We start from the raw sequence: 144179 nt of genomic DNA, 5'->3' as shown, positions 1-144179 counted from the left end.
TGAATTGAATTGAATTACAGATTCAGTTTCACTACCTAATGTCCAAAGGGTTTATGTACATGGAAAGATTCTCTTTTCTAGAACTGAATCTTTTTTTTAAGATTTTATTTATTTGACACAGAGAGACACAGTGAGAGAGGAAACACAAGCAGGGGGTGTGGGAGAGGGAGAAACAAGCTTCCTGCAGAGCAGGGAGCTGGATATGGGGCTCGATCCCAGAGTCCTGGGATCATGACCTGAGCCGAAGGCAGACATTTAAAGACTGAGTCACCCAGGAGCCCCTAGAATTGAATCCTTGACTTACTTGCTTCTTACTGGGCCCTGGCAATCCATTATCAGCCGAGGCCACTGCCACTCACAAGTACATTTAGTGTTGTAACTGAAATGTACAATGAGGTGGTAGCAGGCTATACTCTGAGGCTGCCTCTGCCTATTCCAGGCCTGGTGGCTGGGGTTGACTTGCCAGATGTCTGGCTGGGAATACCTCCATGGCTTATGATACCACCAAGATCACCTTGTTGGTTTATAAAGGTTGTCTTTCCTAATTTCTGAGCAGTTAGAAACTTTCCAGTTTGTCTTTTGTGAAGACCAACATTTCCTGTTTGCTGTATAAACACTGTCACTAAAGAAGCAGCCCTTTTTTAATTGTTCGTTTGTTTATAGCTCCTGAAGAGGGGCAGAGAGAGAGGGAGAGAGAGAATCTTAAGCAGACCCCATGTCTAGCATGAGCCCAAAGTGGGGTTTGATTTCACACCCTGAGATCATGACCTGAGCCAAAATCAAAAGTCAGATGCTTAACTAACTAAGCAACGCAGGGGCCTCAAGAAGAAGCCTTTAAAGATTGCTGGGAAGGGACGCCTGAGTGGCTCAGTAGGTTAAGCCTCTGCCTTTGGTTCAGGTCATGATCTCAGGGTCCTGGGACTGAGCCCAGTATCAGGCTTTCTGCTCAGCAGGGAGCCTGCTCCCCGCCCCCTACCCCACTGCCGCTCTACGTACTGTGATCTCTCTCTCTGTCAAATACATAAATAAATAAATCTTAAAAAAAAAACTTCTGGGAAGATGGCAGAGTAGGAGGCTAGGCTTACCTCGTCTCAGTTCCACAGACACACCTTGTAACAACTACATCAGAAAATGATCTGAAGAGTGGCAGAACAAACTTTCCATAGTTAATCATAGAGAGGAGTCCATATCAAACAGGGTAGGAGGGGCAGAGACAGTTGGGAACCAAACTCCCAGGGAGACTAACTGCAAATGGGAGGGACATCACAAGCACAGAGAAAGAAGAGACCCCAATACCCCATACCAGGCAAAATAGGCACATGACATGAGAGACCTTCACTGAGACGACTAATCCCCACATTTGGTTTTGAAAACCAGTGGGGCTTAACTCCAGGTATTTTAAAAATCAGCAGGCTTGCCTCTGGGAGAGCCAAAAGGCAATAAGAAACAGTCCTCACCCTTAAGAGACTGCAAAACAAACACCGCCCCCTTCCCTGCCTACACACACAGCAAGATAAGAATAGAAGCACAGTTTGAAAAGCACCTGGAGTGTAGGTAGAAGTTTTTGTTTGTTGGTTGGTTAAGAGGATTTATATACTAATCTCAGAATGTGTGCTGGAGGGTCAGGGATCTTTGGGAGACTTCTCCATGCACAGAAGCGCTGGTGGATGCTATTTCCCTCCCCACTCCTCAGCCTAGAGAGTTGAATACGTGTGGGAAGCTGGCAAACACTACCTATCTTGGTAACACTGTGCACTCCTGTGTTCTCCAGTGGATCCACACCATCCAACCTGCCCTACTCATCAGGAGTCCCTCCAAAGTGGCTTGGGACATAATCTGGCAAGCAGCCCCAGCAGGGACCATCACCACTGCAAAGCGACTCCTGCCCTGGGGAGAGGTGATGATAACCACACACACCAGTTCAACTGCAGTCACAGCAGCTGAGCTTTATACCTAGCAGTGCAGAGAGTGCTCTGCCGATCTGCATGTCTGCAGCCCCAGTAGATGGTTAGGGGCAGACGTGTGGTCTGACTGCAGGCCTCACCCACCAATAAAAACATCTCAGGGAGCAGCACAGGGAGATGCTCTGCAGTTTGGGGTCGCTGCAGCCCAGGCAGATGGACTGGGGGCAGGCATATACCCTGGGGGCTGACACCACCTACCAACAAAGACTTCTCAGGGGACAGGCAGGAATAGCATCCTGCAGGGTGGTGCTACTGCAGCCCCAACAGATGGACTGGGGGCAGGCATCTGATTTGTCTGCTTGTCCTGCCCACCAATGAAAGCTGCTCCAGGAACAACACAGAGTGCCCTGCAGTTCATTATGACTACGGCCCCAGCAAATGGGCTGAAGGCAGTCCATCTGATTTGACTGCTGACACCATCCAACTATAAGTCCATGACAATCCCAAACTGGCCTCTTAACAGCATAGAAACTGAACCTTGCCCCCAACAGGCAAAGTGGGCCACTGCAACTGACTTGACTGAAGGCAAAGGTAGTTTAGACACAATTGTAGGGCACATACAGCCCACATAGGACACACCGTTGCAGCTCCTGGTTCTGGTGAACAGGGAACATTGTTATATATAGAATACCATGGGACATCTTCCTCCTAAGTCACTAGTTTCAAGATTAGAGGACATAACTGACATTACTAATACATAAAAACACAGGAAGTTAGACAAAATGAGATACAGGAATGAGTCCCAAATGGAAGAACAGAACAAAACCATAATAAAAGAGCTAAGTGAGGTGAGGATAATATGCCTCATAAAGGATTTAAAGCAATGGTCATAAATGTCCTGGAATTGAGAAAAGAGTGGAGGACCTCAGTAAGACCTTCAACAAAGAGAAAATATAAAAAAGAACCAGTCAGAGCTGAAGAACCTAGTGACTGAAATTAAAAATACACTGGAGGAAATCAATAGTTGTTTAGAGAAGGCAGAAGGATGGACCAGCTCGCTGGAAGACAGGATAGTGGAAGGCAACCAAGCTGAAGAGCAAAAAGAAAAAGAATAATTATAAAAAAGGAGAATAGGTTAAGGGAACTCAGCAACACAGTCAAGTGTAATAACATTCACAGTATAAGGATATCAGAAGAGAAAAGAGAGAATATGTGGTAGAAGATTTATTTAGAGAAACAACAGCTGACAGCTTCCTGAATCTGGGGAAGGAAACAGAAATCCAGATCCAGGAGGCAGAGAAAGCCCTCAGCAAAATCAACCCACGGAGGTCTACACCAAGACACATAGTAAAAGGGGAAAAAGTAGTAATAAAGAGAATTTTAAGAGCAGCAAGAGAAAATGTTTAAATACAGGGGAACCCCAAGAAGAATATCAGCTGATTTTCAGCAGAAACTTTGCATGACAGAAGAGAGTGCCATGATATATTCAAAGTGCTGAAAGAAAAAACCTCCAACCAAGAGCACTTCACCCAGTGAGTTGATCATTCAGAGTAGAAGAAGTGATAAAGAGTTTTCCAGATGGAAGTTAAAGGAGTTCATGACCAATACGTCAGTCTTACAAGAAATGTTAAAGGAAATTTTTTTGAAAAAAAGAAAGGGTTATAATCAGAAGCAAGCAATTATGAATGGAAAAAATTTTACAGATGAATACAAACATAATAAAACTAGATTAATCACTTATAAAACCAGTGTGGAGGTTAAAGCACAAAAATAGTAAAGTCAGTTATACACAAATCAGTCAAGGAGTTCACAAAAATAAAAGGTTATAAAAAATATATATAAAACATGGTGCTGGGGGGGGTAAAAATTTAGTGCTTTTAGTGGGTTGAAACTTAAACAACAATCAATACAGACTGCTATATGTATAAAGTGTTGTATATGACCCTAATGATAACCACAAATCAAAAACATGTAATAGATATACAAAAAATAAAAAGAATCCAAGCATATCACTAAAGCCTTCAAACCAGAAGGGAAGAGGAAAGAAGAAAGGACTACAAAACAACTGTAAAACAAGTAACAAAATGACAATAAGTATATACTTAGGAATAATTACTCTGAATGTAAGTTGACTAACTGCCCAAATCAAAAGACATAGGGTGGCTGCATGGATTAAAAAGCAAGACCCATCTGTATGATGACTCATTTCCGACCTAAAGACACATGCAGATTGAAAGTGCAGAGGAGGAAAAACATTTGCCATGTAAATGGAAGTGAAAAGAAAGATGGGCTAATAATACTTCTATCAGACAAAACAGACTTAAAAACAAAGCTTACATGTTGGGAAAACTGGACAGCAACATGCAAAAGAATGAAACTGGACCATTTTCTTACACTGTACACAAAAATAAATTCAAAATGGACTAAAAACCCAAAAGTGAGACAAGAAACCATCAAACTTTTATTTATTTATTTATTATATTTTATTTATTTATTTGACAGAGATCACAAGTTGGCAGAGAGGCAGGCGGGGCGGGGGGTGAGGAGCATTCTCTGCTGAGCAGAGAGTACAATGCAGGGCTTGATCCCAGGACCCTGAGATGAAGACCTGAGCCAAAGGCAGAGACTTAATCCACTAAGCCACCCAGGCATCCTAACTATCAAAATTTTAGAGTACACAGGTGATAAACTCTTTGACTTCAGTTGTAGCAACTTCTTAGGAGACATGCCACAAGGGGCAAGCGAAATGAAAGCAAAAATGAAGTTGTGACCTTATCAAGAAAAAAAGTTTCTGCACAGTGAAGGAAACAATCAACAAGACAAAAATGCAACCTATGGAAAGGGGGGGAGTATTTACAAAGACATATTGAAAAAGGGTTAGTATCCAAAACATATAAAGAACTTCGAAAACTTGGGGCACCTGGGTGGCTCAGTGGGTTGAAGCTTCTGCCTTTGGCTTGGGTCATGATCTCAGGGTACTGGGCTCGAGCCCCACATCAGGCTCTCTGCTCAGCGGGGAGCCTGCTTCCTCCTATCTCTCTGCCTGCCTCTCTGCCTACTTGTGATCTCTGTCTGTCAAATAAATAAATAAAATCTTTAAAAGAAAAAAAAAAGAACTTAGAAAACTCAACACCCAGAAAATGAATAATCCAATTAAAAAACGGGCAGAAGACATGAATAGACATTTTTCTAAAGAAGACATACAGACAGCCTACAAGACACATGAAAAGATGTTCGGGATGACTCATCATCAAAACTAAAATTAGATATTACCTCATACTTGTCAGAATGTCAGAAAATCAACAACACAAGAAACAATAGGTATTGGCAAGGATGTGGAGAAAGGGGTTCCTCTTACACTGTTGGTGGCAATGCAAACTGGTGCAGCCACTCTGCCAAACAGTATGTATGTGCCTCAAAAAGTTAAAAATAGAACTACCCTACAATTCAGCTATTGCACTACTAGGTACTTACCCAAAGAATACAAAAATACTAATTTGAAGAGATGCATGCACCCCAAAGTTTATAGCAGGATTATCAGCAATCATCAAATTATGGAAAGACCCCATGTGTCTACTGATTCATGAATTGATAAAGAAGAAGTAAATTACTCAGCCATAAAAATGAGTGACACCGTCTCATTTGGAACAACATGGATGGAGCTAATAAGACAGTCAGAGAAAGACAATACCATATGATTTCACTCATACGTGGATTTAAGAAACAAAACAAAGGATCATAGGGGAAGAAAAAGGGAGAGGCAAACCGAGACACAGACAACAGACTCTTGACTATAGAGAACAAACTGATGGTTACCAGAGGGGAGGTGGGTGAGAGTATGTGTTAAATGGATGATGGGGATTAAGGTGTGCACTTGTGATGATGGGCACTGGGTGTTGTAAGTGTTGAATCACTAAATTGTACACCCAAAACTAATGTTACACTGTATGTTAATTAACTGGAATTTAAATAAAAATAAAAAAAAAAACCAAACCCAAAGCCTGTAACAAGAGACAAAGAAGGATAATGATAAAGAGAACAATACAAGAAGAGGATATAACAATTATAAGTATTTATATACCTAATATGGGATTACTTAAATACATAAGGCCACTGTTAACAGACAAAAAGGAACAAATTGATGGTAAAACAATAACAGTAGGTGTCTTTAACACCTTACTTACATCAATGGACAATTCATCCAGACAAAAAGTCAACAAGGAAATACTGGCTTTGAATGACATATTGGGCCAAACGGACCTTATATATATATATCTCAAAACAGCAGAATACACATTTTTTTTGAATGCACTTGGAACATTCTCTAGAATAGATCACATATTAGACCACAAAACAAACCTCAACAAATTGAAAAATATTGAAATCGTGTTATGCATCTTTTCCAAACACAATGATATGAAACCAGAAATTGACCACAATAAAAAATGTGGAAAAAGGGGCACCTGGTCCTCCTAAAGGAGTAGAAAAGGAACAACATGCAAAGCCTAAAGCCAGTAGAGGGAAGAAAATAATAAGGGGGATTAGAGCAGAAATAATGACACACAGACTAAAGAAAACAATAGAAAAATCAATGAAATTAGGAGCTGGCTATACCAAAACCAGATAAAGACACTACAAAAAAAGAGAATTACAGGCCAATATCTCTGATGAACACAGATGCAAAAATTCTCAACAAAATATTGGCAAACTGGGGCACCTGGGTGGCTCAGTGGGTTAAGCCTCTGCCTTCGGCTCAGGTCACGATTTCAGGGTCCTGGGATCGAACCCCACATTGGGCTCTCTGCTCAGCAGGGAGCCTGCTTTCCCCCTCTCTCTGCCTTTCTCTCTGCCTGCTTGTGAGCTCTCTCTCTGTTAAATAAATAAATAAAATATTTTAAAAAATTGGCAAACCAAATCCAATAATACATAAAAAAAAAAAAAAAACCTATTCATTACAATCAAGTAAGATTTATTCCAGAGATGCAAGGGTGGTTCAATATTTGTGAATCAAGCAACGTGACACATCACATTCACAAGAGAAAGGATAAAAATGGTACCATTCCAGTATACACAGAAAAAGTGTTTGACAAAGTACAATATCCATTCATGATAAAAACTCTCAACAGAACAGGTTATGTTTATATACCTCAATGTAATAAATGTCATATATGAAAACCCAGAGCTAACATCATAATGGTGAAAAACTGAGAGCTTTTCCTCTAAGGAATAAGACAAGAACTTCCATTCTTACCACTTTTATTCAACACAGTACTGGAAGTCCTAGCCACAGCAATCAGATAAGAAAAGGAAATAAAAGATATCTAAATTGGTAAGGAAGAAGTAAAACTTTGACTATTTGCAGGTAACATGATATTATATATAAAAAACCCTAAAGACTCCACCAAAAAAGTATTAGAACTGATAAATGAATTCAGTGAAGTCACAGGATATAAAATTAATGATAGCAATCTGTTGCATTTGTATACACTAATAATGAATTAGCAGAAAGAAAAATTAAGAAAATAATCCCACTTACAATTGTACCACAAAATAATAAAATACCCAGGGATAAACTTAGCCAAGGAAGTGAAAGATCTGTACTATGTAAACTATTAAAGATTGCTGAAAGATATTTAAGAAATAACAAATGGATAGTTCTGTGCTCATGGATTGGAAGAAGAAATATTGTTAAAATGTCTATACTACCCAAACCAATCTACATATTTAACACAGTCCCTATCAAAATACCCACATTTATCACAAAGCTAGAACAAATATTTCTAAAATGCATATGAAACCACAAAAGACCCTGGATAGGCAAAGTAATCTGGGAAAAAAAAAAAATGGACAAAGCTGGAGGTATCACAATCCTAGATTTCAAGATATACTACCAAACTGTAGTAATCATAACAGTATGGTACTGGCAAAAAAACAGACACATAGATAATAGAACAGAATAAAGAGTCCAGAAATAAACCCATGCTTTCGTGGTTAATTAATCTATGACAAAGGAGGCAAGAATATACAGTGGAAGAAGACAAATGTTATTGAAAAAACTGGAAAGCTACATGGAAAAGAATGAAACTGGACACTTTCTTATGCCATACACAAAAACAAACTCAAAGTGGATCAGACCTAAATGCGAGACCTGAAGCCACAAAATTCCTAGAAGAAAGTATAGGCAGTAATTTCCTTGTCATCAGCTATAGTTACATTTTCTAGTTATGTCTCCTCTGGCAAGGGAAACAAAAGGAAAATTAAATTATTGGGACTACATCACAATGAAAGCTTTTCCATCAGTAAAATGGAAAAGGCAACCTACTGATTGAAAAAAGATATTTGCAAATGATATATCAGATAACGGGTTAACATCCAAAATAAATAAAGATTTTATACAATTTAACACCAAAAACATTAATAGTAAAATAAAATTTAAAATATAATAAAAAGTAGTCCAATTTAAAAAATGGGCAGACGATCTGAATAGACATTTTTCTAAAGAAGAAATTAGGGTGGTCCACAGACACATGAAAAAATGATCAACATCACCAATCATCAGGGAAATGCAAGGAAAACCACAATGAGATATCACTTCACACTTGTGAGAATGGCTAAAATAACACACACACACCAAACACACACAAGCATTGGTGAGGATGTGGAGAAAAAGGAACCTTTGGGTGCGCTGTTGGTGGGAATGCAAATTGGTGTAGTCACTGTAGAAAACAGTATGGAGGTTCCTCAAAAATTAAGAAAATAGAAAAAAATTAATAAAACAAAAAGAAGGAAAAGTAAAATAGGATAAAAACAAAGAGGGAGAAAAACCATAAGAGACTCAACTATAAGGAACAAACTGAGGGTTGCTGGAGGGAAGTGAGGGCTGGGGATGGGGTAATTAGGTGATGGGTATTAAGGAGGGCATTTTTTAAAAGTTTTTTTTTTCTTAAATTTCATTCATTCACGACATAAAGAGTGAAAGAGGGAACAGAGGCAGAGAGGAGCTGGAGAAGGAGAAGCAGGCTACCCCCACCCCCAGCAGGGAGCCTCATAGGGAGCTCCATCCCAGAACTCTGGGATCGTGACCAGGCACATGCTTAACGACTGAGCCACCCACGGGCCCCAAGGAGGGCATTTGATGTGATGAACTTGGTGTTAGATGCAACTGATGAATCACTAAATTCTACCCTGAAATTAATAATACTTTGTATGTTAACTAACTTGAATTTAAATAAAACAAAAAAAATTTAATTGACAAAAGCTGAAAAAATATTATCCTCAGGTAGGTTTCCTATCTGTTCCTATCTCCTTCCTTCCTTCCTTCCTTCCTTCCTTCCTTCCTTCCTTCCTTCCTTCCTTCCTTCCTTCCTTCCTTCCTTCCTTCCTTCCATCCTTCCTTCCTTCGTTCTCCCTTCCTTCCTTCTTCCTTCCACCCGCCATGCGACTAACCGTGCCTTGACTGAACTCTGGTTAATATCGTTTTCCGGAGAATCCTATTCTTTGAATGGAGCTGCAAAGAATTGTGCGTCCTCATTTGTAACGGTAGGGGGCACCCTAGCATTTCCAAACTTCAGAGCTTTAGCCCACAGTGCAGAAGGGCGGCAGAGGCTCAGTAATATTCTGAGTAAAAACAAGAATGTTAAACTGGAGAGAGAAGACTGTTTTCCACTGCACTTTCCAAAATCCAGGGTAATCCATGCAGCTTCTCCTTTTGTTATTTTGTGGCAGTAATTAGGTTGGAAAGGAACATTTTAAAATAGTAAGCTAGAGTGGAGACTCCTTTGGATTATAAAATGTCATCTCTTAGTGACACGAGTAAAACAATGTGAAATATTCAAGTGAGATAAAAATAAATATCCAAATATATCACCATGTTCTCACCTGAATCCATGTTTCTATAGTGTTCAGGATAGTCTTGTTATTGGTAAAATATATTAAACCCATAACAACTGTTATAAGCTCCCTAGCCCAGGTAAATAAACTTAATACATTCTCTTCACAACATAGCTGACAAATAGAGAAACTCGTTGGAAATATTATGTGGACCAATAAAAGGTAATTTTATTTTATGTAGTAAAAATATGAAAACTCACAGTGGCTTGATGTGAAGAGCTGGGCTATTTAGAGGTTAACACCCCAATCATAAAACAGCAATGAGGATAGACTTGAAGGGCATTTCTTCTATTATGAAACATTTATAATAAAAACCTTGTAAAAAATAATGGGATCTATTTAAAGCTCATTTATTTCCCAGCTAAGTGGCAATTTCCCATCACTCAAAATGCTAATACTTCCTCCTGAAACCCTAGGGATAATCCAATTCATGTGTGTTCGTTAAAAAAATCTGGTTAAAATAAGCAGGTGATTCTGTTTTAATAATATCTGTCCTGCCAGCAATAAGACAGTCTCAGGTGCAAATAAATATATCAACAAACAGATTTTCTTTAAAGCACACAGGGTCTCATATCATTTCCAAATTAGCCAATTAGCATGATGCTATTGGAAGAGCTAATTAAAAAGTGCATTTAGACTCAGAAATGTTTCCTGAGAGTAATCTGGAGCTTATAGTCCTTATTCCATGTGTAATTACTCTGCCTAATTTTCCACTCTGTAGATTGAGGTGAACACATCTTCACCTGGGTAGAGGAAAAAGCCTTCTCCTTTTTCTTTTGGAGTGAGCTCGTGTATATCAATACCTTGAACTGATCAATACACACTTTTTAAAAAGACATTCCCCATTCCAACTTCTAAGTTGTTAGAGGAATGGTTAGCTAGGACAGAACTCAAGATTCAGAATTTCTTTGTCTAAGGGTCTGCTTTTGGCTCACGTCCTGGGATCAAGTCCCACTGGGGGATGGGGTTCCCTGCTCAGCAGGGAGCCGAGCCTGCTTCTCCCTCTCCCTCTGCTGCTCCCCCTGCTTGTACTCTCTCTCTCTCTCTCAAATGAATAAATACAATCTGAAAAAAATTTTTCTTTGCTCAGAAATTCAGGCTAGAGTTTGTCCTGTTAGAAATATTTTTACAATTAGAGTCCTAGGCAAGTTCATCAACTTTTGTAAGCAAATATGTCTACCAGAAAAACTGAATTCTTGAGATTTTGCTAGGAGGAGGTGAGGATAGGCAATTTATATTTGATGGCCACTAAGATAGTGCCTTTTAAAGTTTAATATGCATATAAATCATCTGTAGCTCTTGTTAATATGCAGGTTCTTATTTGGTAGATCCCCTGGCTGCAGCCCGGGATTCTGCATTTCTAAAGTTTCCTCTGGAATGATAAAGCTTTAAGTCTTCTGTCAATTCTGTGACCGGGCAGATCAGCATTCAGTCATTCTCAGTTCTTCACCCTCCGGGTTTATAGGACCTTCCACTGTTTACATTCTTTCTATTCTCTGCTCCTATGTACTCATGCTCTCTTTTTTGGTGGCATTTACTTTAATATTAAAAATAAGCTTTTACCTTTTATAAATATTTTATATTTTATAAATATATTTTTAAAGATTTTATTTATTTATTTGAAATAGAGAGAGATCACAAGTAGGCAGAGAGGCAGGCAGAGAGAGAAGGGGAAGCAGGCTCCCCACTGAGCAAAGAGCCCGATGCGGGGCTCGATCCCAGGACCCTGAGATCATGACCTGAGCAGAAGGCAGAGGCTTAACCCACTGAGCCATCCAGGCACCCCATAATTTTATAATTTTATTTTTTTAAAGAGGTGTTCATCATTTTTTAAAAAAGACTATTTATCGGGGCACCTGGGTGGCTTTTTACTTTTTTCCCTCCTTTTCTGTACTGTACTTTGTGGAAGGAAGTTACTGTGCACAGCCCACACTTAAGAAGTGGGAAATTATATTCTATCTCTTTGAGAGCAAAGTATTTGTGTAAATTATTTTCAATATTTCTGTGTAGATTTGTCTTCCTCTCCCCATTTATGTTTATTTATATCATATATATTTATTATATATGTTGAGTTATAACTCAACATTGCTTTATTTTTTTAAAAAGATTCTATTTATTTATTTATTTGTCAGAAAGAGAGAGAGAGACGGCACGCACAAGCAGGCAGAGTGGCAGGTTGAGGCAGAGAGAGAAGCAGGCTCCCTGCTGAGCAAGGAGGCAGATGTGGGACTCAATTCCAGGACCTTGGGATCATGATCTGAGCGGAAGGCAGAGGCTTAACTGACTGAGCAACCCAGGTGTCCCAACATTGCTTTATTTTGTTGCTCAAAATTTTCCAGTGGTTTTGTTTATGTTTTAGTACCTTCTCACTTTCTAGCACCACAGACATGCACTGGGCTCTTTTTGCGTATTTTGTGTTCTAGTCATAGAATTAGCCATTTCTCCAGAGTCCTAACCAGCCCTATTAGTAGGGAATGGTATTGGGAACCAAGTTCTGAGCACTAGGTGTGCTGGTTGCTACTGGGCTGTCTTGTTTCCATTCCCTCTCAGCTAATAGAACAAGGAAATATACATGTGTATATTAGACTGTGTATATACAGATATTTCTTTTTTTTATACAGATATTTCTATGTGTAAACATTTGTGCCTACATTAAACTAAACTAAAAAATAAATTAAATTAAAAATGAGCTTATATTGATGTCCTTTCTTCCTCCCTTTCTCTCTCTCTCTTTCTTTTCTCTCCTGATATTCAAATTATGCCCATATTAGGCCTTTTGAATATAAAATTGTCCCACAGCTCTTGGATGTTTTGTTCTTTCCTCTTTGCCTTTTAGTTTGGGAAGTTTATATTGGCCTATCTTCAAGCTCACTGATTTTCCTCTCAGTCATGTCAAGTCCACTGATGAGTCCATCCAAGGCATTCTTCATTTCTGTTCCAGTGTTTTTGAGTTTTATCATTTCTTTTTCATTCTTTGAGTTTTCATCTCTCTGCCTAAATTATCCAGCTGTTCTTGCATGTTGTCTATCTTCATAGCCCTTGGCATATTAAATCATAGATATTTTATTTATTTTTAAAGATTTATTTATTTATTTGAGAGCGAGCGAGAGAGCGAGCAAATGGGAAAGGGAGAAAGAGAGACTCTCAAGCAGAGTCCCCACCGAGCATTGAGGTGGGGTGTGGCTCAGTCCCAAGATCCTGAGATCATGATCTGAGCCAAAATCAGGAGCTGAACACTTAACAAACTGAGCCATCAGGGTGCCCCTAAATCATGGATATTTTAAATTATCTGTTTGAGAATTCAGTGCAGGTAACTATTTTATGTGTTCAGTGTCATAATAGAGATGTCTAATGTACAGTTATAGGATCTCATGGTCATCTCTGCAAGCATTGGCACTTGTATGAACCACCACCTAATAGATCAGATAAATGTTGAAAGGGATGTTTCAGGAATGTGTCTGGGCCATTCTTCCTTTGAGTTTGTACCTTAATGACTTGAAAGAACTTCTGGATGAACTGATTTATGCTCCATATATTTACAGTTTCTATGATTATTGTTGCTTCTTACAACTCACTTCCTCCTCTGGATTTAATTTCCTTCTTTTCCTTTTCTGTATTTCTTCCTGCAAAGGCTTATGATTGTTAATTCAATCTGTCTGTTTCACTTTCATTTTCAATCATGTAATGTTTTAGCTCAGTATAGAATTTTAATTAATAATTATTGTTGGTCAACATGTTGGCAACATTCATTGTATTTCAGTTCACATTATTACTTTTGAAATAACTGATTTCTGACTATTTCTTTGTAGATATATATCTTTTCTTTTCTTGTTCTCAAGACTTTTTCATATTTTTTATGTTCTGTAGTTCACTGCCATATAGATATGACTCTTTTGATCAAGACTCATTGCAATTCTTACATTTGAGTTCACCTTTGGCAAGAGAACAAATGAGGTTCATGTGTTTTATTCTCTCAAGTTAAAACTTGGAATAAATTTAAATTTTTTAAAAATATTTTATTTATTTATTTGACAGAGAAAGATCACAAGTAGGCAGAGAGGCAGGCAGAGAGAGAGAGGGAAGCAGACTCCCTGCTGAGCAGAGAGCCTGATATGGGGCTCAATCCCAGGACCCTGAGATCATGATCTGAGCCGAAGGCAGAGGCTTTAACCCACTGAGCCACCCAGGCGCCCCGGAATAAATTTAATTTAAATTTAGTGGCAATCTGTCAAATGGGACTGAAGTTTCCAGACAAGGAACAGAGCTGAAATCCAGTTTTGGGCATATGGACCGGGCTAACACTGTTTCTCCTCCCACTACAAACACATGGGCCTGACGGACAAAATTTGAGAACAGAAACACAACTAAATTGTATCTCTAAAAAAAGATATGGAAATCCTTGGATGCTTGAAACAAATAGGTAATTTGAAATTGGAGAAACATGTTTGTAACATGACATCATGGTAACCTAAGCCTAATGTAAGTTGTACATTAGAACTGAGGCTCCGGCATCAAGCCAGAGCCCTTTAAGGGCTGCTGTGCCAGATTATATTCACCAAATCTGGCCAAAAGAGTATTCCTCAGTCCACGTGTTCTTATAGATACTTGCCCCACCATCAAAAGGTGGAGTTTGATTCCTCCTCTCTTGAATCTCTTCTGTCTCACTTATAACCAACAGAATGTAGATGTTGAATGACTTCTGGGTCTAGGTCACAAAAGATGATGTATTTTTCACTTTGTATGTTGGAGAACTCATGCTGGAGGCCTGCATTGCTATGGAAACTGCCTGACTGCCCTCAGGCCATCCAGCAATGAGGAGGCTCAAATGATCCCATGCGGAGAGACCACAAGGAGAAGTCCTGACGCTATACATAGGGAGAGATGCCTGGCCAGCTCCCATCTGCTCCTGCTGACCCCACATTCCTACCTCACTTCTAGCTCCAGTTACTGTATGCCTATAACCACTTGAGAGATCTTGAGCTAGAACTGTCCAACAGAACCAGTATCATATTTCTGACCCACAGAGACCTTGAGATAATAAAATGATTTTATGTTTATTTATATCATTTTAAGCCACTTAAGTTTTTTTTTTTTTTTAAAGATTTTATTTATTTGACAGAGAGAGATCACAAGTAGGCAGAGAGAGAGAGAGGAGGAAGCAGACTCCCTGCCGAGCAGAGAGCCCGAAGCGGGACTCAATCCCAAGACCCTGAGATCATGACCTGAGCCGAAGGCAGCGGCTTAACCCACTGAGCCACCCAGGCGCCCTAAGCCACTTAAGTTTTAAAACAGTTGTTATACAGCAATAACCACCATTCTTTCAGTAAAAAAATGGGCTAAAGGCATTCTTTCCACTGACTCATTGGAAATAGTTTCTTTGGAGAAATCAAAAGTCATGAGGTCTCTCTCCTGAGATTGTGAGCTATGAAGACTATTTAAAGATGGATTGTTGACTTTTTTTTTCATCACATGGCAACTGTCTTTCAGAAAATAAAGCTAACATGGACTTAAGTAGAGCCAAGACATAGAGAGAAAGGGTGTCCCAAACACAGTATTTGAGTGCCTAGATCCAACTATGCCTGAATTTATAATAATATGAGTCCATATATTTTGATTTTTGTTTTAGCTTGTCTGAGTTGAATTATTATTACTTCTAACTAATAGGATCCTGTCAATTATAACCCTGCTATTCTGGACCAGTTCATACCAAAGAGATAAGATGTGGAAACAAGCTGGCGTATGAAGTAGACATTTATACCAGTGGCTTAAATGACCCACACCCCCTGGATTCATGTTCTCTATTGTCCCTTCACACACTGAGTCTGATTCAACCATATGAGTACCTGGTAAGTATTTGCACTTTGGGGCTGGTCTTGGTGGAAGACTTTCTCCTAGAACCCAGCTGCTGCATGGAGGTCGAGGGTAGTCTGCTGCATGGAGAGGCCATGTGTAGAATTCTTAGAAGATGAGACAGATATCCTGTGTAGAAGAACATTGAGGTACCCCGCCCACTCCTCCTCCCTGAATGTAGCCACATCAGTGATATAGCCAATACCATGTAGAGCAGAAAAACTGCCCAGCTGAATACATCAGCCTGTAGAAACATGAAAAATAATAAATTGTTATTGTTTTAACCAACTAAGTTTTGGGGTAACTTGTTATGCAGCAGAAGGTAACTGAAATAGCCAAGGATCAGAACACCCAGTGAGTATGTCTTCAGCTATTGTCTATAATAGAGTGTCAGTGATATTCATTCATTCAATGCAGCATTTAACGAATGTCTACTATGTACTGATCAATAAAAAACATAAAGAGCCCATGAAGAAAATTACAAATGGCAAGAAAATGTACACAATCATTAGTAAATAAAGGATTTTACTTTAGAATTTGATGTTTATCTTTTTCAGAAGATTTAAAGTGGTTTTGGCCTGTGAGGGAAATAACTTCTGATTATTCAATACTGACAACCAAATTTTCCAGCAAAGAAATGGAGCTAGGGGCTATGTTTTAAGGCCACATCCTCCCAAGGTTTATTCTAGTTACCTATATTTAAGGACAGATTAATTATTTCAAGATTTAATGGAAACATACTTTCATTGAAGTGAGAAACTAGTCATTATTTTCTGCATTGAAATTTATTCTTTACTGCAGACATCTGACTACCTGGATTTCACTTTTAGTTCCATCACTTGGTAGGCTTATGACCTTGGGGGCAGTATTAACCATTCCAAGCTATGATTTCTCCATTTATTAAAAGGCATAATAGTATATACCTTATAGAGTAAGCCCTAAAAAAAAAAAATGACTTTTATACTCCTAGATGACTTCTGGATCACCAACACTGTCTTAGAAAATCCATTTTCGGGGCACGTGGGTGGCTCAGTGGATTAAGCCTCTGCCTTCGGCTTGGGTCATGATCTTGGGGTCCTGGGATCAAGCCCCACATCAGGATCTCTGCTCGGCAGGGAGCCTGCTCCCCATGCCTCCAGCCTGTCTCTTTGCCTACTTGTAATCTCTGTGTGTCAAATAAATAAATCTTAAAAAAAAAATCCATTTTCTTTTCTTTATTTGAAAGAAAATAGTGGTCATCTTTGCTTCCTAAGAGACAAAACCCAGTATTCCTTCTTAGTATTAACTAACTTTATCCTTTCTTTTCACTCCGTGCTTTGGGAAATTAAAGATTTTAGAAAAAAACTAACCTTGAGAAAATGTATTAATGTATTAAATGATTTTTATACCTATAAGCATTGCCTTATTAAAGGGTATCTGAAGGAGTTAGTGAAATATCTGAATATGCTCAGTTTTATGAGGGGATAGGGAAACTGAGAGAAAGAACTGGGGTCATCTTTTCCTTTTTGGAATAACACATAAAGGTGTAATTTGACAAAGGAGAGAGCTCTGTTTTCAAGGGATTTAGGTTTGAGGAATGAAGGGTAAATGCTAGCCAAGTTGGGAAAATTTGGGAAGTTCTAATCTGCAGAAAGTAGAAAGCCTCTATGTGCCAAGAACATGGAAATCCTGGCCCCTGTTTGGGTTTGGCTTTTGCCACGGCTCTGCTTGTCTTTAACCTCCTGATCTGGTCAATTCATATCCTCATGTTTGAGTACTTGGGGATACGGTATGTCCTGGGATACCTTGTGCATTTGAATTATACTCTTACTCTTTAGAATGGCAATGATAATTCTAATCACAGAACTGCTAAAAGTAGTTCAAAGTAGGTATAAGCTGGAAAAATGGCTGAGACACTCTTTAGCATCATATTCTTCCTCATCTGTTGAAATATTGAAAACTTGGCACAAGTCAGATATTTATGGGAGGTCTTAGGAACTTTGAGTTTGGGACCTCATGTCAAGTTTTCTGCAGGGCCTCTACCTGAAGATAGAGTTAACTGCTGAACACACACACACACATGCACATGCGCGCGCGCGCACACACACACACACACACACACACACATTATGGCTCTGATGACTTAATTCCTTCCTTACAACCCTTCAATTCTATTCATAGGCACACTGACAAATAGTTTATCTCTTAGAAGAACATAATGCTAGGGGGATTGACTGAGAGGGTTCTTCTGTGAACTATCCTAAAACATCCATGGATATACCTAAAGCAATCATGAAGCTTTTCCCTCAGGAGCATTTGTGGGCTTGTGGATAAGATTTGCTGATTCTGTGGACATGCCTCACCCACAGTGCCTTCTTCCTCACTTCCCTGGAGTGGTAACATCAAAGACAATGAGACATGGGCCGCTGCTAGTTGGCAAGTGGGTTGTGAGAAGAGGAGTGCTATAAATATCCTAACCTACCTGGGTAGATTGGATTTCAGAGTAAGATGTTCCTTCCATACCCCCTCCCTCCCTCCCTTGTTTATTTTCCACATATTTACTCAGTGCCTTCTCTGTTTCTGAAACTGTTGCTCGAGGCTTGGGGTATAAAGTAGTTCTCCTTATTAGGGGTTTGGCTTTCAGCAGTTTCGGTTCCCACCACTAACCTTGGTGGGAAAGTGAGTCAGCCTCCTTCTGATGTCACAGCGCCTGCAACATTCCCCTCATGTCATCTCATCATGTAGGCATTTTATCATCTCATGGCATCAGGTAACGGCAGTACAGTAAGATATTTTGACAGAGAGTGAGAGACCATATTCACATAACTTTTGTTATAGTATATTTTTGTAACTGCTCTGCCTTATTGTTAGTTTTTGGGGTTTATCTCTGACTGTGCCTCATTTATAAATTAAACTTCATCATAGGTATGTATGTAGGGAAAAAATATGTACAGAAAAAAAACCCAGTATATATAGGGTTCAGGTACTATTTAGTTTCAGGTATCCACTGAGGGTCTTTGAAGGTATACCTTGGTGGATCTAGAGCCTTGGTGGCTCTCGGTGGGGAAGGTGAATATTAAAACAAGTAATTCCAATAAAGTGGGATTATCATTATGATAAGGGAGAGAAAAGTATTTAGCCAGAACATTTGTGTTTTCCACTCTGATGACATTCTTTACACTGTGTCTGAAGCTTCAGTCTCCCTTCCTTGGTTGTGCTCTCCTAGAAGGTCTCATTTAACGTGGTATCCCCACACCCAGCTCAATGCCTGGCATTTGGAGACTAGTAAGATTTCTTTGAGTGGATAAACACTCTTTGAATATTGTTGAGCAAAGATTTTATTCAGCTTTTTATATCCATAGTCCCAAACATATGGTTGGCACATCGTAAAAATTACTCAATGAAATGATAGTCATCTCTTTCTTATAGAATGTGGATTTATTTATTTATTTATTTACTTACTTATTTATTTAGAAAGTAATCTCTATGCCCAATGTGGGGCTTGAACTCCTGACTCTGAGATCAAGAGTCACATGTTCTATTGACCCAGTCTGCCAAGCGCCCATTAGTCAATGAAATGAATGAATAGCCATGGTATGGTGAGCTGCTATTGTTGTGGAGAAAAAATGTAACCATCCCTCAGAACAACATACTGCTTGTTTTAACTCCTTCAGTAATTTGAAGGGAAATGGCTCATGTATGGCCTCATAGATGCCATTAGGGTTGTTAGAATCATGTCCTGGAACAATATGTTCTCTAATAGTGACCAGGAAATTAAAATGTAAGGCATCTAGGTCTCCTACTCGCTTTGCTTCAAGAAGGTCTTTTCGAATGGCTGATAACATAGATTTTTCATCCTTTTGACTAAATGGAGACTTCTTACAGGATGGCGGAGCTGATGGTGATGACGCAGCCACAATTGTTCTCCCTTTTCGTTTTGATATTGGAGGAGAGAGGGGAGGAGATTCCTCCTTTAGATATTCCTTTACAACTACTTTAGTAATTTCTTTTCCCTACGGAATAGCATATTCAGGTTCCTCTTCTTTAGTTTCTCCTGAACATTCATTATCACTATCAGAATCCGGGGTTTATAAAGGCTCCAAAACGGAGTGAATACGCGTCCAAGTAGGCCATACAGTAATTGGAATTAACATTCCCTTTAGCATGCAAGAGTTTTAACTCATGACCTACTCTTTCCCTATCTGTAAATCTGAAGTCCCTAATGTAGGGAACCAGGAACAATGTTCTTTAATTACTTTTAAAAGCTCCAAAAGTTGGCCCTCGTTGACTTTTCTCCTGCCACCTCTCGGAGCTGTCTCCATAAACATAGGTAAGGGCTATGTTTGTGCTTTCTAGATTACCCATACACTGCGATAAGTACCCACAACTCACCAGCGGGAAAAGGGAAGGGCCGTGCAAAACTCACCTTGGGGCTTCTTCTCCTGTTTCGTCTCTCATCTCTCGTGTCAGGTCCCAGTTCGGGGGCCACCTGCTCCCATTTTCTTGCAGGTGACTTATTTGTGCCTCATTCTTCTCAGGAGGCGGCAAAAAAATACTGACTTCCAGGATGGAAGGGGAGACAGCATCGGCCACATACTGAGCTGTAGTTACTGGAGCCCAAGACAACCTCTCTCTCGGGTTCTGATTCCTAATTCGAAAGGTGAATGTAACTGCCTGGCCTGCCTCTTTCGCAGATTACTCATCAACATCAAATGGCAAAATGTAGGTGAAGTGCTGTGAAGCACTGTACACATCTACCATTCAGCACCTGCTTGCTACAAGAAAGGGAGGGGCTTTCAGGACAAAGAAGAGACCAGCTTCATTTTTCTTTGAGAAACTTGAAAGGTAGAGTGCTTTCCATCTTATGTAACCATGCTCCTTGGTATGTTTTTTACTGTTTCAAATCCTTTCTTAACCTCCTTCTTCCCTAAATATCAAAAGAAATAACACCATTCTTTTATACCTTTTCCCTTGGCATTTTATATTGACAAATGTGAAGATTACAGAAAAGTTGAAAAAAAATGCTGTAGTGAACACTTTATACCTTTTATCTAGATCACTAGTTAGTCTTTTGCCACAATTTCTTACTCTCTCTTCTGTCTGTCTCTGTGTATATAAGTCTCTCTCTCTCTATATATATATATATGAGAGTTTCACACAGCAATACTCTTTACCTCTAAATATTTCAGCATAACATCCTTGTATAAACACTATACCATTATCAAACTCAAGAAAAGTAATTTAGATAAATTAATTCAATATCATTACATAATTTCTTTTTTTTTTTTATATTTTATTTATTTATTTGACAGAGAGAGATCACAAGTAGACAGAGAGGCAGGCAGAGAGAGAGAGAGGGAAGCAGGCTCCCTGCTGAGCAGAGAGCCCGATGCGGGCCTCGATCCCAGGACCCTGAGATCATGACCTGAGCCGAAGGCAGCAGCTTAACCCACTGAGCCACCCAGGCGCCCACATAATTTCTTTAATTACAAATTTCTTTAATTATCCCAATATGTACTTTATGGTTATTTTTTGTTTTTTAAACCAAGGATCATGGACTCATGAAGTGAATTTATTAATTTTGCTCCTTAATGATCCCCCCTTTTAAAAAAATTTTTCAGAGTCCTGGCTAATGTCCCCAAATTTAGATTCGTCTCTTTGTTTCCTTAGGATTATAACCATGTTAAATGTTTTTGGCAAGAGTAATTCATAAGCCATAATGAGTTCTTCTTGGTGCATGTCACCAAGAGGCATATGTCAGTTTGTCCCATTATTTATGATGTTAAACTTGATGAAAGCCCAAGTTTGGCTAGGTGTTGTCACTTCGATTTCTTCCTTGTAAAGATCACTCTTCTGCATTGTAATCAGTATGTGGTTTGTGGAGCGATACTTTGAGACTAAGATACCCTGTTTATCTTTAATCTTTTACCTGATAGCTTTATTCTTATAATTGATGATAATTGATAAATTATGCAGCCGTCAAACACATGATTATAATTATAAATTATATAATTTATATATTATATCATATATATGATATATATTATACATATATGTATCATGTATATATATATCATGTATATATGATATATGTACTATATATTTTAATTATAAAATTATAATTATAAAGTATAATATAATTGATAAATGAATACAACATTGACTTTATAAGTCTTCATGGTTGGTGTGTGAAGGGAAGTGAGTAGTGAGACTTTGGGGGTGAACATAGTGGTCCGCAGATGGAAGGAAATATCATGACAGCATGAGGACATATGTAGGATAAAGGCTGAACTGTTGTGGGGACAGTCTTTACTGGCTTTGGAAACTTGGTTGGAAGTCAGCTTTGGTAGAGACTATTTATTGCATTTTATTTATGACATTTAAATAAAAAGTGACTTTCCTGGTGATAGAACTTGAGTTCTGAAGGTTGTAGTATTGGCCAGACCATGTAGGATTGAATCCTGGAAAATAAATAGTAAAATAGGGAGAGGGTGAGGCTTATGGGTAGATTGCCTGTTAGCCAGGTAGGTAAGGATATCAGAGGAGAGGAGGCAGGCTTCAAGTGAGAACCGTGTTAGGGGTGAGGATTTCTTTTTTTTTCCTTTTCTTTCTTTTTTTAATTAACATATAACGAATTATTTATTTCAGGGGTACAGGTCTATAATTCATCAGTCTTACATAATTCACAGCACTCACCATAGCACATACCCTCCCCAATGTCCATCCCCCAGCCACCCCATTCCTCCCACCCCCCATCACTCCAGCAATCCTCACTTTGTTTCCTAAGAGTCTCTTATGGTTTGTCTCCCTCTCTGTTTTTGTCCCACTTCATTTTTAACTTTCTTCTCCATGATCATCTATCTTGTTTCTCAAATTCCACATATAAGTGAGGTCATATGATAATTGACTTCCTCTAATCAACTTATTTCGCTTAACATAATATCCTCTAGTTCCATACACATCATTGCAAATGGCAAGATTTCATTTTTTGATGGCTGCATAATATTCCATTGTGTATATATATATATATATATATCACCTCTTCTTTATCCATTCATTTGTTGATGGACATCTAGGCTTTTCCCATAGTTTGGCTATTGTGGACATTGCTGCTATAAACATTGGGGTGCATGTGTCCCTTCAGAACACTACCTTTGTATCTTTGGGGTAAATACCAGTAGTGCAATTGCTGGTCAGACGGTAGCCCTATTTTCAACTTTTTGAGGTTCCTCCATACTGTTTTCCAGAGTGGCTGCACCAGTTTGCATTCCCACCAACAGTATAGGAGGAGTCCCCTTTCTCTGCATCCTCATTAACATCTCTTCTTTCCTGACTTGTTAATTTTAGCCATTCTGACTGGTGTGAGATGGGACCTTACTGTGGTTTTGATTTGTATTTCCCTGATGCCGAGTGATGTGGAGCACTTTTCATGCGTCTGTTGGCTATTTGGATGTCTTATTTGCAGATATGTCTGTTCATGTCTTCTGCCCATTTCTTGATTGTATTATTTGTTTTTTGAGTGTTGAGTTTGATAAGTTCTTTATAGATTTTGGATACTAGCCCTTTATCTGATATATCATTTGCAAATATCTCCTCCCAATCTGTTGGTTGTCTTTTGATTTTGTTGACTGTTTCCTTTGCTGTGCAAAAGCTTTTTATCTTGATGAAGTTCCATTAGTTCATTTTTGCCCTTGGGTCCCTTGCGTTTGATGATGTTTCTAGGAAGAAGTTGCTGTGGCTGAGGTCAAAGAGGTTGCTGCCTGTGTTCTCCTCAAGGATTTTGATGGATTCCTTTCTCACACTGAGGTCTTTCATCCATTTTGAGTCTATTTTTGTGTGTGGTATAAGGGAATGGTCCCATCTCATTCTTCTGCATGTGGCTGTCCAATTTTCCCAATACCATTTGTTGAAGAGACTGTCTTTTTTCCATTGGACATTCTTTCCTGCTTTGTCAAAGATTAGTTGACTAGAGAGTTGAGGGTCCATTTCTGGCTCTCTATTCTGTTTCATTCATTTATGTTCTTATAATTGTATTTCTTTGGTGTTGGTTGTGATCTCTCCTCTTTTGTTCATGATTTTATTTATTTAGGTACTTTCTCTTTTCTTTTTGATAAGTCTGGCCAGGGGTTTATCAATCTTATTAATTCTTTCAAAGAACAAACTCCTAGTTTCATTGATTTGTTCTTTTGGTTTCTATTTCATTTATTTCTGCTCTGATCTTTATTATTTCTCTTCTCCTGTTGGTTTTAGGGTTTCCTTACTGTTCTCTCCTCAGCTCCTTTAGGTGTAGTGTTAGGTTGTGTATTTGAGACCTTTCTTGTTTCTTGAGAAATGCTTGTATTGCTATATACTTTCCTCTTAGGACTGCCTTTGTTGCATCCCAAAGATTTTGAATAGTTGTGTTTTTATTTTCATTTGTTTCTATGATTTTTAAAATTTATTCTTTAATTTCCTGGTTGGCCCATTCATTCTTTCATAGGAGGCTCTTTAGCCTCCATGTATTTGAGTTCTTTCCAATTTTCCTCTTGTGTTTGTGTTCCAGTTTCAAAGCACTGTGGTCTGAAAATATACAGGAATGATCCCAGTCTTTTGGTACCAGTTAAGACCTGACTTGTGACCGAGGATGTGATCTATTCTGGAGCATGTTTCATGTGCACTAGAGAAGAATGTGTATTCTGTTGCTTTGGGATGGAATGTTCTGAGTATATCTGTGAGGTCCATCTGGTCCAGTGTGTCATTTAAAGCCTTTATTTCCTTGTTGATCTTTTGGATCTTTTGCTTAGCTGATCTGTCCATTTCAATGAGGGAGATGTTAAAATCCCCTACTGTTATTATATTATTGTCAATGTGTTTCTTTGATCTTGTTAGTTGGCTTATATAATTGGCTGCTCCCATTTTAAGGACATAGATATTTAAAATTGTTAGATCATCTTGTTGGATTGACCCTTTAAGTATAATATAGTGTCATTCCTCATCTCTTATTCTAGTCTTTGGTTTAAAATCTAATTTGCCTGATATAAGGATTGCCACCCCAACTTTATTTTGATGTCCATTAGCATGATGAATGGTTTCCATTCCCTCCCACTTGCTTTCAATCTGGAGGTGTCTTTGGGTCTAAAATAAGTCTCTTACAGACAGCATATCGATGGGTCTTATTTTTTTTATACAATCTGATATCCTGTGCCTTTTGATTGGAGCATTTAGACCATTTACACTCAGGATAACTATTGAAAGATATAAATTTAGTGCCACTGTATTGCTTGTAAGGTGACTGTTACTGTATATTGTCTCTGTTCCTTCCTGATCTATGTTACTTTAAGGTTCTCTTTGCTTAGAGGAACTCTTTCAATATTTCTTGTAGGGCTGGTTTGGTGATTGCAAATTCTGTTAGTTTCTGTTTGTTCTGGAAGCTTTTTAATCTCTCCTTCTACTTTCAATGACAGCCTAGCTGGATATAGTATTCTTGGCTGCATATTTTTGTTGTTTACTACCCTGAATATATCATGCCAGTTCTTTCTGGCCTGCAAGGTCTCTGTGGATATGTCTGCTGCCAATGTAGTGTTTCTGTCATTGTAGGTTATGGACCCTGTCCCTAGCTGCTTTCAATATATTTTTTTTCTCTGTCTCTGAGATTTGTAAGTTTTACTACTAGATGTTGGGGTGTTGACCTATTTTTATTGATTTTGAGGGGGATTCTCTGTGCCTCCTGGATTTTGATGCCTCTTTCTTTCCCCACAGACACATACAGTTAAATACAATGTAGGGATAGACTATGACTAAAATGAAAATTTAAAAAAAGGTTTAAAAAAAGAAATTGATAAGAAGTTGTTGAAAAAGTAAAGAAGAAAAATTTAAAAAAAGAAATAGAAAAAGAACAAAAGAAAACTTAAAAAATGAACTTTGAAAGACTAAAAAATAATGGAGAAAAAGCCATGAATTCTTTTTGCTATATTTCACTAGTGCTGGTCTTTTGCAGTTCTCATTAATCTGTAAACTTGGTCTTGTCTAGATGTTTTGCTGATCTTCTGCGGGAGGGGCTTGTCATAGTGATTTTCAAATGTCTTTGCCGGAGGCAGAATTGCACCGGCCTTACCAGGGGCCAGGCTAAGTAATCTGCTCGGCTTTGCTCTCAGGAGCTTTTGTTCCCTAAACATTTTCTGTAGAGCTTTGGAGGACAGGAATAAAAATGACGGCCTCCCAATCTCTGTCCTGGAGAAGCTGAGAGATCGGGACCACACTCCTCACTGAGTCCTCAGAGAAGAGCAGTCAGTCACTCCTTTCTCCCTGGTCTCTAGCCATGCTCTGTGCTCACCCAGCCTGTGACCGAGCATTTCTATCTCTGGCACATGGCCCCGTTTGGAGTCTCCAAACCCAGCAGATTCCTGAAGCGCCCTCCTGTGCCACTTTTCCCTGGGAAAGAAGGTGAGTCTCCCCGGATCTGTCACTTGTTGCATCCCTGCTTGAAGAACAGCAGCCTGACTGCCACAGATCACAGTTTATGGCAACCCTGAGCTGACCTCCCACTCCTCAGCTCTGTCTCTGCAGCTAGCTTCCCTGCTCTGATACCTGGGAGCTCTGCTGCACTCAGGCACCCCTGGTCTTTCTGTGACCCCGTGGGTCCTGGGACCAAACTGTCCCAGAGAGGGCTCCACCCTCTGCTTAGCCACCAGAGTGATGTCCCTCAATGGACCAGACCTATAAAAGTTCCAGTTTTGTGCTCTGCTGCTCTATCACTTGCTGGGAGCCAGCTCTCCCTCCCCCCTCACTATCACTCTTCCCATATATCACCTTGGATTCACTTCTTTGCATGTCCTACCTTCCAGAAAGAGGTAATTTTTCTGGAGTTGCTGCTATTCTTTTCTTCTATCTCCTATTAGCTCACAGGTGTTCAGAATGGTTTGATAATTATCTAGCTGAATTCCAGGGACCTGACAAAACTTAGATCTCCTACTCTAGTGCTATCTTGGGGCCTGCTGCAGGCATGAAGATTTCATCAGCTACAAGGATGCTGGTGTGTGTGGGTAGAGAATATAATAAGGGGAAGTTTGAGAACTGGTGATACTGTGTACCAGGAAGGCAAATAAACAACAGGTATCAAACTGCAGGTAGCATAGTCTCTAGACGGATCCCCAATCTCAGAGTTTAGGGTGGACACTGGAACTCAGAATAGAATATATCAGAAATACAGTGAAAAACCAGGGGCTCAGAGCTAGAGGATGATGGCCTCAAAGGCAGTATGATTGGGAATATGTTTCCCTACACTTTACACACCAGGAGGTGGCCATTATCCTCATTTTATTAGCATGCACACAGCCACAGAGAAGTTAAGGGATTTGCCCAAGACCACAGAGTGGCCAAGCAAGGATTCAAATGCAGTTTGTATGACTCCAAATCCAGGGTTTTGACCACAATTCCTTGTATTATGGTCCCTGGACACAAAGAGCTTTGAATCTGAAGAAAAATATGCTAAAAATTAAGAAAACTGTAGTGGGATTGGTTTGCTGAGGGATGATAGAATTGAAAACCCCAGAAACTAAGAAACCTGAATCTCACTTGGCTTTGAAGAGTCAAAGACTACTGCTCACTTGGGTATCCAGCACAGGATGTTGGGCTGCTCCTTACTCACCATCTCCCCTGAGTAAATAATGGCATCTTGATAGGAAAAACCAGAGGATGTGGCTGGTGAGTGAAGTCCAGTCAGATCAGCACTGATGCACATCACTTGTTTGGTGTTTGTGGCAGGGCTCTACAGTCAAAAGGGTCAGGGGTGGAGAGTCAGGGTGATGGGAAAGGCAGGGAGTGATCTGAGAGGTAAAAGAGGAATGAAGCAGAGGTCTAAACCATTTGGATGGGCTTGGAGGTGTGTGTTACTCCTCAGGTATGGATTTATAGTTCTTGTGGCATTAAATCCAAAGGATCACAAGTCTAGTTGATTTGGAAAGGTGGTAAGTCAAGTGGATCATGATTTTCACAGTATGTGTATTAATGATATACTTCATTCATCTATTCCTCTATCAACTCATTCATTCATTCAGTTAATGTTAAGTGAGCAACTAATATTTAAAAATCAAGTTCTGTGTAAACCTCTAGGGTTTCAATGATAAAAAAATGAGGTCTGATGTCCCAGTCCTCATGGAGCTTATAGTGAGTAAGGGAGGTAGATTTGTCACGTACTTAGAACAAAGCTGAAACTACAACTGTGGCAAATAAGAAAGCTGGGGAATTTGTAACTCAGTATTTCTTCAAAATTAGAGGCAATCATTATGTAATGCATGATTATTCTATGTACCACTAAGGAAAAAAAAATCATTCACAATGGAAACCCTTTGGTGCCAAAAGGTTGTCACATTTAGCTGGGGTACCAGAGGGCTGTCCTACTCAATAAAAGGGTAAATGAGGAAAAAGTAATCTCACAATAAGGGACAGCAAGGAAACTTGCTGATCTCAAACTTGGCATGGGTGGTAGGAGGAAAATAAAACTCCCTTAAGAGTTCCAATGGCAAGTCAGTACTAAAGTGTTTTCAATTTGAATTCACATCTATACTGTGTCCAAAAAACTCAAGCAGAGAATTTAAGGGGATTTCAGGTTGATAGTTCTCTGAGATGACTGATTGAAGCAAGTGCAAATCTTTCTGGAAGAGTTTGACTTTAATCTGGGCCAGCAGTGATTGGGAGACTCCATTTACTTATAGGGCATACTCTCGTGCTAAAGGGGAAAGAAACGTACATCACTGACTTGATGAAACACGGTAATCAAGGAGATGTGGGTGGCTTTCCTGATACACGTTGAGATCTGAAGGACGCAAAAGCTTTACCTTGGGGAAGGAGGTGGGAAAAACATTCTAGGTGGAGGCATGAGCACATGCAAACACCTGCAGAACAGGGAGGTACAGAGAATACAGGGAACTGGAGAGGACTGGGATGCTGGAGCAGTAAAGGAGGGAATGGCTGTAAAGGGAGTAAAAGGAGGCAAGGCTGGAGGGCAGGGCTCAGGCGAGGCTGCGCAGACCTATGGAAGCCACATGAAAGATTTTTGCCCAGATCTTAAGAGAAATGGGGAACCTAAAAGTTTTTTGGACGGAGAGATTGAGAGGATCACATATGAGTTTGGAAACAACGGTTTTGGCTGCAGTAAGGAAAATATATTGAGGGTGGATAGAAGGCTAGTGAGTGGTATTGTAGTCTAACATTGAGACAGGACTCTACTATGTAGAAAAGGCAACTCAGAAAGACTGAGGCCCACTTTGGATTCTTCTGTCTGAAAGAGAATAATTCTCAGACATGGCAAGTTTAGAGAGTGTCACCATGCCAGGAGGTCTGCAGCTGATGGGGGGTATCCTGGGGAAGGACCTAGTACAGTCTAAAGGTGGTGGTTTGGCTTTCTCATAATATATCTTATAACACATTACTTGCCTCTTTTTTTTTTTTTTTTGGTCCCTAAGTGAGCTGCTCTAAAGCCACACAGTTAAAGAAATTTTCACAGTGCAGATGATAATGCTTTTCTTAAATCTCACCTGTCTTATTTTTTTAATAAAAATCTACTGTAGTTCAATAACTGGGGCTTGTTCTACACTAAGAAATGCAAGGTGTGGTTTTAGTGGTTGAATTTGCTGTGGTTGGTCTTTTTGCAGTTCCCCTGACTCTGGCTTTTTGTAAAGAATATTTTATCTTTAAGTTCTAAATATGATGTTAGGAAAGATTTATATATCCTATATATTATATGTTTTGCATTTTAAAAATTATTGTGAGAAAATCCATGGGTTTCACCAGATTCCTAAAGTGTGTCAAGGGCTTAGAACATGCCCAGGTCATATTAGCACAACATAAGTCTTATTTAAACAACAAAAATAAATTTTTAAAAAAGATTTTAGGGGCGCCTGGGTGGCTCAGTGGGTTAAGCCTCTGCCTTCGGCTCAGGTCATGATCTCAGGGTCCTGGGATCGAGTCCCGCATCGGGCTCTCTGCTCGGCAGGGAGCCTGTTTCCTCCTCTCTCTCTGCCTGCCTCTCTGCTTACTTGTGATCTCTCTCTGTCAAATAAATAAATAAAATCTTAAAAAAAAAAGATTTTATTTATTTGACAGACAGAGATCACAAGCAGGCAGAGAGGCAGGTAGAGAGAGGAGGAAGCAGGCTCCCTGCTAAGCAGAGAGCCTGATGCAGGGCTCAATCCCAGGACGCTAGGAGCCTAGGATCATGACCTGAGCCGAAGGCAGAGACTTTAACACACTGAGCCACCCAGGTGCCCCAACAACAAAAATCAATTTAATAAGTTACTTGTGAGGTGTGGCACAGGAGGAGGCAGAGTTAGAAGTAAAAACAGTAAAATTTGGCTCCAGTCTTTTCCTTGTATATCTAGGGGCTGACGTTTTGGCCCATACTCTCAAAGCCTGTCAGGACCTGTACTCCTTCAGGCATCCCTTCTGTTTGCAACATCACCAACCTCTCTTCCTTTCTTAGGAGGCCTCTTCACCTGTGCCACATGATCCCATGTAACTGCTGCCCATGTAATTGTGGCTACATTCCTTGACAGCTCTTCCACGGAAGCCACAGCAGTCAGTACTGGTAGACTTGGAAAGCTGAGGAAGACCTCAGGACACTAACTTCTGGAAAGCCTGTGCTTGGTTGATAATAGCACAGCAAGGAAAACATGAAGAGAAGCTGGTGGGGAAGTGCGTGGACTTTAGCTTTCAAAAACTCCAGTTCTGAGAGCACATGGGAGATCTCACTTGACCCTTCTTGCTGTTAACCTTTGTGTGACTAATTCTCTCTCTTCCTCCTTGGATAAGAAATGTTCTATTAGGGAAACTGGCCTAAGTACCAAAAGATTGTCATAAAATTTTTATTTTCCTTCTTCTTTTTTATTGTATCAGGTGACTTCCAAAAGAGACTGTTCTGTTAATATCAATAAAATCCATATTAAACTTCCCCACATTAGGGAATGGAGAGAGAGGGAGCATCAGGGACTGGCAGACAGATGGGACATTTTTAGTTCTGATAGGTTTTCAAGTTTGTGAGTTAGGAACACTTTTCTGTAATGTGTTACTCCTGGCAATCTGGTCTCTGTAGCTGAACAGTATCATTTGGCTTCTCTTTGTCTAAATATATGCTCATGCTTCCTTAATACTTAGGCAGATTATTAAAATGTCCACTGCATCTTTCCTTCCTTCCTTTATTTTTTTTTTTAAAGATTTTATTATTTATTATTTATTTATTTATTTGAGAGAGAGAAAGAGAGAGAGAGAGAGATACAGCACGAGATGGAACACAAGCAGGGGGAGTGGGAGAGGGAGAAGCAGGCTTTCCCTCAGAGCAGAGAGCCTAATGCGGCTCCATCCCAGGACCCTGAGATCATGACCTGAGCTGAAGGTAGAGGCTTAACCCACTGAGCCACCCAGGAGTCCTTCCTTCATTCCTTTATTTAACCAGTCTATCAGAATCTCCTTCTAGATGTTCATGGCAATTTTTATTTTAAAAGATGTTATTTATTTATTTATATATTTTAGAGAAAGAGTGAGAGAGTAAGCAAGAATGAGCAGGGGAAGAGTCAGAGGGAGAGGGACAAGCAGACTCTGTGCTAAGCACGAGGCTCAAGTTGGGTGCTTGACTTGGGACTCAATCGCACGATCCTTAAATCATGACCTGAGATAAAATCAGGAGTCAGAGGCTTAACTGACTGAGTCACCCAGGTACCCCCTTCACAAACCTTCTTAATAGAGAATCTACATTGCTCCTTTCTCATGGCCTATGCCCTTGAGCATGCTTCTTAGACAGTTACTCTAATGAAAGAAACTATTCTTTCGAAAGTTATCAAAATTTTAAAATGACCAAATTTAATGCCTCAAAACTTTTCATTATGGAAAATTTCAAAAGTATACAAAAGTAATGAGATTAGTATAATGAACTTCCATATATTCATCATCCAGCTGCAACAGTCATCAACATATTGCCATTCTTGATTTCTTCATCCTTCCTACTCCCATCATATTCTCTTTGATTTCTATGAAGTGTTTAATTTAACTAAGCATGTTTCTTTCTTTAAATTGCCTCTTTCCCGGGGTGCCTGGGTGGCTCAGTGGGTTAAAGCCTCTGCCTTTGGCTCAGGTCATGATCCTGGTGTCCTGGGATTGAGCCCCATATAGGGCTCTCTGCTTAACAGGGAGCCTGCTTTCCCCTCTCTCTCTCTGCCTGTCTCTCCACCTATTTGTGATCTCTGTCTGTCAAATAAATAAAATCTTAAAAAAAAATTGCCCCTTCCCTTAGCTTCTGAGAATCTACAGTTCTGGACCTTTTCTTATGTGTTGGGTTATTTCTCCTTAATTAGAAAATGGTGAAATATCATTCTGGGGAGGCACCTTCTCTTATGAAAATGTGCAGAATTTAAAAATACAGATCACTCATGCTTCCCAGGTTAAACTCTGAGAATAAAGGTTGGATCATCCCGAGAAGATACAGAGGAGTCAGGAAAGTAGAGAAGGTAGGAATCAGGAAGGTAGAGGTCAGTGTGGGCTGTTGGCACCTGGGAGAGATTTTTGGAGGAAAAGGGTTTTTCTCATTACTAAACAGTTCTCCAAATTCTATGAACTTTCATAAAAGAATTTATACCATTTTGGTCACCTCTGCTCTTGTTAAATAAATGCCCACTAGGTGAACCAGTAATTCCAATCCTATCTAACAGAGAAATTAGTACCCGTGTCTACAAAAAGATACACAAGGATGATCACAGTAGTTTTATTCAACATTGTAAGTACTTGCATCAGGCTAACTGTCAATAGGAAAATGGATAAACAAAACATAGTATATTCTGTTGGGTCCATTATCAAAGGAACGAGACTGAGCCAAAGTGAAAGTTATACAAATCCTTATTCTATGCCAAACATTACAAGTTAGACTGACTGGCCAGGGCAATAAGGCTGAGACAAAGTGAAAGTTATGTAAAGCTTTATTCTATGCCAAGCATTAGAAGTCAGACTGACCGGCAGGGCCGCCTCTGAAGAGAGCGACCCCCCTTGGTCTTACAGGCTAGTTTTTATAGGCCACAACCACAGACCTCTACATATGTGGCTTTGGCTGATTGGATATCTCCTACCTGTGTGTTTTAGTAATGGTTACCCGGAACCAATAGTAGTAACTGCTGAGACGTTTATTAAACAACAAAATGGTCTTGTTTTAGATATGTGTTTTAGCAACGGTTACCCAGACCTGGTATCAGTAACTGCTGAGGCATTTATTAAACAACAAAATGGTTACCTAGGCAACATGGAGTCACTATGGCTAAGTAGGTCAAGGCAGGCTGTAGGGGTTTAACAGGTTTAAAGTGGAGTCGGTCCAACATTCCCCCCTTTTCTTTGGAGATTAGTTAATTCTTTGGTTCTTTCTGAACTGCAAGCAAACCAGGCTCCGGTGGAGGCCTTAAGGAAGTTAGTGAAGACAGTAGGGACTATTATGGTCCATTGAGCTATTTTAGGCCAATGAGGTGTTTCCTGGCTGCTGCTGAGTAGGAACAGGGTTAAAAGTTATGAAACCTTTTTGAATCTTAGTTTTCGTCCACAGTTGGTGGCAGTGGCTCCTATTTCTGGGGGGGTGTTCTTGCTTTTGGCTCATTTGGTGTGACATGTGTGAATCCAGGTCCTGATGTCTTTTACTTTTACTGCTGTGGGGGTGATCAGGAAGACAGTGAATGGTCCCTTTCAGCGAGGCTTCCAAACCAAGTCTCTGGGTTGGTAAAGGTGTGGTTCTACTTCCATCTCCATCTCAGTGTAAGTAATTTGGGTCCCTGTGTGGGATCTTTTTAAGATGGACTATAGTGCCTGCAGTGACTGGAGTACGGACTGATCAGTCATTTTTGTTAGGGTAACCTTTTGCAGCCATGGGCAGAGTGGAGGGGGTCTCCCAAACATTATTTTAAATGGGGTAACCTTATTTAAGTAGTATGTACATCGTGCCCTAAGGAGGGTGAAGGGAAAGAGATCCATTCATCCATTGCCAGTTTCCAGAATTAACTTTGTCAAGGTCTCTTTAAGAGTCTGGTTTATTCTCTCTATTTGTCCAGAGTTCTGGGGCTGGTAGGCACAGTGTAGTTTTTAATTAGTGCCCATGGCCTTGGCCAATGCCTGTGAAACTGAACTTACAAATGCAGGGCCATTGTTTGACCTGATCATGAGAGGCAACCCAAATGTAGGAATTATTTTTTCTAGTAGCTTTTTTGGCCACTATTTCTGCCATCTCATGTTTGGTGGAAAAATCTCTACCTAGCTTGAAAAGGTATCTATAAAAACTACTAACATATATTTGTGTCCAATGGGTTCTGTTATTATCCCTATAGAATATTAGGCAAGATCGTCTAAATGAGCTATTGTGTAACTTCTCTGAAGTTTATCTCAAGTTGTCTAGTTTAGGTAAACAAACATTTAAAGACAACAAAATCTAGAACTTAATATTCACAAAGGTATGTTACTGAAACATAATTTTCCTTTCTTAAATAACCCTCATTTTCAGAGCTAGCAAAATCAGGACTAATTTATTTGAAAAACAAGTCCAGTTTTAACAAACTTGTCTTAATTATTTACATAAGCTCAGCAAGAACAGTGAGTGATCATATAGATATTTTAGAAACTGCTTTGCTGGAACTTTTTATAAGGAATCTCTAGGTTGAACTTGTAATAGCCTCTCCAGGCCAGAAGCCAAGCCAAGTACTTGCCATCAGATATGCCTGCAATATTAGTCAACTTGGGTGAATTTCTCTTTCTGAGGTCCCCAAAGTATCCTGAGGTTCCTGCACCTGCAGGAAGTGACATTCTTTACTCACCTGGTGAGGCTGCTGGGAACTCTGTAAGCAAGTTATCAGGCCAACAGTTTCAAGGGGCTTTATGGCTCCAGGTTTTATAAAGTCCACCTTAGTTCCTTTAAGCTGTCTGGTCATATCTGAGTCTTTCTCAAATATGATATTCTAGTCAAAGCCTTGGTAAAATAACCAGTGTTTCCAATGGTGTTCTGTTACAAGGAGAACAGATTCTTATTAAACTTATGCAAATAGCCAATTACTTGCTGAGAACTTTTGAGTTTCAGAAGGTTCAGATAGAGAGAAAAGTTTAATGCGTTGATTTGTTTATAAATAAATACTTTTACATTTCTGTAAGTCACAGACATTTTAAGAAAAGAGTTTTTTAAGTCTGGAAGAGTAAACATTAGAGAACCAGCAATGTTTAAGATAACAGATACAATATTATAATCTTCTAGTTCATTTAGTTCCATGTTATTAATTCTGGTTCAGTTTGAATGCAGCTTTTACTTTTGGAAATTTTTACACATTTTAGTTCTAGGATTTTTAACATATCAAATACCTGTATATGTCCTAAAAGTCCTTTATATGAATATCCTTTAAGGTAAAACTTATTTTACAAGAGAATTAAAACAATTATAAGTGACAAAAATTCAGAATAGATAATGTTTTACAATTTAACTGGCAAGAAAATCAGGTTACTTCTGTGACACATAACATTTCAATAATTATAATATCAAGTGATGACCTTATCAAAAGGTTAAAACTTTAGGAAATGCAAAGAATTTCTATAACAGTTATAGCATTTACCCAAAATGTAACCCAAGGTTTATCACTGGTCTAGCATTACTTTCTGAGTAACTTAATATATGAAGGAGAAGCTGTATGAGTCAAAGAAATCTCATTGACAATTTAAATCTTGTTGACAATTGCTAAGATTTAAGTTTTAAAGCTCATGCTTAAGTAGGATTATGGATAAAACAAAACATAGAAACTGGTTTCTCTGGGCAGGCAAAGAGAAAACCATTTATATTCTCTTCTTAACAGCAGATTGATTAACTTAAGAAAACTTTGTTTTCTTGAACAGAGAGAAAGCAGATTTTTTTTTTTTTATACCAGTGTTTTTTAGTTTACATAATAGTCAATATTTACTTGAGTGGATCACCAATATAGATTTGTCATGACACAGGGCTTTAGTCTTTCTTTTTTAAATACTATGCCTCATTTGAACAGAAACATTTTACAGGAAAAGATTTATTAGTCTTTTTTCCTTCTCATGAATACATCCATCAGAACTGATCTAACATGGTTAAATTTCCAACATATTTCATTGTTCTCTTTCAAACCTACAAACCAAGGCAAATAAAGGTCACTTTCCCCAAGCCTTCTATGACTTACTAAATACCCTCAAGTTTAGTTTTTATTATTTTCTTTCAAGTTCTGGTAGAACCAGATATTTTTATTTTAAGACAAAACTACTTACTCTCTTAGGCCCTCTTTTTGTGTGTGTGTGTGTGTAGTTTTTCTAAACTTATTATCAGTTATCAGTCAACTACATTTCCTCTGGTTTTTTAGACAACACTAAAACTTTTAATAAAAACTTAATGGCATCTTTTTTTTTTTTGGTAGTCTAGAATACATGGAGTCATTTCATATGTATTTATCATTCTGATGTGCTACATTTTAAAATTCATTTTAATTTTAGCCCATCCTGACTATACCTAAAATTTCTTATTTTGAAGATTTTCCTTCACAAACTTTTTACAGCTTTTTTGCATCCAGGTTTTGTTCCAAGCCATTTTTCCAAATGATTATCACATTTAAGACAAAATTATCTTTTATCTTTAACAAAATGTATTTCCATTCCTTTTTTTTTTTAATATATCTCCTACTTTTTACATATAGGGTTGTTTTTCTTACTTCCGTCTGACTTAATTACAGTTAGCAGAATTTTTTATTCTTAGAAACATTTTAGTCTCTAGTGATGGCTAAGTATTAACCAATTGTGAACAGTTAGAACAGAATTCTATAGATGGCAAATTCATGAATCAGTTAAGCATAAAACATGTTTACCAACAGATTTAAATACTTTTTTTTTTTTTGGCAGTAAGAAGTCAAAAGCACAAACCTGGTTCCAGTAATTAATGCTTTAGTATTTTATCCTATTTGGTTAAGACCTAGATGTCCAACAAATTTAATTCCATTTGTCATCCAAGTAAACCTTTAAAGTTTCAGGTTACCAAAGACTTTGAAAGCTACTTTAACAATTACCCATTAAGGGCGCCTGGGTGGCTCAGTGGGTTAAGCCGCTGCCTTCGGCTCAGGTCATGATCTCAGGGTCCTGGGATTGAGTCCCGCATCGGGCTCTCTGCTCAGCAGGGAGCCTGCTTCCATCTCTCTCTCTCTCTCTCTCTCTCTGCCTGCCTCTCCATCTACTTGTGATCTCTTTCTATCAAATAAATAAATAAAATCTTTAAAAAAAATTACCCATTAACTTGATCCATTCATCTTAATGGGTAATTTTTTTTAAAGATTTTATTTATTTATTTGATAGAAAGAGATCACAAGTACTATGCAGCCATCAAAAGAAATTAAATCTTGCCATTTGCGACAACATGGATGGAACTAGAGCGTATCATGCTTAGCGAAATAAGTCAAGCAGAGAAAGACAACTATCATATGATCTCCCTGATATGAGGAAGTGGTGATGCAACATGGGTGCTTAAGTGGGTACGAGAAGAATAAATGAAAAAAGATGGGATTGGGAGGGAGACAAACCATAAGTGACTCTTAATCTCACAAAACAAACTGAGGGTTGCTGGGGGGAGGGGGTTTGGGAGAAGGGGGTGGTATTATGGACATTGGGGAAGGTATGTGTTTTGGTGAGTGCTGTGAAGTGTGTAAACCTGGTGATTCACAGACCTGTACCCCTGGGGATAAAAATATATGTTTATAAAAAATAAAAAATTATATTAAAAAAAATTACCCATTAACTTTGAGATAGACAATTAATCATCAGTTCCATTATTTCTTTGCTAACAGGTTTTAACAAATAACATGAGCTTATTTGACCTTCAGTAAACTTTGATTGAAGTTTCACATTTACTGCTATAACTTTAAAGTTATGTCTATCTTAATTAAATCAACAAACTTAACTTAGTTTAAATTCTAATTTATGTTCCACCTGGACCCACTCCACTTTGAATGTTTACCTGAGGCACGGGTGGGAAGATCTGGAGTGGGGGGTGTTAGGTCCAGGGGGTGCTCTTTTTGTTCCTTGACAGTGAAGAGAGAAGGAGCCATGGTGCAGGAAGCACTGGGGATGGTCTAGAAGCCAGTTATGCAGGCCACACCCAAGCTGGTGTGGAGAAGGGGGAGAGAGAAGGGGGAGAGAGAAGGGGGAGACAGAAGAACAAAGTGCTGCCAGAAGGCCCTGCAAGCAAGGGGGAGGGGCTAGGCAGTCCAGGTTGGGCCAGAGAAGGCAAGGGACTTCCCTGAAACAAAGGGAGTTTTGGCAGCTGCTTGGGAATATTCCTTAAAGTCTCTGTCTCGAGTTGAGCAAGGGAGAAGTCCCCCATCTATTAGGAGGAATGGAGAGATGAAAGTCAGAGTCCCCTTACTCTCTGCTTGCCCCATTTTTTCAAACACAACAAACAAAACAACAGACAACAAAAAGACAAGACACAGACAACCACAGACCCAGAGGCCCTTACCCAGAAACTGCTGCTGGTGGGGATTTTCTCGGTCCCCTGACCGCCTAGGGGGACTCAAACCCTTGGCATTCTACCAGAAGAGGGATGGGGCATCCCTGCATCCACTCCAGCCCTGGGAAGCATGGCTGTGTCCAGCTTCTCCCTGGTGGGCCATACCCTGCAGCTCTGCAACCAGACAGACAGACCGGATCTCACAATAAAATCTGGAGATCTTACCTCCAGAGGCTTTTCCCAGAAATTCTGATGCTGGCTCAGTGCTCATCATTTGATCCCGGATGAGCCCCCAAATGTTGGGTCCATTATCAAAGGAACATGACTGAGCCAAAGTGAAAGTTATGCAAATCCTTATTCTATGCCAAGCATTAGAAGTTAGACTGACTGGCCAGGGGAATGAGGCTGAGACAAAGTGAAAGTTATGTAAAACTTTATTCTATGCCAAGCATTAGAAGTCAGACTGACCGGCCAGGGCTGCCTCTGAAGAGAGCGACCCCCCTTGGTCTTACAGGCTAGTTTTTATAGGCCACAACCACAGACCTCTACATATGTGGCTTTGGCTGATCGGATATCTCCTACCTGTGTGTTTTAGTAATGGTTACCTGGAACCAATACTAGTAACTGCTGAGGCATTTATTAAACAACAAAATGGCCTTGTTTTAGATATGTGTTTTAGCAACGGTTACCCAGACCTGGTATCAGTAACTGCTGAGGCATTTATTAAACAACAAAATGGTTACCTAGGCAACATGGAGTCACTATGGCTAAGTAGGTCAAGGCAGGCTGTAGGGGTTTAACAGGTTTTAACATGGAATCGGCCCCAACATATTCAATCAGTGGAATTCTGTTTTGCATAAAAATAAATACTGATGCATACAGCAATCTGGGCGAATCAGCAACACAAAGAATCCATAGTGTTGGATTACATTTAGAGGAATTTCAATAATAAGCAAACATAACCCATGGTGTTAGAATTGCAGTTCATTCTGTTAGGCATGGTATTGACTGAGAACAGGCAAGAGGGAATCATATCAGGTGTTGAAATGTTCTCTATTTGGTCTGGGTGGTGGATATACAGGTATGTTAATTTTTGCCTGTTCTTCCCCATCATTTAAATGGAATGATGTAGGGTGTATTCTTTCTCCCCCCAATACTTCTTATTTTTGATATTAAATTTTATTTACATTGTAGTAAACATATAGTGTGATATTGGTTTCAGGGGTAGTGATTTGTCACTTACAACATCCAGTGCTCATCACAACAAGGGCCTTCCTTAATACCCATCACCAATTTAGCCTATCCTCCACCCATCTGCCCTCCAGAAACCCTTAGTTTGTTCTCTACTATTAAGAGTCTCTTATGGTTTGCCTCCCTCTCTTTTTTCCCCTTCCCCTAAGTTCATTTGTTTTGTTTCTTAAATTCCACACATGAGCGAAATCATATGGTATTTGTTTTTCTCTGACGGACTTATTTCACTAAACATTATTACCATAGCTCCATCCACATTGTTGCAAATGGCAAGATTTCATTCTTTTTTTGACCACTGAGTAATATTCCATTGTATATATACACCACATCTTTTTTTTTTTTTTTTTTTTTTTACACCACATCTTCTTTACCCACTCATCAGTTGATGTACATCTGGGCTCTTTCCATAATTTGGCTATTGTTGATAAGCTGCTGTAAACACCAGGGTGCATGTGTCCTTCACATCAGTATGTTTGTGTTTTTTGGGTCAATACTTCTATGTAAGGGACAGTCAGGGCTCTCTACCTCCCTAGGTAGGGAGAAATAGATAGGGATCAGGCTCACAAAAATTCCCAAAATGTGGAAGTGTAAAGAAACCAGAGATAAGGAAACAAATCAGACCATCCCATCCTAGGTGTCAAAGGTGGGGTCTTGTTATAACAGCTACTTGTGACCCACAAAGATTTATCAGACCCTAAGAAGGAAGTGAGCCATTGAAGGTGTTATCACTTGTCCTTACTCAGTGGTGCTATCAATAGAGATGTTAGAAAGATGTAAATTCCCTGGTCAGCTTTCTATACAAGACCAACCATAAAAGCCTTCAGTGGCAACCCCGTGGGACCCCCTCACTCCTGAGACCTTTATCTCTATCCTCACTTAATAAAACTTTATCACTTTACTCACTCTTCTTTGTTCCCAAGATTCATTCTTCGACTCTGTGAGAAAAGAACCTAACTCTTCAGCTTCACTTTATACTGCACTTGCTGGATTATAGGGTATTTCTATTTTTACCTTTTTGAGGAACTTCCATACTGTTTTCTTCTTTCTATCTAAAAAAAATTTTTTTTAAAGATTTTATTTATTTGACAGAAAGAGAGATCACAAGTAGGCAGAGAGGCAAGCAGAGAGAGAGAGGGGGAAGCATGCTCTTCCTGAGCAGAGAGCCCAGTGCAGGGCTTGGTCCCAGGACTCTGGGATCATGACCTGAGCCAAAGGCAGAGGCTTAACCCCCTGAGCCACCCAGGCACCCCTGTTTTCTTCTTTTTAAAGATTTTTTCTTTTTCTAAAATTTAAATTCAATTAACTAAAATATACTTATTATTGGTTTCAGAGGTAGAGTTCAGTGGTTCATCAGTCTTATATAATACCCAATATTCATTATACCACATGCCCTCCTTAAAGTCCATCACCCAGGTACCACATTCCTTTACCTGTCTCCCCTCTAGCAATCCTCAGTTTATTTTTTATGGTTAAGAGTCTCCTTTGGGGGAGGGGAATCTCTTTTGGTTTGTCTCCCTTTCTGATTTCATCTTGTTTTATTTTTCTCTCCCTTCCTCTATACTCCTCTGTTTTGTTTCTTAAATTTCACATATGAGTGAAATCATATGGTATTTGTCTTTCTCTGATTGACTTATTTTGCTTAGCATAATACCCTCAAGTTCCATCCATGTTGTTCCAAATGGCAATTTTTCTTTTCTTTCTTTTCCTTTCCTTTTCTTTTTTGATGGCTGAGTGGTATTCCTGTGTGTGTGTGTGTGTGTGTGTGTGTGTGTGTGTGTATGTCACATCTTCTTTATCCACTCATCTGTTGGTGGACATCTGGGCTCTTCCAATAGTTTGGCTATTGTGGACATTGCTGCTATATACATTGGGGTGCAGGTGCCCCTTCAGATCACTACACTTGTATCTTTGGGGTAAATACCTAGTAGTGCAATTTCTGGGTCATAGAGTAGCTGAATTTTCAACTTTTTTTTTTTAAGATTTATTTATTTAACACAGAGAGAGAAATCACCAATAGGAAGAGGGGGGGGGGAGGCATGCTTCCTGTTGAGCAGAGAGCCCAGGGCAGGGCTTGATCCCAGGACCCTGAGATCATGATCTGAGCTGAAGGCAGAGGCTTAACCCACTGAGCCACCCAGGCACCCCTGTATTTTCAACTTTTTGAAGAACCTCCATACTGTTTTCCAGAGTGCCTGTACCAATTTGCATTCTGTGCAGGGTGTATTCTTTGATTGCAGAAGGCAAAACTTTATCTGGCATGTGGTTATACAGGTGGGTATATATGTAAAAAAATCATCAGGTTGTAAACTTAAAAATGTATACTTTATGTATCTTAGAATTTAAATTTTTTCTTTTTAAGTTTCTATTGTCAAGGTTGTGGCTGACAATGTTACAGTCAACTTCTGAGGATAAGGCCTTATGCTTCAAGTTCCCAGAGCAACTAGTAAGTTTACATCCTGAATATTCTTTATGAATATATCTCATCTGAAATATTCATTCATAGAAAATTGTGATCATTTGATGATAACATCAAAACAGAAGAGTTAATGCCTAAAATAGGACTAAGAGCCATGCAAAGTGATTTGTAGTAAGAACTCAATGAATATCAGAGAGTGAGGAGAATCCCTGGGAACTTTGCAACAGTTTCCCCTCAGTAAGTCAGGGAGGGTGAGATTCACAGTTTGTGGCTCAAGGGGGAAGAGGACATTGATGTATCAGAACTAGTTCTCCATTGGAAGTCGTGCCATTTCTGTTCATTTGCAAAACCTTTCTTGATCTGTGACATCTCATCTAGACTTTAATAGCCACCTTCACGAGAGCCATGACTGCAGAGGCTCCAGGCAGAACAGCAGACAGTCATTACCTGCTTAATGGCCTCCCAAAGGCAAACATTTTTTTTCCCACCCTGGAAGCCAATTTCTGTGCTCAAACCTCTATTTTTATTCTGCTGTTCTCACCTCTAATGTCATTATTGTGGGGATTTTCACTTATTTCTACTGACAAAGGGGCATTTGGATGAAATGTGCCTGTCTTTGCACAGTAGACCCTTCAAAGAAGTGGAATTGGTTGGCTGCTAAGGCAGCATCATCTCATGTGCACAAGACACAAAGAGTGCCGTAGAAACATATCCTGAGCATTGGTCCAGGTGTTCTGTTCTCCAAGTCTGTTATCTGGAGGAGATAAGATGGTAGCTGCATTTATTTATGTAAGAACTGGAGTTCTTCCCTTATATGTCATGGGAATTTAGCAATGACCTCATTCTTCCTCTCCACCTGTCTAGCTGTTTAACAGAGTCATTAGTGTTTATGGAAACATTTTTCTTAATTTCAAATTATATATTTAATAATGTGCTTAACACATTATTAAATATGTGAATATATGAATATATATGAATATATGCATATTGTTTAAAATAATATATGAATATATATAATATATGAATATCATTAAAAAAGTAATATATGAATATATATGTAATATATGAATATCATTTAAAAAAATCACACAATATAAGAGTGTGTCCCCTGAAAAGTTACTTTCCTTCCTGCTCTTGGCCTTTGTGCCTGTTTCTAGTTTTTGGGACATCCATCATAACTGGTTTCTTAGGCAGCCTTCCACAAATATTCCTATATACAAGCACCTCTATATAGATGCCTTAGCCATGTTTATTTTGGTAATTTAAGTTTATCAGCTTAATTGAAGTATGTATACAAAAATACTTTATCAGTGAATATAAGCCAATGTTTGAAAGTTTGCTAAAGTCTTCTTAAACTTTAAATGTATTGGCTCTTCTCATCTATACTGATTCTTCTATTTGTTCTAAAAGAGGTCATTGAGTAGACAGGCAAATATCTGGAAATTTTTTTCCAAAGTTTGAGTGATCCAAACCTTCACTGTAGGCACTACAGGGAGAATACGCTCATCATGGAACTCAGCATAGTCTATATTTCCTGGGACATTACTACCTTAGGTAGAATTAAGTGGTCACTGAGGATGGGAGTGAATAGTAAAAAATGGAAGAATAGCCCTTATCTAAACTCTAGAGCGTCAACTCTTCTTAAAAACTCTTTCATGTAATGTGTCATGGTGAGTGCTGGGTATTATGTAAGACTGATGAATCACAGACCTGTCACCCTGAAACAAATAATACAATATATGTTAAAAAAATAAGCATCTATCAACAACAAAAAACTCTTTTGTATAACTGGACAGTCCTTTATTGAGTGCTCTCTGTGAGCTCATCAACTCTGTTAGCTTCTCAAACACATTATATCTGGTCTGTATAACAACTCTTTTTTATCATTGCCAATTTGCAGAAGAAGGATTTTCTAGAAAGAGTTTTTGTTCATTGTCACAGAACTAGAATATAATTTAAGATGAGTCAGAGTCTGAATCCTAGTTGTCTTTCTCCTAAGGCTCCTTTCCCCCTACTTGATGCTGGTATTCATGCATAGCTTTACCAGGTCCCAAAGTAACTAAGGTCTATCTAGCCTGTTTCATGTTGGGAAATCAACATAGGGTCCAAAATTATTGGGTTTTATTTTAAGTTTTGAAAAGACTGTAGCAGTGGGGGAAACATGGAATTGCATGATGCATCACATCTATCTCTGCCCAATTCCATCTGACATTTTAACCTTAAGCCTACAAAGTTCAGGACATATTCTGGTCCTGTGTGTTCTGGTTGGAGACATTTAGGTAACAAAGTTCTAGGTAACAGGGATCAGTGTACTTTTCAGTCAGTTCGTATAAGATTATTAAATGAGGCAGGCTCCATCTGTGGGAAGTCTAATGAAAGACTTGACTCCCCTGCTCTTGCTTTGTCATGGAGACTTAACCTGCTTTTCATATTTGTAAACACTTATAAAGCCCAAATTTGAGCATCTAATTTGCTTACAGTGTTTCTTTTTACAACTTTTTATTTTCAAATAATTTGACACATCAAAAAGTTAACAATAATAGTTCAAAGAGCTCCCTCTACCCTTTACTGAGGTTTTTCTAATGATAATAGATCATGTAATAGTAATAATAATAGTAAAGCCATTATCTAAGCCAGAAAATTAACATGGGTATAATACTATTAACTAACTTACAGGTTTTATTTAGTGTCCTTTTTCTGGTCCAGGATGCATTCAGGATCCCACATTGCATTTAGTTGTTTTGTTTCCCTTGTCTCCAGTCTGTGACACCTTCCGTGTGTGTGTGTGTGTGTGTGTGTGTGTGTGTGTATGTGTTTGCTTTTTTACCTTTGATAAAGGTACAAAAGGATTCCTTGCCCATTATGACATAGAATATCCTTCACTTGATATTTGTCTGATATTTTCCCATGATTTGATCGAGATTATGCATTTCTGACAAGAAAACCACAAAATGATGTATCTTTCTTAGTGCATCATGTTGGGATATATATGATATTGATATGATCTATTATTGGTGATACTAACTTTGATCACCTGGTGAAAGTAGTGTCTTGAGAGTTTCTGTACTGAAAAGTGACTATTTTCTCTTTTGTAATTAGTATCTTGTGGGGAGACATTTGGAGACTATGGCCTTGTCCAACTTTGGTTTTAGGTTTATGGCTCCCTTCCAGCCTGAAACTCAGAGTTCTGCACTGGGTTTTGGGGCCAAAGCCTAAGAATAACCATGGGTTGCCCTCTGTGGATGTATTTTCCTAAGATACTATGGTGGGGAGAAGGAGCTGGCCTGAGGCAGGATTCGAATGTTCCCAAGTTTCTTGGTTTAACACTAACTTCTTATCACTTTTTCTAATTCCTAAAGGACTCTTAGGGTATAGTGAAAATAAGGATCTTTAGGTAGTAGCTTGAATTTTGGGGACCTTAGTCTATTTACCTATTTAGGTAGGTAACACAAAAATCTCAAAGCCCTCTTATTTTACACATTCCCTTTGCCAGTGAGAAATTAAAAAGGAACTTTCCCAACCCACCTTGACTCCTGTACCTCTCTAGTCCTATTTATCTTTCATGTCCCAGCTCAAATATCAGTCTTAGGGAAGTCTTCCCTGACATCACAGCTTGGGGTAGGTGCCTGATCAGTCATACTCACATCACACTTTACTTGATCTTCTGCAATACTCATTACTATACATGTAAAAATTAGTTCAAAGTTAGCTTTCTTGCTACATTGTAAGCACTATGGTAAGTGTTACGTGAGTGGAAATGTGATATGGAATTGGGCAAGCTTGACAAAGTCAAGATTGCAAAAATGAAAAGCAATAGCTATTATGGGAGGTTGAATGATGCTCTTCTCCTTCCTTTGATCTCTGGGACCCATGAATGTTATTTTATTGTAATTTTATTGTAATTGTAATTGCAAAGGCACTTTGCAGATATGATTAAATTAAGCCTTTTGAAATGGGGAGATGACTGGGTGGGCTCTAAACGTGATCATAAGCATGCTTATGAAACGGAGGTAAGGAGGTGTGTCTGGATGGCTCAGTCATTAAGCGTCGGCCTTTGGCTCAGGTCATGATCCCAGGGTCCTGGGATTAAGTCCTTCATCAGACTCTCTGCTCAGCAGGGAGCCTGCTTCTCCTTTTCTCTCTGCCTGCCGCTCTGCCTACTTGTACTCTTTCTCTCTGTCAAATAAATAAATAAAATCTTAAAAAAAAATCTAGACACAGACCTGCTCAGTGGGGAGCTGCTTCTCCATCTCCGACTCCCCCTGCTTGTGTTTCCTCTCTTATTGTGTCTCTCTCTGTCAAACAAATAAAATCTTAAAAAAAAAAAAAGAGAGAGAGAGAGGTAGAGAGACATTTGAACACGGGAGAGAAGAAGTGATGTGATGATGAGACAGAAGATTGAGTGATCTGCTTTGAAAACGGAGCCTGGTGGTGTCTATTAAGGAAGGCACATATTGGATGGAGCACTGGGTGTGGTGCATGAACAATGAATTCTGGAACACTGAAAAATAAAATAATATACAATGAAAAAGGATGAAAATGGAGAATGGGGACACAAGCCAAGGAATACAGGTAGCCATTAGAAGTTGGGGAAAAAAAAAAATCAGTGAAATAGGTCTTTTTCTCAGAGCCTACAGAAGGAGCCAGCCCTCATGACATAGTGACTGTGACCCTGATATTGGACCTCTGGCCTCCAGAACTATGAGAGATAACCTTGTGCTGTTGTAAGCTGCTAAATTTCTGGTGATTTGTTACAGGGGCAATACGAAACTAATACAGGTATTAAAAAAAAGAAGAATGTATCAAAACCTAAAAAAAGGAACAAAGTTATAATCAGAATGCCAAGAACATAGAAAAACAAAATGATTCATAAAAATAAGACATCAAATTAATTCAAAGTCTGTATTAACAAAGATAGCAAAGGCAGCATACCACAGTTGGCTCAGGACAACATTGTTGAGGCACTGAAACAGCATCTTTGAAATCGTGGGAGTGCTGACTCTCTGCATGCCCACATACCAGAGAGGAGCTTTGCACGTCTGCCAAATGATGCATGGCAGACTTGTTTGAGGAATTCTCACTGAATTTGGAGACCTCAGTACATCCTAGTAGTGTCATAATTTTAATTTGTGAATGCAAAAATTTTATAAATTCATAATAACTAGTGTGTTATTAAACCGTATAAAAGGAAGGTATGTATATTTCCACATTACTTTCCTGGAAACATAGCATCAGTGTTTGGCTCTAGGGAGACCCTGTAGTGGGCCATAGACTATGATTAGAGATACACTGGAAGAGTGATTCCTCTTTTTTCCCTCCAGCTTTACTGAGATAATAATTGACATATAACATTGTATAAGTTTAATGTGTACAATGGGATGATTTGATACATGTATACATTAAGAAATGTTTACCACAATAATGTAACATATCATTCACTTTACATAATTACTGTTTTATTATTGTTGATATGGTGAGAATATTAAAGCTCCAAGGTCACAGCAGCTTTTAAGTATATAACATGGTATAGCTAGCTATGGTTACAATGCTGTACCTTAGATTTCTAGAATTTACTCCTGAACATCTCACAGTTGAAAATTTGTACAGTTTATCCAACCTCTCCCCATTTCTCTCTCCTCTCAGGCCTTGGAAACCATCATTCTACTCTCTGTTTCTATGAGTTTGATGTTTCCAAATTCCATGTAGAAGTGAGATCATATGTTATTTATTTTTATCTGTCTGACTTATTGCACTTTACATTATGCCTTCAAGGGATCACCCATGTTGTTACAAATGGCAGGATTTTCTTCTTTCTCATAGCTGAATATTATATATACATATAGTATATACCACAATTATTATATATGCCACATTTTCTTTTTCTATTCATCCCTAAATGGACACTTTGGTTGATTCCATATCTTGGCTAGTGTGAATAATGCTGCAATGAATGTGGGATAGCAGATATCTGAAGACAGCAATTTCATTTCCTTTGGATATATACCTAGAAATGAGATTGCTGGATCACATAGTAATTCTGCTTTTGAATTTTTGAGGAAATTCCATACTGTTTTCCATAGTGGTTACACCAATTTACATTCCTAGCAGCAGTGCATCAGAATTCCTTTTCCTCTACATACTCATTTGTTATTTCTTCCGCTTTTGATAATGGACATTCTAACACTATCTCATTGTAGCGCTGGTTTGCATTTCCCTGATGATTAGTGATGTTAACCATTTTTTCATGTACTTGTTGGCCATTTGTATGTCTTTTTAAGGAGAAATGTCTATTCAACTCCTCTGCCCAATTTTAATTAGATTGTTTTCTTGCTATTGAGTTGTAGAAGTTCTTTTGTACTTTAGATCCCAATCCCTTATCATATATATGGTTAGCAAATATTTCCTCCATTCTGTAGTTTGTCTTTTCATTTTGTTGGTGGTTTTCTTTGTTCTGCAGAAGCTTTGCAGTTTGATGTAGTCTCACTTGGTTTTTGGTTTTGTTGCCATATACAAAAAATAATAGCCAAGAGTGATGTCAAGGAGCTAAATCCCAAAGTTTTCTTTCAATGAATTTAATGATTTTAGGTCTTAAGTTTAACAATCCATTTCACATTCATTTTCGAGTGATATAAAATAGAGATCTAATTTCATTTTTCTACCTGTGATTATCCATTCTTCCTAACACTGTTTGCTGAAAAGACAATCCTTACCTCATTGAGTATTCTTGATTCTCTTGTCAGATATTAGTTGACTGTATAGTGAGGATTTTTTTTCTGGGTTTTCAGTTCTGTTCCACTGGTCTATATATCTATCTTTATGGCAGCATCATACTATTCTGGCTATAATAGCTTTATTATACAGTTGAAATCAGGAAGTGTGATACTTCTAACTTTGTTCTATCTCAGGGTTATTTTGGCCATTTAGGGTCTTTTTTGGTTTCATACAAATTTTAGGATTTTTTTTTCTATTACTTTGAAAAATACAATTGGAAATTTGATAGGGATTGCATTGAATCCAGATAGCTCTGGATAGCTATATATGGACTCTTTAAAAGTATTAATTCTTCTGATCCATGAATATGAGATTTCTTTCTATTTTTTTATTTCATCTTCAATTTCTTTCATTAAAGTCTTTTACTCTTCGGTTTATAGATATTTACCTCTTTGGTTACACTTATTCCTAAGTGTTTTACTGCTTGTAATGCTATTGTAAATTGTATTGGTTTTTAAATTTCTTTCTCAGATATTTGTTAGTATATACAAACACAACAGATTTTTTAATTTTTTAATTAATTAATTATTTCCCCCCATTTAAAAAATTATGTTCTGTTAGTCATCATAACTACATCATTAGTTTTTGATGCAGTGTTCCATGATTCATTGTTTGTGCATACCACCCAATGCTCCATGCAATCCATGCCCTCCTTAATACTTGTCACTGGGCTAACCCATTCCCTCACCTCTCTCCCCTCTAAAACCCTCAGTTTATTTCCTGGAGTTCACAGTCTCTCATGGTTCATCTCCCACTCTGATTTCTTCCCCTATATGCTGATATTGTGTTCTGAAATTTTACTGAAGTTGTTGAGTTGTTCTAACAGTTTTTGGGTAGAGACTTCAGGATTTGCTCTATATAACAACATATCCTTTGCAACAAAAGACAATTTTATTCTTTTTTTTTTTTTAAAGATTTTATTTGTTTATTTGACAGAGAGAAATTACAAGAGAAATTACACTGAGAGGCAGGCAGAGAGAGAGAGAAGGAAGCAGGCTCCCTGCTGAGCAGAGAGCACGATGCGGGACTCGATCCCAGGACCCTGAGATCATGACCTGAGCCGAAGGCAGCGGCTTAACCCACTGAGACACCCAGGCACCCCTATTCTTTTTTTTTCTGATTTGGATGTCTTTTATTTCTTTTTCTTGCCTAATTGTTCCAGTACTTTGTTTATTAGAAGTGGTGAGTATGGGCACCCTTGACTTGTTATGGATTTTTTTTTTAAAGATTTTATTTATTTATTTGACAGAGATCACAAGTAGGCAGAGAGGCAGGCTGAAAGAGAGGAAGAAGCAGGCTCCCTGCCGAGCAGAGAGCCCGATGTGGGACTCGATCCCAGGACCCTGGGATCATGACCTGAGCCGAAGGCAGCAGCTTAACCCACTGAGCCACCCAGGCGCCCTTGTTATGGATTTTAGAGGAAAAGCTTTCAACCTTTCACCATTAGTATGATGCCAGCTGTGGGCTTGTTGTAAATGGCTTTGTTATTTTCCTATGTATTTCCTTTATTCCAATTTGTTGAACATTTTTATAATGAAAGAATGTTATATTTTGTAAAATGTTTTTTCTGCATTTATTGAGATAATCGTATGATTCTTATCTTTCACTTTATTTGGAGAAGAAGTCACATCTTCAAGATTTTATGGACTGGCTTCCATAAAGAAAGGTCTTCAACTCCTCATGGGGGCATGCTGGAATGTGCTGTGACCCTGGATGTAATCATGCAGAATTCTAAGTACAGGGATGTGTGGAGACTCTTGGTCCAGGAGGGTGTGATGTTAGGCTACTTGGGTCCACAGCATTGACAAGTTCATCATCTTTGTCAAGTGTTGTTTGGCTCCACAGTGGCTGCAAGGGCTTTGGGGTCCTCAGCAATGCCTCTAGGTCCAGCAGCTAGGGACCAGCATGGGCAGAAGTAGTGGCCAGAGCTGGTGTATGCACACACTCAACTGTGGGGGGCCAGCTGCAGCTGCTTGTATAATGAGAAGGGCTGGTTGCAGGTGTACATGTAGTCGTGGGTGCTAGGGCCAGTAGCAAAGACTTGGGTCAACTGTGGGTACACTGGGAGCTGTGGTGGCCCTGGCTGTTGGTGTGCATTCCTGCAGCTACAGGGTCTCCCAACAGCATGCACAAAACAGTGGAGGCTGGTGACAAAGGAGGCATGCAGGTGCACTGCTGAGGGTCTTGCTATAATTGCACGCTGTGCTGCCAGCCACCAACTGGGGGTATAGGGCTGAATCCAGATCCACAGGCAGCTGTGGGGCTTTGGCTGTCTTTATGTACTTCCATGGCTGCAAGTTCTCACCACGGCATGCACACAGTAGTAGAGACTGGTCATGAGAGTCAGACTCATGGCATGCAAGTACACAGCTGGATGGGCTAGCCCTAAGTGTGCACACAGTGGTGTGGATCAGCTGTGGGTGTCTAGCTGTATCTTGCGTTCATGCAGCAGCAGAGGACTGGGATGGCTGCTGACATGGATCCCTTGTTCCAGTGGGGCCCAGAAGGGACTCAGGTGTCTGGTATCTGTGAACCTGAATACCTGTGAGGTAAACATCAGTAAAGTCTGCAGGGGTCCACAGCTATGGTGGTCATTGGTTTCTTCAGTGGTGAGAGTAGCTGGGTACCAGGAACCGTCTCAGTTCTGCCCATGGCAAGTGCTAGTAGCTCTTGCCTTTCATCCTTGTTCCTAGCAAATTCTATCTACCTCTGCTTTTTCAGTCTTTGGATGGAGGAAAACCAAAGCAGTCCCAAAAGGTAGCACTCTGCCCTCTTTTCTGGGGAGAACTCTTTCTAGCTGGGGAGTTCCCTCTTGTGCTGAGCAGAACCAGCCTGGGGGATGGGATGATTTGGGCAAAATGAAGCTGTTTTTCCTTCCTTTTTTGTGTGGTTATTCTCAATTTTTTTTTTTTTTTGTTCTGTTGGGTTGCTGAAGTTTCTTGAGTGGACTCCTGACCTCTCTCGAGGCTTCTTTTATTTGTGGATAACTGTCTAATTGTTGATCTTTGTCAGGCACCTAGGCTGAGGCTACTTTACCTTTTGGTGACATCATTCCAGAATAATTTCTGTGATCTCTTTTAGTTAGACTTCAGAGCCATAATGAAGGTTCTGGACTTTCTTGGGAAGTTATGGTGGATTATTTCCTGTGGTACCTTCCTGGCAACACGCCTCATTTTTTCCTGAGCTGTGTTGCTGTATGGGATACAATTCTTGAATTATAATCCATGTGGAGGGGAATGAGTGTTGAAAAGTATTTTCATGGTCAGCAGTCCTAACATTTTATTTCCCTTCCCTACCATGCTGTGAGGTTGACCACAGACTAGGAAATCCTGCTGATAGTTCTCATTTATGCAATTAGTGGCTTTTAAATTTTACTGTACAGAGTCATTGTACATAGGTAGAAATGGTGAAATTTAATTTTTTTTAAAGATTTTATTATTTATTTGACAGAGAGAGAGATCACAAGTAGGCAGAAAGGCAGGCAGAGAGAAATGAGGAAGCAGGCTCCCCGCTGAGCTGAGAGCCCGATGTGGGGCTCAATCCCAAGACCCTGGGATCATGACCTGAGCCAAAGGCAGAGGCTTTAGCCCACTGAGCCACCCAGGCACCCCAGTGGAATTTAATTCTTGAACAGTACTTCACATTTATTGAATTAAAGTTTACTAGTGTGGTGCCTAGAATCCGTATTTTTTTCCCCAAGGTCCCCAGATGATTGTGATGTGTCTCTAAATTTGAGAATCATTGTAGTGGATGGTAAAGATCTGTGAAACCACAGAGCATATTTTATTCCTCTTTTCATTCTTCAAATCTTTGATGCCAGTACCTGGTCCTACATTACTAGTATATATTTTAATGTATCTGCATAGACTTTCTTAAATAACAATGAAAGTAAGATTTTTAGGTCTTCTCAGAGAGGAATTAATATGTTATTACATGGCTACTATCCATTGATGCTGTTTTGTGCCAAGTATTTATGTTTATTATTTCTAGAACTATTAACAACTCTGGAAGTTGGATGGGAACCTTCTCTAAGAGGTAGGTTTTGGTAAAAATGTTAGCAATCACTGAATCAAAGTTCCCACAGGGCAATTTTTAGTTGGGAGCCAGGGTTGTGGAAGGATAGGAGTCACATAATTAAAATCCCAGAACATATTAGGATTTTTTATTCCTTTGAGTGGAACATAATTATTAAATATTAATAGGAGCTGACAGAAATACCTTACTCCTTAAATGATGGCTTGATATATAAAGGTTTATCTTCTTTTTTTCTGGCAGCTGATTCTCAACTTCTTTGTGTCTCTCATTTTCTCTTTTACTTCCTAACAGGTAGAGCACATGGGTGAGCCACCCTGGGCCTTGTCCATCCACACTCTCCCCTAGCTCATCTTACCAGTCCCCTGTGTTTGGGGACACTGAACCACTCAGGAATGCCAGGGTTGTATCTTTTGTGCACATACACTTGCACTTGGACATCCACTAAGGCATCTGCATATTAACAGTTTGAAATAACCTGTGGGTTTCCATCCCACTACCTGTTCTCTTCTCAGATGGAATCCTTTCCCAGCTCAATGAGAGCCACCCAGTAATGCAAACCATCACCTGGTAATAGAACAAATTCACCAATTGTGTAAACCAGAAATCTAGGAAACACCTTTAGTTTTCTTCTCTCTTTCACCCCTCATATCCAGTCCATCGGTGGGGACTGCCATTGTTACCCCTAAAATATTTCCCCAGTTCCTCTACTTCACTCTGTTTCTAATGCCATCTATAATCCAGTCCCCATCACCTCTGATCTAGTCTCTTGAATTCCATTTTTCTTCTCTGCAAATTGTTCTCTATAGTAATTTTATAAAAACATAAGTTAGATAAGCACAGTCCTTACTTAAAACACTTCAAAGGCTTCTCTCAGAACTTAGAATAAAATCCAAACCTTTGATATTGACTGAAGGCCTTGCATGGTGGCTCTTTCCTATCTGTCAGATCTAACTGCTTCTTTCTCACTCTTCTCAGAGCTCTAGCTATACTGGCCTCATCCCTGTACCTCAAACATGTCAATCCCTTTGCTGCCTCTGGACCTTTGCACATGCCGTTTCCTCTGTCTGAAATATTCTTTCCCCACTTTGCATAGTAAGGTCATCTAACCCTTTGGGTCTCAGTTAAAATGTTACCTTCTCACAATGACCTTACCAAAATGATTTACTGGATCATCCAATTTTTTTTTTTTGTTACTCTGCTGTGATTTCTCTTAAGTTTTAACACAAGCCATTAGCTGTATTGTTCTAATGTGTTGAGTTAATTAGTACCTATATAGCTTTCCATTAAAACAGTAGTAAAAATGTAGTGTGCTTTTATGTCTTCTGCTTCTCACATTTCCTCATTTCCTGTGTTGATTTCAACTGGAATTTAGTTTCAGGGTATTTTGAGTATTTTACCAAACAATTATTTAGATTGGAGAATAATTGTAATATTTCATGCACTTACTTATTTCTCTGAGCTTCATTTTCTTTTTCCTGAAGTTCAGTTACTCATTTTTTTTAGCATGAATTCGTGGGTAACGATAAATTGAGTTCTTTTATAAAAGATGGCTATATACATTTTCTAAAACTCATTGAACTTTATGCTTAAAACCTGTACATGTCACAGTATATAACTTCAGTAGAAATATAGTAATGTCAAAAAAATTAATGGATGAACCAATGGATACAGCTGAGGACTCAAGCTAAAGAAATTTCTCTTAGAACAGAGCACAAAGAGATAAAAAAGATAAAAAATTGGAAAAATGGATAAATGTACAAATATGGAGTTAGGAAAGAACAGATATAGAAATTGTAACATTTGATTAGTAGAAATTTTAGGAGAAAATCTAATCTCTTGGAATGAGAAATGGAGCGAAGGAAATATTCAGAGAAATAAAGGAAATTTCCTAGAATGGAAGACCGATAGAAAGGGCCAACAGAACAATATAAGCATGTACTTTCAATCCATATTTAGACACATAGCAGTTAAAGTTAAGAATATTGGGTGCCAGGCTGGCTCAGTCAGCAGAGAATGCAACTCAATTTCAGCATCATGATGAGTTCAAGCCCCATGTTGAGCATGGAACCTACTTAAGAAAAAAAAAAAAAGACAAAGATAAAGAAAAGAATATCAAAGTTTATATGAAAATTCCTCTGTGTCAGACATGATTTTACATCACAGGATGCTGCTATGTTGTATGGGTCATATGTTCAGTCAGCACTAATTTTTGTGTGTTTCCTATGTGTCAGGTATTGTGCCAGGGATTTAGAGGCATATGAGAGACGATCCTTGCCTTAAAGAAACTCCTCGTCTGGAAGAGGCAGTAGATAGGTTAGTGAACAACTGCAATCAAAGACTGATCAATGGGACATTAGAGTCTAGGCATATACAGGTGGAGCAGCACAAGGGGATAATCAGTCTGGTTAGGGCCGTAAGCATGTCCCATTCAACCGAAGTGAGAAATCTAGAAGGGAAAAGTAGCATGCAAATAATTTTGTTTTTTCTTTTCAGAATACAGTTCTTTAAATTGCCTGAGTAATAATGTTTGGGCATGGGGCGCCTGGGTGGCTCAATGGGTTAAAGCCTCTGCCTTCAGCTCGAGTCACGATCCCAGATCCTGGGATGGAGCCCCGTATTGGACCCTTTGCTCAGCAGGAAGCCTGCTTCCTTCTCTCTCTGCCTGCCTCTCTGCCTACTGTGATCTCTGTCTGTCAAATAAATAAATAAAATCTTAAAAAAAATAATGTTTGGGCATGAAAGACTGGCAGCAAGAAAAACACATGTGTGAGGGGTATTAGCTGCAGTCTAGTTAGTTAGGTTAATGTGTGGTCACCAGAGTGATGCACTGAGACCCAAATGGTATTGGAAAAGCATTCAGTCACAAGCAAGCCATGAAGGTAATTGCAGACTAAGAGAATAGATCTAATTATCTCTGGGATTCAGTTATATCTGTGAGGGAAAAAAGAGAAAGACCAAAGAATTTATGTAGAATTTTTAGGAAAGAATATGTTGTTTCTTTTCTCTTTTTCTTTTTGAATATAAAACTGTCTATTGACAACTGTTTACAATAAAGTAAACAATATACAGTTGGATAACAAATGTTATGATTACTACAAAGTTATTGTTTTTTTCCTGGTGTCTTCTGAACCAGTAACCCAAATATTGAGAAGATTGAGCCTACATGTAAGAAATGAGTTGGGATAAAGAAAACACATGCAGGTCAAGAATTTGGACCACAAAAATCTGTTCACCATTTAATCCAGCAGGTCCTCAATTGCCAACATCTCTAGCCATCTGATTATGATTAGGTTTCCATAAATTAAATTTGAGGCATTCCATGAATTATGACCTTTTAGTTCCATTTTGTCCCATTGAAATCCCCTTTAGGGATTTCAACTTGCAAAGGAATGGTTCACTAGAAGGAACTTGTAAATGTCCATATAACTAATTTTGCTTACCTAATTAAAACATACCAGGACTTCTCTAGTTTTCTCATTTGAGTAGAGAAGTTGTTGGTGTGATAAAATTTTCCATTAAGGGGTTTTGCAAATAAACTTGCATTTATATAACTGTAGATATGGATATGAATTCTGATATGACTGTTTTTAAGTTGTCCAATTTAAATCATTTACATTCTGTTTAAATTGTCCAATTCATCACAAAATCATCCATTTGATTTGAAAGATTAGAGCTTTAGGAAAAATTTCAACTTAACTTGAAGTGATTTATTTCTTAGGTAACTCAAAATGAGGATATCCCAGAAACATGGGCTATCCATGGTTATGACATGTTGTTTTGTTTTGGTGAATGTTAAAAAGAATGAATGAACAAACAAATGAACAAATGAACATAAAGCAGAAAGGAAGAAAGAAAGAGAGAGAGAAAGAGAGAGAAAAGGAAGCTATTTATGTGTGTGTTATATATATATATATATATATGTGTGTGTGTGTGTGTGTGTGTGTGTGTGTATGTGTGTGTGTGTATGTATATGTATATATATATGTGTATGTATGTATAAATATACATATACATATATATGTATATATGTATATATATATACACACAAAAATCCCAAATAACAAAAAACCCAGAATGGTCCTTAAGTATATAGGAGTTAAATATAAATTCTGATTGAGTAATTACTATGGATATTTTCCCTGATATTTAGAAAAATCTGTTCTCTAGTGGAAAGGAAATAATATATGTTTCAAATGATAATATAATGATCAAAATAATATATGGTCTCAAATATTCTTTTTTGATAAAGAAAGCAACTAACAAAGTTTTTATTTATTCAAAGTAACCAGTGCTAGAAAGAGAGCTAAGAGGACCTTAAACTTGCCTCATCCCTGGAACACAGCTAGATTAATATAAAATCATTTTGAATACCAAAGAAATCAATCTGAGGACTGACAGAACAAACTGCACAACTAGAGGGAGAAAAGAATCCACATAGAGGAAGATAGGAAGTGTGGGGACATGATTTGGGGGAGAAATGTACACAGATTTTGCAGGTGGGGGGGCCCTGGTTGCAGAGAAAGGGAAGAAACAGTGAAGCACACAGGATATGCACAAGGACACTTCCCCAAAGCCATTGGCAGGGAGAAAAAGGGGGCCTGATTTTCATGAGTTTTTGCAGTCAGGAGACTCAAAGACTGGAGTTTTAGAGATGGGGGCATTTGGCTGGGATAGAGTCCTGAGGGTGCTGTCATGCTCTTGGGCAGAAGGCATATAAGCAATCCCCCCAGGGCAGACCAGATGTATGATCTGATGATCACCTAAGGCACATGGGAAAGTCTGCTCACTCTTCTTGGAACACATCTGTGAGAGGCCGCACTTCTTCAGGGACAAAAGAGCTGGAGGGCCCCAATTCCCTTCCCAACCCCTTAGCATAAGCCCAGAGACACCTGCTGAGGGTGGCTAACCCAGACACTGGCTGTTCAGTCTGTTTTGCTCCAAATGCTGCACTTTGGTGCAACTGCCCTTCTTGGTCAAATGTGTATCAGTCCCTACGTAGTGATACACCTCCCCCCCCTGCCGAAGACCAGTGCAAACCTTTGCTACAGCACATTGCTGAAATTTGAAGTTTTGAAAGTCAGCAGGCTTGGCTGGGAGAGAGCCCAAAGTGCACTGTGCTGCTCTAGACAGGCAAGCAACCTGGAGGCAGACAGTGTGAAAATAGTGATCTGGAAAATGCCTGAGATGCAGGAGGGGAAAGTATTCACTCTTCTGGGAGTGCTTCCCTGAAAGCAGAAAGCATGGAGGTCCCTCTCTGGGGACAAAGTAGCTGGCTGGCACCATTTTCCTCCCGGCCCCTCAGCATAAGCCAACTTCAGCACAATCCCAACACTGGCTAACCTGCTTACACCAGGTCTCGTAACCCTGTGCTCTGGTGGTATCGCTTTTCTTGGGCAGGTATGCTTGAGGACCAGTGCAGCAGGCACCCTCCCCAGAAGACCAACAGAACATCTGCATGCACCATATCTACTGACTATAAAGTTCAGAAAGCTTCAGTCCTAGTGGAAGTAGGATCAGGTCTCATTTAATAAGCAGACAAGAACATGCCTAGTTAAAACTCTCCACACTCTGGCCAAGGTCCAAACACTGCCCATTGTGGGGAAGGAGAACTTCTGAAGATGACTAACTTGAGGGATAAAGCAGCCAAAACACAGCAGTAGGGTGCACACAGCACACATCAGGGACACTCCCTGAAGCACTGGGTCCTGGACAATGTACAACATCTTCATAAAGCCATTACTCTTAGGGGCAGGAAACATAACAGACTTTTCTAACACACTAAGGAAGACAGGGACTTAGACTAAGTGCTAAAATGGAGGAATTCATTCCCAAAAATGGACAAGAGAAGCTCATGGTCAGAGATCTAATTGAAACAGATATAACTAATAAGCCTGTTGGAGAATTTATACTTTTTTTTAAAATTTTTTATTTTTTATAGACATATATTTTTATCCCCAGGGGTACAGGTCTGTGAATCACCAGGTTACACACTTCACAGCACTCACCAAAGCACATACCCTCCCCAATGTCCATAATCCCACCCCCTTCTCCCAAACCCCCTCCCCCCAGCAACCCTCAGTTTGTTTTGTGAGATTAAGAGTCACTTATGGTTTGTCTCCCTCCCAATCCCATCTTGTTTCATTGATTCTTCTCCTACCCACTTAAGCCCCCATGTTGCATCACCACTTCTTCATATCAGGGAGATCATATGATAGTTGTCTTTCTCTGCTTGACTTATTTCGCTAAGCATGATACGCTCTAGTTCCATCCATGTTGTTGCAAATGGCAAGATTTCAGAATGGGAGAAGATATTTGCAAACGACATATCAGATAAAGGACTAGTGTCCAGAATCTATAAAGAACTTAGCAAACTCAACTCCCAAAGAACAAATAATCCAATCAAGAAATGGGCAGAGGACATGAACAGACATTTCTGCAAAGAAGACATCCAGATGGCCAACAGACACATGAAAAAGTGCTCCTGTTGGAGAATTTAAAGCAACAATCATAAGGCTACTTGCTGGGCTTGAGAAAAACATGGAAGACATCAGGGAGACCCTTACTACAGAGATAAAAGAACAAAAAAACCAGCAGGCAGAAATGAAAAATGTGATAACCCAGTTTTGAAACTGACTGGATGTAATGACCACAAGGATAGAAGAAGTAGAGGAATACAGAAGAATGATTAAGTGATATAGAAGATAGAAAAATGGAAAATAAGGAAGCTGAACAAAAGAAGAGCTATGAATCATGAGAACTATAAATACTTATGGCTCCAAGATGGGAGCACCCAACTATATAAAACAAATATTAACAAACATAAAGAACTCATTGATAATAATACAATAGTTGGAGCAAATTTAACACCCCACTCACACCAATGGACAGATCATCTAAGCAGAAAGTCAACAAGGAAACGGCTTTGAATGACACACTGGACCAGATGGATTTAACAGATACATTCAGAACATTTCATCCTAAGGCAGCAGAATACGCATTCTCTTTAAGTGCACATGGAACATTCTCCAGAGTAGATCACAAACTACATCACAAATCAGGCCACAAAGAGCACAAAAAGGTTGAGATCATACCACTCATATTTCTGACCAAAATATGAAGTCAACTACAACATAACCAGTAAAAAAATTGAATCAGTAGCCAAAAATCTCTCAACAAATGAAAGTCCAAGGCCAGATGGCTTCCAAGAGGAATTCTACCAAACATTTAAAGAAGAGTTAATTGTCTTTTGATTTTGTTAACTGTTTCCTTTGCTGTGCAAAAGCTTTTGATCTTGATGAAATCCCAATAGTTCATTTTTGCCCTTGCTTCCCTTGCCTTTGGCGTTGTTCCTAGGAAGATGTTGCTGCGGCTGAGGTCGAAGAGGTTGCTGCCTGTGTTCTCCTCAAGGATTTTGATGGATTCCTTTCGCACATTGAAGTCCTTCATCCATTTTGAGTCTATTTTTGTGTGTGGTGTAAGGAAATGGTCCAATTTCATTTTTCTGCATGTGGCTGTCCAATTTTCCCAGCACCATTTATTGAAGAGGCTGTCTTTTTTCCATTGGACATTCTTTCCTGCTTTGTCGAAGATTAGTTGACCATAGAGTTGAGGGTCTATTTCTGGGCTCTCTATTCTGTTCCATTGATCTATGTGTCTGTTTTTGTGCCAGTACCATGCTGTCTTGATGATGACAGCTTTGTGACAGAATGGGAGAATATATTTGCAAACGACATATCAGATAAAGGACTAGTGTCCAGAATCTATAAAGAACTTAGCAAACTCAACACCCAAAGAACAAATTATCCAATCAAGAAATGGGCAGAGGACATGAACAGACATTTCTGCAAAGAAGACATCCAGATGGCCAACAGACACATGAAAAAGTGCTCCATATCACTCAGCATCAGGGAAATACAAATCAAAACCACAATGAGATATCACCTCACACCAGTCAGAATGGCTAAAATCAACAAGTCAGGAAATGACAGATGCTGGCGAGGATGCCGAGAAAGGGGAACCCTCCTACACTGTTGGTGGGAATGCAAGCTGGTGCAAACTCTCTGGAAAACAGCTTAGAGGTTCCTCAAAATGTTGAAAATAGAACTGCCCTATGACCCAGCAATGGCACTATTGGGTATTTACCCTAAAGATACAAACGTAGTGATCCAAAGGGGCACGTGCACCTGAATGTTTATAGCAGCAATGTCCACAATAGCCAAACTATGGAAAGAACCTAGATGTCCATCAACAGATGAATGGATCAAGAAGATGTGGTATATATACACAATGGAATACTATGCAGCCATCAAAAGAAATGAAATCTTGCCATTTGCGACAACATGGACGGAACTAGAGCGTATCATGCTTAGCGAAATAAGTCAAGCAAAGAAAGACAACTATCATATGATCTCCCTGATATGAAGAAGTGGTGATGCAACATGGGGGCTTAAGTGGGTAGGAGAAGAATAAATGAAACAAGATGGGATTGGGAGGGAGACAAACCATAAGTGACTCTTAATCTCACAAAACAAACTGAGGGTTGCTGGGGGGAGGGGGTTTGGGAGAAGGGGGTGGGATTATGGACATTAGGGAGGGTATGTGCTTTGGTGAGTGCTGTGAAGTGTGTAACCTGGTGATTCACAGACCTGTACCCCTGGGGATAAAAATATATGTTTATAAAAAATAAAAAATTAAAAAAAAAAGAATAACAAAAAATGTTATTAGGACTAATATAATGTGAATTTCCCTTGTAAGACGTTAGTCTTAGTATATATTAAAAAAACACATATGTATATAATTGTGTATATATATGTTATTGTTTTCAATATATCTATTAAAATAATTTTTAGATGTGTACATATATGACATTAAATCTATTCTAAAAATGAATATTTTGCAATCTTTGTAATAATCAGAAATTTTATATACCCCAATTTTTTAAAACCTTTAAATAAATGATTCATTTTTACCTCCTAAAAAAAAAATAAAGTATGAATACCCAACTTTTGTATCAACATGGGCAGGACTGGAAGAGATTAGGCTGAGTAAAATAAGTCAAGCAGAGAGAGTAAATTATCATAGGGTTTCATTTATTTGTGGAGTGTAAGACATAACACCGAGGACATGGGGAGATGGAGAGAAGGGAGCTGGGGGAAATTGGAGGGGGAGATGAACCATGAGAGACTATGGACTCCACAAAACAATCTGAGGGTTTTGAAGTGGGGGGTGGAATTTGGGTGAGCCTATTGGTGGGTATTATGGAGGGCATGTATTGCATGGAGCACTGGGTGTGGTGCATAAACAATGAATTCTGGTACACTGAAAAGAAATTAAAAAAATAAAAAATTTTAAAAACAAAAAAAAAAATAAAGAAGAGTTAATATGTATTTTGCACAAACTATTCTAAAAAATGGAAGGAAAACTTCCAAGCTCATTCTATGAGGTCAGCATTACCCTGATTCCAAAACTGGACAAAGACTTTACTAAGAAAGAGAACTATAGTCTGATATCCCTGATGAGCGTGGTTGCAAAAATTCTAACAAAATATTAGCAAATAGAATCCAACAGCACATTAAAAGAATCATTCACCACAATCAAGTGGGATTTATTCCTGGGCTGTAAGGGTCGTTCAATATTCACAAATCAATCAACACAAAATACCAAATTAACAAAAGAAAGGGAAAAACAAAACAAAAACAAAAGAAAGGATAAGAACCATGTGATCCTTTCAATAGATACAGAAAAATCATATGACAAAGTACAATATCCATTCATGATAAAAGTCCTTAACAAAATAGGGATAGAGGGAACATACCTCAACATAATAAAGGCCATGTATGAAAAACCCACAGCTAATATCCTCAGTGAAGAAAAACAGAGCTTTTTCTCTATGGTCAAGAACAGGAGAGGATGTCCACTCTCATCACTGTTATTTAACATACTACTGGAAGTCCTAGCCTCAGCAATTAGACAATGAAAAAAAAAAAAAGGCATCCAGCATCACCTGGGTGTCTCAGTCATTAAGCATCTTACCTCAGCTCAGGTCATGATCCCAGGGTCCTGGGATGGAGCCTGGCATTGTGCTCCCTGCTTGGCGGGAAGCCTGCTTCTCCCTCTCCCATGCCCGCTGCTTGTGTTTCCCCTCTTACTGTGTCTCTCTTTGTCAAATGAATAAATAAAATCTTTAAAAACAATAAAAGACATACAAATCAGCAATAAAGAAGTCAGACTTTCACTATTTGCAGATGTCATGATACTCTGTATAGAAAACCCAAAAAACTCCACCAAAAAATTGCTAGAACTGATAGACAAATTCAGTTAAGTCATAGGATACAAAATCAACATACAGAAATCTGTTGCATTTCTATACACCAATAATGAAGTAGCAGAAAGAGAAATCAAGGAATTTATTCCATTTACAATTGCACCAAAACCCATCAGCTCCCTAGGGATAAAGCTAACCAAAGAGATAAAAGACTTGTACTCTGAAAACTATAAAACACTGATGAAAGAAATTAAAGATGATACAAAGAAATGGAAAAACATTCTATGCTCATGGATTAGAAGAACAAATATTGTTAAAATGTCTACACCTAAAGCAATCTACACATTTCATGCAATACCTATCAAAATACATTAACATTTTTCACAAAGCTACAACACACCATCCTAAAATTTGTATGGAACCATAAAAACCCCAAATAGCCAAAGCAATCTTGAGAAAGGAATGCAATGATGGAAGCATCATAATTCTGGACTTCAAGTTCTATTACAAAGCTGTAGTGATCAAGACAGTATGGTACTGGCATAAAAACAGACACATTGATCAATGAGAACCCAGAAATTAACCCACAGCTATATGATCAACTATTCTTCAGTAAGTCAGGAAAGAATATACAACAGAAAAAAGTCACTTCAACAAATGGTGTTGGGAAATCTGGACAGCCACTTGCAGAAGAATGAAACTGGACCACTTTCTTACACCATATACAAAATTAAATTCAAAATGGATGAAGGACGTAAATGTGAGACAATCCTAGAGGAGAACACAGTCAGTAACCTCTTTGACATTGGCCAGAGTAACTTCTTACTAGATACATCTCCTGAGGCAAGGGAAACAAAAACATAAATAAACTATTGGGAATTCATCAAGATAAAAATATTCTGTACAGCAAAGGAAATAATCAGCAAAACTAAAAGGCAGCCTACAGAATGGGACAAGATATTTGCAAATGACATATCTGTTAAAGGTTTAGTATCTAAAATCAATAAAAGACTTACCAAACTCAACACCCCAAGAAACAAGTAATCCAGTTAAAAAATGAGCAGAAGGCATGAATACATTTTTCCAAAGAAGACATCCAGATGGCTAACAGACACAAGGAAAGACGCTCAATATCACTGGTCTTCAGGGAAATCCAAATCAAAATTAAAAAGTGATATCACCTGACAGCAGTCAGAATGGCTAAAATTAACAACACAGGAAACAACAGATGTTGGAGGGGATTTGGAGAAAGGGGAGCCCTCTTATGCTGTTGGTGGGAATGCAAACTGGTGTAGCAGCTCTGCATAGAACTTCCCTATGACCTAGGAATTTTACTGCTAGGTATTTACCCAAATGATACAGAGATGCAGATTTTAATGTTCATAGTAGCAATATCAACAATAGCCAAATCATGGAAAGAGCCCAATGTCCATTGACTGATGAATGGATAAAGAAGTCCTGCATATGTATAATGTAATATTACACAGTTATCAAGAAGAATGGGGTCTTGCCACTTGCAGCAATGTGGATGGAACTAGAGGGTATTATGCTAAGCAAAGTCAGTCAGTCAGTCAAAGACAAATACCATATGATTTCACCCAAATGTGGAATTTAAGAAACAAAAGAGCAAAGGGAACAAGATAAAAGAGAGAAAGGAGCCAACCAAGAAACAGTTTCTTAACTGCAGAGCACAAACTGAGGTTTACCAGAGGGGAGGTGGGTGGGGCGGGTGGGTGAAATAGGGGATTTCATTATGGATGCATTAAAGGGGGCACTTGTGATAAGCACTGGGTGTTGTAAGTGATGAATAAATAAATTCTACACCTGAAACTAATATTACAGTGTCTATTAACTAACTGGAATTTAATAAAGACTTGAAAAAAAAAAAGAGCAGGTTACAGAAAACCCCTCCAAACCCACAAAGTAATCAGTGCTATAGATGCAAAAAAGCCCGCCTATGACTCCCCCAATAATGCTTCAAAGCAAACATATCAAACTTGATTTTCATTAGAACGTTATATCTTCACACTAATAAATAAAAAAGCCAAGACCCAGATTATATATATAATTATATATTATATATATATATAGCAATGGAATATATATATATATATATATAAATATATATATATATATAGCAATGGAAACAATTATTGAGCTTTGTCTTCCACATAAGAGTGCCAAGTAAGTCTCTCTTCCTAAAAAGCAATTAAAATTTGAGTACACTGGGCACCTGGGTGGCTCAGTGGGTTAAGCTGCTGCCTTCGGCTCAGGTCATGATCTCAGGGTCCTGGGATCGAGTCCCACATCGGGCTCTCTGCTCAGCAGGAAGCCTGCTTCCCTCTCTCTCTCTCTGCCTGCCTCTCCATCTACTTGTGATTTCTCTCTGTCAAATAAATAAATAAAATCTTTAAAAAAAAATTTGAGTACACTTTACATTTGCCTCTTTTGCCAGCACCAACTCTGCCTCATCTGAATCTTTCTTTCCATGTCATGACAAACATTAATTCACCAGTGTTGTCTGTGGCACTAATTGTTCAGGATCAAGACTTCTGGTAAATCCTTTTGGTTTATCAGCAACATCTCTTTTCTTTGATTTGCTGTTATTACATTTACTCAGATAAAAGTTTTCTTTTTGTATCAGCATTTTGAGAATTAATAAATGCTTCCATGAGAGACTGTGGACTCAGAGAAACAAACTGAGGGTTTTTGAAGGTAGAGGGGCGGAGGGTTGGGAGGGCCTGGTGGTGGGTATTAAGAAGGGCACGTATTGCATGGAGCACTGGGTGTGGTTCATTAACAACGAGTCTTGGAACAGTGGAAAAATTAAAAAAAAAACTGGGGAAGAAGAGAAAAAAATAAATGCTTCAGTAAACTCTGGACAATCTAAATTTCCTTCAGGCTCACAAGTATTGTCGGTATTGTCAGTAAGTCCCTTCCACTTCAGGAAATACTGCACCTTGCCATTCACTAGTCGTCTGTCCATTATTTTTTCCACCAAGATTCTTCAGAGTTTGCCTCTTCCATTTTTACTCTTTCCATTATTCCTCTCACATTTTTTGGTAATGTAGTTTGATTGGATGATATTTAATTTTTTTTATTTTTAAAAGATTTTATTTACTTATTTGTCAGGAGAGAGAGAGAGAGCATGAGAGAGCACAAGCACAAGCAGGGGGAGCAGCAGTTGGTGGGAAAAGCAGGCTCCCTGCTGAGCAAGGAGCCCAAAGTGGGACTTGACCCAAGGACTCTGAGATCATGATCTGAGTGGAAGGCAGATGCTTAACCAACCAGGTGTCCCAATTGGAATATTAAAAAAAAAACTATTTTAATTCCAGGATAGTTAATATACAGTGTTATATTTTTTCAGGTGTACAATATAGTGATTCAACAATTCCATATATTACGCAGTGCTCATCAAGATAAATGTACTCTTTAACCATCAGTTTGTTCTCTAGAGTTAAGAACCTGCTTTTTGGTTTGTTGGATACCATTTCTTATTGCAGACTTGAAAAACTGTTTTTCACTGTGTCTGATTTGCTCCAAGTCCCTGGTTGGCAGTGTCTCTGGCCATGTAGGGTCTAAGTCCAAGGTCCCTTGTTTCTTTTTTTTTTTTTTAAATTTAATTGTATTTTTTTTAATTTTTTACTTTTTATAAACATATATTTTTATCCCCAGGGGTACAGGTCTGTGAATCACCAGGTTACACACTTCACAGCACTCACCAAAGCACATACCCTCCCCAATGTACATAACCCCACCCCCCTTCTCCCAAACCCCCTCCCCCCAGCAACCCTCAGTTTGTTTTGTGAGATTAAGAGTCACTTATGGTTTGTCTCCCTCCCAATCCTATCTTGTTTCATTGATTCTTCTCGTACCCACTTAAGCCCCCATGTTGCATCACCACTTCCTCATATCAGGGAGATCATATGATAGTTGTCTTTCTCTGCTTGACTTATTTCGCTAAGCATGATACGCTCTAGTTCCATCCATGTTGTCGCAAATGGCAAGATTTCATTTCTTTTGATGGCTGCATAGTGTTCCATTGTGTATCTATACCACATCTTCTTTATTCACTCATCTGTTGATGGACATCTAGGTTCTTTCCATAGTTTGGCTATTGTAGACATTGCTGCTATAAACATTCGGGTGCACGTGGCCCTTTGGATCACTACGTTTGTATCTTTAGGGTAAATACCCAGTAGTACAATTGCTGGGTCATAGGGCAGTTCTATTTTCAACATTTTGAGGAACCTCCATGCTGTTTCCCAGAGTGGTTGCACCAGCTTGTATTCCCACCAACAGTGTAGGAGGGTTCCCCTTTCTCCACATCCTCTCCCTTGTTTCTTAATACAATGCTTTGACTTGACATTTCATGGACTCTTTCTAAAAAAGGGATAGAGATGTGATGAGCACTGGGTGTTATATACAACTGATGAATTGTTGATTACTACATCTTAAACTAATGATGTACTATGTGTTGGCTAATTGAATTCAAATTAAAAAAAAAAGAAAAAGGGGTAAAGAATGGGGGGGTTGGTAATAAATAAATCTCTCTCTTTTTTTTTTTTTTTGGATGGCTGAAATCTCTAGGACGATGTCTAACTAAATTTTTTTTCTTTGTTATTTGGCTGTTGATTTCCCAAAGAAAGAAATCACTAATATTGAAAGTAAATTCAAATTTCATAAAAGAATTTAACTGGAGACAAATATCTTCAATCTATTTATGCAAAGAGCCAGAGACAGCAATTGAATAAATTGCAGAATTTGGATGAATCTGAAATAATGATATTGTTCTGTTGGCTGCAACTCATTACAGAGGTTCTAGAATTACTAGTTTTGTCACTACTCAGGCTTGTGAGAAAATTCTGAAGGGAACTGGATAATTAAATTTTGCTTTGTTAAGATGGGTTGCCTCATGGCTCTATAATGGCACTTTGACATGGTGAAATGAAGAGGTAACATTAGTTGGTGAAGGGCTGCACTTTCATAGTCCAACCTAATTTCAGAAAACAAATACACAGATAATTTTTAATAGCATAAATAAAAGCCTAGCATCTTATGCCACTGATGAATGATATAGAGGACCAGTTGTTTTCTATCATTTCTTAGGTACTATGATTCCAAGGTCTATGTTTTTAATCCATGGACCCAATGTTTCCCTAGGGAGTTCCCTACTTGGCATGTGTTAGCCATTTTTACCCTACCAAGTGTAAGCTGGCCATTATTATTTAGCTTAGAAAACAGAAAGTGGACTATTATGTGACAAATGCACAGGTAAGTCTTGGTATGGAGCAGGAGTGAAGGATATAGACATAAGACAGTTTTTTTGGGAAGCATGGAACTAAACTGTGAAATTTGCCTCTCAGTATAAGCTTCTCTTTCAGAACATGTACTCCTTTCCCCAATCTCTATACTCTGCACTTTTCATGCTACTTAATTTATGATCAGTTAATTTATACAAATGGATAACAATGTGTTTTCCTTTTTAAAAAGCATATATGCCTTTTAAAAATGCTGTTTTGTTTAACTCAAGAAATGTATTGCAAATATTCAAAGCCATTGAGAAAAGATCATTTTGCAGGAGTTTTGGGGAAGACCAGCTTTAGAAAGTTTGGTTGTAATCCTGGGCAGGTAGAAGAATGTTTATAGGGACAGGGAAGCTGTGTCTCTTGTGGGGGGGCAGGGGTCCGTAGTAGGAGCAGAAAGGATGAAAATGCTGGATGATGCCAGTGGATGCAAATAGGGAGAAGGTAAACCAAGATGGTGGTGTTGGGAAAATAATTAGCTTTAGCTCTGGAGTTTGGTAACTTATGGCTTCAAACTTCTGAAGGACAATGTCATCCTTTCCAATATCATGCTGCGCAGCTAAGATTTAAGAATGTACTTATTCTAGGCCTGGAAAAGATCCATGAGGCTTTCTGAGAAGAGGCCAGGCTTCCATTGAATTCAGTCTTATCTTTTTCTTAGTCTTTAGTACTGGCAGTTTTCAACCAACATATGTGCCCTTTGGGGACTAACCACGAACATTTTTCAAAATTTTTTTATTGTGGGGGGCGCCTGGGCGGCTCAGAGGGTTAAAGCCTCTGTCTTTGGCTCAAGTCATGATCCCGGGCTCCTGGGATGGAGCCCCGCATCAGGCTCTCTCCTTGGTAGGGAGCCTGCTTCCTCCTCTCTCTCTCTGCCTGCCTCTCTGCCTACTTGTGATCTCTCTCTGTTGAATAAATAAATAAAAATCTTACATTTTTTTTATTGTGGAAAAATAGAAATATACACAAAAATAGTATAGTAGAATGAGCTCACTGTACTAGTTTCACCTAATTTCAACAATCATTAAAATTTGTTGGTTTCGTTTTCTCTATTCTCACGTAATCCTCCCCCACTCCCCTATTTAAGCTAAAGTATTTTGAAACAAGTCCCAGAGAGCGTGTCATTTTACCTGTATATACTTCAGTAAAGGCACCAGCCATCTTAACTTAATAATCATAGATACTGGAGTGAAAATAAAATAGATCGATAGTCTTTATTTTTTTATTATGTTTTTATTTATTTTTATCTATTTATTTATTATGTTCTACAGTGTTCAGAACTCTATGCCAGGCAATTTGCATCATGTTGTCTCATGTCATCCTTTCACTATTCAGTCAACTAGCATAATGATTCCCACTTCTCTGACAGAAGCGTTCCAAGAGGTGTAGTAAATTGCTAAAGGTCACACAGCTAGGAACTGATGCTACAGGGATTCAAATTTTCTTTGCCTACTCTGTATCCTATTCGCCTAATCACTGTATACAAATGTCTTATCATTGGAACATACTTGTCCTCTGAAAATAGACCCATAAAGAGCACCTTGGCATGGGTGAAAGAATTGTTTTGCATAAAACTACTTATCCTATTGCTTAGTGCCCTTGAATGAATTCCTTGCTGATTGAGAATGTTTGAGAAGGAGGAGTATTGGCTTTGGAGTCATATGATTTTAGGTTGGGCAAATAGGTTGGATGCTTTCTGGTTGTGAGACTTTGGGTAAGTCACTAGGGCTCTGGGAATAGACTTTTTTTTTTTTAAATAAATTCCTGTGAAGATTAAATGAGACACTTGAAAATTTTAGAACAGTGCACTTTATGGAGACTGGGCCCCAGTGTGTTTTGGTACTCTGCCTCCAGTTTCTCTTCCTCCCATCTCCCCATGACGCTTCACTAGGAGTGTATTTTTCCTTGCTCCATCTATCACTTCTCTTCCATGCTATATAGACAAGGCTATACTTATAGCCATATAACCTATGTTTGTTTATTTAGCATTTGGGGGGGTTTAATCTCTATTCCTTTATCTCCTCTCTTAAGTATTTTAAAATATCCAAGCCTGGCTATTGCCTTATATTAATTTTGTGCATTATTCTCACTGCATTTTTAATATAAGCTACCTAAAACTTTCAGAAGTCAGCAGGGTATAAATGAATTTTCTCATTATTTATTGTCACATTCTCTATGGGATTATGAAGTAGTATGTGCTGCATGAGTCATGGAACATTTTTGTCATCATTGTGTTGTCAATTTCAATTAAGGCTGAGAACATCTGATGAATAGTTGGGGTGGCCAGGGAGGGGAGGGTCAGATATGCTGATGGTCGTTTTGATAGCCTGGCATATTCTTCAAACCAATTTACAAGGCGGTTATAATTACCTTGGCAACTCTCCTTGGAACCCTTTCCAAGTTCCTCACATTAAAAATTCTGCTCATCAGCAACAACCAAAATTATCAATGATTAAAACATCATAAACCTCCCAGTTCTCTGCTGGGCTCATCATATAGATGGACTGTAAGGTTTTTATAGTCTGAGATGTCAAGCTGATTCTCTGGTTGCCATTGGTAACAGTTGAGATCTCTTGAAAACACTGAATAAGCTCTTCAGGTCAATGTAGCATATTCATATTGTGACTGCTGAATGAATCAAATTGGATTAAAGAATTTTTATAGAGAAATAAAAGGGGCTTCTTATTGGAAATTGGCACATTATTAGTTGGCACTGGGAGACATATAAAGAGATTAGACATTTATGTTGTATGAATCAACTATACAAAGAGTTAAATGTAATTTTGACTTAGTTGAGAACAAGTGAATATAAATGAAAACTGTACATGCACACACACACACACACACACACACACACAGACAGACACGCATTTACAGAACTTCCTTAGGCTAAAAAATAGCCACATGAAAATTGTAGTTTTAGGGGTGCCTGGGTGGCTCAGTGGGTTAAAGCCTCTGCCTTCGGCTCAGTTCATGATCCCAGGGTCCTAAGATCGAGCCCCACATTGGGCTCTCTTCTCGGTAAGGAGCCTGCTTCCTTCTCTCTCTCTGCTTGCCTCTCTTCCTACCTATGATCTCTCTGTCAAATAGATAAATGAAATCTTTAAAAAAAATTGTAGTTTTAGTGTCCTTGAGGGAAGAACCAAACTGGATATGATAATGACCTTAGAATTATGAAGTAGAGGCATAGCAAAAAAAAACAGAAAGGAAATATTCTTAGAATTTTATCTGAGGTAAAGGAAAGTAGAAGTGGAACAAATCTGGCTTGGGAAGTGTTGACAGGAAATAAGCCTACTGGTCCATTTTGGTTCCAGGCCAGCCTTTCCTACCAGGGCATCATTTCCTGACTTCCTAAAAGACCCAGAAAGGTGAGTCTGTTATGCAGTTGAGTAATAGAGATTAGGAGGTGGGGAGAGCATGGTTTATCAGGTATCTATTGTTGCATCACAATCCTCCCCAAATCTCAGTGTCTTAAAGTAATACCCATTTATTGCTTACAATTTTTTTTTTTTTTTTTGCTTACAATTTTATGGGTCAGGAAATCCTGGCAGGACTTGGCAGAAATGGTTCACTCATGCAGCTGTGCTCATCTGGGGCTGGGAAAGGCGATAAGCCCAATATTACCTCACTCACATGCTAGGATCCTTGGTGATCCATGTCAGGTGTATTGTTTTGGTTTTCTTCCACTGGCTTTCTCTTTGTGTGATTTCTTTTCCCATAGGATAGCCTGGAGTTCTTTACATGTTGGCTCAAGATAGCAATAAAGCAAAAGGGAAGTTTCCAGTCTTTTTAAGACCTAGGCTTGGAATAGGCAGTATCAAGTTTGCTACATTCTATTGGTCAAAACCTGTCAGATTTAAGGGAGGGGCAAAAGATTCAACTGCTGGGTAAGAGGTGTGGCATGGGACCAGAGAAATTGTTTGTGAAAAACCTTGCACATTATCTCCCACAGATGGCCACCCAAAATTGAATTCCAATGAATGCCTTGTGCCTTTGCCTTCTGGTAGGGAGCACTAACAGATTTTCCAAGTTTCACAGGAGTAGATGTTGATGTTCTGATTCATTTTTCTTTCATTGAGAAGGTGTGCAGGAGGAAAACCACTGGTTAGACTTTGGACCTGGATTCTGATGCTTACTTAGCCGTTCATAAGATATATAGCTTTGTGGCCACTTCAGACTCTGTGAGCATTATTTTCCTCACCTGTAAGTTAGTAATAAATATTACCTCCTATGATAGTGCTGAGATGGAATTGACATAACTTACACAGTTCTATCCCACTAACTACCTTACTTAATCAAAGCAAGCATTCAGTAATATTAATCTACTACTCTCTACACTTGATCAGGGAGAGGCATAACTGTGTGCTCATAAGGAGGGTGACAATAAAATTTATTGTCTAAATGAGAATACTTCTGAGAGCACAGTAATGCATTATTAATGCTTATGCCAGATAAGAGTCATATACTGGGAACATCCCAGGTAAACTGGGTCACTCTGGTTGTAAGGAACTGCTGGATGGGGCAAGGACAGAACAATAGCTTATGCTTTCTGTGAGAACTTTGCAGAGACTGTTCATATTAAATATTATTCAGTATGCTTTAAATTAAAGGCATTATAAAGTAGATGAGAAATCATGCAAGAGGTAATCAGAATTCAGAATAACCATAAGACAATATTTTCTATTACCCTGCATTTCTTCGTTGGTGATGGTATATCTCAAAGCAAATTTATCTTTTGTATGAAGGTTAAAAAAACCAATTTATGAGGGAATTAATCAAATCCACTCGAAAGCACTTTCTGCCTCTGTATCCTACTCCCTGACTGTTTTTTTTTTCCTGTAGATCCCATTTTAATCTCAACTCTACTAAATGTATAGTTCCAGGAAAGAATAATTGACTAGGAGAATTCATGTTATCAGAATTTGGTACAGAGACAATTATATTTCTGTACATCTCGAATGGGAATGGATCAGCAATGTCAAAAATTCTCATCCTGTATAGAACTACTTAAAATATGGTTGATAAAGAAGAAAATCAGATCCATGATGTTCTGAGAACTATTTTTTTTTTTTTTTTGAGAGAATAGCAGGCTATTATAGTCCATCTCAGAGATGTAGACATGGCAGAGGACTAGAACAAGTTGAAACGGAATACAAACGACCAAGATTGCGTGTTACCATAATTTCATGTCCAGATGGTTACAATGTTAAATGTTAGGTCCATAGCTCTTTTGGCTACAGTGAATAGCAAGTCTTAAGGTCATTTTGTACTCGGACAGAATATGGTGTGTTGAATCCTTCATTATTTTCTGCAGTGCTGTTTTCTAAACTCAAAAATAAGAAAGATTTCTTTTCTTTGGTAGTAGATACAGCAAATATGTATTAAGTATGTGCTGTGTGTTATGCTATTTCTAACGCAGTTTCAAACATACTAAACTATGTTTTTATAACAAAGTCTAAAAATTAATCAGTTTTATCCTCTTCCTTAACAACAGCAACAAGAACAACAGAGTTTTAACGTATTAAATATCCCTCCAACATCCCCTCCATTAGTTACTGTTTTCTTCCACGTTATTGCAGATGCTTTTGATTCCACACTGTTTTTAAATATAAATTTAATTATTTATACTCTTCTATCATTAATACTTATTTGCATTTAGAATTTCATTTGCTTTATTTATTTATTCCTTACCTCTGGCTTTATTTTTTTCCTACCTAAGCATAGCTTTTAGTATTTCTTTTGGCACGGATCTGTGGGTAAAAGAGTTTTTTAGTCTTAGTTAGGTTGGAAATGCTTTCTCTTCCCCTTATGTCTGCAATGATGGTTTGAAGTAGTATAGAATATTAGGATCCATGTTCCATCAGTATTTTGGAGATTTTTATTATCTGACATTTATTCAGTAATGTTTTGGTAGATGGTTTCTGGAGATTGAAGAAAGAATCCTGATTTGCAGCATTTGTCAGCTTCTGTGGTATAAATATTCCAAACATGGTTATTTCAAGCTACTGACATTTTAATGAGTGGCTCACAAGATTTCTGAAACTTTGACACTCCAACATGCCATAACATCTATTGTTGTTGAATAGACTTTATGTCAGTATGATTATCTTTCTATTCTAGGTAATCTTTCTCTCTGGGAGCTTTTACATTTTTATTTATTTTTAATTTTTTAAAAGATCACAAGTAGGCAGAGTAGCAGGCAGAGAGAGAGGAGGAAGCAGGCTCCCCGCTGAGCAGAGAGCCCGATGCGGGGCTTGATCCCATTACCCTGGGATCATGACCTGAACCGAAGGCAGAGGCTTTAACCCACTGAGCCACCCAGGTGCCCCATCTGGGAGCTTTTTAAAAAAAGATTTTATTTATTTATTTGAGAGAGAGAGAGAATGAGTAAGAGGAGGGCCAAAGGGAGAAGAAGACTCCCTGCCAAGCAGGGAGCCTGACCAGGACTCCAGGATCACGACCTGAGCTGAAAGCAGTTGCTTAAGAAACTGGACCACCCAGGTACCCTCTTTGGGAACTTTTCTTTTTTTTAAGATTTTATTTATTTGTTTGACAGACAGAGATCACAAGTTGGCAGAGAGGCAGGCAGAAAGAGAGAGAGAAGCAGGCTCCCAGCTGAACAGAGAGCCCAATGTGGGGCTTGATCCCAGGACCCTGGGATCATGATCTGAGCTGAAGGTAGAGGCTTTAACCCACTGAGCCACCCAGGCGCCCCTCTCCAGGAGCTTTTAAGGCTTTCTTTTACTATTGATGTTCTGCAGTTTTAAATTATATATAGATATATTTTTATTTTTATTTATTTTTATTTTTTATAAGATTTATTTATTTGACAAAGAAATACAGAGAGAGCACAAGTAGGCAGAGTAGCAGGCATAGAGGGAGAGGGAGAAGCAGGCTCTCCACTGAGCAGGGAGCCCAATGTGGGGCTTGATCCAGGACCCTGGGATCATGACCTGAAACGAAGGCTGCTGCTTAACCAACTGGGTTACCCAGGTGCCCTAGATATATTTTTAAAGATGTATTTATTTATTTATTTATTTGAAAGAGAGAGAGAGAGAGAGAGAGAGTTGGGGCGGAGGGTAGAAGAAAAGGAACAGAGAATCTTAGGCAGACTCCATACCTAGCTTGGAGCACAATGGGGGCTTAATCTCACAAGCCTGAGAGCACCAGCTGAGCTGGTGATCAAGAGATCAAGAGTTGGACACTTAGCCAACTGAGCCACTCAGGTACCTCCACACCCCGAATATTTTTTCATGAATTTACCTTTATTTGTACTGCTTGGGACCCAGTATGTGTTTTCAACTAAGGAATCAAATCTTTCTTCTGCTCTTCACAAATAATCTCAGAATAATGGGAACAGCCATTACTTCCCTATTCTCTTTAGTCTTTCCCTCTGGAATTCTGATTAGATATAATATGGAGCATCTAAATGTAGTATCAATGGTTCCTGTTTGTTTTTTGAATTCATTTCCTTCTTGTTTCATTTAGGGTTTTTCTTCAGTTTACTCTTGTAACTAATGAGTTCTTTTTTACCTGTAATTAATTTACATGTAATTAATTTAATGTCTAATAAAATTTTTATTTCAATGATTAGGCTTTTATTTAAAAATTTAAAAATAATCCATTGATTATTTTTTTACAAATGTCCATGAATTTCTGTTTTTATGCTCTGAAATACTTTGAATTTTTAAAAAGATTTTATTATTTATTTATTTATTTATTTGAAGATTTTATTTATTTATTTGACAGAGATCACAAGTAGGCAGAGAGGCAAGCAGAGAAAGAGGAGGAAGCAGGCTCCCTGCTGAGCAGAGAGCCCGATGCAGGATTGATGCGGGACTCGATCCCAGGACCCTGGGATCATGACCCGAGCCAAAGGCAGAGGCTTTAACCCACTGAGCCACCCAGGTCCCTAAGATTTTATTTATTTATTTGAAAGAGAGAGAGCACAAGTAGGCAGAGAGGCAGGCAGAGGGAAAGGGAGAATCAGGCTTTCTGCTGAGCAGGTAGCCTGACATAGGGCTCAATCCTGGACTTTGGGAATCGTGACCTGAGCTGAAGGCAGCTGCTTAACCAACTGAGCCACCCAAGCTACTTCTTTGAAGTTTTAAATTATACTTATTTTGAAGTCACTTCTGGATTGTTTGATTATTTCTATTTCTCTAGTGTGAATTCTATTTTTTTAGGTTGGAGGTTGATCTATTGACTGTTGGATGTTAATAGTTAATAATTACTAATTTTTCACTGGGGAGCCTTGAGCACCTTATTTGCATTATCTCAATCCTCCAGTAAGCTATTAGGTAGATACTGTCATTCCATACTGTAGATAGGATTACTAAAGAGTTGAGAAATTAAGTAACTTGTATAAGGACACATAGATAGGAAAGGCAGAGCCAGGAAAAAGTCTAGATTCAGAGTACACACTCAAAATCATCATTCAGTGCAGATTTTTACATGTCTTTTACCCACCAATAATCTTTCTACTGAAGTATGAACATATATATATATAAAGTTATTTAAAAAATCATAATGGAATGGCTTGGTGAATCTTTGCAAAATGAATGCACTCACACCCAGATCAAAGTAAAATACATGTCCAGCACCCTAGAATCTACTTTGCATATTGTTAATGTGTTTTCATCTTGAATTATTAAAAGATGAAAACACATTAACAATATGCAAAGTAGATTCTAGGGTGCTGGACATGTATTTTGCTTTTGGACATAAATTTTTTGGACATGTATTGTTTTGCTTTTTTTTTGTGAACATGATCACTTTATGGGGGAATAATTTTTTCATTGCATTTTGAATATTTTTCCTTACCTTGTATTATGGATAAGGACTCTTACACAATGTTGAATAAAAATAATGCTAGAAGACATCCTCATCTCATTCCCAATCTAGGAAAGAAAGCTTTTAAATCTCATCATTAAATATGTGAATTGTCATAAGGTTTTGTGGATATTCTTTCTCAGATTAAGAATTTCATTTCTATGCCCAATTTGTTAAGAGTTTTATCATTAATGTGTTGTATTTGATTTCTGTCATTGTTATCACAGTATGATGTTTGGAATTTCCTCAATTTGTCTTTTATAACCCCTAGGCTTTTATTTTATTTTCATAGGCTCCACTGCCAATGTGGAGGCCTGAACTAATGACCCTGAAATCAAGACCTTGGGTGAGATCAAGAGTTGAATGCTTAACCAACTGAGACTCCCAGGTACCCCAGATTTAGTGGCTTTAAATGTCATAAATTTATTATTTTATAATTCTTTCAGTTAGAATTCTGCCAGGTTTTGATATTAAGGTTATGCTGACTTAAAAGAAATGGACCTCTTTTTTCTTAGGGTATAGGTGAGTTTTTGTAAAATTATTACTATTTCTTTCTTAACTATTCTACAAAATTTACCAGTGAAGATATCTTGGCCTGGAGATTTCTTCGTGGGACTGTATTTATTTATAGATTTAATTTCTTTTATAGGTATAAGCTACTTTTTTTTTTTTACAATTTTAAATTATTTTTATTGACATATAATGTATTGTGTAATGTAAATGTAATTTATGTAATACAGTGTAAATGTAATTATGTGATATAAATGTAACATATAATGTATAATTAGCCCCAGGGTTTCAGGTCTGTGAATCATCAGGCTTACACACTTAACAGCATTTACCATATCACATACCCTCCCCAATATCCATAACCCAACAACTCTCTCCATACTCCCCTCTCCCCAGCAGCCCTCAGTTTGTTTTGTGAGATTAAGAGTCTCTAATGGTTTGTCTCCATCCTGACCCCATCTTGTTTCATTTTTTTAAAATGTTTTTTATTTTTTATAAACATATAATGTATTTTTATCCCCAGGGTACAGGGCTGTGAATCGCCAGGTTTACATACTTCACAGCACATACCCTCCCCAATGTCCATCACCCCACCCTCCCTCTCCCAAACCCCCTCCCCCCAGCAACCCTCAGTTTGTTTTGTGAGATTAAGAATCACTTATGGTTTGTCTCCCTCCCAATCCCATCTTGTTTCATTTATTCTTCTCCTACCCACTTAAGCCCCCATGTTGCATCACCACTTCTTCATATCAGGGAGATCATATGATAGTTGTCTTTCTTTGCTTGACTTATTTCGCTAAGCATGATACGCTCTAGTTCCGTCCATGTTGTCGCAAATGGCAAGATTTCATTTCTTTTGATGGCTGCATAGTATTCCATTGTGTACATATACCACTTCTTCTTTATCCATTCATCTATTCATGGACATTTAGGTTCTTTCCATAGTTTGGCTATTGTAGACATTGCTGCTATAAACATTCGGGTGCACATGCCCCTTTGGATCACTATGTTTGTATCTTTAGGGTAAATACCCAGTAGTGCAATTGCTGGGTCATAGGGTAGTTCTATTTTCAACATTTTGAGGAACCTCTAAGCTGTTTTCCAGAGTGGCTGCACCAGCTTGCATTCCCACCAACAGTGTAGGAGGGTTCCCCTTTCTCCACATCCTTGCCAGCATCTGTCATTTCCTGACTTGTTAATTTTAACCATTCTGACTGGTGTGAGGTGATATCTCATTGTGGTTTTGATTTGTATTTCCCTGATGCCGAGTGATGTGGAGCACTTTTCATGTCTGTTGGCCATCTGGATGTCTTCTTTGCAGAAATGTCTGTTCATGTCCTCTACCCATTTCTTGATTGGATAATTTGTTCTTTGGGTGTTGAGTTCGCTAAGTTCTTTATAGATCTTGGACACCAGCCCTTTATCTGGTATGTCGTTTGCAAATATCTTCTCCCATTCTGTCAGTTGTCTTTTGGTTTTGTTAACTGTTTCCTTTGCTGTGCAAAAACTTTTGATCTTGATGAAATCCCAATAGTTTATTTTTGTCCTTGCTTCCCTTGCCTTTGGCGATGTTCCTAGGAAGATGTTGCTGCTGCTGAGGTCGAAGAGGTTGCTGCCTGTGTTCTCCTCAAGGATTTTGATGGATCCCTTTCTCACATTGAGGTCCTTTATCCATTTTGAGTCTATTTTCGTGTGTGGTGTAAGAAATGCTCCAATTTTATTTTTTTGCATGTGGTTGTCCAATTTTCCCAACACCATTTATTGAAGAAGCTGTCTTTTTTCCATTGGACATTCTTTCCTGCTTTGTTGAAGATTAGTTGACCACAGAGTTGAGGGTCTATTTCTGGGCTCTCTATTCTGTTCCATTGATCTATGTGTCTGTTTTTGTGCCAGTACCCTGCTGTCTTGATGACGACAGCTTTGTAATAGAGCTTGAAGTCTGGAATTGTGACGCCACCAACTTTGGCTTTCTTTTTCAATATTCCTTTGGCTATTCGAGGTCTTTTCTGGGTCCATATAAATTTTAGGGTTATTTGTTCCATTTCTTTGAAAAAAATGGATGGTATTTTGATAGGAATTGCATTAAATATGTAGATTGCTTTAGGTAGTATAGACATTTTCACAATATTTATTGTTCCAATCCAGGAGCAAGGAACATTTTTCCATTCTTTGTGTCTTCCTCAATTTCTTTCATGAGTACTTTATAGTTTTCTGAGTACAGATTCTGTGCCTCTTTGGTTAGGTTTATTCCTAGGTATCTTATAGTTTTGGGTGCAACTGTAAATGGGATTGACTCCTTAATTTCTCTTCATTCTGTTTTGTTGTTGGTGTAGAGAAATGCAACTGATTTCTATGCATTGATTTTATATCCTGACACTTTACTGAATTCCTGTATAAGTTCTAGCAGTTTTGGAGTACCATCTGTCAAGAGTGATAGTTTGACTTCTTCTTTGCTGATTTGGATGCCTTTAATTTCCTTTTGTTGTCTGATTGCTGAGGCTAGGACTTCTAGTACTATGTTGAATAGCAGTGGTGATAATGGACATCCCTGCCGTGTTCCTGACCTTAGTGGAAAAGCTTTCAGTTTTTCTCCATGGAGAATGATATTTGCGGTGGGTTTTTCATAGATGGCTTTGATAATATTGAGGTATGTGCCCTCTATCCCTACACTTTAAGAGTTTTGATCAGGAAGGGATGCTGTACTTTGTCAAATGCTTTTTTCAGCATCTATTGAGAGAATCATATTGTTCTTGTTCTTTCTTTTATTAATGTATTGTATCACATTGATTGATTTGCAGATGTTGAACCAACGTTGCAGCCCTGGAATAAATCCCACTTGGTCGTGGTGAATAATCTTTTTAATGTACTGTTGAATCCTATTGGCTATTATTTTGGTGAGAATTTTCGCATCTGTGTTCATCAAGGATATTGGTCTGTAGTTCTCTTTTTTGATGGGATCCTTGTCTGGTTTGGGGATCAAGGTGATGCTGGCCTCATAAAATGAGTTTGGAAGTTTTCCTTCCATTTCTTTTTTTTGAAACAGTTTCTGGAGAATAGGAATTAGTTCTTCTTTATACATTTGGTAGAATTCCCCTGGGAAGCTGTCTGGCCCTGGGCTTTTGTTTGTTTGGAGATTTTTAATGACTGTTTTAATCTCCTTACTGGTTATGGGTCTGTTCAGGCTTTCTACTTCTTCCTGGTTCAGGTGTGGTAGTTTATATGTCTCTAGAAATGCATCCAGTTCTTCCAGATTGTCAAATTTGTTTGTATAGAGTTGCTCATAATATGTTCTTATAATTGTTTGTATTTCTTTGGTGTTGGTTGTAATCTCTCCTCTTTCATTCATGATTTTATTTATTTGGGTCCTTTCCCTTTTATTTTTGATAAGTCTGGTCAAGGGTTTATCAATCTTATTAATTCTTTCAAAGAAGCAGCTCCTAGTTTCATTGATTTGTTCTATTGTTTTTTTTGTTGTTGTTGTTTTGTTTCTATTTCATTGATTGCTGCTTTGATCTTTATGATTTCTCTTCTCCTGCTGGGTTTAGGGTTTCTTTCTTGTTCTTTCTCCAGCTCCTTTAGGTGTAGGGTTAGGCTGTGTACTTGAGACCTTTTTTGTTTCCTGGGAAAGGCATTTACTGCTATATATTTTCCTCTCAGGACTGCCTTTGCTATGTCCCAAAGATTTTGAACCATTGTGTTTTCATTGTCATTTGTTTCCATGATTTTTTTCAATTCTTCTTTAATTTCCTGGTTGACCCATTCATTCTTTAGAAGGATGCTGTTTAGTCTCCATGTATTTGGGTTCTTTCCAAATTTCCTCTCGTGATTGAGTTCTAGCTTCAGAGCATTGTAGTCTGAAAATATGCAGGGAATGATCCCAATCTTTTGATACTGGTTGAGACCTGATTTAGGACCCAGGGTGTGATCTATTCTGGAGAATGCTCCATGTGCACTAGAGAAGAATGTGTATTCTGTTGCTTTGGGATGAAATGTTCTGAATATATCTGTGATGTCCATCTGGTCCAGTGTGTCATTTAAGGCCTTTATTTCCTTGTTGATCTTTTGCTTGGATGATCTGTCCATTTCAGTGAGGGGAGTGTTAAAGTCCCCTACTATTATTGTATTATTGTTGATGTGTTTCTTTGATTTTGTTATTAATTGGTTTATATAGTTGGCTGCTCCCATGTTAGGGGCATAGATATTTAAAATTGTTAGATCTTCTTGTTGGACAAATCCTTTGAGTATGATATAGTGTCCTTCCTCATCTCTTATTATAGTCTTTGGCTTAAAATCGAATTGATCTGATATAAGGATTGCCACCCCTGCTTTCTTCTGACGTTCATTAGCATGGTAATTTGATTTCCACCCCCTCACTTTAAATCTGGATGTGTCTTCGGGTCTGAAATGAGTTTCTTGGAGGCAACATATAGATGGGTTTTGTTTTTTTATCCATTCTGATACCCTGTGTCTTTTGATTGGGGGCGTTTAGCCCATTAACATTCAGGATAACTTGAGAGATAAGAATTTAGTGCCATTGTATTGCCTGTAAGGTGACTGTTTCTGTATATTGGCTCTGTTCCTTTCTGATCTACTACTTTTAGGCTCTCTCTTTGCTTAGAGGATCCCTTTCAATATTTCCTGTAGAACTGGTTTGGTGTTTGCAAATTATTTCAGTTTTTGTTTGTCCTGGACGCTTTTTATGTCTCCTTCTATTTTCAATGATAGCCTAGCTGGATATAGTATTCTTGGCTGCATGTTTTTCTCATTTAGTGCTCTGAATATATCATGCCAGTTCTTTCTGGCCTGCAATGTCACTGTGGATAAGTCTGCTGCCAATCTAATATTTTTACCATTGTATGTTACAGATTTCTTTTCCCGGGCTACTTTCAGGATTTTCTCTTTGTCACTAACACTTGTAAATTTTACTATTAGGTGATGGGGTGTGGACCTATTCTTGTTGATTTTGAGGGGGGTTCTCTGCACCTCCTGGATTTTGATGCTTGTTCCCTTTGCCATCTTAGGGAAATTCTCTCCAATAATTCTCTCCAATATACCTTCTGCTCCCCTCTCTCTTTCTTCTTCTTCTGGAATCCCAATTATTCTAATGTTGTTTTGTCTAATGGTGTCACTTATCTCTCGAATTCTCCCCTCATGGTCCAGTAGCTGTATATCCCCCTTTTGCTCAGCTTCTTTTTTCTCTGTCATTTGGTCTTCTATATTGCTAATTCTTTCTTTTGCCTCATTTATCCAAGTGGTGAGAGTCTCCATTTTTGATTGCACCTCATTAATAGCTTTTTTGATTTCAACTTGGTTAGATTTTAGTTCTTTTCTCCAGAAAGGGCTTTTATATCTCTCTAGAGGGTTTCTCTAATATCTTCCATGCCTTTTTCGAGCCCGGCTAGAACCTTGAGAATTTTCATTCTGAACTCTAGATCTGACATATTACCAATGTCTGTATTGATAAGGTCCCTAGCCTTCGGTACTGTCTCTTGTTTTTTTTTGCGGTGAATTTTCTGCCTTGTCATTTTGTCCAGATAAGAGTATATGAAGGAGCAAGTAAAATACTAAAAGGGTGGCAAAGACCCCAGGAAAATACGCTTTAACCAAATCAGAAGAGACCCCAAATCGTGGGGGGGGGGGAGAAAAGGGATAAAAAGAGGTTTAGAAAAAAAAAATGAAACAATTAAAAAAAGAAAACGAATAAAGAAAAAAATTTAAAAAAGAATTAAAAAATATATATTAGATAAACTAGTTAAAAAACGTTAAAAAAGAAAAGGGTAAAAGTTAAAAAAAATTTAGCAGAAGAAGAAAAAAAATTGAAAAAAAAATTAAATTAACTGCAAGACAAATGAATCACAGGGAGAAAGCCATGAGTTCAGTGCTTTGCTTTCTCCTCCTCTGGAATTCTGCTGCTCTCTTGTTTCATTTGTATAGGCTATATTTTTAATGCTTTTTAAAATTAGTTTCAGAGGTAGAATTTAGTCATTCATTTATTGAATGTTAGCACCTAGTATTCATTACTTCAAGGGACCTCCTTAATGCCTGTCACCCAGGTATCCCTTCCCCCATCCATCTTTCCTCCAGAAATGTTCAGTTTGTTTCTTAAAATTCAGGGTCAATTATGGTTTTCCTCCCTGTTAGTTTTTATCCTATTTTATTTTTACTTCCCTTCCCCTGTGTTCATTTGTTTTGTTTCTTAAATTCCACATATGAATGAAATAAAATCATATAGTATTTGTCTTTCTCTGACTGACTTATTTTGCTTAGCATAGCACCCTCTAGTTGTACCTATGTCATTGCAATAATAAAATTTCATTCTTTTTGATGGCTAAGTAATATTCCATTGTGTATATATACCACTTCTTCTTTATCCATTCATTTGTTGATGGACATCTTACACAGTTTGGCTGTTGTGGTCATTGCTGCTATAAACATTCAGGTACACATTCCCCTTTCAATTACTATGTTTGTATTTTTTGGATGAATACCTAATAGTGCAATTGCTGGGTCATAGGTTGCTCTATTTTTAACTTTTTTGAGGAACCTCCATACTGTTTTACAGAGTGGCTGCACAAGCTTGCATTCCTACCTACAGTGTAAGAGGATTCCCTTTTCTTTGCATTCTTGTCAACATCTGTTGTTTCCTGGGCTGTTAATTTTAGTCATTCTGACTGGTCTGAGATGGTATCTCATTGTGGTTTTGATTTTTGTTTCGTTGATGCCAAGTGATGTTGAGCACTTTTTCATGTGTTTGTTGCCATTTATAAGTCTTCCTCATAGAAATGTTTGTTCATGTCTTCTGCCTATTTCCTAACTGGACTTTTTGTTTTTGGGTGTTGAGTTTGGTAAGTTCTTTATAGATTTTGGACAGTAGCCCTTTATCTGATATGTCATTTGCAAATATCTCCTCCCATTCTGTAGTCTGCCTTCTAGTTTTGTTAATGTTTTCTTTGCTGTTTAAAAGCTTTTTATTTTGATGTGGTCCCAATCGTTCATTTTTGCTTTTGTTTCTCTAGTTTTTGAAAAATTGTCTAGCAAGAAATTGCTGCAGCTGAGGTCACAGTGGTTTCTGTCTGCACTCTACTCTAGGATTTTGATTTGAGGAAGTGGTGATGCAACATGAGGGCTTAAGTGGGTAGGAGAAGAATCAATGAAACAAGATGGGATTGGGAGGGAGACAAACCATAAGTGACTCTTTTTTTTTTTTTTTTTTCCATAAGTGACTCTTAATCTCACAAAACAAACTGAGGGTTGCTGGGGGGAGGGGGTTTGGGAGAAGGGGGTGGGATTATGACATTGGGGAGGGTATGTGCTTTGGTGAGTGCTGTGAAGTGTGTAAACCTGGTGATTCACAGACCTGTACCCCTGGGGATAAAAATATATGTTTATAAAAAATAAAAAATTATTAAAAAAAAGGAAAAAAAGTAACTATCATTCAAAGAAATGAGAACAACACTAAATTATTTTGAAAACTGGTAAGTAAAGGGAAAGAATCCAGCATTTATCTGCATTTCCTATATAAACTGTATCACTGGGTTATCATATAGTAGATAGAATACCAAATAAAAAAATAAAAAATGATAGAATTTCACATTTTGGCAAACTCTAATTAATTATATGCTCTCTACGGGTGCCTGGGTGGCTCAGTTGGTTAAGCAACTGCCTCCAGCTTAGGTCATGATCCTGGAGTCCCCAGATTGAGTCCCCCATCGGGCTCCCTGCTCAGCAGGGAATCTGATTCTCCCACTGACTTCTACCCTCTCTTGCTCCCTCTCCCCCATTCTCTCTCTCAAATAAATAAATAAAACCTTTTAAAAAATAATAAAAAAAATTATATACTCTCTACACATTCAACACCAATGGCTGCTAACATCACAAAGAGACCACCATACATCATGTAACTTCTAATGAAAGAATTTAACTACACCCATGGAGTATTCTTGCCCAAAAACATAAAGCCCAAGTCTACATCCAGCCACCATATTACAGTAAACACAAATAACTGGAAATGTTAAAGAAACCACAGGGATAGGGATTCCTGTATGCCTCAGTCAGTTAAGCATCTGCCTTTGGCTCAGGCCATGATCCCAGGGTCCTGGGATTGAGTCGTGCATTAGGCTCCCTGATCAGTGGGGAGCCTGCTTCTCCTACTGCCTGCCATTCCCCCTGCTTGTGCACTGTCTCTCTCGTATGTGTATATTTATATCTATAGATATCTATCTATAGATATAGGTATATATGTATATCTATATATATATATCTACCTATCTATATGTATATCTACCTACATATATATATGTATATATAGGTATATCTACCTATATATACATATAGATATACATATATATACCTATTATCTGTATTTTCCAAATAATTTTAAATAGTTGTTTGATAAATACTTTTTTTAAAAAAAAGAAAGAAAATAAAAGAACTACAGGGATCCATTTAGCAAAGTACAGACTGTAAAAAAACTACACACACACACACACACACACAAGATCCCATTTCTTTAATAAACAAACTGCACAAGATGAAAGAAATAAATAAGGAAGGAGAGAATGGAGAAAGAGAAAGAGAGGAAAATATATATTAAAAAACTTGAAAAATATATCAACCAATCCCAACAATAAATCTTACTTGATTCCTGATTCAAACCAAAAGAATGTCAAACTAAATAATGTTAAACATACACACATGTTCACATATGCTCATATATGTTAAATAGATGTTAAGAATATATGTGTATATTTATATCTATAGATATCTATCTATAGATATAGGTATATATGTATATCTATATGTATATATCTACCTATATATATGTATATCTACCTACATATATATGTATATATATGTATATCTATATGTATATATAGGTAGATATACATATATATACCTATTATCTGTATTTTACAAATAATTTTAAATAGTTGTTTGATCATACTAAGGAACTATTATTTTTAGGCATACTAATGGTGTTGTGGTTATGTGTTTTTAAATAAACTCAGCTTTAGAGGTACAATACTAAAATATATACAAAATAAATGAGTACCTGATAAGTTTATTTTCTTTATTTTTTTTTTAAATTTATTTGACAGACAGAGACCACAAGTAGGCAGAGAGACAGACAGAGAGAGAGAGAGGAGGAAGCAATCTCCCTGCTGAGCAGAGAGCCTGATGCAGGGCTCGATCCCAGGACCCTGGGATCATGACCTGAGCTGAAGGCAAAGGCTTTAACCCACTGAGCCACCCTGGCATCCTAAGTTGATATTTTGACATTGACTCAAAATATGAAGAAAAACTTGGTGCAACTAGAGATTAAAGAAGATTAGACATAAGTTAATAATTGTCAAACCTGAATGATGGAGAAATGGAGTTCATTATAATATTCTGTAAAATTCTGTAGTTGCTTGAAATTTCCCACAATATAAAAACTTTGGATAAAAGCAACCAGAAAAAAGTGAGATAAAATATTATCTTTGAAAGAGCAAAAAGACTGGAAGCTAGGAAATAATCACAAGATGTTTTTTTTTAAATTTAAATCAAAGTTGGTTAACATACAGTATAATATTAGTTTTAGGTGTACAATATAGTGGTTCCACACTTCCATACATCACCAGGTGCTTATCACAACAACTGCACTCCTTAATGAATGAACTCATATAGTATTTGTCTTTTTCTGGCTGACTGATTTTGCTTAGCATTACATTCTCTAGCTCCCTCCATGTCATTGCAAATGGCAAAATTCAATCGGTAGGGCATGCATATATTTACCATGGTAAATTGAAATTCAACTGGCTACCCATATTGCCAGCCTAGTATGGCTGTGCAGTTTTCCCTTTTCTTTTGATGGCTGCATAGTATTCCATTGTGTATATATACCACATCTTCTTGATCCATTCATCTGTTGATGGACATCTAGGTTCTTTCCATAGTTTGGCTATTGTGGACATTGCTGCTATAAACATTCGGGTGCACGTGCCCCTTTGGATCACTTCGTTTGTATCTTTAGGGTAAATACCCAATAGTGCAATTGCTGGGTCGTAGGGCAGTTCTATTTTCAACATTTTGAGGAACCTCCATGCTGTTTTCCAGAGTGGCTGCACCAGCTTGCATTCCCACCAACAGTGTAGGAGGGTTCCCCTTTCTCCGCATCCTCGCCAGCATCTGTCATTTCCTGACTTGTTGATTTTAGCCATTCTGACTGGTGTGAGGTGATATCTCATTGTGGTTTTGATTTGTATTTCCCTGATGCCGAGTGATATGGAGCACTTTTTCATGTGTCTGTTGGCCGTCTGGATGTCTTCTTTGCAGAAATGTCTGTTCATGTCTTCTGCCCATTTCTTGATTGGATTATTTGTTCTTTGGGTGTTGAGTTTGTTAAGTTCTTTATAGATTCTGGACACTAGTCCTTTATCTGATATGTCGTTTGCAAATATCTTCTCCCATTGTGTCAGTTGTCTTTTGATTTTGTTAACTGTTTCCTTTGCTGTGCAAAAGCTTTTGATCTTGATGAAATCCCAATAGTTCATTTTTGCCCTTGCTTCCCTTGCCTTTGGCATTGTTCCTAGGAAGATGTTGCTGCAGCTGAGGTCGAAGAGGTTGCTGCCTGTGTTCTCCTCAAGGATTTTGATGGATTCCTTTCACACATTGAGGTCCTTCATCCATTTTGAGTCTATTTTTGTGTGTGGTATAAGGAAATGGTCCAATTTCATTTTTCTGCATGGGGCTGTCCAATTTTCCCAGCACCATTTATTGAAGGGATGTCTTTTTTCCAGTGGACATTCTTTCCTGCTTTGTCAAAGATTAGTTGACTGTAGAGTTGAGGGTCTATTTCTGGGCTCTCTATTCTGTTCCATTGATCTATGTGTCTGTTTTTGTGCCAGTACCATGCTGTCTTGATGATGACAGCTTTGTAATAGAGCTTGAAGTCCGGAATTGTGATGCCACCAACATTGCTTTCTTTTTCAATATCCCTTTGGCTATTCGAGGTCTTTTCTGGTTCCATATAAATTTTAGAATTATTTGTTCCATTTCTTTGAAAAAGATGGATGGTACTTTGATAGGAATTGCATTAAATGTGTAGATTGCTTTAGGTAGCATAGACATTTTCACAATATTTATTCTTCCAATCCAGGAGCATGGAACATTTTCCCATTTCTTTGTGTCTTCCTCAATTTCTTTCATGAGTACTTTATAGTTTCCTGAGTATAGATTCTGTGCCTCCTTGTTTAGGTTTATTCCTAGGTATCTTATGGTTTTGGGTGCAATTGTAAATGGGATGGACTCCTTAATTTCTCTTTCTTCTGTCTTGCTGTTGGTGTAGAGAAATGTAACTGATTTCTGTGCATTGATTTTATATCCTGGCACTTTACTGAATTCCTGTATAAGTTCTAGCAGTTTTGGAGTGGAGTCATATCATCTGCGAAGAGTGATAATTTGACTTCTTCTTTGCCGATTTAGATGCCTTTAATTTCCTTTCGTTGTCTGATTGCCGAGGCTAGGACCTCTAGTACTATGTTGAATAGCAGTGGTGATAATGGACATCCCTGCCGTGTTCCTGACCTTAGCGGAAAAGCTTTCAGTTTTTCTCCATTGAGAATGATATTTGCGGTGGGTTTTTCATAGATGGCTTTGATGATATTGAGGTATGTGCCCTCTATCCATACACTTTGAAGAGTTTTGATCAGGAAGGGATGCTGTACTTTGTCAAATGCTTTTTCAGCATCTATTGAGAGTATCATATGGTTCTTGTTCTTTCTTTTATTGATGTGTTGTATCACATTGACTGATTTGCAGATGTTGAACCAACGTTGCAGCCCTGGAATAAATCCCACTTGGTCGTGGTGAATAATCCTTTTAATGTAGTGTTGAATCCTATTGGCTAGTATTTTGTTTAGTATTTTCTCATCTGTGTTCATCAAGGATATTGGTCTGTAGTTCTCTTTTTTTATGGGATCCCTGTCTGGTTTGGGGATCAAGGTGATGCTGGCCTCATACAATGAGTTTGGAAGTTTTCCTTCCATTTCTATTTTTGGAACAGTTTCAGGAGAATAGGAATTAGTTCTTCTTTAATGTTTGGTAGAATTCCCCCGGGAAGCCGTCTGGCCCTGGGCTTTTGTTTGTTTGGAGATTTTTAATGACTGTTTCAATCTCCTTACTGGTTATGGGTCTGTTCAGGCTTTCTACTTCTTCCTGGTTCCGTTGTGGTAGTTTATATGTTTCTAGGAATGCATCCATTTCTTCCAGATTGTCATATTTGTTGGCGTAGAGTTGCTCATAGTATGTTCTTATAATAGTTTGTATTTCTTTGGTGTTAGTTGTGATCTCTCCTCTTTCATTCATGATTTTAATTATTTGGGTCTTATCTCTTTTCTTTTTGATAAGTCGGGCCAGGGGTTTATAAATTTTATTAATTCTTTCAAAGAACCAGCTCCTAGTTTCGTTGATTTGTTCTATTGTTTTTTTGGTTTCTATTTCATTGATTTCTGCTCTGATCTTTATGATTTCTCTTCTCCTGCTGGGCTTAGGGTTTCTTTCTTGTTCTTTCTCCAGCTCCTTTAGGTGTAGGGTTAGATTGTGTACCTGAGACCTTTCTTGTTTCTTGAGAAAGGCTTGTACTGCTATATATTTTCCTCTCAGGACTGCCTTTGCTATGTCCCACAGATTTTGAACTGTTGTATTTTCATTATCATTTGTTTCCATGATTTTTTTCAATTCTTCTTTAATTTCCCGGTTGACCCATTCATTCTTTAGAAGGATGTTGTTTAGTCTCCATGTATTTGGGTTCTTTCCAAACTTCCTTTTGTGGTTGAGTTCTAGCTTCAGAGCACTGTGGTCTGAAAATATGCAGGGAATGATCCCAATCTTTTGATACAAGTTGAGTCCTGATTTAGGACCGAGGATGTGATCTATTCTGGAGAATGTTCCATGTGCACTAGAGAAGAATGTGTATTCTGTTGCTTTGGGATGAAATGTTCTGAATATATCTGTGATGTCCATCTGTTCCAGTGTGTCGTTTAAGGCCTTTATTTCCTTGTTGATCTTTTGCTTGGATGATCTGTCCATTTCAGTGAGGGGAGTGTTAAAGTCCCCTACTATTATTGTATTATTGTTGATGTGTTTCTTTGATTTTGTTACTAATTGGTTTATATAGTTGGCTGCTCCCACATTGGGGGCATAGTTATTTAAAATTGTTAAATCTTCTTGTTGGACAGACCCTTTGAGTATGATATAGTGTCCTTCCTCATCTCTTATTATAGTCTTTGGCTTAAAATCTAATTGATCTGATATAAGGATTGCCACTCCTGCTTTCTTCTGATGTCCATTAGCTTGGTAAATTCTTTTCCACCCCCTCACTTTAAATCTGGAGGTGTCTTTGGGCTTAAAATGAGTTTCTTGGAGGCAACATATAGATGGGTTTTGTTTTTTTATCCATTCTGATACCCTGTGTCTTTTGACAGGGGCATTTAGCCCATTAACATTCAGGGTAACTATTGAGAGATATGAATTTAGTGCCATTGTATAGCTTGTAAGGTGACTGTTACTGTATATGGTCTCTGTTCCTTTCTGATCTACCACTTGTAGGCTCTCTCTTTGCTTAGAGGACCCCTTTCAAGCTTTCCTTTAGAGCTGGTTTGGTGTTTGCAAATTCTTTCAATTTTTGTTTGTCCTTTTAATCTCTCCTTCTATTTTCAATGATAGCCTAGCTGGATATAGTATTCTTGGCTGCATGTTTTTCTCGTTTAGTGCTCTGAAAATATCATGCCAGCTCTTTCTGGCCTGCCAGGTCTCTGTGGATAAGTCAGCTGCCAATCTAATACTTTTACCATCGTATGTTACAGACTTCTTTTCCCTGGCTGCTTTCAGGATTTTCTCTTTGTCATTGAGACTTGTAAATTTTACTATAGGTGACGAGGTGTGGGCCTATTCTTATTGATTTTGAGGGGCGTTCTCTCAACCTCCTGAATTTTGATGCTTGTTCCCTTTGCCATATTGGGGAAATTCTCCCCAATAATTCTCTCCAGTATACCTTCTGCTCCCCTCTCTCTTTCTTCTTCTTCTGGAATCCCAATTATTCTAATGTTGTTTCGTCTTATGGTGTCACTTATCTCTCGAATTCTCCCCTCGTGGTCCAGTAGCTGTTTGTCCCTCTTTTGCTCAGCTTCTTTATCCTCTGTCATTTGGTCTTCTATATCACTAATTCTTTCTTCTGCCTCATTTATCCTAGCAGTGAGAGCGTCCATTTTTGATTGCACCTCATTAATAGCTTTTTTGATTCCAACTTGGTTAGGTTTTAGTTCTTTTATTTCTCCAGAAAGGGCTTTTATATCTCTTGAGAGGGTTTCTCTAATATCTTCTATGCCTTTTTCGAGCCCGGCTAGAACCTTGAGAATTGTCATTCTGAACTCTAGATCTGACATATTACCAATGTCTGTATTGATTAGGTCCCTAGCCTTCGGTACTGCCTCTTGTTCTTTTTTTTTGTGTTGAATTTTTCCGCCTTGTCATTTTGTCCAGATAAGAGTATATGAAGGAGCAAGTAAAATACTAAAAGGGTGGCAACAGCCCCAGGAAAATATGCTTTAACCAAATTAGAAGAGATCCCAAATCGTGAGGGGGGAGAAAGGGGATAAAAAGAGGTTCACAAAGGAAGAAAGAAAAAAAAAAAAAGAAAAAAGAAAAAGAAAAGAAAAGAAAAGAAAAAAAAGAAAACAATTAAGAAAAATATAAAAAAGAAAAAATATATATATTGGATAAACTAGTTAAAAAACGTTAAAAAAGAAAAAGGTAAAAGTTTAAAAAAATTTACCAGAAGGCGAGAAAAAAATCAAAAAATGAAAAAGAAAAAAATTAAATTAACTGCAAGACTAAAAAAAATCACAGGGAAAAAGCCATGAGTTCCGTGCTTTGCTTTCTCCTCCTCTGGAATTCTGATGCTCTCCTTGGTATTGAAACCGCACTCCCTGGTAGGTGAACTTGGTCTCGGATGGATTTCCTGTTGATCTTTCAGAAAGTGGTTGTTTTTCTGTTTCCAGAATTGCTGTTCTTCTTCTCTTTGATCTGCCGATGGATTTTCAGGTGTTTGCAATCTTTAGATAAGCTATCTAGCTGATCTCCGGCTAGCTGAAGTAGTCTCAGCCTGCTACTTCTCCGCCATCTTGACTCCTCCCCTAGAAATCTTAGAAGTTGTATATCATCTGCAAATTTGTTTCAACTTTCTTAGCCTTCACCAAAGTCACTGATCAGCACAGCTTCAGAGGAAACAGCTGCGCCACTACTCCTTCAATGCCCTGATTTTATTAATTTATGTTTTAAAGATTTTGAAATTTAGAGAGAGAGAGAGAAAGAGAGAGCATGCGTGCATGAGTGAAGAGAGAGGCAGAGGGAGAGAATCTTAGACTCCCTGGTGAGCTTGGAGCCATGCAGGGCTCTCTACCCAGGGCTCAGTCTTACAAGCCATGAGATCATGACCTGAGCTGAAAGCAAGAGTTGGATGCTTAACCAACTTAGCCAACCAGGCACCCCTGTTCTGCTTTTAAATATAGATACCAAATTCTTAATTTAAATTACTGCATTTTTCAGTTGTTGAGAGTTCCATTTAATTATTTTTTAGAAATTCCAGTTCTTTAATATTCTCCATTTGTCATCTATTTTCTTAAACATATTAATTGCATTTACTTTAATCTCTGTGTTAGATAGCTCCAATAAATGGCTCCTCTTTGGGTCTATTTATTTCTTTCAAAGATTTGTTTACTTATTTTAGAGAGAGTAAGTGAGTGAGTGAGTGAGTGTGTGTGTGCAGGGAAGGGCCCAGTGGGAGGAAAAGGAAGAGGGAAAGAATCCCAAGCAGAATCTTCAGTCAGGGTCCAAGGTGGGGCTTGATCTCACAAGATCGTGACCCAAGGCAAAACCAAGGGTTGGATGCTAAACCAACTAAGCCACCCAGATGCCCCTCCATTTTTATTTCTGGGTATTCCTGGTTATTTTCCATTATTATCCAAAGAACCTTCTCACTCTTGACTGATAGGCAGATAGGATGGGTACAGATTTCATCCATTTAGGAACTTTGCTCACAGGTTCAGGATGTGCTCCTTCTAAGGAGGACAAATATTTGTTTGTCTCTATCACTGGGATATAGTAATTTTAAGATTCTAGTTGAGAGTCCAGATGAGGTGTTTATTAGGCCCCATACTTTTCAGTTCTTAATTTCTTATTTTTCTTCCTAAGCAGTTGAGACTGGCAAACATTTTTATTTTCTTTTCAGAATCTCCATATTTAGCTTCTCGATTTTTGCCCCATGCAGGGTAACCATCCAACAAATGCTTGGGTGGGATACCATCATGTGTTCAACTTCTCTCCCTTCTCTTTCCCGTTAGGAACTGACTGCTCAATTATTGGCTGCCTTAGGGGCATGTTCTTATTTTCGTCTCTTTACACTGATGATTTTTTCAGAAGTTCTACTTTCACAGTTCTTTTTCCAAATTCTGATACCATGCAAATTATTTGCAAATGCTTTGAAGGTAAAAGCAGCTTTCCTGGATTACTTTTCTGACATCTTGGCTTCTCAAGTTCAAATTGCCTTGGTGGCTCTCCTAGCCTTTAAAAAGGTTTTGTTTTGGTATTGTATTCAAGTTTTCTAGTTATTCTTGGAGGAAGAGTTGTTTTTCCATAAGCTATTCTGTCAAATCATTATCAATTATATATCATGAATACATTATCTATTATGTATTTTTTGGCAACAGAATTTTATACCAACATGAATATCTTCTATATTTTATAATTTCTACGAGTTCTTTAAAGGAAGTTATCTTCCATACATGTTTATATATGTTGTGTGTGTGTGTGTGTGTGTATGTGTGTGTGTCCTGTGTATGTTTTTATTAGTAGAGGCCTTTCTGCAGGACAATTTCATTTTTGTTCTGGTTTGAACTCCCATTTTTATATCAGTTTTCATATTGGTTTCTGTGATTACATGTTTACTGCTCCACATTTGAATTTCACCCATGAAAGAATACTTGTACATATACAAGATCTGATTTCTTTCAGGTTATTGTCTCCATTCATGGTGGGTGACTAATTTGTGCTGCAGTTTGGGCTGATGGGTTGAGATGTCAGTAAAGAAAAGCTGTTTTCCTTGTGTCTGGACTTAGTTGATGAAAGTATAGTCTGAATCATGTGAACAGAATTTCGCAATAAATCACCATGTGTTAAAAAAAGACACTTGATGAAACAAAATTAGACCATTGTATGGAAATAATATTACTTATAGAAGGTATTAAAATATTAGAACATACTGTTCACAAGAGTTTTATAGACTGAAATTAGAAATACATGGCAGAACATTTCTTGAAATCAGTGGAAGTGGAATAATTGTTAATAAATCTAATATAAATTAATATTACTTGAAGGTTAAAATAGAGACATTGTTGGTAGGGAGAGAGTAGGTAAGGGAAACTTAATATATTAAGTCCTTACTATGTGTGGGTATTGCATATATTTTATTTCATTTACTTCTCAAAACAATCTTATGAGATAAATATTAGTTTCTTCATTTTACTGGCAAGGAAATTATGACCTAAAGAAGCATCTCATTTACGGTTACAGTCCTGTAGAGGTAGCTTAGGTCTAAATTAAATTCACTTCAGTTTGATCAGAATATATTGAAGGGACACTGAGGTACAATGGTGGAAGAAGACAGACTAGATCCCTGACCTTTATAAATGGACAAGCTACCCCTTTGGCTTCTCTTAAAGCACTTGCTTTTCTCTTCCATTGCGTATCTCATTCTGTATGTAATAATCTTTTCAGATGTCTGTCTCCTACTCTGGGCTGAGAGTTCTTTGAATGTAGTGAAAGAACCATATCCATCCTTGTATCCCTAGTGCTAAATGAATGAATAGATAAATCCAGTGTTCAAGTGGAGATTGATTTCATAATGAAAGTTGTTCCCCTTAATCCATGGGGCCATAGAAAAAGGAGAGTATGTTAGGAAACACTGCCTAATGAAATATGCCAATAATATGCTCTTCAGTGAGTGAGCAATATATCAGGAGGGGTAGGATGAATCACTTTTCACTTTGATTTTGGAAAGAGAGTTGGCATTGATAATATATACAGATAATTTCCCTCTTTTTATACCACATATAATCTCTTTCTGGATAACAGGAAATAAAAATGACTGATAGTGTGTAGATGGCTATCTTCAATTTCTTTTAAGATGTTTTGCCTTTAAATATATTTCTCTTATTACTTAAAGCACAGTGATTTAACAGTGACATAAACAGCTAACTTCTCCAGTCTTTTAAAAATAGTTTTGCCCATAAGTACATCAATGTTATTATTGGACACACAAACAGTTCTCATGTATGGTTGGTATAGTTTTCCTAGGAAGATTTTAAATAGCTTTATCAGATTAATTTAGTAAGACTCAGTTTTTGACAATTTCTTTAGAAGGCTGTGGCAGAGGATACATATAGGCAAAGCTGTTATAAAATGGGGAAGTGTGGAACATCATAGTGGTTTACAGAAGAATGTGGCTTATTCAAGTCTTGCAAAGGAGTTTTGAGGAGTAGTCCATGTGAGGACAGCTCAGCCTTACACAATCAATTAAGGACACAGGTTTCTTTTAACTTGAGCTCTCTACATTCTGGGGCTTTCTCTTAATCTATATAGTCAAGCTAAATCTTAGGCCCACCAGACAGGGAGGAGTGGAGGTTTAGGGCAAAATATTCTTTTCTCATAAGTAATGAAACATAAGTTGCACACCTTACTTCTGCCCATGTTAAGTTGATGATAAGCATTATATGGCTATTTAAGGGTGATCAGGCAATACACCATTAACTGGGCAATTATTGCTTAAACTCTATTACTGTGGAAGAGTAGGAGAATGGATTTTGTGAGACAACTGACAGTCTCTACTGGTAATGGCAATACTGGAATTGACAGGACAGAAAATAAGTTTCGGGGGGGTGGGTTCCCAAAAATCTTTGGTATCAATTGTTCATAATTGTTCATAATGTGGCTAAACTGCTTTCTCAAAGCTGAGATTTTACACATTTTAATACTGAGAAGAGTTTGTTTAGTTATTCCTAAAAAATCTTTATTCCAGTTTGGGGTAGCTAACACAACATAATTCCCATCTCTTTTTTTATGAGTCAGTCAGAAATATATTGCTTGACTATTCCTCATGTGTCTGGTCAGTTAGTTGTGGATTCCAAAGCACAGACACAAAGAGTTTTGCTTTGCTGAGTGTTAAAATAATAGCGGACATAAATGACTTTCTGAGCCATTTGAGTTTATTTAATAGGAATTTATCAGGAGCATCTGGCTGGCTCAGTTGGTTAAGCGGCTGACTTTTGGTTTTGGTGACATCATGATCTCTTGGGGTCTGGGGTAGAGTTCTGCATCAGGATCCACACTCAGCAGAGAGTCTGCATGAAGATTCTCTCCCTCCGACCCTCCTCTAACTTGCTTGCTTTCTTGCATACTCTGTTTCTCTAAAATAAGTAAATAAATCTTAAAAAAATATAAATAGGAATTTATCAAGTGATGTTCATTAAAGATGAACCTTTTGATTCCAGCTGTTATCAAACATTCTTGCCTAGTCATTTCATTCTCTTCAACCGTTGTGTTCATTTTTTTTTTCTTGACATGAGAAATTTCTTTAACAAACATTAACTTAAACATGTGTAGTAACAAATCTCTTTCAGGACTTGAAGTATTAGTTCACAGACACACAAAAAGCATTTCCAATCTTCATTTAAAATGTTCTCAGAAACTTTGTGTCTAATAAGTTGTTGAAAACTACAAAAGTTAAAACTAAAATATATAAGTAAATGACCCTGTTTTAGAAAGCATTTAGGGTGATCAGTCTTCTTAAATGTGAGCTAATGTAATAGAGCCTTTTTGGGCTCCCTGGTACTTTTAATGTGGTGTTTATATTATATCCTAAGTTGGCCAGTTTATTGTCATGGAAAATATTAATTTGGAGATTGAAAAATATGTATAGTTGACTGTTTATTTAATCTGGCAATCAACTTGAATGGAACATTCTATGGGTCCTTCTCATTTCTTTCTGCTCTCCCCTGCCTCTCCTACCATACCAACTTCAGAGGCAACTTTGTTCTCTAATGAATACCAGTTTGTGGCATGAAATGGGTTGAGATGTTTAGAATGCATGCTGATAATGTTGCTGATAAGACAGACTCAACTGTTTTATGGTTGGTCCTGGGACATTTAGTTATAAACTGGGGAATGAATTATCTTTTTTTGTTGTTTTAAAAACTGTTCTGTCTTTACTAGAGCCTTGTTACTTAAAGTGTGGCCTCTGGATAAACAAAGTCCACATCATCTGGGAGCTTGTTAGAAAGGTAGAAGTTGAAACTCTATTCCAGACTAGAATCAGAATCTGTACGCTATACACATCTCTAGATGATTCTGTATATGGTTAAGCGTGGGGAAGCACTGTACTAGAAAATCTGATGAAGCGTAGGGGTCTAGTTCTTAGTAGGACATTAATAAGACAATCTCAGATCTATTGTTCCATACATATAATATCTCAGTTGACTCTAGTCTCCTTGAGACTTTAGAAACATGGAATCCATGGATCATCAGACAATTGCAGGAGCTTCTTTAGTTTAACCTAATCTAAAAGTCTGAACTGATAAAAATGGAGATGCAAACCACTAACAATACAGATATCTCACACAGGATTTTTGTCCAGAATATACAATAAATTCTATAACTTTATAATAAGAAGCTAAATAATTCAATAAAAATCGGTAAAATATTTGCATTGACACCTTACAAAGAAGATATTTGAATGTAATAAGTGCCTGTAAGATGCTAAACACCATTTGTTAGCACAAAAACATACAAATTAAGGTTACAGTAAGATTGCTTTGCATGCCTACTAGAATGGCTAAAATAAGGACTACTAATACTAAGTGCTGGAAAGAATGTGGAACATGCATACACTGCTATTGGAAGTGTAAGATGGCACAATCTTCTTTCAAAGACAGTTTGGTAGTTTCTTATAATGTTGAACATATGACACCAGCAATTCCACTTCTAGGTATTTACTGGGGGAATTGTACATAAATGTTCATACTGGTTTTATGCATATTAGCCCCAAACTGGAGAAAACCCAAATGTCTATCAACAGGTGAATGCATAAAGGAACTGCAGTATATCCATACAATGGAATATTTCTCCACAATAAAAAGGAATGGACTACGGATATATGCAGTGACATGGATGACTCACAAAATCTTTATGAGGAAGGAAGTTTTATCCCCAACAGTTGCATAGTGTATGAGTCCATTACAAGAAATTGTAAAAAAAAAAAAAAGTTGGGGGATCTTATTTACAGTGGCAGAAAGCAGACAAATGCTTACCTGGGGCTGTGGGTTCAGAAAGCTTGACTACAAATGGGCACAAGGAAACTTTTGGAGTGATGGAAATATTGGGTTTCAATCATTGTAATTATAGGGCATATCTATGTTATAATTTTTCAAAACTGTACACTTAAAATAGATACATTTTATTGTATATAAATTGTTAATCAATAGTGTTGATTAAACCAAACCAAAAAAAGCCAGAGCAAACTTAAGCATTTAATTACCAAGATCTACACCAATCCTCCAGGAAAATCCAATATCAGAGAAAACTCTTACTACCATAATATTTAGCTTCTTTTTCCTTTGTAGTACCTGGGAATTTCCCTTTATTTCCCATGAACTTAACGACAACAACAAAAATACCTAAATCAGAGATGGTTGTATCTTATGTAGCATTTCTAGGCTTTTGTTGGCTGGAAAAAATTGAAAGTTTATTTTATTCCATTGTTTTCTGAATTTAAAATTTCTGTGAGAATTATGGAAGTATGTAAGTAATATAAGTCTCTCCTCTTCTCTTTATAACTTTTCAATATAATCGATTTCTTATCATTTTTTTATGGAGTGCTGAATCCCATTTTATTATTTATTTATTTATTTTAAAGATTTTATTTATTTGATGGATAGAGATCACAAGTAGGCAGAGAGGAAGGCAGAGAGGGAGGGCGAGACAGAAAGCCTAATGCAGGGCTTGATCCCAGGACCCTGAGATCACCACTTGAGCTGAAGGCAGAGGCTTAACCCACTGAGCCACTCAGACACCTCTGAGTCCCATTTTAATGGTGAGGGTGAAGCCAACGCTTTCTCTAAGAAGGATAGGGGTATATGGATCACAGTCAACTGTCTGAAGAGCTAAATGCTCAAGTTACATATCATCTAGGATTCCTTATAGAAGTGCCCTTCTAAAACCTTCTAGATGATTCGAAAGTAATATACTTTTGTAAAAGACCTGGGGCATTTCTTTTTTTTTATATATAATTTTTTATTTTTTATAAACATATATTTTTATCCCCAGGGGTTCAGGTCTGTGAATCACCAGGTTTACACACTTCACAGCACTCACCAAAGCACATACCCTCCCCAATGTCCATAATCCCACCCCCTTCTCCCAAACCCCCTCCCCCCAGCAACCCGAATGTTTATAGCAGCAATGTCCACAATAGCCAAACTATGGAAAGAACCTAGATGTCCATCAACAGATGAATGGATCAAGAAGATGTGGTATATATACACAATGGAATACTATGCAGCCATCAAAAGAAATGAAATCTTGCCATTTGCGACAACATGGATGGAACTAGAGTGTATCATGCTTAGCGAAATAAGTCAAGCAGAGAAAGACAACTATCATATGATATCCCTGATATGAGGAAGTGGTGATGCAACATGGGGGCTTAAGTGGGTATGAGAAGAATAAATGAAAGAAGATGGGATTGGGAGGGAGACAAACCATAAGTGACTCTTAATCTCACCTGGGGCATTTCTTAAAAATCTCTTATTGTGGACATAATTCACAAATCTATAAATTGTGTTTTGTTCCTTTTTTGGCCTCACTACCCCTTACCCCTATACCCTACTCTATAGAAGACTTTATTTTCCTTGCATTTCTTTTTGCATTTGTTTGAAGAAGCCATTAATCCTTACATCTGCATGTTTTCTCGTCCTTCTGTTTGAAATACTCATTCCTTTTTATCCTTTTGATGAATTTAATGCTCATCTTTCAAATATCCCTCTCTCCAGGAAGTTTTGCTAGCCAACCACAGACAAAGTTAGTTGCCTTATCTTTGTATACTACAGCATCTTGTATATGGCTCCATTAGGAATCTTAATCAATATTAGTAGTTTATTTGAATATCTGTTTCCTTCATTATACTATAAGGACGTGGAGGGAAGGAAATACTTTCTATTTACCTCTGTTTCTCTATTGCTTAACACGGAGGCACAGATGTAGATCTTGGTAAATAAATGCATGTTCTTACTAATAAAATTCATTTCAAAACTTAAGAGTGAAACAAAGCATTGAATCTTTGAAATAAGTTGCTGTTTTTTAAAAATTATTTTTTATTAACATATAATGTATCATTTGCCCCAGGGGTACAGGTCTGTGAATGATCAGGCTTACACACTTCACAGGAGTGAAGTACCATAGCACATACCCTCCCCAATGTCCGTAACCCCACCACCCTCTCCCGACCCCCCTCAGCAACCCTTAGTTTGTTTCATGAGATTAAGACTCTCTTATTGTTTGTCTTCCTCCCAATCTCATCTTGTTTCATTTTTTCCTTCCCTTCCCCCTACAACCCCCTGCCCTTCCTCTCAAATTCCTCATATCAGAGAGATCATATGATAATTGTCTTTCTCTAATTAACTTATTTTGCTCAGTATAATACCCTCTAGTTCCATCCACACATTGCAAATGGCAAGATTTTGTTTCTTTTGATGGCTGCAGAGTATTCCATTGTATCTATAGACCACATCTTCTTTATCCATTCATCTGTTGATGGATATCATACAGGAATTCAGTAAAGTGTCAGGATAAAAAATCAATGCACAGAAATTAGTTGCATTTCTATACATCAACAGCGAGACTGAAGAAAGAGAAGCTAAAGAGTCAGTCCCATTTACAATTACACCCAAAACCATAAGATATCTTTCTTTTTAAAAAAATATTTAATTTATTTATTTGAGAGAGAGGCAGAAAGCAAGCTGGGTGAGCACCAGTGTTCAGGAGAGGGCAGAGGGTGAAGGAGGACTGAGGGAGAGGGAGAAGCATGCTCTTTGCTGAGCAGAGAGCTGGCCATGGACTGGATCCCAGGACGCTGGGTTCAAGACCTGAGCAGAAGGCAGATGCTTAACAAGCCGAGCAAGAAAGGCACCCCTGTATTTTCTTCTAATAATAATTAAACATAAAAAAAAGAAAAGTAATATCACCTGTTCCCCTATTTCTCTGTTAGAAACTCTGAGCACAATTTTTTTTTAAATTTTTTATTTTTTATAAACATATATTTTTGTCCCCAGGGGTACAGGTCTGTGAATCACCAGGTTTACACACTTCACAGCACTCACCAAAGCACATACCCTCCCCAATGTCCATAATCTCACCCCCTTCTCCCAAACCCCCTCCCCCCAGCAACCCTCAGTTTGTTTTGTGAGATTAAGAGTCACTTATGGTTTGTCTCCCTCCCAATCCCATCTTGTTTCATTGATTCTTCTCCTACCCACTTAAGCTCCCATGTTGCATCACCACTTTCTCATATCAGGGAGATCATATGATAGTTGTCTTTCTCTGCTCGACTTATTTCGCTAAGCGTGATACGCTCTAGTTCCATCCATGTTGTCGCAAATGGCAAGATTTCATTTCTTTTGATGGCTGCATAGTATTCCATTGTGTATATATACCACATCTTCTTGATCCATTCATCTGTTGATGGACATCTAGGTTCTTTCCATAGTTTGGCTATTGTGGACATTGCTGCTATAAACATTCGGGTGCACATGCCCCTTTGGATCACTACGTTTGTATCTTTAGGGTAAATACCCAATAGTGCAATTGCTGGGTCATAGGGCAGTTCTATTTTCAACATTTTGAGGAACCTCCATGCTGTTTTCCAGAGTGGTTGCACCAGCTTGCATTCCCACCAACAGTGTAGGAGGGTTCCCCTTTCTCCGCATCCTCGCCAGCATCTGTCATTTCCTGACTTGTTGATTTTAGCCATTCTGACTGGTGTGAGGTGATATCTCATTGTGGTTTTGATTTGTATTTCCCTGATGCCGAGTGATATGGAGCACTTTTTCATGTGTCTGTTGGCCATCTGGATGTCTTCTTTGCAGAAATGTCTGTTCATGTCCGCTGCCCATTTCTCAATAGATGCTGAAAAAGCATTTAACAAAGTACAGCATCCCTTCCTGATCAAAACTCTTCAAAGTGTAGGGATAGAGGGCACATACCTCAATATCATCAAAGCCATCTATGAAAAACCCACCGCAAATATCATTCTCAATGGAGAAAAACTGAAAGCTTTTCTGCTAAGGTCAGGAACACGGCAGGGATGTCATTATCACCACTGCTATTCAACATAGTACTAGAGGTCCTAGCCTCAGCAATCAGACAACAAAAGGAAATTAAAGGCATCCAAATTGGCAAAGAAGAAGTCAAATTATCACTCTTCGCAGATGATATGATACTATATGTGGAAAAGCCAAAAGACTCCACTCCAAATCTGCTAGAACTTGTACAGGAATTCAGTAAAGTGTCAGGATATAAAATCAATGCACAGAAATCAGTTGCATTTCTCTACACCAACAGCAAGAAAGAAGAAAGAGAAATTAAGGAGTCAATCCCATTTACAATTGCACCCAAAACTGAGCACAATTTTTGATTAACAATTCTACAACTTCTTGGTATTTTCTGGTTTGCTTGTATCAGTCTTTGGTTCTATTTTAATCATCTTTGATCTTATTTTGTCTCTGTTTTTATTGTAAGTAATCCCAAATGTGTTTTAAAATGTAAAGACCTGGATAAAAACTGAAAACTATGAGACTGGATTCAAGGGGATGCCCTTAGAGAATCTTGGGACTGGAAAGAAAAGGTGGCCTTGATGTTTCTAGTGGAGGGGAGAGCATTCATTATTCATTCATCAGAGGCAGAGAAAAACCTCCCTGAGCATTTTGTTAAGTCCTTAACTGAGGGCAGTTTAAGGAAAGGTATAGAGATTCTCCGATCTGTTGGGTGCATTAGTACATTATATAGTCAAATTTGGATAGTGTGAATTACATATTTTCCAGAAGGCTTTGAATCCCAAGAAATTTAACAGCAATATTTTTAAACATTACACTGTTTTAAAACTGTAAGGCAATTTTACATTGGATCTACAATCAACTTTCTAAGTGCCAAGGGGAAGAAAAACACTAGTGAATAAGAAACTGAAATGAAGTCAACCCTATAATCTTTATTTCTTTTGTTATACTTACCTGCCCATCCTCATCTCCTTGTTTTCTCTCCCCTCACACTCCCTGTTCTCTTAATCCAAATTCAACATGCAGCTTTTGATTTTTGAATGCTTTTCTTTGGAGTGAATCAAGAACACATGAGATTTCATTTCCTACCTCAGATATTTCCCCCCACTGTCTTTAAGCCCAGTGGAAACTTGAATTGCTTGATTCTTCATTTACCTCCTAGTTTAGGAAATGTGCGGCTCAAAGGAGTGAGAGAAAGTAAAAACTTTCATCTTCATTGAGCTAAGACACTAATTCAATTATATAATGAATTCAAGTCTTTGAAAGTCTATGCCTGAGATCTAACTGCCTCTTGATTTCTGAAAAACCAAATTTGTGTCATTTGGTTATTCTTTCCACTTCTTCTTCTTCTTCTTTTTTTTTTTTTTAAAGATTTTATTTATGTATTTGACAGATCACAAGCAAGCAGAGAGGAAGGCAGAGAAGGGGTGGGGGCAGAAGGCTCCCCACCGAGCAGAGAGCCCAACATGAGACTCAATCCCAGGACCCCGAGATTATGATCAGAGCTGAAGGCAGAGGCTTAACCCACTGAGCCAGCCAGGTGCCCCTATTCTTTCCACTTCTATGAAATTTTTCTCCATGTCCTACCTAGTCCTAAAAAAACACTTGTTTTGCTTAAATAAGGCACAAAAGTGTTGCATAAATCTAGACTGGGTAGAAAGAGGTGCAGAGAGGCCAAGAGGGAGGGTCTGCTAAGGTAACTAAGAAGCTGCTTAGAGTTCACTACCTCTTTATTATAGAACTACCTGGAGCTTTGATGGAAGTTATCTATATGGCAGCAGGTGCAACCCTATCTTTAGAGACTATCATGATTTCTACTGCGTGGGACAGTCTGAAGTTCTTCCCATGATTTAACTGCCTTCTTATACTTTATATCTTATGCCAGCGGGTGGTAGATTATAGCTCATGGCCCAAATATTATGTCTGTATATGGTTCATATATTACGAATAACTTTTACATTTTTAAATGGTTGACCAAAAAATTAAAGAAGAATATTTTGTGACACATGAAAAATTATGTGAAATCCTAATTGCAGTGTCCATAAATAAAATTTTATTGGAACATTTGTTTACATATGGTCTACAGTTGCTTTCATGTGATATTGGCAAGGTTGAATAGTTGCAACAGAGACTATATGTCCCACAAGGTCCAAGATATTTACTCTATGGCTCTTAACAGAAAATATTTGCTGAATCTGGGACTAGACTTGTGTTTCTTTTAGTTCCTGTACTCCCTTGTCCATGTGGACTCTTTCTTGTTTCAGGACATCCTGGATGTATAGGCCCATCCCTTCATTGCTTCCATGGGGAAAAAAGTCATTATTATCAAGGCTTTATATATTTTTGAAGACTTTTACTGAATTACTTGTTATGCCCTTCTCGTTTTTTTTTTTTTCCTTTTTCTTCTTCCTTTCCTCCTCTCCATCTGGTAAAACTAAGAATTTCTTCCAGGTCACTCCTGTATACTCTCAGGTTCCCTGTGGGTCACAGCATCTACCTTAGGCAGGCTTGTTGAGGAACTGTTTCTAAACAAAGCTAGGGCTCCCTGTGGAAAAGAATTCTGGCGTTCTGGCGAATACAGTCTTCACACTTAATTACTATGGGAGAACAATAGTTCTCTAGTGATTTAGCTGAGGCTCAGAGCCTTCTCTAGGTGCAAATGATTTTGCTCTTTAATGTTTTTTTTTGTTTTTTTTTTTTGTTTTGTTTTTTTACTCTTTAATACTCTTAGAGAGGATCTCAGTTGGATCACAAAGTTGCTTCACAGTGTACTTTATCCCTGCATTCTTTCAGACATCAGACCTCTGGATGGTCTTTTGACTTTAATCCTCTTGTTTATAACAATGAAAGAAGAGATCAGAGGCTGTTCTCTCAGATGCTTTCAGCTACTTAAACTTATAATTATAGTAGCCTGATTTTTCTTGCACAATGCTTAGCAATTTAGTTTTTAATCAAAACATCACACTCAGAACTTTAGTCCAAGTGGTGGGTCAGTGATCTGTTGTTACATGGAAAGATTGCCCAGTGAGTAGCTGGGATTATTAAAATATATGGCGATGTCAGAAATTTTGGCTGGAGTCCTGATAGAGACTAGAGGATATTAATCAAATTCTTCTGAGGGGTGCTCTTTGTTCACCTGGTCATGGTTTTAAAAGCTTTAAAAGAGTCCTTCTTGGTACCATAGCTAAACAGATAATAAAATATGTATATAAAATATATAACATTCTCTTCCTTTCAGCATATAGAAGGAGAAATACATAAAATATTTGCATATTATTATATATTTCTGGCCAAAATATAGTTGTAAATTTTGCTTCAAACATGTTAGAATTATAGGTACAGTATAAAAGACAGGAATGGGCTCAAAATACACAGGAACATTTCAATGGGCAGAAAAAAATCAAAGTTTGATTGAGGTTCACACTGTGGATTTGCTGAGCTTTGGATGAACATGAAAATAGGGACTATATGGGGCTTCCTGTTTAATGTCCCTTGCTCTGGAAGTGAGACAGAAAGAGACTATTGTGGGTTTATGACTAACAAGAATCCATGAGTCTGATGAACAAGTCTCCCACTGACTTGGAGAGTGAACTGGATTTTTTGTATTTCCCCAAATCACTCAGGGGTAAATCCTTTGAATTATCAATATAAGTTCATGTGGAATGGAGAGAGAAAAAGAGAGACAGACAGACAGACACACATGAAGAACCAAGGCTCACACTCAAAAAGAGTCTGAGACACAAAGTTCTACAACAAATGAAGAAATTTTAAGCTAAGAATGAAGGTTAAATAAATCAACAATCTGTTGAAAAATTAGTCCAGATAAAAACAATAGACAACAAATCACAGAGCTGTAAAGCAAGTTGACAGTCTTGACTATGTAAAATTAAAAGAAAATTTCTATGATAAATGTCACTGCACTGACAGTAGTGTTTAGGATTTGTTTGCTAAAGAAGACTCTCAAGACCCCAGATGACAGTGTTTTCAAACCCACAGTTCATTTTTGGAAAATGATATAATATAGCAACAGCATTAAAATAAGGATATGTACCATATCTAAGAGTAGCTTGGCAGCAAGAGGTCTGGAGAGGCCAGGTACCGACTCCAGGTACACTCTGGAGAGCTGTACCAGGATGCATTTAATCTACCAGATCAGTAACCACTGACGTGTGTAGACATATCTCAGAACTAGGGAGCCTAAAATGGGTCTCAGATGGGGCTTCTTTTACCTTGCTGGTCACTTCCATGTAACCAATCTGTATGTCAGAGCATTTCTAGGCATCCTAATGAGGCTAGATATAAATCTTCAGTCTCACTGTCATTAATCAACAATGCTAACAAACTGTCATAAACTACTCTCCAACTTACCAGAAAGTAATAGTTACAAAGAAATGCTATTAATCAGTTCATTTCATACTTTGACCTAGGCATCAGTGCTGTGTAGGTACTTCAGCAAGAACAGTTTGGGCTAATTTCCAGATCTGCAGAAATCAGTCCTCCCAATACAGCCACCATGAACAAAGTCAAAATACAAGTGACAAACTAGGAAAATGAGTTGCAACCTACATTGTAGATAAATAGTCAATTTCTCTAAAACATAAAGAATTTTTATTACTGGCTGCCTAGAGCTGTGGTGGATAGAGAATTGGGGTGTGATGTCTAAGAGATGCGGAGTTTGGTGGAGGGGGGATGAAAATACTCTAAAATTGATTGTGGTGATGGTTGCACAATATTATTAATACACTGATAACCATTGAAATATACCCTTAAATTTGAATGAATGGTATGTGAATTATATCTCAAAAAAGCTGTTTTTAAGAGAAGGGAAAAATAATTTTTATTAATCAATATGATGAAGACAGCCCAATGGAAAAACAGCCAAAGGATAAGAAGAGACACCTTGCAGAAACAACATCATTCTTAAACATACAAAAATAAGCATTTGAAAAAATGTTTACTCTTATTCATGGTAAGGAAAATGCATATGGAAACAACTGAAATGCCATTTTTCACCTATTGTTTGGCAAAGGTCACACTGACTTTTTGTGACAACTTTTTGTTGACAACATTGACAACTCTGAGTACATGTTGTGTTAGTAAGGCTGTCAGCAAACCACTCTCCTTATAGCTGGGCACTGAGGCCTTTCTTGATAAATTATCTAGGAATCGCATTTCATTGTCTATATTGTGAGATACCTTTGATGTAGGATTTTTATACCTATAAACCCTTCCATCAGGAGTGATTTTCTTAGTGCATAAATCAGTCAATGTCCTCCCATTGTACCAGCCACTCTCTTCGTGTCCCTACTCTTGCTTCTTACATTCCAGGGATCATTGCACATGCTAATCTCTTCACCATGGATGCAAGAAATAACAAACAAAAATTGGTATAATAAATTAGTCTACCTAATTATCTAATAAGAAAACTCCTTAATTTTAAGAAGTTAAAAAAGATGAATATAGGTAAATATATATATATATATATATATATATATATATATATATATTCTGGATGAAATTTAAAAGATGAATAGTGTTGAATGGATGTGTGTATTTGAAATATTTTAAGTTCCCAATGCTAATTGGGATTGAAATCTGAATACCCAAAATATTTTATTTAAAACCATTTAGCAGTGAGGATGCTTGAAAAAAAATGTATAGGATTCATTAATTTATTCCCTCCTCAAACGTTTATTCAATGCTTTTTCAGTAAAGTGAGCTAGACATTGTAGGGGGATATCAGTAAAAATGAGACAATGATTCTTTCCTCAAGTAGCTCATGCTATTGTCTACAAGAGAAGTTAAATGACCACAGAAATAACCTGGGACAGGGTTAGAAAATTTTGGCCCTGTGAAGGGCCAGATATTAAATATTTTAGGCTTTGCCAGCCAGAGGGCCTCTGTTGCAACTATTCAGCTCTGCTGTTGTAGTGCAAGAGCAGCCACAGGACAGTAGATAAAGAAATGGGTGTTGCTGTGTTACAATAAAACTATGAACAGGTGGCAGCCTGGATTTGACCCATGGGCCATTGTTTGCTTTTACTGAAAGATATAAAGTAATGATTTGATTTCAGAAATACTAATAAATGGGGGTTCAGAGGAGGGAGAGCTTGCATCTAGACAGCAGTCATCTGCAAGGACTTCATTGGGGTAATGGTACTTAATCTGGAACCTTAGTGTTGGGTAAAATATAAATTTGGGGATGTGATGGGGAGAAAGATAAGGTTGAGGAAGGAAGATTGTTCTTGGTAGAGGAAAAATATGTAAACAGAAGCACAGTGGAGTTGGTTATCCAATGGGTGTCTAGTAGCAATTCGGTTTGAGAATAATACACATTAAGTGGAGTAATAGAAACATAGGTGGGAAGGAGGGTTTGGGCCCAACCAAGAAATGCTTTACAATCAGAAAAAGGAGAATGGATTTATTATGTTATCACTTTGGGAGTGCTAGTGGAGAACCACAGAGTCACAGAGTGGTATAGTCACTCATGCCTTTGGAAAGTTTATCTGATGTTCTAGGGGTCCTGAAGCTTAAACAGGGGTTCTCTTCAAGAAAAAGAATACAACACTACACATTTGACGTCAGGTGTAAGGGTTTAGAAGGGGCTCAAATAAATTTTGGGCCCCCAAATCCAAGTTTCATAGCTTCCTGGAAAATTACTTCTGTGGGTGGTATATGTGCAGTGGTTACAACAGTAGTCTTGGCAAGAAATAACAAGACCTTGATATGGAAATGGCAGAGGTAATTGGGAAGAAGGGACAAACATCAGAGTCAGTAGAAGTTAAAGTGGAGGGCTTGGCAACTAGCAAACTAAAAGTGCACAGATTGACATTATCTAGTGGGAGCAAAGAAGAAAAGACAAAGATGGATCTGAGATCTACAGTTTAGAAGGTAGTGATGACCCTCAACTCTACAGTCAACTAATCTTCAACAAAGCAGGAAAGAATGTCCAATGGAAAAAAGACAGCCTCTTCAATAAATGGTGCTGGGAAAATTGGACGGCCACATGCAGAAAAATGAAATTGGACCATTTTCTTACACCACACACAAAAATAGACTCAAAGTGGATGAAGGACCTCAATGTGTGAAAGGAGTCCATCAAAATCCTTGAGAACACAGGCAGCAACCTTTTCGACCTCAGCCGCAGCAACATCTTCCTAGGAACAATGCCAAAGGCAAGGGAAGCAAGGACAAAAATGAACTATTGGGATTTCATCCAGATCAAAAGCTTTTGCACAGCAAAGGAAACAGTTAACAAAATCAAAAGACAACTGACAGAATGGGAGAAGATATTTGCAAACGACATATCAGATAAAGGACTAGTGTCCAGAATCTATAAAGAACTTAGCAAACTCAACACCCAAAGAACAAATAATCCAATCAAGAAATGGGCAGAGGACATGAACAGACATTTCTGCAAAGAAAACATCCAGATGGCCAACAGACACATGAAAAAGTGCTCCATATCACTCGGCATCAGGGAAATACAAATCAAAACCACAATGAGATATCACCTCACACCAGTCAGAATGGCTAAAATCAACAAGTCAGGAAATGACAGATGCTGGCGAGGATGCGGAGAAAGGGGAACCCTCCTACACTGTGGGTGGGAATGCAAGCTGGTGCAGCCACTCTGGAAAACAGCATGGAGGTTCCTCAAAATGTTGAAAATAGAACTGCCCTATGACCCAGCAATTGCACTATTGGGTATTTACCCTAAAGATACAAACGTAGTGATCCAAAGGGGCACGTGCACCTGAATGTTTATAGCAGCAATGTCCACAATAGCCAAACTATGGAAAGAACCTAGATGTCCATCAACAGATGAATGGATCAAGAAGATGTGGTATATATACACAATGGAATACTATGCAGCCATCAAAAGAAATGAAATCTTGCCATTTGCGACAACATGGATGGAACTAGAGCGTGTCATGCTTAGCGAAATAAGTCAAGCAGAGAAAGACAACTATCATATGATCTCCCTGATATGAGAAAGTGGTGATGCAACATGGGGGCTTAAGTGGGTAGGAGAAGAATCAATGAAACAAGATGGGATTGGGAGGGAAACAAACCATAAGTGACTCTTAATCTCACAAAACAAACTGAGGGTTGCTGGGGGGAGGGGGTTTGGGAGAAGGGGGTGGGATTATGGACATTGGGGAGGGTATGTGCTTTTTGAGTGCTGTGAAGTGTGTAAACCTGGTGATTCACAGACCTGTACCCCTGGGGATAAAAATATATGTTTATAAAAAATAAAAAATTTAAATAAAAAAGAAGAAGGTAGTGATGACATGAATAGAAAAAGATAACACAGAGGAGATGCAGCTTTGCAGCAGAAGAAGATGCAATCAGTGTTAACAGAGTGATCTAAAATTGTCTAAAGTTATCCAGGAGGCCATGAAAAATGTGAGATTAGAGACTGGCCGACTAGATCATTTACCTAGACAATTTCAAGATCACTCTGTTCAACAGTGAATTTGGGAGTTACCCACATAAACATGAGTGTTGTGAGAGAATGAGATTATCTAGGGAGAGGAGGCAGAGAGATCAGATCTCTCTGGATAGAGTTGTCTCCTCATTTGGTGGAGGTTAAAATGGAAAATAGCTGCTCAGAGAACTGATATGCTATCTTGATATTCTTATTTGCTACCAAACTTCTCTTTGGAGATCCCTTAATTTTAACAGATTATTTGGAATGAAACTACTTTTTGTGCTACTTTATTATCCATTAGAAGGTACAGGTATTGCCCTGCAATATAACATTTAAATAAATTATTTATATTCATTCTGACGTTAAGCACCTATTTCTTAAGATGGCATTCACCATGTTTTTTAGTCTCCTTTCATGAAAATACAGAAATGTGTGAAGCATATGCTCCCCCCTCCTGACAGATAACCTTTAAATCTGTCTTTCTTCCCTAGTATTTATAATTACTTTACCTGTGAAGGGGTCAAATCTCTGGAAATGGAAGGAAAGAAAAACTCTTGAGAAGCCTGTAATTATAAGTAATAGTTATGCTCTTTGCTGTAATTACAGTTCCATTTTAGAGCTTCCGTTTGTCCCTTCACGATTCCTTCTGACATTAGCAGGATCTAAAAGTTTGGTACAAGTGTCTGGAAAAAATACTTTGTGAGAGCATGTGCTTAATTACCTGGTCTCGAATGACTGGTACAAGAAACCAGGATATTCAGAATGTTCATATCCATCCAATTAGTCATTTATCCTTCTTTAAGAAACCGAGTCATAACACACATCATACTTTTCATCCATTGTTGTTTCTCTATTGCCTTAATGATCTTTTCTTCATGAATTCCCCCAGTAATTATTTTCACTAAGTATTTTGAGAAACATATTCCCCTTCCTAGATTTCTTGGGATTATTTGAAACATGGGAGAAGTACCTTTGCCAGAGAATTTTTTAGAACAACAATATTATAAAACTGGTTTCCGGCCTGGTTCATTATCCAAATCACTTGGAAGACTAAACATACACAGATTTACATCAACATGTTGTGACTTTTCTGGATTAACATGCAGTACTTTCCTTCTTTTTTTTCCTTATGTTTTACTGTATTTCACCTATCATAAGGCTCAAAATTAACCTACATCCTGATGATCCCCAGTTTTATGTTTCTGGTCCAGTTTTTTTCTTTCTTTCTTTCTTTCATTCTTTTTTTTTTTTTTTTTTTTTTTTTTTTTTTTTTAATCTGAGCCCAACTACATGCTTACCATTTCCATTTGGATGATTCACTTATATCTAAAATTTAACATGTCCTGAACTCATCCCCCCTATCCAACTTGCTTTTCTCCTATCTTTTCCTTTACCAGGGAATAGCCAACATGCATGTAGATATGTAGGAACCGCCCCTGATTTTACTTTCTCTGACATCCTATCCCTGCTCTACACCAATTAATAGGAAATTCCTGTATATTCTTCCTAAAATATAGAGAAAAGCTATTCATCTTCATGCCATCATCATCGTCCAAGCTCCAATGTTCTCTCATGTGGACTAATGCAAGCCTCCTAATTGGATTCCTGCTCTCATTCATGCTTCCTCCATCCAGTGGTCAGTGGGTTTAACCTGGTTGTGCATTGGATTCAGCCCAAAAGACACAAATGACTGGTACTTGGGTCTCACTCCAGAGATTCTGACTTAATTGGTCTGAGTATGAGACATTTAAATATTTGCCCCAAGTGATTATAATGTGCAATCAAAATTGGGAATCACTGCTCCATCCCACATGCAGCATGGAGAGCCAAGTCCTTAATACCTTAATCAGTCTGCTTAAAACCCCTCTCTATGTCCTCCTATTAACCTCAAACACTCATATCAACATCTCTACTCTATTGCATCTGTTTTCCCAAGACCATTTGTTGAAGAGACTGTCTTTTTTCCATTGGATATTCTTTCTTGTTTTGTTGAAGATTAATTGACCATGAAGAAAGGGTGTATTCTTTTTTCTTTAAATTTTTTATTTTTTATAAACATATATTTTTATCCCCAGGGGTACAGGTCTATGAATCGCCAGGTTTACACACTTCATAGCACTCACCAAAGCACATACCCTCCCCAATGTCCATAAAAAGGCCATATTCTTAAAACTACTAACATTCTCCCTGTAACTGAGCCAGTGGTAGTGTAAAATTCCTTTTCTCTTTGGGACAGCATTGTGAGGGCAGTATGAGGCTTTGGGGATGAGGAAGAAGAAGGCAGTACGGATTGTCTTTTGTGAAATGTGAAGATAATTTTTTTTTTTTGTATGAGTAGGATTGAGGGCAATTTTGAAGGTTGTAGCAGGCATGTAAGCAAAAGGAGTTATTTTAAATTGAGCAGAGAGAAGACTCTTGCTGGGCAGTGTGAATTATTTTCAATATTTCCAAAAAGCCTAAATGAAATTCTTTGGTTATTAGACAATAGGGACTTGATATAACATCATCACACCTTAATTTTGGCTGGTATCTTAGAATTTAAGGAGATAATGCTGGTTTTCTGGAGGGAATTGGAAGTACTGATTAGGATTAAATGCTTTTGTTTAGAGATCATTAATCACATTAATGATTATAATGTGATAGAATAAGTTTCTCAAAATAAGGGATTGATGTGGATTTGAAATAAAGACTTGAATATTGAAAATTTTGGGGACTATTATTAAAAATCAAGTATATTGTTCCTTTGGAGATACATTTTGAAACAATTAACTTATTTGTTATCAGTCAGCAAATATTTAATGAGCATATTCTTATGTTAGACACTGAGCTGGCCAATTTGGGATATAGTAATGAAGAAGTCAGGATCATTTTTCATGAAACCTTTGGAAGGAAGGAGGAATACATTGAAAAAATAGTTGCACATAATGTTAATATAAGTTATTCTAGAGGCACCTGATGCTAAATAAAATGTTGATGTATTTCATTTTCTTATTTACACATCTAAGAGAAAATTCTGAGAAGAAACCAACAAATAGTTCCCTGTGAGTAATACAGACAATGAGTGACCCTTGGTGCCCATTTAATGCATATCCCTTGGCTTGGTTGTTATCCCACACATATGTCCCTTGTAGTTTTTCCCTAGATGTATTTCTTTCAAACAGTTCCCATAAAAGAGCTGATATCAAACACTATCATTCAAACAGCATTTGTTGTGTTCGTTTTAGATTTTGAATTCTTATCTCAGATATTGTCCATTTTAAAGCTTAGAGTTCAGGGTGCCTGGGTGGCTCAGTTGGTTAAGCATCTGCCTTCAGCTCAGGTCATGATCCTAGGGTCCTAGGATCGAGGGAGCCTGTTTCCCCCTTTTCTTCTCTCCCCCTGCTTGTTCTCTCTCTCTGTTTCTGCCAAATAAATAAATAAATAAAATATTGGTTAAAAAAATAAAGGTTAGCGTTCAGGTTCATTTCTTTCTGCAATGATCTGTTGTTGACTGTTGGCATTTGGTACTTCGTTTCATGAATCCTATTCTGATTTACTCTTCTCATCACCTATTTGTCCTGGTTTTCATAGAGAATCATAAATGATCTCTATTTTTGTGTGGGTACCCTTTCTTCTACTTTTTCATGTTTCTCAGCCATTTTTACATTTCTTTAAATGCTTGAATATTTGTTCTATAATTAAACCTTCAGAAACACACAACTTATTTCATTAAGTAAGCTAATGTTCAGGAAAACAGAAGCATCTAAATTCTTTTATATCTAATATTTTAGTTTCAGAACTGGTGACATATGTTTGAGGTTATGCATTGTAGAACATCAGAAGTTAATTGGAAGTGTTCTATTTCTTAAATAACTTGATGAGCGCATGAACACAAATGGGTTCCTCTATTGTTCTTCTTTATGCCTTACGCATGTTTTATAATTATTCCTTTGCATCTATTGAATATCAATAGAAATAATAAAAATTAAACTAAGATTAGAGGCTAATTTTTTTTTCAGTAATAGGAACATGGAGAAAACAATGGATGTGAGAATGTTTAAGAAATTAAAGACTGGGCTCCTGGGTGGCTCAGTGGGTTAAGCTGCGGCCTTCAGCTCAGGTCATGATCTCAGGGTCCTGGGATCGAGTCCCACATCGGGCTCTCTGCTCAGCAGGGGGCCTGCTTCCTTTCCTCTCTCTCTGTGATCTCTTCCCTTCCTCTCTCCTACTGTGATCTCTCTCTGTCAAATAAATAAATAAAATCTTAAAAAAAAAAAAGAAATTAAAGACCAGAGTTAAATATTAAATTTTGTTTCCATTGACCACACATAAAAAAGTGAACACTTCCATAGTATTTACCATGATACTAAAGTTAAATCAAATTATTTTGTTGAGTTTATGTATGTTTTCAGAGATTTCCTATAAAGTTGACAATTTTACTGTAAAAATTCAAAAACTGGGTTGTAAGCCAGAGTTGAATATTGTGGGAAATTTATATAGACTCTGAAAAACAATCTAAGAGTTTTGAAGGGGTGGGGGAAAGGAGGTTGGGGGAGCCAGGTGGTGGGTATTATGGAGGGCACATATGGCATGGAGCACTGGGTGTGGTGCAGAAACAATGAATTCTGTTACACTGAAAAGAAACTAATAAAAAAAATTAATAAAAAAAAATTTGTGACAGGGGCGCCTGGGTGGCTCAGTCGGTTAAAGTCTGCCTTTGGCTCAGGTCATGATACCAGGATCCTGGGAAGCCTGCTTCTCCTTCTCCCACTCACCCCACTTGTGTTTCCTCTCCCGCAGTCTCTCTGTCAAATAAATAAATAATATCTTAAAAAAAAGTTTGTGACGGAAGAAAATTATACTTGTTCATTTTAGTTTATAAGTTTCCAATAACAGATTGGTTTTATGCATCAACTTCATAATAATTAATTCATTGAACTTATTAAATTTGAATGAATTCAGTTATTTAAAAAAGCGAGGATTTTTCTCTACATCAAGAAAATACCAAAAGGACTCTAATTTTTAAAACTTATTTTCCAAGTAAATAAGTAATAGTAAAGTAAATAAGTAATAGTGTAATTTAAAAACGTAGAATCTTGATTTTCTAAGACACTTTCAAAATCAATTTAGATACATTTAAGTATTCAGGTGAAGTTTTCCTGTGATCACTGAATGCTTGAGTATTCTTTGGCTGAATGTATTTACATAAATATTACCTCTAGCTAGACTTAGGAAATATTGGTTAGAATTTTTTTTATATAAGTCTACACACACACACACACACACACAACAATTGTGATTTGTGTTAGAGAAAAATTAAAATCTGCAAAAATATTGTATCACATGGGACTTCATCTAGTCTGAGTACATCAAAATAAATTGTTTTGTTAGAGAACAGGATGCTAAGTCACTGAAACACAAGTTAAAATTTAATTGGGAAACAGGCTGTTGAAAATAGGCTGAGGCAGGAAGCCAGGATGGGAACACCTGGGTTGTGCAAATGAAAGAGGAGAGCGGCAAACATTCTGAGGTTAAATTGGCTTCTTCACAGTCAAGCCCATGCTGTGGTCTTTACTTGGATCATTCTTCTTCCTCCCGTCACTCCACCCTCTGCCCTTGTTCTCTGTATGGATGACTTACTTAATTGTTCAGGTCTTAGGTCTAGTGTCTTCTCCTCAGAAATGCTCTTACTTTCAGTATATACCTGCCTCCACCAAATGACTCCTGGGACCTGTGTCCGAGCACTTACCACAATTTTCAATCATTTACTTGTTTGCTTACATTGTGGTTGTCTGTCTCCCTTCCTCATTGCCCACTTCCATTCTGTTTCCACTCTCGAAACTCCATGAAGACCTGTTGTTTCTCTCAGTGCCTACTAGCATGCCTGGCACATGGTAGCTACTCAGTGGAGGTGGAGATCTGGTCCCTCTTACTGCTTTCGGGTAGCAATACAGGTAAATCATCTGTGACATGAGAATCAAGCTTTCTCAGAACATTTATATAGGATGATCTGTAGGTCCTTTTATCTCTCCTCTCACCCACACACTATGCCCTGTCCTTTCAGGCTTTTCTATCAATTAAACATATGACATATAGTTTCTAGTAGGAAGAGCATATATCCTATTAAAACATAAATCACTGGAATTGCACTTCACAGTTTCAAGCCAAATTCTCTCTTTCCCCAGTGATACAACTAGGAGGCAAGAAGGTTTCTATCTGTAGAGTTTTCTCAAAATACGGTGTACCCCTATCCTACCATTGTCCTTGTTTAGCCTGGAGCTTACTTTCAGTGTTACTTCAGTGTCCCTTGAGGACTTACATTTCTGTAATTAACTTTTAACTTATTAGGCTGTGTGTTTATTATTCAAAAAACATTCACTGAATGTAGATGAGTAGGGAGCTTTGTACAGAGGATCATTCTTGGGACATAAAGATTGAAGGGGACATCATCCTTGTATTTGAGTTGATTAAAAACTAGGTAGGAGGGTGCCTAGGTGGTTCAATTGGTTGGGCGTCTGCCTTCAGCTCAGGTCATGATCGCAGAGTTCCAGGATGAAGCCCCATATGGGGCTTCCTGCTCAGTGGAGAGCCTGCTTCTCCCTCTGCTGCTCTCATGTTCTCCCTGGCCCTCTTTCTCTCTCAAATAAATAAATCAAATATTTTTAAAAAATTATGTAGGAAGACCATGTATTGGCATACAAAACAGTGAAAGACAATTACAAAGTTTAAGACAGTGGAAAATTATATGATAGTTGTCTTTCTCTGCTTGACAAAACAAACTGAGGGTTGCTGGGGGGAGGGGGGTTGGGAGAAGGGGGTGGGATTATGGACATTGGGGAGGGGATGTGCTTTGGTGAGTGCTGTGAAGTGTGTAAACCTGGCGATTCACAGACCTGTACCCCTGGGGATAAAAATATATGTTTATAAAAAATAAAAAATTAAAAAAAGTGGAAAATTAGAAACTGCAAATGTTTAATAATGGGTGAATAGTTAACTGTGAGATATCTACATGTTAAATTATGTTAATAACATAGACATAAATATATGATAAGTTTAAGTATGGAAAAAAGTCGAGATTCAAAACATCAAAAATTTACATTGATTTTTCTCTGTAGCAGTGAACAGCATTTAACATGCTAAATGGTTTGCTTATTTATTTATTTTATCTGTTTCTTTCCATTACAATATAAGCACCATGGAGGCAGAGTTTGTCAATTTTTTGGTGCTGTAATTTTTACTGTATAGAAAATGGTGCCTAAAACATAGTAAATACTCAGCAAACAGTAAATGAATAAGTGTATGATTAGAATATGGAAGAGAATAATGGAATATTAGAAAAAACTATCAGTGATAGTTATCTTTGAGTGTGGGATTATAAGAAGTGTTAACTTTCAAATTAATGTTTTCTTATATAATAAGTATGCATTAATTTTGTAACAAGACTCTATACACACACATATACATACACAAATACATGTTTAAAGAATGGATAGAAATACAGCAAAAAAAGTAGCTTTCTTTGAGTGACAGACTTTAAAATAAATCTTTTATTGCTTTCCATATAAAATACAATAAAATTTATTTGTTCAAAAATTATTTTAAAAAGGAAAAAATCTTTCATTTGTGGTGGTAGTGGTTTGAGTCAGAATATGGAGGAGAATTGGTTAAAAATGAAAACTCCACCTTCATATTACTTATACGCAGTAATACAAAACCCCCTAAAAAAATCAAGTATGGGGCTTAAATTATATATATTTTTTGTTAGTGATAATGTGTATATTGGAGCTTTTGCCCTGAAGGGGTTTTAATAATGTAGACAGAAGGGAAACCAGAAGACATTTGATTTCTTCGGGATTCAAGAATTTGTGCGTTGTACATACTTTAACACTTTGGTACATAAATCCTTTCAAATACCAAAGTCTTAAAGAGGGTTGAAATAAATCCTCAGAAATTCAAGTTTTAACCTAGAATGCCCTCCCTAGCAAACAGTGATGAAAAAAGTGTTCCCCTGATAATAAAACTGGAAACCACATGGGAAGGAGTGTCACAACATGAAGCAAGAAACCTTTTAATCAAGCTATCAAGGGTCTGTTTTGAGATGTGTAATTAATAGAGCTCCTGGTTAAAATTTAATGAAGAATGTGCTCTTTATCAGGATCATTTCAAATCTAATGGAATTTAGCTGTGTTTTGCATATCAATTTACATTTAAAGAAAAAAGTTTGGGGGCACCTGGATGTCTGAGTCTGTTCCGCAATCAATTGCCTCTTGATTTCAGCTCAGGTCATGATTTCAGGGTTGTAAAATGGAGCCCCGCTTGGGGCTCTGCACTCAGCACAGAGTCTGTTTGTCCCTCTCCCTCTGTTCCTGACCCTACTCTCTTGAGCTCTCTCTCTCAAATAAACAAACAAACAAACAAATAAATAAATAAATAAATAAAATCTTTAAAGACAAACCATGAGAGACTGTGGACTCCGAAAAACAAACTGAGGGCTTTGGAGGGAAGTTGGGTGGGAGGTTGGGTGAGCCTGGTGGTGGGTATTAAGGAGGGCACCTATTGCATGGAGCACTGGGTGTGGTGCATAAACAATGAATTCTGGAACACTAAAAAGAAATAAAACAAAAAACAAAAAACAAAAAAAAATCTTAAAAAAAAGAATTAAGGTTGAGCATTAATTGTAGTTAACTTCACAGTTATTCTAAGTGCATTCATTGCAAAGTAGGAAAACTAAACTGTTTTGGTTAGGTGACTGGCAAACAGCATTACATTTCTTGCCTCTTCAAGAAGAATCTTCTTAGATCTCTTAGGTATGTTAGGTCCGTTATTAAACGAAACGAGACTGAGACAAAGTGAAAGTTATTTAAAGCTTTATTTTATGATAAGTATTAAAAGTTAGACTGATCGGCCAGGGGAACGAGACTGAGGCAAGGTGAAAGTTATGCAAAACTCTATTCTATGCTAAGCATTAGAAGTCAGACTGACCGGCCAGGGCTGTCTCTGAAGAGAGCGACCACCCTCAGCTTACAGGCTCAAGTATTGACTGACTATCATTGAGAGATTAAGAAATTCTTCCTTTCTAGGGATTGAATGTCATAAGAAGAAAGGAGTTGTTTTTTATTTAAATTTTAACAGTGAAAATATACATGGATGTTGATTTTTACAGGATATTGGGATATTCCCAGTCAACTCTTTAAAGTAATCCTTGGAAATAGAAGGGTCTATGCCTATAATTTCTCACTGGCTATCTCTAAATGAAATCTCCTTCTTTGCACATCCACACCAAGTTACATCACAATATCTGTAAGTATATGTGTTTTGTGTTTTACTCTTCAGATGGACACTAACAACTCAGTTTCTATATGCCTCCTAAAGTTCTCTTAGCTTATGGATTACTAAAGTGACCTGACCAAAACATTTTGGTACACCTTGTAAGGACCTATTTAGCCAGAGCAACTCCATCTTGGTTAAAAAGCCATTTTATATTCATTTCCTTAGTTCAGTTTATATTTCCCTAAATAGTTTATATTCTAATAGGTTTGGGTCATTTGGGAAGGGGCCGGAGAGGTGGGAAACCAGGGAAAACAAGTGCAGTGGAACACTGATCAACAACATTGGAACCATCTGGAAGCTTGTTGGGAAAGCGGAATCAGGCCCCACCCACACTACTAGATCAGAATCTGCATTGGCAAGATTGCCAGTGGTGCATATTAAAGTTGAATGGTGAAGTTAACACCTGCCTTCCAGGGCAATTGTGAAAATTAAAGGAAAGAGTATATGTTCAACATCCAGTTCAGGTTTGGTATATAGCAGGCATAGAGTAAATGCTAATCTCTCTCTTTTTTTTTTTTTTTTATACCTTTTCTACTCTGTAGTCTGGAATCAGAGAAATAAAATTTTTTCAAGTTTGGAAGTCATAGCAAATAGAGAATTAAACAATAAAATCAGAGCAATGCTTATACTCTTCTTATTAGCATCCACTTCAGATCTACATTTACCTTGCATGTTTTGAAATGGAAGGATATATTACATAAAATGACCTGTATCATAAAATTACCAGAGTTCACATTTTGAATTATGAAAGTCAGGCTTCTTTAGAGGGAAACCACAACTTTATTAATTGGACTAAAACCTGTACAAACTTTTTTGGGTCATAATTGGAGCTAAACTTTACTCCATCTTATGAAATACAGCAGAATTTAAGTTTTTCCCAATTATGAAAATCATGCTCTATTAACTTGACTTGATGAGTAACACAAATGCAGTAGCTTAAAAAGCACAAGTGTATTATCTCACAGTTTCTGTGAGTCAGGAGTCCAGGCATAGCTTAGTTAGCTCATTGCAAGGATGCAGTGAAGACATCAGGCAAGCCTGGATTCTTACCTGAGGACGCAGGTGGGAGGATATCTTCTTCTAAGCTTACATGGTTTTTGGCAGAATTCATTTCCCTATAGTTGTAGGGTAGAGTGATCCAGTTCTTGCTGGTATGGGCTGGAGGTTACCGTCAGTGCCTTGAGACTGTCTTTAGATCCTTGTCCCATGAGCCTCACAACATGTCCACCTGCTTCATCAGAGCAAGCAAGGGAGAGAATCTTCTCACAAGATGGAGGTCATGATCCTATGTAACATAATCACAATTGGAAAAAAAATAAATTGCAAAAAAATAGGAAAACAAAACAAAACAAAAACAAAAAAAAAGCTAATTGTTTTTTTAGACTTCTTACCCTCTTCGATATTAAGCATTATGTACAAAAAGCGTCTACATTCACAAAACTGATAGAATATAAGAAGAAAATGCCTCGAAACTCATTTGGATATTAATTTGTCACCTGGAACTTTGTTTAATTGGTCTAGTGTTAGGAGGAACTTTATCAGAAATTTCTACTAAAAAAAAAAGAAATTTCTACTTTGCTGATTTAATCTCATGATGTTCAGAGCTCTGAGACCAAAAATTTTACCTATTTAGGAAGTACCAATTTTTCCTTTAACAACTAATTTGGAATATGTTTAAAGGTGGAATAATTTGTGATGTTTTTAAAGATGGTACCCCATGCCAATTAATTTTGCAGAGAAGAATGATGGAAGGGCCTTGCCATTATAGTTTCAGAGGTTTGGAAAAGTTCTGGGTTAAATTTGTACAATCCCAGACAAGAAAGTCTTCTGCATCTATAGCATTTGACGGTATTTTCCCAAATCACACTTTTTGAGATAATAATTCCACATCCAAAATTAGTATATAATTTTGAGTACATAAACCTGCACATTTACAAAATGACATACACACAAAGATATTTATTGCATCTCTGCCTTTAATAGCAAAATGTCAAATAGGGCTAATTAAATACATTGTTAAACCCTTTCAATGGGATACTAGTTTATTTATTTGTTTATTTAACAGACAGAGATTATAAGTAGGCAGAGAGGTAGGCAGAGAGAGGAAGGGAAGCAGGCTCCCTGATGAGTAGAGAGTCCGAAGTAGGGCTCGATCCCAGGACCCCGGGATCATGACCTGAGCTGAAGGCAGAGACTTCAACCTACTGAGCCACCCAGGCACCCCGGAATACTAGTTTGTAAAAGATTAAGAAAACTCTTTATATGGTGATATTGAATGATCTCTAGGATCATTTTTAGATGAAAAAAGCAGGCTCAGAACTGTGTATATAGTGCACTGTCATTTGTTTAACAAGCAAACAAAAAAGGCAAGCACATTGCATACTTAGGCATAGACTAACTCGGGAAGAACAGTGGGGCATATGGACACGTGTGGGAGGGAGACTTCACCCTCCATATTCTGTTGTACTGCTTGAATTTTGAGTCATATTAGTATATTTCTCATTCAAAGAATTGCATATGTGTGTTACCTTTGCCTTCTCTCTTCCAGTTCATTCCTTGATACACCAAAGCTGACTTCACTAACATATCTTTAAAAACTTAAAAACTTTAATACTAAAAAACTTCCTTTGTTAAGGTCACCAATGACATCCATGTTGCTATGTGCAGCGGTTAATTTTCAGACTTCATTTTATCAAACTTCTGGGTAGCATTAGACCTAGTTTACTATTTTTCTTTCCTTTTTTTTTAAAGAAAGATTTTATTTATTTATTTGACAGAGATCACAAGCAGGCAGAGAGAGAGAGAGAGAGAGAGAGAGAGAGATTGAGAGGAGGAAGCAGGCTCCCTGCTGAGCAGAGAGCCCGATGCAGGACTCGATCCCAGGATTCCGGGATCATGACCTGACCCCAAGGCAGAGGCTTTAACCCACTGAGCCACCCAGGTACCCCACTATTTTTCCTTCTTGAAATATTTTCCACTCTTGGGTTTTGGGACAGTATTCTCCCTTGGTTCCCTCTTGGTTTCCGTCTTGGTTCCATCTCACTCTCTGTTGTAAATAGTATAGTCCCTGATAGTGGCCTCGTGTCCTCCACTCTCCTCTGTCTTTTCTCTACCTAGGAAACTCATTTATTTTCCTTGTTTAAACATCATCTGTACACAGACAAGTCTTGCTTTCATGACACAAATTGGGGTTTCTCCCAAAATTTCTTTGTCTTTTTGTTACTTGACCCAGAACCCGAGTAGTCATCGCTTCCCTTCAGCTACTCACCCCCGTCACATCTTATCTATTAACAAGTTCTGTTGTTTCTACTTCCAAAAGTAGAATATATATATCTCAAACGTATCTCCAAATATCACCCAGATTCCCCATTTCCATTGTCACCATCTGAGTCCAGTCAACTCTTCTTGGAGCTGTTGCAGAGTTCTCTGAACCCTTCCCACTGTTCTTTCCACCTTTATTCTTGCTACCCCACACTCCAAACATTGAGTTCCCACATAGCAGCTGGAGTACTTTTTCTTTCAAAGACTTGGATCTGATAACATACCTCTGTGGAATGGTTCCTGCTGTGCTCAGCAGCAAACCATAGCACGGCCTGCAGTGTGATGTATGAACCAGGCCTTCCGGCTCTCCAAGTTCATTTCATGTGCTTTTCTCTCTGGCTGATCACACGGGACTTCTCTGAGTTCCTGGAATATGGCACTCTTCTTCCCACTTCAGGACCTTAGTACATGCTGTTCCTTCCTCTTGGGGAGTTCTTCCCTTGCCTTGCTCATGCATGATTCTTTATCTAACATATCTTAGTTTACACCCTTCTTCCTCAGAGAGGTCTTTTCTGGCCAGCTCATATAGAAATGCCCTTCCCCATGTATTTGCTATCATTGTATTTGTCACATTACATCTAACCACTCTGTTTTGGGGTTCTTTTGAGGTTCTGGGGTATTTTCCAGTAGGTTAAGGGTGATGACAATTTGACTATAGAAATGGTGATGGGACAGACAATACTGTCTGCCTTGCTTTCTGAAATACATCTCAGCATGGGATAAGAGAGTGTACATCATTTTCAAACTATATGTGTAATAAAAGAGACAAGAACAAATTCAGGAAGGGACTAATGATTATTATCTTGACTCAAGGGAATTGGCAGATGGGGGAATAATATCCTTTGAGAGAAACAGGCATCCATTTACCATCTTGCAATCCCAAAGGATACCTAATTATCTCAAGCAGCAGCATTCATTACAGTCTAAATATGGCACATTGCGTTGAATTCTGAGCACAGTTAGGACTGCAAGAGGTCTTTAGAGTGTATACAGTGTATCTTTTTCTAATAAGCAAATCAACAACTGGAGAAGTTAATTGATCTGCTCAAGGTCATCCCACTGCTGAATTGACTTGCTGCCTTCTGCTCCAGGGAGATGTCCACAACATTCTATTCATGCTCAAACTGAATTCCCAAAGGCAAAACCCTGAGAACTATAGGGGCCCACTGAAGCCTTAAAATCGTTTTCCTAGCTATCTCAGAAGTTCTAGGAACATACCAGTTTCTTCTTTTTATTTCCTTACATGCAAGTTGTAACTCTCCTTTCTAAATAAGACAGCTTTTAACAACATATGCAAGGCAATCATTTTGAAATAGGAAATAGAGATTAGTAAAAATGATAGAGATAAAAATCATCCGCAAATTTGTCACCATCCCCTGGATAGTCATATTTTAATATATTTCATCTTCTTAAGAATGGCTCCGAACAAGAGAACAGTCTTCTTTAATAATGAGTCTACCACTCTGCCACCAAGAAATGTCAAAGAGAAAAGTAGGGCTTAAGTTTCTTGTCTTCAAGCAAAGTAGATAAAATAGATGTATATTGGGTAAACAAAGTAGATATATATTTGGGGCTTGGATACTTCCCCGTTTGTTTGAAGACATCTTCAGTGAGAGCTGAAGGGTTCTCATTACACGTCTAAAGTTGGTGAAAATCTTTTTTTTTTAAACTCTAGGTCTGAATATATGAAGCTTGTTCTCAGTTATTTGCCCCATTTGATTTTAGCTTCTTAAGATGGAGATGTGGGTGGGCTGCTATGGATTTTTTCCTTTTGTTGCTGCTGCTGTTGTTATTTTTTCCCCAAGCAAAAACACATTTTCTTTGCCTAGGATCCAGCTGAGAAGCTTGTCGGGAAAGAGCCCAGCTGAGAAGCGATGTGGCAGTGTGTGTGGGTGCTGTCCCAGGTGGTTCCTGATGGATTAGGCTTCCAAGGAAGGAAAGAAGGACCCACAAAAATTTCAATTCTGTTTCGGCAGGTTCAAGATGCCAATATATTTTGTTATTTTGTCCCTGGGGAGTAAATTAAAGTGATATTGCTTCTCCAATACACCTTGGAACCAATAAAGAAAAAATAATGGCCTGTGCTGTCTTCCTGTGGGCACGTCACTGGATGTACTGGGACTTCCCTACTGCAGGTCATTATCTTAAAATCTTCAAATATTGAATTTAAAGTAAATGCTCCTTTCTCCTTGTGGTCAGACAGAAGGCCTTTGAGTGTAAATATCACATTAGATCTGATTATGATCTGTCTATTCTTGGGCAAGTTATTTATCTGCCTGATCCCCAATTTTCCCTTGATGTGTGATTATGAAAATTAAGTGAGACAATTAGGCAAATGGTTTTGCACAGGGTTTCAGACTTAACAAATCTCTCCTGGCAGACGAGAGGGAGGAGTGGAATTTTGACGGTAACTTATGAATAAAGACTGGAGAGTTAATATGCTATTGAGAGAAGCCTAGCTCAGGTTTTAGCTGCAAAACCATGGTGACTTTGTATAGCTTCTACTGTTAAAATTTTTAATTTCTTTTTTTAAAGATTTATTTATTTATCCCAGAGAGAGAGAGAGAGAGAGAGAGAGAGAGAAAGCACTGCTTGAGCAGGGGGAGGGGCAGAGGGAGAGGGAAACAAGTTGGCTCCCCACTGAGCAGGACCCTGACATGGGGCTCAATCTCAAGACCCTGAGATCTGACCTGAGCCAAAATCAGGAGTCACCCACTTAACAGAGTGAGCCACTCAGGCACTCCTAAAATTTTTAATTACAAGCATAATTAGTGGTTAAATATGTTGGTTGTGATGATAGCAAATGTGAACAATAGCTCTGATACTTGAAAAACTGAAAATCCTTCCTTAAAACTTGGTAGACTTTGAACATCAGCCAGCACCATGTAGCCAAATACTTGTTCATTCCAAGGACTTTGGAGCCTTTAGCATTTCCCCCCCTCTCCTGGACCCCCTTACGTGTCTCTTTGCTCAATCAGGAATGAAGTTGAACTTTTTTGCCACCCACTGCTTCTCAATGTATATGGAGGGCTTTCTTTGAGTTGTGCCCAAAATAACATCTGATCTGAAAGCAATGCTAGGGAATTCAATCATCGATGAAAAGAAGAGTAAAAAATAAAAGCAAAGTCATGCCCCTTGAAAGTTCAGCTTCAGCTCTGGAAAATATAAAAAGGGATTTGGGCGAGTCTATTTCTGGAAATCTGACTGCTCCAGCACAATGCGCTGAACAGTGAGGGGGATTCTTTTGTGGTTGATGTACGCATGGAGAGCCTCGCTCCACAGTGTCGGCCTTTTAACCTGCTGGAGGGCAAAGCCAGTCCCAGCTGCCTGTCCTACACTGGCTAATACATCACTCGAGTTTTCCCTACTATACTATAGCACTTACTCTGGTTTTCTGGATCTGCTGGGTCTTGGCAGAAAGGCATTTCAAATCCAGGACAATTATCCAAACTGATTCTGGAGTTGATTTCTTGTTATCTGGTTTATTTCTCCTTCTCACTAACTAACCTAACGAGTATACTTTTCCCTAGGCGCCATTTCCCGGCATTAGGGCATCCATATGCATGTTTTCCACACTCCAATGAGACTTTCTCATAGGTCTGCTGGAGAGAAATAGGACAAGTCATGACAAAATGGCCTGCCAGTGCCTACTAATGTGAACAAACAGTAATGTGGATGGCTGCTGTTGCTGCTTCTGGAATACCGCTCCCTCCCTCCCAACTCATGCCTTCTTCAACTTAGTGTTGACAGCTGGGCATGAAGCATCATCGAAAGCCTCTTGAAAAAAACAAATAAAAACAAAGCAGCTATCTCTTCTTATATTCCTCAGAGCTTCTGGACTTGTATATATTCTATTCTCTTCTGGTTTTCCTATTTGGCCATGATTTAGTTCCTAAAGGGATGTGGGTCCCATCATGTTCATCACAGGCAGACTCTCGTTCCCGATAGGTCCTTCTGTGTTTTATCTATAGCTATGCCGAAGGGTATATTGAGAAAATAAGTCCTGGCAATTATCAGCTCAACACAACAGAAAACAACAACCAAAAAATCCTTTCACTTGAAATTCTCTGGCTGTTTCCAGGTGAAAGATTTTATTTTTGCTTTGGGCCATAAGGATAATTGCCTCATTTTCTCACTCTGCTTTGCTAGTGGTCTAAATGCTACTGTGAGTTTTGAGTCCTTTATCTGGTTTGGTCTCCTGTTCCAGTTATTCATACTTCAAATGTTTTGCTCCTCCCCTTTTTCTTTATTACCTGTAACCAAGGAAACTGATACATACTAAAGGCTTTTAGTTGTTTTCTTCATTGCTGGTTGTTTTTGGTTTGTTTCTTAAGTGGGGTGGAAGACCACTTTGCCCCAAGTGTGTGAGGTGGAGGACCACCTTGCTCTAGGCGTGTGGGGTCCATTGGTCATGTGGGGTGGGTGTCTTTATGATAATCACCTGTGACCAACAAAGAATAACCAGGCCTTGAAAAGGAAGTAAGCCATTGAAGGTGTTATCAGTAGATATGGTAAATGGATTTAAATTCCTTCGTCAGCTTTCTATAAAAGACCAACACTTAAAACCCTCTTGGCAACCCTGTGGTGACCCCTCTCACTCCTGAGAGTTTTTTGGTATCTTCACTTAATAAACTTCCATTGCTTTACACACAGCTTTACACACACACACACACACACACACACACACACCCATATACACGGTTCCATTCTTCTCTGGATTTTATAGAAAATACCACTCCTTTGAAGGGAGAAACTTTTGGCTCAGATTAACCCAAGGAGTAGATATGAGAATAGAATAAAAATGACAATTCATGAGGTTTCCCTGGACTTAATGTTGCAGGGAAAGACTTATTCATTTATTATTATTATTATTATTATTTTGTGTGAGAAAGAGAGCAAGAGAGAGAGAGAGAGAGGTGGGGAGGGGCAGAGGGAGAGGAAGAGAGAGAACCTTAAACAGACTCCATGCTCAGTGTGGAGCCCCATTCAGGGCTCAGTCTCACAACCCTGACTGAGATCATGACTGGAGTGGAAATCAAGACCTGGATGCTTAACCGACTGAGCCACCCAGGTGCCCGGGGAAAGACTTATTTCGATAGTCTGTTTTATACTTCAGAGTAGATAGTCAGGGTGAAGTAGTGGCAGGCAAATAATCTTAGTTTGTCAACTGAGCTAGGATGGCATCACACAAAGTGATAGAAGAAGTCATGGCTTTTTTCTAAGTCCTTTGAGTATATGCCATACAATATGGTAACCACTAGCCACAAGTAGTTATTTAAATTAAAATTAATTATTTTAAATAAATTAAAAATTTAGTTTCTTGATCACACTGATCACATGTCAATACTGCCATGGTCACATGTGGCTAGGGTCTAATATAGTAGACAACACGTATATATAACACATATATAACACTGGAGTAGAAAGTTCTACTGACAACACTGCTCTCATTATTAACCTTGTTTAAGTTGTTTCCCATCTAGGAATATCACCTTCCCATATCACTATCTCCACAAAACCTACATTCCACTGAAACTTGGCTTGCTCTCCCCTCTATCATGCATTTAAAGACTACCCCACCTTCATTTTCCAGTTTTTAAATTTCTCAGGCAGCATTTGTAGAATTTAGAACATAATAATATGCAGTCAATATTCTTATTATTTTGCTAGGCCCAGTTTTTTTTTTTAACTAGTTTAAAAGCTTCTTAAAGATAAGAATTATGCCAGGCACCTTGGTGGCTCAGTCCCTTAAATGTCCAATTCTTGATTTTGGCTCAGGTTATGACCTCAGGGTTGTGAGATTGAGTCCCGCACTGGGCTCCATGCTGGGCATGGAGTCTGCTTGAGATTCTCTCTTTCCCTCTCCCTCTATACTCCACCCAACTCACACCTTATATGTTTTGTTTTTATAGTCCCTCAATGCCTTATACAACCTGATACCATATTATTATCATTATTACTAATTTTTTAAAGTATAGTCTGAGACTAAGCTCAGGGATTTATATGTGTCTCCTAGAATGCAGTGTCTTATAAAATAGTGTTCATAATATATTTATTGTTCTATACTCAGTGCCTCAGAAGGTACTCAATAAACCTAAAGAAGAGAGAATGATTTCATTTGATTTTCACAAGAGAGTGAAACTGGTATTGTCCTTATTTTTACAAATTCAGAAATTGGGGTTCAGGAAAGTTTAATGATTTGATGAAATGCAATGTTAATAAACAGTAGTTATTTTGCACATTGGTGCTTTTGAATGTGATCTTTCTCTCCACTTGGTGTCTCATCTTTCTCTCCAGCAGGGTAACCTGGATTTCTTAATAGTAGCTCAAGGTACCTTCAGGGAAGAAGAGGTTACCAAAACTCGGCTTCTTTATCATTGAGTCAGTCAAAGCAATGGAAAATCTAGCACAAATTGCCAGATAATTGTATTAGCATATAGGCTTAGTTTATGCATACAGAAGATGAGAGACTGTTGGAGAATATCCTCGGAGACTAGCTATCACATGAGTCACCATCTCTATAGGGTCCCAGTTTCCTGGTACTATGATTCTTTCTATAATAATTTCCCACCTCAAAACATCCTTCTGTGAGATTTAAAAGCCATTAAAAACAAAGCCGTAAGCTACCAGAACATTCCTATTAACAAAAGTGACCTGGGTTTGATTTCTAGAAATAAGTAGACTTCTGAAAATCTAGGATGACCTCTTATTCTAGAAGGAGGCAAATATAGTTGTCAGCAGGATTCATAAGAAACTGGTGTTCTTATCTTGTGTGGGGATGCTTATGTCTCCCAATGAGAGGCCTTTTGATTAGTGCTACTATCTTGGGATTCTCATAGCTAGAATTCTTGCCTCCAAGGTAAAGTTCCTCAAACTGTGAAGCTGAGACACTTGCATCTTCCTTCCAAAGTGAAAACAAGCAATTTCAGGAAAAGATGGGAAAGACATTTCCCCTCAAAGGATTCTTTTGGCATCCTTCTGCAACCCACTCAGCAACTTGAGAGTTTCACAATCAAATAATGTCTTTTTAGCACATAATCATCTTTTATGGGGAGCTGGGCTTTTATAGTTGTATGAATTACTCATGTTGGAAGTAAGGAATAACACTTTAAAGAAAACCTTCTGAATTTACTGGGGTGATATTCTAAGCAATTACTTTGAAAAAGGAAATTATAACAAAGAGGCTCAGGAATGTTTTTCTCCATGTTGCAGTCAAAGAAGAAAGTTAGAGAAATGTTGCTTTAGGGACCCAAAAAGAGGAATCGACATAAGAACATAAGACAATATGAGGTTTGACTTCATTTGAGGTTCTGTCAGCTAAACTGTATTTTGGGGAGCAATTAATTATTTGACACAATGTGTGTTTTTAACAGAGGCTCCCCCATCCCCCTTGTATGTTTTTTTCTCAGCTATCCTGTTAAAAAGAAAATTACAAAAGTAGCTGAGCAAACCATACTTTGAGAAAACACAAAGTGAAGCTAAAATAACTGAGCCAGGCTTAGTCTGAAGTTTGGCTGTGTCAGTTATTCACAGATACAGTGGCATGGCTGTCTTTTCTGTAGGCTCCCTTGATCCTGCACTCTAAAGTTCTTGGAAGGGAGCTGTGGCCTTGATTGGAAAAAATGGAGACTCAAAAAAGAACTAACCCAAACTGGGCAAACTCTGATTCTGAATATGTATCATCCTGAGAGCAAATGAATAGTTTCTCACCTGGATCTAGGAAGCTGGGGTTTAGATACCAGCATTCTCCATAGCCTTGCTCTGACATGATTCACCCTGTAGCAGAATTTAGAAATAAGGCTCTAGACCCCAGTCGCTGGAGATCTCAGAAAGATTTGGTTAAATCCTGCTGCATTTACAATTGCTGGATAGCGATCCATTCTGAACTGTGTGGTTTAAGATAACAACGATTTATTAAGCCCCAAATTCTTTGGGTTGACAATTCAGTAGGGACATAGTAGGGATAGATTGCTTTGCTTTGTGATGTCTGGGACTTCAGCTGGGAAAAATCACATGGCTGAGAGCTAGAGAATCCATTTGTAGAGATGGCTCTTCATTCACATGTCTGGATGTTGGTGCTGGTTGTTGACTCAAACCATGGCTGGGTGTGTTAAGTGGAGCATCTGTATGCAGTCTTTTCATGGGGGTTGACTTCCTCACATTATGGAGGCCTTTGAGCAGTTGGACTTACAGGATGTCCCATAGCTTTAATGGTAGATGTCTCAGTGAGCAAGGTAGAAGCCACATCATCTTTTATTATCTAGCCTCAGAAGTCATTGAATGTCACTGTTGCAATATTCTATTCATCAAGGCCATCAAGAGATCGCCCAAATTCAAGGAGAAGGAAAGTAAGTGCCGCCTCTTGCTGAGTTACTGGTAAGGTCACATGGTAGAAGAGCATGAAGAATAGGAGACATTATTGTGGTCTTTTTAGAAAATAGAATCTTCCATGTTCCTATTCAACTTAGAACAAGGCTTGGGACTAAGTGTCATGACTTGCCTCAAGGGTCAACTCTACCTAGCAACTATTCAGATTTGTACTCTGTGCAAGGTAATGGACCAAAGAGCTCACACCTCATGGACTTAGAAATTGTAAATCTCTTCTGTTCTTCTTAAAGTGGCACAAGAACACAGCCATTGAGTGTTGAGGTTTGTAGCATATCTCTGGCTGGCTGATAAAGTATATAAATTCAGTGCACAATGTTTTTAATTTTCATGTATATAACAAGTAACTACTAGAATATATAATTCTTAAATGTTGACACACACTTGTGTGTACGTGGGTATATGTTTATGTAAAGGTATCTAGAAATATATCTAACAGAAAACATACAATACTTTTATGAAAAAAATAATTGCTGAAATGTATTATAGAAAATTTCTTAATGAAGAGATAAATTTTTATGAAAGTTTCAATGTAGTTGACATGACAACTTTCCTCAAATCAACCTATAAAGTAAATGTTTTTGAATGATAATCCCAGTAAGGATTTTTGGTTTTATGGTTGGTTTCTGTTTCATCTTGTTGTAATTTGTTCTTGATCTGGTAACCTAATTCTCCTTTGCTTAAGTTAGCTATTGGGTTTCTGTCACTTGCCACCAAAAAACCCTAACTCATAGAATGGATTTATCTACCATCCATTCTCCCTTTCTTCAATTCTAACATGCTGATGGTGATGATATTTTGATGGAGGCATGAAATTGTGTGGGTAGTAAGCATGTTTTTTACCATTCCACCTGACAAAAATTAAAAATCAGGATTTTAATGGCTCCAAGTCAGTTTCATCAAAGTCTCTAAGGTTGCTAGCAATATAATTAAAGTCCTCCAAAATGACTTTTTTTTAGTTCATAATTATTCAGCATTCACTTATTCTTATCCCCCACTTAATTGTTGAGTGTCAGTTGTGAGAGAGGTATTAAGCTAGGTGTTAGAGATAAAATAGGGGAAACAACAACAGATAAAACATAATTTCTGCTCCCAAGGAGTTGATATAAGGAGACAGTATATAAATAAAAAAAGCACAAAATAATACTAAATTGTGGTAACTGCTATGATACAGATGCTCCTTATCTTACTGGATGCAAGCATATGAACAAGATGGAAATTTTCAGTGTAAGCCTCTATACTTAACATTTTTAAAAGGGTGTAGAATTCTTTAGCAAACATTTGACTTCTAACAGAATTCACAATAGATTATTAAATATTGATTTTTAAAAATATTTTATTTATTTATTTGTCAGGGAGAGAGAGAACAGGCAGGAGAAGGAGCAGGCAGAGGAAGAAGCAGGCTCCTTGCTGAGTCAGGAGCCCAACATGGGACTGGATCCCAGGACTCTGGGATCATGACCTGAGCCAAAGGCAGATGCCTAACTGACTGAGCTACCCAGGGGTCCCTACATATTGATGTTTATTGCTTAGATATCATGACAAAACACTTGCCTTTATTTATCGTATTCCATATCTCCTGCTTATTAATATACCTAATTTATTGCATTAAATGACAAGTAAAATGGTACCTGAACCTAATGTTCTTAGAATATAACTTAATCCTTGGGAATGGACTAATTAGATTTATAGGGAGTGAATCCATTAAACATGAACTTAATGATTTTAACAGAAAAGTATTTTTTAGAAAATAGTCAACATTAAAAGTTAACTAATGGATTTGTAGATAAGCATCATTGTTAATTTGAATGAAAGTTTAGGATATTCTAACGCTCATTTTTTACAACTAACTTTTCCATCTATTCACTCAGCTCTATCTATGACTCCCACCTTTTTCTCTGTCACTTTCTGTTATGAATTCCAGATGGTGTGAACTTCTGATTACTTCCTGAGTATAAAGAGTACTTTACTTTTTTTGGTTTTGTCTTTGGTTCTTCCTTCCCAACATTTTCTTTCTTTCTAGAATGTCTTTTCCTTCTATTGTCATTTAATAAGGAATTCTTAGAGTTCTTTATTAGTTTTCCACAAACACAAGTTATCTAGGATAGAATTTAGTTTCTTCAACCAGGCTATGTGTCCTTATATAATTAAATCATCCCCAATGAGCTACTGGCTGGGGCTATAGCAACAGAAAGTTTGTAGGGATACATCAGTCTGTAACTCTGAAACCACATATTTTCAGACTTCTAGAGAGCACTTGAACTCATTGAGGCAGCTGAATAGTAGTCCCTCAGCTTTATTTCCCTGTTCTTCCAGTGTTTCTGATGATTTGGGTCTTCACCATTGTGTCTTGTATTTAACCAACTGGTATTTATTGAATGACACCCAATTTGAGGCCCTATAATAAGACTGGGTTCCCTAGGAAGCTGACTCTGAGACAGATAGTAGTATGCAAGAGGCATATTTGGGTGGGTTCTTAGGATCAAACCTGTGGAAGGAAATGGAAAGAGCTAGATGGGGTAGATGCAGAGATTGAACTGTAAGGTAGTTTCAGTGGAAGCTTCAGCCAACCATTTGGGGAATTCTGAAGAATGACCCTTCAGAGCTGATCTGTGCTGGGGCAAGAAGGTGGGGCCTTAAACATCTGCATCAATTTTGATTCCCTCTAATGGTAGGTGCAACTTTGGGCAAGGTGGCTCTTTCAACTTTCTGTAATCCCCAAAGTGGCAGGCAGCAGAGGGCTCTTTGCCAGCAGGTCTCCCAGAAACCGAAATACAAAGTCCTTTATTTTTGAAAGGAGACTTGGGAAGCACATCACAGTGTATCCATCACAAATGGCAGCAGAGTTAAGTATCTACTAAGGGCAACAGTTGAATAAATACCTAATTCCGATATTGTGTGATAAAGACAAGAGTAAGTGTCTCCAGGAGGAGAATTTAATGTAGTTCAAGGGACATTTGAAGAAGCAGTAGCATCTAAGTTCTGAGAGAACACTGGAAATTAGACAAAGATGAGGTGGTAGTAAGGAGAGAGAATGAAAAGTCAGGAAGTGAGAAAATAAGGAATGCTTAGGGTACTACTTCCAAACTCAATTCTTGGAGCCAGTAACCTGGCTATACTAAAAGGAGTAAGGTAAAAACTGAGATTAGCTAGGTGAAAGAGGTATGCACGTGCGCATATAGGTGTGTGTGTGTGAAGAGCTTGTGTTATAGAGAGAAGAGCTTATGAGAAAATTGGAAAGTAGAAAGGGAGGGAGAGCTGGGGAGGGAAGGAAGAAGAGGGGACAGGATGGGGATGGGCTGGAAGGGGAGACACGGGAGGAGAGGAGAAAGAATGGAGTAACTGAAGGCAGTTTTTGCCTGGTTGGAGAGGGGAATTGTGACTCTGAAGGTCCTTGTGTGCTATATTAACAGGTGTAGACTTTATCTTGAGTGCAATGGGAAAACCGTAATGGATTATAACTAGAAGAATGACATCATCACTTTTTGCTGTCACCTGCCCTTTATCTCAGACACCTTACATTATTATCTTCTGGAGGCTTATACACGACACCACTTAAGGACTACTGAGTCTGAAATAGTTTCATTTTAACAACTTATCATATAATTACCATGTTATATTAGTCATATTGTGACATAGAATAAGGCATTTATTACTGGAATAGACTTTATATAATTGTGGGAGCTGGTGGGATAGGCTTTGCAGTCTGTTGCCTCCCCATTTGGTATAATATTTGACTGGAAGTCTCTATGGATCAGTTAGATCTATAATTAGGAAGGAATACTGGATGCAAATGAGAGCAAGGAGAGATGGAAACCCATGAAGAGGAACTGGAACCCATGACTGTCACTAACTCTGATCTTGACAATGTGAGTGACAAAAAGCTGGTGCCCTTCACTGGTGCACATGCATGGGGCCCAGGACCTGCAGAAGCTAAAGGAGGAGAACCAGTTGGAGCTGGAAGATCTGCAGGTCTGGGTGATTCCAGGTCTTGGTTGCTTGATCTGCAACCAAGCAGATCAGAGGTCAGTGAAAGTGTGTGTGAGCAGTCACAGTGCCTGGTGCTCTGCACCAACCTTCAGAGTGCAATGGCTACTGCTTTACCTCTACTTTCCCAGCCTTGTGTGAATTTCTTTTGTGGCCAGTGCTAACCTAGAATTAATTAGAGAAGGGAAGCATTGTTCTATCTCTAGTTGCTGAGAAGTTGACGTTGCACAAAACTACCACACGTCATGTTCTGAGCACATTTAGGACTACTAAGTATTCTGCCAAACACAACACACACACACACACACACTCTCATATTTATTATCCTCATTTTATAGATAGAAAAACAAATAGATTGAATAAATTGCTTCAGTAAGAAGCAAAACTGGCATTTGTATCTGGCCTAATTCCAATCCTATTCTTTCATGTACTATGCAAAATAGCGTCCTCTGCCAAGTACTATAAGAAGGTAGACAGATGTTATTTTTAAAAAGAAAACAGCATTTTTGTCAACATAGCATATTTTGACACATCTAGCTCTAAAATGAGGGTTAATACACTCTGATACTTCCCAGTGACCCTCACTGCCTGATACTGAAATTTCTCTGTGGTGCTCTGATAGTCATCTGACAGCTCGTCCATCATGGGTGCCATAGAAGCATTGAAGCTTTAAGTGGCTTCCTGATTTTCTGAGGCTTATAGAACATTCTAAACCATGGACAGAGTTTCGGCACATTCATATTATCACTGGCCATATCCTAAAGTCCTTTAATGACTGCTTCTTAAAATGGAGGCCTTGCTTGGTTTCTTTTGCCAGCTGTTAACACCTTATTACCACTGATGGAGGTCATTTTTATGAGGTGAGGGGATAGAATCTAAGGAAAGAGGACAGGCATGGTAGCTGTTTTTTAGTACCCCATACCAGGGCTTTATAGACTTCAGTATGTTTCTGCCACTTCCAGTTGCCAGTTTCTGTATCTCTGCCTGTTTTCTCAAGCCAGGGAAGAGCTCTCCCTGAGTGCATGGCAGGTCTGACGAAGCAGGAAATTAACTTCCTTAGTACCAACCCTCAGCCAGTGACTGCTGAGAGGTGGTATACAAATACTCCAGCTCCCTTGACTCAGCTGGGAAAAATGTGAGGCATGTGATTTTACACGATTTTCCAGAATTTTCTTGTGAGATCAAACTCCAGTTACCCACAGTGTTAACACGATTTTCCAGAGTTTTCTTGTGAGATCAAACTCCAGTTACCCACAGTGTTAACTTACCTGATACACACCCTGTTAGTGATTTTTTTCCCCCTTCCTTAACCTCTTTTCCCACCCCTCTGCAGGAGTTCTTGCATTTTCTAAACAAATTACTTGTATTTGAATCTTTGCTTCACAATTTTTTCTGCAGGAATCCTAACTAATATAAATGGGAAGGTCATGGAAGAGAAGTGAAGCAAGTGAAACATAAGGAAATAAATAGAGGGAAAGAACTAGTGGGAGAAGTTGGATAGAAAAAGGGACCTGGGATGGATGGGGAATAAATAAAGTAGAGAAATTACTAGAAACAAGGAGAAGGTTGTTAACCTAACCTAAAAATAAAATTGCTTGGTGAGCTTACACAGACCTCATCTGTCTACTGCACATAAATCATGTCTGTGATTCAATAACATCACCTCTGTGTTGGCTCAGGGCCAGAAGATACATTCACTGGGTGGAATCTTTGAATTCCATTTGAATGCAAAACTTAAGGAATACAAGAGACCAAGTCTAACTTCCCAAATGTATCCCTACATCTTCCTGTGGGGTCTGACTTTTCCTCCCCTTCTTTCCATTTGCATAGTCAGAGGAAAGCAGGGGTTTTTCTCACTTAGTGGTCCATATTTTCCATTTTGGATTTTGAAAAAGTCAAACTCAGAGCCACATTTGTTAACCTCAGCCCTTGTAATATGACTTGGCATTTCCTAAAGTGGAAGAAAAATTCAGGCTAAATGCACTGATAGACAATTTCCTATTCAATTTCTTTATCAAGTGGTTCCAGAAATAATTGCTGAAAACTTGAAGTATAATTTAGTTAGTGAATAAACCTTTAGTTTCATACAATAACTTCTCCTGCCAGAGCGCTCCCCTGGGGATGTATCTGAGTTTCCTTTAGCTTCTACTTCTCAGACATAGGGACCCCTAATAATCTCCTCACTTGGCACTATTCTGATTTGTTTGTTCTTTCATTTCCTTACTGGGTTGGAGTTGCCTCCCTCTGGAAGGAATTGTGTTATTATAGTCACAATGCATGACTGTATTAAAAAAAAAAGAGAGAGACCACTTATCTGAAATATTTTAGAAGACATTTCTATGTCACCAATGCCCATAAGCTTTTGTATCTTCCTGGGAAACAATCGTGCTGTCTCTCCAATAATGACTTTTTAGTTGACACTTTTAGATACCCTTTCTCTGGATATTTTTGGGAAACTAAGACCTGAACAGCTTGAAACATTCCTATTGTTTTGAGAAAAATAATAGATAGAAGAATGGCAGGCTTTAGGGACAGTGCTTTATTACTGCTAGGAAACAAAGAACCATCTATCCTCAGATTCCTTTCATTTACAATCATGGATTAATAGAAGAAACACAAACCTAACTTTTGTAAAATAAATTAAGATTGATCATCAATTCACTTCCTGGAATATAGCCAGCCTTCTTTTAGCTAATGAGATCATTTAAATAGGTAGGTACAACCTAGATCCATTAAAAAAAAGTGCACTCCACTTTTATGGAACCCAAAGGTGAAAGTAGCTATCAGTACTCTGTGGGGCCAAGGGAAAGAGTGGGTAGTAATTCCCCCTGGGAAAATCTTCATTGAAGTAGTGACATTTGAATTTAGAATTGAAAGATGAGAAGTCTTTCTAGGAATGCTTGGAGTAGGGAATTTCAAACAGTCAAGGCTAGCAAGTGTGAAAAAAGCATGGAGTCTTTGGCAGAATTGTTAGTTTCTCTTTGAGCTGAACTCCTGGATCTGAAGTTTCAGGAGAGTGCAATGAGACAGAAGGCTGGGGACATGGGAAGAACTACCCTAAGAGGAGCTTTACAGATTACATTGAGGGATATGGACATATTCTGTGGGTAAAATCCGTTGTAAAATTTTAAGCAAGGGGTGTTAGAATCAGATTATACACACACACACACACGTATATATGTATATATATATGTATATATATGTATATACATATATGTATATGTGTGTGTGTATGTGTATATATTTTCAATGGCAATTTGAAAAATGTTTTAGAGGCAGGGGGCCAGAAGGCTCATTTAAAATACTTTGTTCAAAGGAGAGTGAAGGCATTAACTAAGGCCAAATCAGTAGGGATGAAGAGATAGAGTCCAGTGATTGGGGAACTAAAGGTTCTAGTTACTATGTCCATGTTGGAGAGGAGAGGACAAAAATTAGTCCTGATTTTTTTGCCCGAGTGATTATAGATGGGAGAGGGTGGAAGAGGGGAAGGGAGGGTGGCAGCGAGGTCTAGAGAGTTGGGGTCTCATGTTAAGAGAATATATTCCTGCTCTGCGTGACTCTGAAAACAGAATCCCACTGACACATAGATTTTCTTGGGTAGGGGACCACACATGGTTGTGTGGCTCCCAAACACTGGCCCCCAACACTGGAGGCAAAAGCTAGATTTTAATGATAAAGGAGCATTCTGACGTAAAGACATTTGATTTGAAACTTATTCTTTTATTCTTTTGTCCATTTATTTAGAAAACATCTAGAAAGAGACCCTCATGTACCAGGCAGTATGCTGGAGATAAAATGATGAATGTGATTGAGATTAAGAAAGACAAATAAAAAGACAGTTTCATATGGCGAAACAAGGTCTATGTTGAAAATCTTTTAGGCTGGATTTCCCTCTAAGAGAAGGATGTGAGTGTTGAGAGTATTTCATATGGGAGATAATTGTAGAAGCCACTACTAGAGAAGTAGGGAAGTTAGGGAAGGGAAGGAAGCCAGTAGAGGATACATTAATATGCAGGTTGTCATTGTGGGAGTCTTGTGAATTCATGGAACTAAGGTAATTTACACAGAACAGAAGATACTGTAGATGTCTGGGCTGAAAAAAACTTGAGAAAGGAGGGGGTACAAGAACAAGCTGATTATACTCATTAATCTTTTAATATGTAGAGACTTAATCTCCTTCTGTTTCTGCAGATGCTAATACCACAAATGATTAATGATTTCCTGAACATTTATTTATTCTTATTTCATCATGTTTGTGGGGAAGGGTTTAAAGAAACAACCGTGCATCACAGACTTGATTTTCAATGTAAAATTGATTGGTTAAGCATTTGCTCAGTGACCATTTTATAAAAATGTCATATTTTCCCCCCTTTTCAGACACAGAGTTTTGTTATTGGAAAATTACACATATTTTGAATATTTTTTCACTTGATTTGTTTGATAGATTCATATTAAGTGAAAGATTTTATAAACTAAATATACACAATTTGAATTTGCATATTAAATTATTATTAAAGGATTAAATGATTTAGCTCTTGTTTGTCCTGTTTCTTCACATGTAAACTAGCGATAATGATAATTCCTCCTTCGTAAGAATGTTGTTAATATTAAGAATATTAATAGTAAGAATATCTAATGAAGTGCCTGTTACATTAATAAATGGCAAAATTATTATTTATTATAACTTTTTACAGTTTATCTTACGTATCACTGAATCGTTTTAGAATTAAAGTATCTAAACTCCAAAGAAACTATAATCCAGGTCCTAGACATTTACGGTCCTAGACCACTTTCTACTTTGAGGTAGTACTGTGTAATGTTTAAAACACATACTCTGCATCTATGGGTATATCTGGAGGGCATTATGCAAGTGTAATAAATCAAACAGAGAATGACAAATATCTTATGATCTCACTTATATGTGAGCTCTAAAAAAACCAAACTCCCAAATCCGAAAGTAGAAAGGTGGTTGCAAAGAGCTGAAAAGTGGAAGAAATGGGGAGATGTTGGGTATAAAGGGGCATAAATTTCCAGCTATAAGATTATTATGTTCTAGGGATCTAATATACAAGGTGGTGACTATAATTAATAACACTATATTATATACTTGAAAGTTGCTAAGAAAGTAGATCTTAGGGGCACCTGGGTGGCTCAGTTGGTTAAGTGACTGCCTTTGACTCAGGTCATGATCCTGGAGTCCCGGGGTTGAGTTCTGCATCAGGTTCCTGGCTTGGCAAGGAGTCTGCTTCTCCCTCTGACCCTCCCCCTTCTCATGCTCCCTCCCTCCCTTTCTCTCTCTCAAATAAATAAATAAATCTTAAAAAAAAAAAAAACGTAGTTCTTAAATGTTCTTACCATGGTAATTTTGTGACATGATGAAAGTATCAACTAATCCTAATGTGGTAATCATTTCACAATATGTAAATGTATCAAATCATCACACTGTTCACCTGAAGCTAACACGATGTTATGTCAATTATATCTCAATAAAATGGGAAAAATAAGGACCCTGAAGCCGGATTTCTATTACTACGTGTATGAGTTTGACAAATTATTCAGGATCTCTCTGCCTTAGTTCTTTAGTGTGAAATAGGTATAATAATGGCATTTCTATGTAGGGTTATAAGAATTAAATGAGTTAGTACGTTCTTAGAACTTAGGACAGAGCCTGACATACATTGAATACTAATAAGCATTTATTATTACTACTATTATTCTACTAAACACATTAAGCAGCTTTAAAGACTTGCCAAAGTACCTAATAAAAGACAAATTTTGCAATATTTTCATTATCTTACATTGCATAGATTCCTGGTGTGCTTTACAATAGTGTAACAGGGTATAGTGGAGTCAGTCCTGAGGATAGATCTTAATAAACTGACTTTTCTGATGGAATTTTAAAGTGTATATTCCAGCTTTGACATCCTGCTCTCTGTCTGTCAAATAAATAAATAAAATCTAAAAAAAAGGGGGGGGGCGCCTGGGTGGCTCGGTGGGTTAAAACCTCTGCCTTCAGCTCAGGTCATGGTCCCAGGGTCCTGGGATCGAGCCCCACATCGGGCTCTCTGCTCAGTGGGGAGCCTGCTTCCTGTTGCATCCTGCAAGAAAAAGTAAACTTATTTCTACTGTTGTATAAAAGAGATCTGTTTAGATTCAGTGTATAAACACTTTGGATGCAATTTGCCATATTTATGAGCTTCCTTTTGAGGTATGTTTCCAGCTAAGCTATACAGTCACATTTTGACAACGTTTCAATCTTTATTTGTTTAATGGGTCCCACTACAGAGTTAGTTGTTTTTGGAGATCTGAGTAGTAGAATTGGCGGTAGGGTTCTGGGTTCCACCTAGATGGTTGACAAATGGAAGGAGTGATTTTCTGTGGGTGAAATTCCTCTGGAGACAGATGACAATCCAAAGGGAAAGCTCCTGTTAGTGTCAAATCATTACAATGAGAAGAAATTGGGTAAGTCCGATTTCTGTGATGAAAATGATCACTTTTCACCTAGCCTCTCTCCATATTTCTATTCCAGGGCTCAGGGTTATAGGCTATAATAAAATCCTTTCCTGTTTAAACTATCCTTGTCTACACTCAATGGCTTTCCTGGAGAAATAAGAGGATGCTAAGAGTGATGTAAACTGGTATGCTGTGGAGGGGGGCAGATTTACTTACAAAGAATTTTAGGCATTGTTTGCTTTTTGGTATTTTCTTAAAGTGATGTCTTGAATGTCTGGAAGTAACTGTCCTTCTCATCTTTCACCCAGAGGTTTTGTATGGAATGGCTAAACTTGGTTTTATTTTGTTTTCACATAAGCATTAGACTTACTATTCTAGTGCCTGGCTTGATAAATAGCCCTGAGTACATGCACAAAAGCAAACATGCACAAAGCCAGGCCAAGCTGGGCCAAGCCAGGCGAAGCAGGCAAGGCAAGACAAGGCAAGGCAAGGCTAAATAAAATAAAGCAAAACATGCAAAGAAATCAATCAAATAAAAAATTTCTGGGCTAATTGGCAAAGCCATAACATATCTCAAGCAGTATTTGTAAGAGTGAACTACATTCTAATAAAGATGAAGTCTTCCTTTCTGTTTTTCATTGCTTCCAAAAGCCAATCCATATCAAATAATTCAAACTAAAGAAAATACTGACCAAACAAACAAATAAACAGAACTCAATTTCAAATTCCACACCTTTCTCTTACTTCACAATCCAGTCCTCTAGGATAACTCAGCCATGTAGGAGGAATAGTCATTAGGTTCAATTAAGAGAGCAGGTTGGGAGACTCACTATCTACGTATAATTTAATGTGGGATGCCAAGAACACCCTGATGCTGGTTAACACTTGAGAGGTGGAACAAAGAACATATGGCATCATGTTGGTATTTTTTTGGATAGTTCTTAATTTAGGTGCATGACCAGAGTCTAAAAGATTTTGCTCTCTGTGGCATCATAATAATTAGCTATTGCCTCCACTTTGATTCTGATCTATCCATGTGATTTCACGTTCAGTAAACATTTTCCCGAGTCCCTGCTGTGTCTGTGGCATAATTCTTATCCTTAAAGAGGTTATGGCTGGGAATGGGTACTACTAGCACTTGTTAAGTAACAGCTTTATTGAGAAATAATTCACATACCATACAATTTATCCATTTTAAAGTGACAGTTCAGTGATTTTCAGTATATTCCTGGGTAGGGCAATAATCACCATAGTCAATTTTAGAATAGTTTTGTCCCCTCAAAGAGAATCTCTATATTTGCTAGCAGTCACTTCCCATTTCTCCTTAACCTTCTAGTGCTATGAAATCACCAGTATACTTTTTGTCTCTAAGGATTTGCCTATT

At 38.0% G+C, this 144179-nt stretch overlaps 1 pseudogene; it reads right to left on the bottom strand.

Moving 5' to 3' along the window:
* Nucleotides 1-64993: 64993 nt before the first annotated feature.
* Nucleotides 64994-131738, bottom strand: LOC123394333 (annotated as a pseudogene).
* Between the last annotated feature and the right edge of the window lie 12441 nt (nucleotides 131739-144179).

Source organism: Mustela putorius, unplaced genomic scaffold (genome assembly GCF_011764305.1).
Source record: "Mustela putorius furo isolate JIRA1106 unplaced genomic scaffold, ASM1176430v1.1 tig00003834_pilon_pilon_pilon, whole genome shotgun sequence".
Classification (NCBI taxonomy): Eukaryota; Metazoa; Chordata; class Mammalia; order Carnivora; family Mustelidae; genus Mustela; species Mustela putorius.
The sequence above is the reverse complement of the archived record's forward strand: the minus strand, read 5'-3'. Positions and strand labels throughout refer to the sequence as shown.